Source organism: Chaetodon auriga, chromosome 3, assembly GCF_051107435.1.
Source record: "Chaetodon auriga isolate fChaAug3 chromosome 3, fChaAug3.hap1, whole genome shotgun sequence".
Classification (NCBI taxonomy): domain Eukaryota; kingdom Metazoa; phylum Chordata; class Actinopteri; order Chaetodontiformes; family Chaetodontidae; genus Chaetodon; species Chaetodon auriga.
The window spans coordinates 22,678,661-22,822,839 of NC_135076.1; the positions used below are offsets into that span (position 1 = coordinate 22,678,661).

The window sequence follows — 144,179 nt, forward strand, 5'->3', positions numbered from 1 at the left end:
ATATAGATAATTTTACATTTACATTTAGAGCCACATTTAAATATAGACAGATTTATTTGTATCTTTTAATTGCAGATTTCTTATTTGTTTAAAGGGACAAGACAAGAAAAATATTTTATGAATTAAAAAAATGGAAACACAAATTCATGTCACCCTTTAAATGATGAGGACAGCCTATTCCATTTAATGCCAACTTTGTGAAATCTTTTGGAAATGTTTGATATGTTTAGTTTATACTGTTTTTATTCTTGTTTATTTGATCTTATTCAATACATGTGATTGTCTTTATTTCCCTGTGCTCATGTCCTTAAAGCACTTTGTGTCATTGTTAAGAATAGTGCTACATTTTGATTTCTAGTTCAATGGTTGTGATCAATTTATGATTAACATCAAAACAAGAATCTAGTGGGGTAAAGCCGCATCAGGGCATGGCTGTGCATTCACTGCTAACTCACTTCTAAACTTTGGCCCTGCAGTTTAAGGCATAGGCCAGTGGAATAGATTAAAAGGTGTGAAGAAGAGGACATTTGAGGTGTTCCCTTTGTAGATCACAGGCTGGATTTGGCTTTTCTCTCTAATTAATTTGGAGGAGGTGATAAGGAGAGGCAAGAAATCAATATGGGCCTAAGCAACAGAGAAAAATGAAATGGGATTCATGAGACAGAACCTGCAATCCGTTCCCACGGCTTGATTAATAACCATTTCCTTGAAATAAGACGAGTTAGAGCCACTTTTGCTTCATTCATTTATTCACAGATTGGAAAAAACGACCCTAAAATAACACTTTTTTTATGGTTTGGTCCCTCAAGGCTCAATAGATTTGGATCAACAAGAGCGAAGTTGTTAAGAAAGCCTTTTTTTTTTTCTTTGAGAGATTAAGCAGTTTACTAACAAGCAAGGAATACAGAAATACTTCTACTTTCAAAGAGATAAATCTCACAAAATCTCATCGGTTACAGCATCCTAGCATGACTCTTAAAAGTGGATTCCATAAAGTACAAAATCTCTGGTCATAACAATGATTTGACTTCTGCCTGAAAGAAATGAGCATCAACTATGATCATTTTGTACCATAAGTCTGAGAAAACATGAAGATTTGTACTAAAATGTTAACTCTCATGCAGACCTACACACAGCTATGCATCAATGCATTTGACAGGCTACTGGTTAGTATACAAACACACAGTGTCCTCTGTAATGCAGTACCTGTCTAAACCTAGTAAAGGACACTGATTTAGTCTAGCTCCTGTGACATTGTGCTTGTATACACAGCAAAGTTTAATCTTTGTACAGATGTACGGATTCAATCCTGCAGTTGCTGTACTGTCATCATCTCATACCGACTCAGCTCCAAGACATTTTAGCTTGTGATTTTGTAGGTAAATGCAGCGGTCTTCCCCTTCCTCCAGACCTGTCAGAATAGAAAAATTACTATAATCAGGGATGCATCAGTTCCATCATAACTGAGAGGAGGATTTTATTTCCTTTCTGCTGATTAGTGCTGTTGTAAAAAGAACGTCATTTGATTGCACAAAATTGTGCTGGAGCACATTGTGTTTATTCACGGTGACATAGCGGTTCAGTGTGCGTGCGTGTGTGTGTGTGTGTGTGTGTGTGTGTGTGTGTGTGAGGGGACTACGTGAAAGAGACAGCAAATAAATTACTACTCTCTCTACTCCTTATTTGAGTTCACCTCCTTTCATCTCAGTCATTGCTCTCCTAATGAGGAAGGCAGCTATTGCCTCAGAGTCCACTTAGCCACAAAAGGAGACTCCTGTCACGCAGCAGAGAAAGATCTAATCTGGGCAGGCTGGAAAGGAGCATCATCATCACACCCAAACAAAGAGAGAATGATAATGTTTTTTTCCCCCCATTTTCTTTTCAGTCTGTTCAATCTACTGCATGCTTAACAGCCTCAAAGAATGAGGAAAGGGAGACCGGATGAAAGGCGGGAATCCTTCTGTTGCCGTGATTAATATTCAACACCCTCTTCTGCAGTGGCTCCCCTCACTGCACGTGGGAGAGACGGAAAGCCCAACGAGTCCCTCTGAGAATAAGATTTTATGAGCGAAACTGGGTTACAATCAACCTGCTGCGACTGCTCAGGATGTAAAAGCTGAGACGTGAACAAAAATGGATTTCCAACATAATTCTGGCCATTACTTACATTCTTCGCCCACAGGACATAATTTGCTGATGTGGTTTCACTTGAATGGCAGTACGGGTTTGTTTTAATTGCACAGAGGAAGCAAAATAAAAGAAGAAAAATAAAGTGTTCCTAACTACAAGTAACATCTTTGTTCGGTCTGGTTTTATAAGCTGGCAGGAAGTGAAATCCTCGGCCCCCGGGGGAGGCATCTACTGCACTGTCAACTTTCTCAGCCGAAGAAGAGGAAGAGGACGGGAAAACAAGAATGTCAGATGCGGACAAATAAAGCCTGTTCTGTGAGCCCCGTGCACAAGAAAGCATGCCTTTCTTATAAATTCAATAAACACCAAACATCCGCGAGGGCAGCCATCTTGTCTAATAGCTTTAATGTAACTGCCCACCTCTTAGCTGTGAGACCGAGTTTGTTCTCCCTGTTAGGAAAGAGGTCAGTGATGCCCGGAGTACTGAGAGTCATAGCTTACGGAGCTGTAAATTACCATCATATCTGTGACTGACAGAGTCATCATACCAGAGTGCTACGGGCCGTCTGGTTTGCTCATTCTGCCTGTCAGCGCCGAACCCGTCCTCTTCAAATATGTCACACTGTCGGTTTTCATTGTCATCGAAGCAGTGCAGACACACAAAAATATATTACAACTCGTTAAAAATAAAAAAAATAAGAAATAAACAACACAGTCGTCACATAGCTGAGAAGCATTTTCAGTCAAAAGCAACAAACATCGTGACCAGTGAGACGCTCACATGTGGACAATCAGAGGACATCTTCCCTTTCAAAAGAACACCTTAAGGAAGAACTTTTCTGGCCCTTGTTAACTTTGTTATCCATGTCCTTTGGTTCCCAACCTGTTTGGCTTGTGGCCCCTTAAAATCAAGCAAATTGTGACCCCGAATTACTTGATGGCTTCTTCCCATGATCGGAGAAACAATTCACCAATGAGAGCTTTGTAGGAGGGACTAAGAATGGGGACGTCACATTTCTACCAAACCGCAGACTAAAGGGAATAAAGCTTTTTGGTTAGGTTTAGGAAAAGATAGCTGACTTAAGGTTTCACAGGGCACATGAGCACCAGCCTCCTGGGTGAAGTGACCCTCCACTCCACCCTGACCTCCCCCCCTGCCCCGGGTGGGGCAGTTCCTATTAGTGTCTAATATTGCCGTGCATGGGTTTACATTGTAGCCAGTTTTAAGCCTGGTGCCTCTCAAACAGACAGTACAGGTTACCTTGTGCATCTGAATGAGATGGTGTGCTATATGCGTGAAAATAGGCAACTGAAAAGGAGATTCTGTACTCATAGAAAATTATATATGTGGGACAGACTTCTTCGATACGGTCTGCTTAGGACTAAATAAACCAAATTTTGTGTAAAAGAAATATGCTTTTTTTTTTTAGCCTACTTTAATTGTCGACCTTCTCCTGGGACGCTCACAGGTTGGGAACCATGAATCCAAACTGTGAATAACCAAAGTATTCTTCATATAGCTTTGATAGATCAATTGTGGTGTTTCTCTTTACTCCTGAATAGTGATAAAACTACTTATTTTCCACTAAAGCATGACCGTGGGTGTAGCAGGGTAACTGTTGCTTCCAGATCTGTAGCTTTCTTCTTGTCTAATAGCACCTGGTTTCACAGTGGATCAATGAGTACGGAGGCCATACCGGCCCACAGCTTCACTTATTCATACCGGAGAGCAGAGACAGCAGTGACAGCAGTTCAGATGGAAATAGACACACAGAAATAAATAATGAGGAAACAGTTCTCACTAAAACCACATGATTTTTGATATGTTAGCTGCTATAATTTTGATTTCTATCTTTCTCCATCAATGAGTAAAATTGCAACACTGAACGGCTTTGTATTGATAACAGGCATGACGAGAGACTAGCTGCATCTTCTAGTGAATCAACTGTATCTAAGACGGGAAAAAATGTTTAATTATGGATTCATATAAAGCATATTTTTCACTTTGTGTTTATGGGTCTCCGGCACACCATTCGAGCTGCACACAGAGAGACATTTAAACAGAGGCAGGACGAATCAGACAGAAAAAAAAGAGAGTGTCAGCAGGAGTGAGGTTGACGAGGAGGACGACTGGAGCCCTGCTACACTGGGCTGTGGTCTGGAGAAGCGTGTGTGGCTGTCACCGTCACACACTCAGTGGCCGTGTCCTTGGTCCTGCGAAGGCCCATGTACAGCCTCTCATCCAGGTTAGCAGTCAGTTTGTCCGTGAGCTCTGCTGTGATGGTCTGCGGGCCGTAGCCTGAGGAGTCGGGCAGCTGAGGGGGCGAGCGCTCGTCCAGGGGCTCGGGAGGGAGTCCACATTGTTTGCTGTCCTCCTGAGGGTCATGGTGCTCAGTCAACCCTCCATCTTTCTCTGAGACGGATGGACGAAGAGGTGGGGCAGAAGAAGAGGTGTGGTCCTCAGTGTCTCTGACAGTGACACCCTGCTCCCTGTCCTTGCTCCTGCTCTCAGTAGTCGTAGGCTCTACCTTTGGAGTGTCAGGAGTGCCGCCGGTCCCGTCGCTGGTCTCCTCATCAGGAGCACTGACGATGCGGGGGAGCGTGCTGTGGTAACTCGTGTCCAGTGGGTAGTTCACACTGTCACCCCTCCGTAGAGGCGTCCGCTGTCTGTCAAAAGAGGACTGGAAGTGTCTGACACCAGGGTCGCTCCACTGCTTGTGGCGCTGCCACTGCTTGCGGAGGTGAATTCGGGACCGATGCTTCCTTAACGGCGACTCCTGCAGGTCAAACTGAGGGTCGTGGCGGAGAAACTCATGAAAGAGGGCGTCCGTCTTCTCATCTATGCTGTAGTCTCGCCGGTGCAGTGCCGGCAGTTGAGGTGACGGCTGTGCAGCCTCTCGAGGTGTGAGCATCTGACCATACGGGAACCAGCTCAGTGAACCAGTACCTGTTTCTATGGAAACTCCTCCGCTGGCACCCAACAACAACTCCTCCTCCGGCTCCTCCTCAAAGAGATGAGACTCAAAGCTCTCCCCGATGGTGCCAGATCGTCCTGCGTTGGTGAAGTGGTGCCTTTTCTCGTGGGCCGTTCTGTCCTTTGGGCTGCTGCTGATGCTCCCAAACAGTCGCAGGTCTTCTGGACCACGACATGGAGCCTCTATGGACGCATAGCCGCTGTCCATCTGCAGCAATTTACGAGTCCCTGTTTCTCCGTCGCTGGCACCTCGCTCTGATTCTGTGCTTTCCTGTTTCCTCTTTCTTCCCTCCTTCAGCCTCTCATCCATATACATCATTATGTCCTTGTCATCATCTCCGCCCTCTGCCTCATCCCCTAAATCCTGCGACGGGTAGCTGGGCAGCCCTCCTCTTTCTGTTTCTGTGCGTCCGCCCAGCGAACACACACTGTCAGCATCACTGCAGACGGAGTTCCTGTCATTGTTGCTGCTCTGGTCAGAGGCCGCGTACTGTTCCAGTGTCGCACGAAGGGTCCAGATGTCTTTGTAAAGGGACTGGGGGTCCTGGGGATCTAGGGGCTCCAATGGGTCTGCACCCTCCCTTCTTGCCAGGGACAGTGCTTCATCCTGGGGATCAGGGGATAGGCCAATCACCCCTGGTCCTCCACGGCTGCAGCTGGGCTCCACCATCACCTCTACCTCTACCCTGTAATGTGCACACAGGTGTGGAGAGATGAGATAAAATGAAAGAAGTAAGGAGTGAAGGAAGGGGAGAAACAAACAAAGAGGCAAAACAAAAGTTAGTGTCAGAGCAGTTACTTAAACAACACATTCGTCTGAGAAATGGCTGTGTTCACAGGGCACAGAATGATTTTCATGACTTGCAATGGCTGCTGTTGCATGTCCTAAAACTAAACTTAGCTGCATACTGATGCCATGAGCGCTTGAAAAACTCCCTGGAAATCCCCTGCTTTCATCTTGGGACAGCAGATTTAAAGAATCCATACTGTATGAAACATAACTTATCAGAAGCAATAAACTGGAAAGGAGCACGGGATCATCAAGTTTCTGAACTCACGGCAGCTTCCAGGAAATTCCTTTTATTTTCAACAACAAACATCTGAAAACATACACAGGAAATACTGTTTAATCTAATATTCAGTGAAGGAAAAATAAATGGTTATATAAGGAAATACTTTGGGAGATTTTGTTGCATAACACTGGGCAAAATCTGCATTGCTATAATTGTGATCTTAAAATAACAAAATTGAAGTGACCCATTTGTGGACATCATGACATTATTAGACAATGTCAGCGATGGAATGGATTCCTAAGTCAGATATAAACCCTGTGTCCCGATTCTCCACGCCATCCTTTAACAAAAAAAAAAAAAAAAAAAAGCACTCTGGTAATCCCCTGCATCTGGCTTCAAATCATGAAATTGGTTTTCAAAGAACTCTTGTTTACAGGGATCTCATCACATACAAATCGGGCTGTGGTTAAACAGCATTTACAATTACACAGCATGGTGTGTTTTAATCTAATTAAATGTCCGAGCAAAACATTTAGTCTAAAAAAAGACACCAGGACAGTTTTCAAAGACTTACAGTTCAATGTTATTGACACTGACATTCTCATTGTGGTTATCTTGCATCCTTGCTCATCTGACATGTCAAGAACAATCACTCTGAGTTCTTTTGCAATGGCGCACAATTTAGAAATCACATGTTGAGGCAAAGTGGTGAAGAATTGGGACTTAGAGCCGTATCCTACTGTATATCGTTACCATATGCTCTCTCACTACAGTAAAGAAATGAGTGCAAGGCAGCAAAGCAGTGAACAGGATGAATGGCAAGGGAATTAAAGATACCTGCCGAGGGAGGGGGGTGGTGTGGAGGGAGGTGAGAGGAGGCGTGTAGTGGGCTGGCTGGGACGGTAGGTGACGTCCTGGGTGCGGGCAATGTACTGGATGAGGTCTATGTGGTGCGCGTCATTGTCATCCTGGTCCATGCTCTCGCTGGCGGCTCGCTGGCGCTGGAACTGTCTCCTCTTTGGCGAGCCTGGGTGACACCAAACATGGCGAAAGAGCAGTGAGTTGTACGAGTTGTGTGACAGCGGACAGGAGCGAAGTGACACGTAGCTCAGGAGAAAGCTTCCATCAACTGTTGAGGGGATTTTGTGCTCTTTTCCCGGTCCCTCGGTGTGATAGAAGGCCTGAGCCCGGGAAGCGCAGGGAGTGTATATATGAAGGGGATCGGCAGGGAGGATTTACTCAGAGGCTCAAATTGACTTGGAACGACCAAATTTTACGTCACTGGGCCATCTGTCGTGTGCGTGTGTGTCTGTGTGTATATCCGATTCTTAGCAGGCAAAAGGCGTCTCACAGTTGGTTGCTGGAGCCCCCTGCTTCACCGTTGTCTGTTTACCACGAGAGAATGTTGCCAAAAATGCTTAACACACAAACAAACAGAGAAAATATACCTAAGATAGAAACTGCAAACAGCATACAGATCTGACTTTTACAAAGGCCCATAAAGAAGTGTTGCACTTCCCTGCTGCATTGGCACAGATTGTTTCTAAAAATAATATCAGAGAAACATACTTTACACCATCAAGGATCCATTACCTCTGGTGTCCAGACTCGAGGCTCTCTGGCTGCTGTCCAGCTTCCATTTCTTGATCTTGAAGTAAGGACTGGCCCCCTCTAGACTAGCGTGGCGCCGCAGTTTAGTGAAGAAATGCAGCACGGGCCCCTGGCTTCCTGCGCCACCGCCAGTGGCAGGGGCACCGCTCCCCACCGCGGCCCCCTCTCCGACGCTGACACTGCTGCCTCTGCCGCGGGGCCCCGCTGCCATCATCACGAGCTGAGCAGAGAGACAAACGTGGTCAGAAAGGAAATCTGCCAAGACTAGCGGTGGGTGTGTAATCCCTTCTGACAGTGATGTTCCACACAGGCTTCCTTGTTTACCCATCAACCATCACTCTTGTTGGTCCTGCCTCAGGCTCCGTGACCCTCTATAGTCCACATGGATGACTCACTGGTTGACTGGCTGGTTGAACAGAGGGTTGGAGTACTGAGAGACTATCTTAACAAATTCATCACTCTACAAATAATTAACTTCCGTAACTTGAGCACTTACAGCTAATTTGTATGCACACACAGGACTGGAGAGGTATTTGCACTTTACCCTGTTATTTTTTTTTTTTTTGATGTGTAGGACTTTTGTTTGATTTAACTTTATCTTTTTGGGAAGCACTTTGAAACCTTGTTAAGAAAAGTTCTATATATGCAAAGTTTATTCTAATCATTATCGGCATCACTGTTATTATTACACGGTAGCTGGAGGTAACTTACAGAGGTTGGCTCTTTGGAGCTGAGAGCAATCGTGTTCTCACTGAAGCTGGTGTCCACCACAGAGTTGAGAGCGTCTCCAGGGAGGGCACAGCTGGGATTGACACTCAGGCTGGTCAGCGCTGTTTGTGGTAGGGGGCACAACATCGGCTGAAGAGGGGCGCACAAAAAATGCTATCAGCTGTCGAATGTGCATGTTTTCTGCTGATAGATACAGTGTGACCGTAGTCACCTATTGGCAGCTACAGTAAGTAATGCAGCTCCTCTTTAAAAGCTAGTTTTCATGTTTAGGTAACATCTATGAATAATAATCAAGTTCAGATTCCTTTTCCAGCTGTCAGAGCAGCGGCAGTGACTGAACGGCCTCGCCGAAATGGGAAATCAATGTGCACAGCCTGTTGAAATGAGCGAGCGGAGAAACCCCTGATTCCTGTGTTTGGGTACATTAGCTTGATACATTTCTCTGCCCTGACCCAAGTGATTGATGTTCTAATTGGCTCCGGTCAAGACTAATGATGCATCAGGAGTAGCAGCAGGTTAAAGGCTGTCACCTGGAAGATGGAAAGCGCTGACTTGGCGGCAGGGTGTGTTGTCATGGTGATGCTGTTCTCAGCCGAGTCGCACTCGTGGATGGTGACTATCTTCAGGGCCGGGGGAGGGATGTGGAGGTGCGTGAGCCGGGCGTTCTTCAGGTGGTGAAAGTCGCCCTCGGTCAGAGTGTACCTGGGGTGAACGACGCAGCGTCACACGCAAAGCCAGAAAATAAGATGAGACATAAGCTGCTTGGTAAGTCATACATCATGACGCTTGCACAAGAGACAAGGAGCCGAGGGAAATATCCGACTTCAAACCCATCAGAGCTACTCTGCATTCTGCATTTAGCCCCACGGAATAATTCCTTTTGAAGAATTTGCATATCAGGCTCGGGGCTTTAAGAGAAAAGTAGGGCAGGGGAATAATGAGAAAGGGTGAGAGCTCTTTGTGTCCACAGCATACATAATGCATTCAGAATTAATTCTTAACCCTAAACTAACAGTGACATCGACACAGTGAAATATGCACATCCTTTGATCTTGGAAAGCAGAAAAGCTGGGAGTTAGTGGACATCATTGCAAGTTGAACACTGAATAAAAAGCACAGAGATTAGCAAATGTGGCCTTTTGTGTGTGTGTTGGCTGCCTGACCTGCGGCCCTTCTCCTGGGCCTTCTTGCCGTGGTCGAACAGTGCAGCCTCATTGAAAGAGACACGGCGGCCTGTGGTGCCTGTGGACAGGAAGCGCTCCGTTTCTTGGTCGTGAGAGCTGGCCATTGACAGGCACTCTGACTCATCCACCCTGATGGTGATTTCTACCAGAGATAGAAGAAGGCAGAGAGAGCGGAGGTAGATAGACGTACTGTGGTGACTGTGTTTAGTGCCAGTTAGCAGACGTTAGCGAGCTAACATGCAAATCTAGGATGGTGAACATGGTCAACATCATACCTGCTGAACATCAGCATGTTAGCATTGTCACTGTCAGTGTGCTATGTTAGCATGCTGATGTTAGCATTTAGCTCAAAGCACCACTGTGCCTAAGTACAGCCCCACAGAGCTGCTAGCATGGCTGTAAACATTATGTTCATGTAAGTGAAGGGGTCATGGTTCAGTCATCTCCTGTGTTAACTGTCAACTGTGTAGTAAAGGCATAAAATACCCCAAAAATCAATTTTGAAAAGCGTCTCTGAAATCAACCCATGGCTGCTGTAACTGAAGTGTAGCATCTGATACGGACACCTTTGAGGAGGATGAGTGTGGTAATACGGCAAACTGCTGACTGAAAAACTACACAAAAAGCCTTACAGCAGCAGTTTGGTGCCAAACTGATGCTTCCTTTTAATAAATCATTTTCATTGGAGAGCGAGCGAATCCACTGGTCCCAAAATGTCAAAATGCGTTCCAGGAATGGCACAGTCATTTAAACTAATTGGGTCGAGATCACAATATTTTAATGGAAAAGACATTACACGTTTGTGCTGACGTGATGAAATATCTCTGCCTCCATCAATCCAGGCCCTCCATTTCCCAGCCTGTCTCCATTACTCCTCCCTCTCTTACTTAGCTGCCTCTTTATACCCCTCCCTCCCAACTTTTCTTCCTCTTTGGCCATATTTCTCTTACCATGGGTGGGCTGAGACTCCTCAATGTAGGTGGTGTTGGTTTTCTCGGGGTCATCGCTGGCCCTGGGGCACACAGAAACATTCAGATCAATGCTGTGACATGGTTACCCCTGAGGTCTGTCTTTCATCCGTCGAAACCTACTGATGTGAGCAGAGAACAAGGCGTTATGATCAGCCTTGTTCCTGTTTGACCTTTTCGTTCAGCATGAGTTGAACTACACATGCACAGTTTAAAAATCCAGCTATAAGACAACTATGAGGAGACCATAGGACTGACTGTTCACTATGCTGTTTACTAAATGGCTGCCTGCCTGTATAATCAATGCAGGCCTAAATCATTGCCAGTAACTTGATAACCTTCAGGGCCAGGGGACCTCTTGAACTGATAAAGCATGGTGCTTTATTGGATTGTACTTTTCCACTCATCTTTGAGGGCACAGAAAAAAATACACAATAAAGGTCATACTCGTTATGCTTTTTGTATATTTTGTCTTTAAACTTTCCCGTTTCAACATCTTTAGCTGAAGCCGATTGCAGAGACAGGAAACTGAAAGCTATTCCCAGTTATTTCTCTCTCATCTCATCTCTGTGCAGAGCTATGAGTTGCATGCCTGCTTGTGTGTGTGTGTGTGTGTGTGTGTGTGTGTGTGTGTGTGTGTGTGTGTGTGTGTGTGTGAGTGAAGTGACTTGAGGGATTTCTCCGTCCACCCAGATCTGTGCTTCTTCTTGTCTTTCATTTCCTCTGTGGCTCCCGCTTCCCCATCCTATGTGAGTGTATGCGTGTATTTGTGTGTGTGTGTGTGTGCGTGTGTGTATTCTCGGTGTGCACACGGAGCTGGGTTGAGACGCGAGATTAATCACAGCCGATGGCTGCTATGAAATCTCATTACACTCATCATTTGTACCAGTCTGCCCGATTCGCCTCTGCTCTCCCCCGGCAAGCCTCTCCTTTTCACGGCTCAGCCTCTGTGCTCTCTGTTTATCTGCATCTAGCTGGTGCGCTCTCATATATTCAAGTGTACTTGATGATGCGTGCTGCTGTAGAGAGGGACAAAGCATCTGGAGAGGAGGCATGTTCCTGCTGAATAAATGCAAATGAATCAAGTCTGATAATGGAATCATACTCACTGGCTGGAGCAAACTGGATGCAGTTAGCTTCATTTGCAACTGCACTGAGCTTTATTTGTTATGTAAGTACACACATTCAACATAAGTACCCGCCAGTCTCTAAACAGCATTTGCACGTGAGCTCGGGAAGAGTAGTCTCCATCTGTCAACAAACTGTGTGTGCTCGTGTGCACATGTGCTTTCATGCAGCACAATAAAAGCAGCACCTGGATGTGCAGTTTAATCTGCCTCTGTGAAGCAAGGCCGCCAGTGTCTGTTGAACCTGCGTAGGAGTGGTGTTGATATAAGTTTGAGGAAATTTTCAAGGAGGCAAAGTTTTCGTGTGACAGTGCTGGACCGCTTCATGGCTGTTTTGAGGGATTAAATCACAGGGACACCATCCCTGTTATTTGACGTAATAAGTTGTAATGAAAAACAACACAACAGCGGCACCTTCTGAGCCCTCAACACCACCATAGAGTTGACTCCTCCTCGGCACTGCGTCAACAGAAAGTGAACATTATAAAGTTACCTTTTATTACAGTGCTCTCGTTATTAAATTCCACAGCTGCTGCTTTCAGGTGATAACCGCTGCTGCCTGTCTGGAGTTTGAGCTTATACTCGTCATATGGAGTCTCATGAAAGTGCTGAAAATGCTAATGCAGAGTTTCTGCGTCGTACCTGGCACAGAATTTCCCTCCTCGACGGCAGGCGATGAGGAAGACGGAGATGAAGATCAGCGTTCCTACCAGTAAGATGGAGAGGATCACCAGGAGGAGCACATAGCCATCTTGCTGCTCCTTGGCCTCGAATGGGATCTCCTGAAATAGATAGATAGATAGATAGATAGATAGATAGATAGATAGATAGATAGATAGATAGATAGATAGATAGATAGATAGGCAGGCAATCGTACTTCAATACCAGTCAGATCTATGAGTGGGCAGTGAGGGTAAGTAAAGCAGATATAACGGGCAGAGGTAGGTGTCTTCCTGTGCTGAATTTGGATGTTAAGTGTGCTACTTTAAAAGGGAAAGAACAAGTAAAGCAAAAAGCTTCCCACATAAACATGGACGTACTGAAACTATTCGCTGATCTGAGCTGAGGGATACGGGTAGAAACGTGTCTACTCTGCACTCCGAGTCAAACTTTTCTTTTGGACAAGCCTCAGATTTGTCTTAAAATAGGGCCGATGCATTTCAGTTCAGGTCCAGAAGTCACGTTTCTGTAATAAGAGACAGAGACGTACTGAAATGCTGTCTGACACATCAGCTGCAGCCCAGATTTGACTTCCTTACTGTGCAGCTGTCTTACCTTCCCTGTAACACCAAGCAGCTTACACGATTGATTTATCCCCACTGGCTGGTTGGCCTAAATAAAGTGAATCTATAAATGCAACAGTACAATTAATCAATAAATGCCAGGGCTATTAACCTGTCTGCAGTGTACCTTAGCTATGGGAAAGCTCTCACAGGCAGGCCTGCAGCTGAGATAATGAACCACACGAGGAGCCTCGGTACAGACCCCACAGTGCCTCAAATCCTTTAGACAAGTTTGTTTAGTAAGGATAAACACTTTTCACCAAAGGGGGACAAGACATCTTGAAATCTCTCCCTCTTCATTGATTCGGTGAACTTGATTTAATCCATCATATAAGCTTGCACAAAAAGCAGACGGAAAGTTATAAGTGACAATAAAGCTGCTGTCTGTCTGTCTGTCTGTCTGTCTGTCTGTCTGTCGCTGCACATGAGAAAATTATTGTTGATATCACTCTGTATGTTGCATTGTGCATTAATCTCTACATTTTCATCACTTTGAATCCACAATTATTCCTTTAAACAAATAGCAGTTCGGTGTTGGCAGCTAGCTGTTAGCTGGGGATCCCATTCTACTGTGGAAAACCAAACTTGATTTATCAGGAAATGGATGAAAAAAGGAATAAAATGGTCTTATCACTTCAGAGAGCACCAAAGAAAAAAAAACTTGAATAATTGAATTCTCTGCTGCCATCTCAGAAATGATTTTTAATCACATTTACCAGGATTCATGTTTTCATTTACAAATTTATTTTTCTTGATCCCACTTAGATTACTTTATTATTAATCGCCCGATTTCTAGATTTATTTCAGATTTTTCTTAGTGTTTTTTTCCATCTCAACATGAGTAGGTTTTTGCTTATTTGTGTCGTTTAATAGCAAAAATGTGTTTCCCCAGCACGTTCCTTCATGCCCATGTAGGCTACTGACAGGGACTGATATGATTCAAATAAAATGATGGATGGCAACATGAGTGGGCGAGCAGAGAACAACAGCAGGCCTTGTTTTACAGAACAAATGATGATCTTCTAGGTGGCGTGTTAAGCTGAACTCTACCCTGGGGGAAGCAGAACGGACAGCAAGTGTTAATGAGCGCTACGCTCTGACGTCACATTGTAATTTCCCTGCGAGGGGAAATTAAAGCTGAGATTAGATCAGAGATTTAATTATTTCAGGTCCAGGTCAGGATGTTCTCTATTAGCCAGTCAATCGGCCAGAAGAGAATATGAAGGAAAGTATGGTTCTGGTGGAAGCACACGTGCGCATACACACACACACACACACACACACACACACACACACACACACACACACACACACACACAGGAAGTTTGAGAATAAGCCAGTGGCGAAAGACAGACTTACTGTGGAGTTTTCTGGTAGGATGTTCCAGACGGTAGACTCATTGCTCATGGTCCAGGCCAACTAGAGAGTCCCCCTGAGACACAACACATGAACACACATGGATACACACACACACACACACACACACACACACACACACACACACAGGAAATGACTGTTACTGGAGCTGTTCATCAAAATGCAAAGTCAAAGGTACATTTTAAATGAGTTACTTCATCCATACTTGTTGTGCAAACATAAAAGAAAACTTCCCTGAACTACAATAAAGACTGTCCTGTTTTTCATTACTGATGTCTGACAGCAGCAAATAAACATGTACTTCGCACAATATAATGTGATGGAAGATGCTCATTGTAGCAGAAAGATCTTGTTGCATCTCAAACGGCCTTAAATGACTGCGAGACTAAGCAGAAACCAGTGTGTGTGTGTGTGTGTGTGTGTGTGTCTGTGTGCGTGTGCGGGCGCGCGCGCGCGGCGTGTGCTTGTACGCATGCGTCCAATCCTACAGAAGATGCAAATGCTAGCATCTCGGCCGTAAAAATCATCACCCATAATTCCATATCAGCCTGAAGACTCTCGATCTACCTCCCACACACACACACACACACACACACACACACACACACACACACACACACACACACAGAAGAAGCACCAGCTCTTACTAAGCACTGGCTCCAGCAGCTGAGTTCCACTACCGCCGCTGCTATGCGTTTGCTCTTACAGATCATAGCCATTAATACTGCTCCTGCTGCACCAAACGCCCACGCACACGCACGCACGCTCTCTCCCTGGATAGATCTACTCACCCAGCAGGGTAGAAGCAACATACCAGCAGCACTCAGCAGTTCGCTGCTCGCCTGCCAGTCACTGCAGCACTCAACTTCAGCACCACAACCTGTATGCTACTGCTGAGCTCTGAGCTGCCAGCCTGTCTAACTCCCTGCATCTACCGTCCAGGCATGAAAACTGTTACGGGAAACACACTTCAGGCTGTGACCAGAATGCTTTCCTTTTTTGCAGTACTGTACCACATCCTGCTTTCTGCCAGCCTAGTGTCTTACCCTGATGGAGGGCAGTGCGCAGCAGCGAGCTCTTGGATGTGTGTGTGCGCGGCGTGTGTGTGTGTCAGGCTGTGGCTCAGGAGTCTCCTCCTCAGCTCCCTTGCTGCATCCTCAGCCACCTCAGCCCGAGCAGCGGTGTTCCCCCCTCAGGGTTGGCCCACTGGCCTCGGAGCAACAGGGCGGCAGTGCTGCATGGCTGACAACAAACGCACAGCAGAAGGACTGGTTAATTATTCAGCTGCTGTGGAGAAGTTTTCGATGATAGAAGCGTTCAACAAATGCACCGATTCATTTTTTTTAAAAGTGTATTTCTGAACTGTTTTTGCACACCAAACACCAGAACGTGATCTTGGAGGAATTCTTGCAACATTAATAAACACCTCATCCGATTCATTAAATGCAATAATACAGTTTTCAGGAGAAACAACCATGTTTATAAAGTCACCTATAAAAATCCATTTAGCCTGCTACTTTATGGAGAATTGCTCACTTCTGTGGTGTTGCAAACCCTGAAAATTTCTCTATTTGCAGGCTGTCTGAGTGGATGGTGATATGGGTGTCCTGGGGATTGCATATCCCGTCATGCTTAACAAAATTTCGGTCTATACCAGCTGCATTACTGGTGTCGTTTTAGCCTGGAGGAGTCTTATATTTCGGCCCATAATTACCACATTACCTGCCCAGAATAAAACAACTGCAATGGTTACTTCTAGTAACCTGTTTAAAATGAGAAACAGCTGCACCAAAGAAAGCATCCCGTTTGTTATTGCTCGGTACTGCAAAATTATTTCCCCGGATCAAAATAATGAGCTTCGATCGTCTCTGGCTCCGGCAGCTGTTTCCCTCGCGGAGCTGCTAAAATCTTTTGCAAGACAGCAAAATCGCATCGCATTACGTGATGAAATGCAGACGGTAGTTAAGTTTAAAAATGGACGAAAACCAGCCACGCTCCGACGTTAATAAATATGCCATCTTGCTATTTCACAGGCGCCTATGATTTCCATCAGCCCGGCGGAGAAGGTAGCTCACGATTTCAATTGGCTGCGCAAGCGGACGAGCGGGCATGCAGCGAGGGTAACACTCACCTACTCAACTGGCCTGGTCCATGCAGGGGTGGAGGGGCACGTTCGGCACCGCGAAACTCTTCCGTGAGCACTTTAATGTGGATTTTAAAGCTAAAAGTATTTATGAATGAAACCCCACTGTTTAAGACACGCCCACCACCCTGTGAGAGGCGCACCACGTGACGCAAGGAGTGAGGTAAAGGCAGTGATTGAAGGCGTTCTCAAAATTAGCCTCAGTCAGACACACAGCCAGAGAGTCTCAATGGATGTCAAATAGAAGACTTCCCTCTTCTCACACGTGTTTGCCACTGTGAGGCGTCCTCTCTTTGCTCTTTACTTATTTTACATTAGTTATATGCAGGTGTGTGGAAATGGTGAAGCAGTGCAGGCTCGGAAGTCTGTTAGCATGTCTGTCTGTGCGGGGTCTTTAACGCCATACAGGTGGTACACACAGAGTAAGATCAACAAACACTTGGTCCCAGATCAGCCCACTGAGTCTCCATCTGTTGTAGCCTATGACACGTGATTTTGGCGCCATCTAATGGTGGTGTATGCTCAGTAGCATCGTTCACAAAAAGGGTAAATGAGGCGTGAATAAACGTTTTTGTCGTATGGTATACTTTTGCATAAATGTTCCATATACGTATTCCTATGTAAACCCTGTATGAACAAAACCGAAAGGCATTTCCGTCTCAGTTGCTCAAACAGACACCGTCTACCCGTGTGTGAAGCTTTGTTTCTATGACCAAAAGGTTATAATACTTGTGTTTCAAACCACATGATATATGGCCGCCTAAACTCACAATTTACCCACAATAATCAACCTCAATCATACCAGTCCATGTACTAGCCGCGCGGCTCTTTTTTGAAAAGACTACAGTACCCTGCATCCTTTGCACCGCCGTAAAGCCTTGTGGGTAGGTTACCAACGTCCTTGTCCTACCAAGCGCACACCGACTGCCTTCACGCAAGGGCTTGAGGATCTCTGTCATTCACTTGTACTTGAATTAAACCAGATTTTCAGACATGATGGCAGCCAGATTTCTTCGCCGTGCTCTCCCTGTGCTGAGGCAAGCTCGCTCCTACGCCGATGCCGCCGCCTCCGGCCCGCAGATGTCCTTCACTTTCGCCTCCCCGACACAGGTAGCTAGCTAACGTTAACGTTATTGGCGAGGCTTTTCGGGCCCAGCTAGCTGTACGGCTAACTTAGTTTCATGTCGAAATGCACCGTCACAGTGTGCATAAACGCCTGTCTCTGGGGTTATTTAGCAGTTCTGTGCTGATACATGTGTTTGCTAACATTGCTTCACGTAGTTTTGTAACGTATGCAAGTCAGAAACAGCGGTTGAGCTTGTACCGTCAGTAAAGTGTTTAGCTTAGCTTGTTAACCTAGCTGTCATTCACTGTCTTTGAGCAGCGGTGTGGCAAAGTGTAACGTTACTTTACGCAGCGGTACCACTCAAGCAGTGCTATTTTCTAGTTCAGTGACCTAAAAGTTTTAATGACATGTTGCCAAATGTATGTTGTTAGCATAAGGTTAGCATCATGTAGCTCAGCAGGTGTGATGAACGCAGAGCTCGCTAACCTTGAGGGTCGTGTCAGTGGTTACATTTCGTCCTATAAACGTGTTTTAATAAATTCAGTCCTCTGTTTCACACAGTGGTGCATGTGTAACTTGCACTGCTGTAGAACTGATGTATTTGATGCACTGAAATATAGTAACAACACAAACATATGCATCTGATTCTGATTCTGATTCTGATCATGTAGCATAAAAAGTAAACTCAACGGCGACAGACGATATTATATAGAAATGGTGCATCTCCATTTGTCTTCAGTCACCGTTGCAGAGAAGTACGTTAGTCAGTGAATGCATCTCCATCCTCTGTCTCCTCTCTCCAGGTGTTTTTCAAGGAGGCCAGTGTGAAACAGGTCGATGTGCCCACGCTTACTGGTGCGTTCGGTATCCTTCCTGCCCACGTACCCACCCTGCAGGTGCTCAGGCCCGGTGTTGTCACAGTCTTCAGTGATGATGGCTCCTCTGTTAAATACTTTGGTAAGATTTTGCTTCACAAAAGCAGATGTGAATGACCTTGGGCCTCAAAGTCATTTTCCTGCTGTTCAAAAACATGATGAATTCGTGAGTGTATGTATTGATTCCACCAAACAGTGGCATCTCTGTTTTGGCAAAGAAAATAGCCAAAAATGCTTTGTTACACGTTATTAAACAGTAAACTAAAATAATCAGATCACCATCTATTGTAAGGTGTTCAAATATTGATATGTGCTCTGATTGTTAAAGATATTAGTGGTGTCTTTGAAGCCTAGAGAAGCTGGTGTACATCTTATGCAACAGTTTTCTCCCCAAGATTGTGGCTGTCAACGTGAATCCCATGCCCAGGTGTCATGCTGCAGCTGTTCATATGAATGAAAGAAACCCTCCGTGTGGAAATTCACTGTGAAACAGAAGCAAGCCTGAGAGTGAAGCAGCAGAATGTCCTGGAAATATAATCCACTGGCTGTAAAACACACTGATCATGGCTGAATGTTGGCATGTGTAGTTACTGTGTGTGTTTGTGTTTGTGCGCGCAGTGAGCAGTGGGTCAATAACAGTCAACGCTGATTCTTCAGTGCAACTGTTGGCTGAGGAGGCTGTTCCGTTGGACCAGCTGGACGTTGCTGTGAGTATAAATGTCAACCTCCCTTCACTCACATACATACTGGAGCGGCATCTGCACTAATGCTGGGCATTACGGCCATAAATACTGCAAGAATCTGTCAGTCAGAATCTGTCACAATCTTTCTTCCTAATGGTGTAGTGTAATATGAAAAACCACAAACTGTGTTTTTTTTAATGACTATTGTAATGATAATTATCTAACATTATGTGGAAATGCTTAGTTTTTCTATCAAATAGCATCATATTTTCTTGGGACGACCTCCCGAACCACATTCATTATGCTCTTTGCATTGTTTAAGCATGAGACGGAATAGCTTGGGTTATTCCGAGCAGGTGACTATAATTACATGCTGCACCATTAACAAAACGATCTCAATGAAAAAGCACCAGTCGCTGGTGTGTGGTTCAGTTTGAAATCAATACAGAAAAGAAGGCGAGGAAAAAAAAATATGAACAATGGCAAAATTAATGCAACTCAATAAGAATTAACACCTTCTTGACACAGTGTCAACATGCACTGTTTGACCAAAGTGGTGTTTAATGTAGGTTTAATTGATTGGATTTTATCATAATTGCTTTCAACAACCCTACTTTTGCTGACACACCAATATACATATCGATCTCCTTATTATAATCTGTGCAATGAGTTACGATGATCTAATAGTACATATTTTAACGAGGTACCTATCAATGCGAGGGATCCATATTTGTGGCATTTAATGAGCCCTTTGAACTTGAGGACGCAGATTCAGAACATCACAACACAAACAGGTCTTGTGTTAGTTTTTTATCAAGAAGTTTTATGAACTGTGTGTTCACTCTGCAAGTAACATTATCAGTGTGTGTTCAAAAGAATGTTATTTTAAAGCTTTTTTTGGGAAACCCAGTTGGATGCTTTATTTCCTTTGGTCCATTCCAGTAGCTCTGAACTTTGATTTCACTGTGGAAGTGGGCAAGCAAAAAATGAATTTCTCCTTTGATGTTGAGCGTGTGTCATGTTTACACCTGCGGGGTTCGTTGTCAATCTCTTCAAAATGTTACTCAGTCTATTCCCTTCGTGAAGTACGATTCTGTCAAACTGTGCAGAGAGGGGAAGTTTGGAAACATCAGCTCTGAATGGCCCTCGTTCTCTCACACTGACACATATGGTCACATTGTTGCATGTTTTTTGTTGTTTCTGCAGTGAGACCTCCACTTTGCCACAAAGCAGAAAGAAAGATAATATTCATGTTCCTAATTGTTGCGCCCTTGTTTCTTGTTTTGCCGTCAGTTACGGTCAGAGCCGAGGGCGAGGCCGAGCCAGACCAGAGAGCGTTTGGCTAAAACAGATCAGTGATGCTGTTTGGCCCTTATCGTGCTCCGAGAAGTTTGCTGGAAGTGATGTAATGTAGCGGTGCATTTTATGGGAAGTGGACACTGCATCAGGCTCCATTTCAGAAAATTTCCTTTTAAATGCTGCAGTGCTTGTCAGCGACCAGTCATATTGTAACTTAAGAGGTAATTTGGCATTTAGCTTTCGTGAAGACTCAACTCCTGACATGTGCTCCTGGTGATCTTCAGCACTGCTGTGGAAGAAGGAAATAACAGGAGTTCTGGGGGGGTTCTGCGTGGATCACTGAAATAAAATAAGATAAACTGTGGGAAGTCTTGTAAAATGTGACTCCTTTAACTGCTTGTTTGGGTCCAAATGCTCTTTAATATTGTATTTGTGACCGCAGTCATCCCTGGGGAAACTGCTCAGTGTTGACAAATTATGTCTTCATAATGTCAGTCTAGTGTGAGTTAGTCAATCCTTTATGGATCTTTTTATATTTTAATGAGATTTGTGTGATGGGAGTCCATATCCGGGTTGTTGAATCGTGCATAATGACTGATCTTTGACAGCAGAGACTATTCTTTGAACCCATGCTAGACCCCCCCCCCTCTCATTTTGATCCTCAGTGCTGATGAACACCTTCCAGCTGATGATTATCCATCGGATCAGTGTTGCAGTTGGACTTGAACGTTGAGTCTTTGTTTAAATGTCAGTCTTGTTAATGCTAGGCTGCGTTATTACGCGCTCGCCGCGGAGGTGTCTGTCTTTGACCTTGGGCAGTGCCAGTGTCACTGTCAAGTTGACTTCATAGCAGTAAATGAGTTATTTTTTTCCTCATTGTCCTCCACTCTGCAGTGAAAATGCACATGGGCCCACGCTGTTAATAAGGAGGGAAAGGTCAGTCACTGTTGAGTTATAGCAGATGTGTCAAATCCCTACTGGGAGACCTTTAACTTCCAGCTATGTTTGGCATTTCTCGTGTCTAATCACTACTGTGACAAATGGAGCTTTCAGAGCAAAGAGGCAGTGGGGATTTTCTCATCACGTCTTACTCCCCACTTTTGACTCGCTGCTCCGTCTTGCTATTCAGACATCTACATCACAGTGAGCCTCAAATGGTTTTTAGGATGAGTAAAGCTTTGCAGGGTCTCTTCTTCCTGTGATTTTTCTGAACAACAGGCTAATCAGCTTGACAAAGCGTGTTTTTGTAAGACTGGTAACAGATGACGAGGGTGCGTTTGATGTTGCATCAAAACAAAATCTGAATTGTGGGTTTTATCATTTGCTTTCCTGTTCTGGTCTCTCATTGTGACATGCTCCATTTTCCCGTCTGTTTCTAGGCTGCCAAGGCCAACCTGGAGAAGGCCCAGTCTGAATTGGCCGGTGCATCTGACGAGGCGGCGAGGGCAGCGGTTCAGATCAGCATAGAGGCCAACGAGGCCATCGTCAAGGCTCTGGAGTAGACCTGTGGTACGAGATCAGCCTCTGCACCGTGATCTGATTACTAGAGAGACGGCCTGCCATTAGTTTAATCCAACAGGACAACGACGCAGATCTATTTAGCCGTTAATACAATTGAAAATGAAAATATTGACATTAGAGAGCACTTTCATTGTGTTTTGAATTGTGTTCTCAAACTGAGACTTTTTTTCCTCCCTCTAGGTAATCTTTTCTGTGTCTTTGATGGAATTCAATGGTCCATCTGTCTTTCCAGCTCAGTCACGTCAGTGTCCAGAAGATTCCATTCTTGCTTTGTACAGTGGATAAAATTCAAAATAAATTTATTTGGAATTACCCGGTGGTGGAGTTTGTGGCATTTTCTTTAAATCCGGCCCTCTCCTGCTACTTAACGCTGATTATATGCGGTATTTTCAACTGAGTGTAATTGAGTCCCAGCAGATTTGTATAATTCAGCTACTGTAAACAAAGCAGACCTGTGCACCGCTGTGCCAGTGTGTTTGCTATGCAGTTAGTGTTTCTGCCACTTGGTGGCAGCAGATACCAGCTTGACTTTGCACCACAGCATTTGATTTGATTAGTTTTTTTTTTAATTCTACTTCTTGTCAAACCGCAGTTTCAGGGAAGGAACAGTCATTGCATCTGTCATATAACCACTGCTGGATGTGATATTTCCTTAAAAGACGGATTCTCTCTGAATTATATTGCTGTGTATCAGCTCCTGTATCTGGTGAAAGCTGAGTCACTCTTACTGTGGCAGGCCCACTTGCGGGTTGGAGTAATTTGGAACCCTCGGTCACTGCTTCCTTGATTTAAATGTGTTGGCGGGGCTTGTTTGTTATGAGTGATGACCTCAGGCTTCTGTGACAAAGCCAGGAAAAGTCCTTCACTGCCCATCCTGTGGAAAACTGGTCCTTTCTCTTGTTTCATAACCACAGGTTTCAGCTCAGACTCACTCCAGGAGGCGCTGACCTCATTCACGTGCAGACTTGAGGCTTTCAGAGCTGAAAACCACAACTGGTTTATTCTGAATGTCAAAACGCTTGAGGGCCTTTAACAAGTGTAAGTACACTGGAAGTACGAGTGTTTACACAGAAATGCTCTCATAGCTGCTCATGTCTGTGGTGATACTGCTGCTTGTATGTTTTTAAAGCAGTGTCATCTTCACAAATAAAACAGGAAGAGTGTGTACACAGAGACAAATAACACCATGTTTTATAACTGTCAAATGTGTTGAAATATCTTTTCCACTGATTAAGCACATGCTGTGTGCTTGCAGACTGTGACTCAGGTCCGTATCCATTAAGAAAAAAAAAAAAGTTCTCAACACCTCTCACACATCCTGCTCTCTGTTCTCCTTTCCAATCTTCTGCCTCTGTCATCAAAACCTTCTCTTCCCAGCTGCACACACACACACACACTCTCATAAACAATACACACTCATACTGCACTCATCCGTCAGCCTCGGGGCCTGCGAGTGACACCTCAGTCAGACGAGATGAAACGGTCGCGTCGAAAACCACCACTTCTTTAATCTAGATTTATGATACGGGATGTTGAAACTAAGATCTATTCCCCTTTTTGTTCCTGCTCTGTGTTTTTAATGCCACTCTCGTCGAAAACCAAAGTACAGAATGACCGTGTGCTTTCCACGTGCTCCCTCTGTTCTTCATGTGCAGTCATGTAACTACAGGTGCAGGGCGTCCAACTTTACTGGAAAGGAAGATGTTGTCTTTTACGTCCAGGTTTACTTTTTGTTGCACTTAAGGTGGTGCATTTTTAGAGACAAGAGTTAAAATCACTGATTCATCTCTTCAGTGATTTGCATTGTCCACTGTCGAGCTGCCACAGCCTAACGAAGTGTCTCATAAACGAACCGTCTGACCTGAGAGCTGTATGATGATATAGAAGCAGTGAAGTGCTGTACATTGATAAAGGACAATGAGAATCCAGTGAGAGCTCTTACTGAAGAGGCACTCGTCGGTGTTTCCGGGCTGATGAGGCATGTGATAATAAGTCACTGTCTATCTCCCATGGATGGCCATGTACTGTAATTAAAAGATTGCACCGTCTGCACCCTGGAGAGAATAACATGATGCATGCCACGGCTGTCCATGATGTCATCTCTGAGTGGTACTCTAACACAGCGCAGCTCCCAGCTCTGTGAGAGCTCACGGGGCTGTATTTACTGAGTCGACCATAACAGGAATAAAGGAGACCAGCCTGAGTGAATCATCATATTTAGCTTGTTCTAAAATGATAGCCGAGCGGCGCGTTCTTCTGTGAGATTTCAGCTTTAAAAGAGGCCCACGCCCGTGAATGTCTTCGACGTCGACAGCAGCAAACAATAAAAAGCTAGCTCAAAAATGTAGCGATGAAGGGTGCTATGATGCTCGGTTTACTGAATATTCAAGAACGAGAGACTGGAGATGTTACGTTGCAGTAAAGTCTCATAAGTTTTGTTTCACTAAACTCAAACATTTCAAGCATCAGCGATTGAACTTTTGGAATGAATGATTTTGATCCTGGCTAAAACCTGGTCCTAAATAGCTAGCTGTTTGCAACGACAGCGGCTAGTTGATTATTTCATGTTCGCTACTAAATTGAATGCTATTTTCGATTGAAATGTCCATCCATAGGCTCACCTGTGGACACTGAATGTGGCTTTGACTTCATTGAGACCTGTTCATGTGAGCTTTTGCATCCAAATGACACGTATTGGTAAAGTATATACGTGTCAGTCGCCACCCGCCACAATATGTCATGGCAGGTGTTTTACTCAGGACCCAAGGAAGCTTGGTGTCAAGTGTGAAGTCAAATGGGCACATTTTGAACAGTCAGTGCGCTGGACAACATGTATATGGGATAAAAAGATGGATTGATAAAGAAAATGGTGGCTCCAAAGAGCTCCATAACAAAAATAAGCCAAAACTAAGAAAAGGTTAAGTCATGGAAATAGATTTGAGCTTGCCCCTTCATAAAGTTCGGCTTGTGCCCAGGCTTCTGTCGCTGAATGGTAAGAGCTCATAGTCAAGTTGTGGGCAATAAAATGAATCATAAAGCCAATGGAAAGAATTGAGGCACAAGATTTTCTTTATGTACTGGCAGAGGCCTCAACATGACACACACTAGTTGTGAGACAGCATGATATTTTCCTCTGCGCTGCATGAACGCGCTGCCTTCAGAACGTCTTCATACAGGCTTAGTCACCGGCTGTATGGATCGAGATATGGAGTCACTTTAACCTTATGAGGTTTGAAACGCAGACAAGAGTCTCTTAGTGGATACTCAAACCAAAATCCTCTTCATCTCTTTTATATCAGCGCTCTTATTAGCCTCGTGAAATCATGGGACACACTTCACATTCACCCCAATTGACGTTTCGCTCGTCATGTCAATGATAATTCATGAAGCTGACAGCACCGGGAGCCCTGTTAATTTATCAGGCACGATTATGAAAAAATAAAACGGCGTAATAGGTGAATAATGAGGCAGTTATGCATTAAACGGGGGAGTGACAGATGACACATTGTGAAAGAGTAATCTGATTTTTAAACAGGTGCTGTCACTCTGCAATAAAAAAAAACTCCATCCACATACCTTTGATTTAAAGATATGAGATCACACATCAGATTACTCATTTACTGGAAGCAATGCCATTTTTTGATTCGATAAATTAGCAGGAGAAACAAAGAGCTCTTTCACTGTTTGTCCTGTTTGATCTGTTTTTTTTTTTTTCTTGTCTGTGTTGTACAGACACCTGCCTTGTCTTTTCATGTTCAATGATGTTTTAATTGCAATTTTTGATCATCTGCAGTGTAAATATTTTTCCCGTTGCAGGTGGGAGGCTACAGCATATTGAGAGTGCCTGATGTGTAAAGGCAAATTAGAGACCTGAGAGGGACCTGAGAGAGAACTGAGCGGAAATTAAAGGTCCGGAAAATTTAAACGCTGAGAGCAATGAGTCAGCTATGGCTGGGGATGGCAATTTTCCACACACCAAAGTGCGCCAAAATTACACATATCATCCAGCGTGCATAATCATCTGCCTTGGAACTTTAATATACTGTGGATGTCATAAATGCATTTTGCGGCTGCTTTCGTGTGTGTGAAAACTACATTTCCACCTGCGAGTTATGGTCAAGCACGGCTAAGTGTGCATCAAGGGGGCGAATTGAAGCTCTGCAGCAGTAAAAGAGAAAGAGAGGCATCCAGAGAGCGGAGCTGATTGAAGTGCTGACCTTTTGGTGGGACTGTGTAAAGAGGGGGCCTGCAGACTCTCAGTCAGCTGTCAGATACTGCATCCAGCCTGGTAGTAGGAGTTGGGCCCTGACACCAGCCTCCCACCACTCTGCCCTGTTTGTGTCATCCATCCCTCCATTCTTACAGCCTTCCATTCCACACAAACACCCACCCACCCGCCAAACACACACACACACACACACACACACACACGCACACACACACAACCAGGCCCCGCCGCAAACACTCACCCAGACGCAAACATCCACACAAACACAAACATATTTCAGCTTGTGCCAGCTAGGTAACATTTCTACAAATAGCAGTGTGGGCATTTGGGAGAAAATCGCAAAGCCGCAAACACAGCCTGCTGTCGGGGTGAGATAATCAGCTTTGTGGTAACAGCAAATGGCCCCTGAGTGGCAAGGCAGGTAATCATTGCACAGAGTGTTTTTGTGAGAGAGGGGGAGAGTGCCTTTCCATCCTCCTATGTGTGTCTATGCATATTCACACTGAAATGAGAACCCAATTCGAAGACATGCAGGTATAAAAAGTACCATTATACTCACCTGTAAGCTTAATTACCATGTATATACATATGGATGATGTGGTTGCTGCGTATATCCCACCTACACAGGCTCTACACCAAAATAACAATACAAAAGAAGCTCAAAATAAATGTACGTTTATGCAGCCATGAAGCATGAAGCTGTCCTTGTTTGCAACATACCGTCTTGAGAACCCTGGCCATACCAGCACAACACTGAAGAAACACAAAAAGGTCTCTGTAATGTTCAAAGCTGCTCTTCCACTTCCTAGATTTACATAAGCAGCGAGAAAATAAAAAAAAAAGCTGCAGATTTGCTTAAATCATGCTTGGAGTTATTCCATATCCCTGGCCTGTTTCCAGTTTTGCAGTGCTTTGATGATCTTCACTCAATTACACATTACCAAAGAAAAACATCCACTCTTCCTTTTTGTTGCAAATTCAAGGCTCTAATTAGCAAATGTGAGTGGTTTCATGCACATTTTACAACAATATGCATAAATGAAAACTAAAGGAACCAATAGCTGTCAACAAAAGCCAAAGCAAGCAGAATTAAATCTTCCCTTGAAGAAAATTTTGAACAAAGGAAACGAGTGAAGGTTGTGCATCTGTGTGTGAGAGAATATAAGGATTATGAAGGCTGAATGTGTAGACATCCATCTACAATATCCATCTCTCCCTGGAGCTGCAGACAATGGGAGTTCTGTCTTTTTTGTATTCCAACTACAGGTGTCACATGCTAAAGAGTTCAAAGGACTCCATCAGCAGGGTGGGACCAAACCTGCACATACAGTTCAACTTGAGTAGGCGTGTATGCTTGAGTGAGAGTGCAAGCAACCTAGAGACAAACATGGTGCACATGGAAAGAGGAGATTTGTCATGGTATAAGGTAAGACCAGGTCAAGCTGTTCATGGAAGTGTGATGAGAGCAGCTTGGCCTTTCATGCCCTTGTTGACAGTATGCGCTGATCTATGTTTAGTCATGAGGCCAATGAGGAGGTTCACTTAAGTCATGGCTTTACATTTCTAAAGAGTTCCTCAGCAGGAGGTCTCTCGATAATTACCAACAAAACAGAAAATAGCACAGGATGCTGGGGTGCATGCTTTAAATGTGTTAAATCAGCGATTTCCTACCAGGGGTCCTTGGGATTCTTGTACCTCTGCAGTTGCTTGGGGTTGGAAATACAAATTACAGCTATATCTGAACACAACTTTTAGGAATGCATGGAAGCTAGTCAGCAAGCAAACTGAGAAGATGAAATAGTTTACTTGAAGTGACTGGTAATTAAAATAGACAAAAGTAATGGATAAACAATCAAAATGGTTAACTTAAGGTAGTAGATAAACCATTAAAACAGTTGACTATATTTGGTAAACGGTTGAAAAAGTTAGCTTAAAGTGTTGGATAGACTGTTTGAATAGTCGGGTTAAAGTAATGGAGAAATAGCAAAATAACAGAGAAATGGTTGAAATAGATAAAGGTTATGGATGAAGAGTTAAAATATTACCTTAAAGTAAGAGATTCATCATTAAAATAGCTAGCTTAAAGTAACAGACACACAGTTAAAATAGTTAGGTTAGAGTAATAGATAGCATTACATAGTTAAAATAATTAGCTTAAAGTAGCCTAATGGTTAAATGGATGAAGAATAGAGCTAAAAGTGATGGATAGACAGGTGAAATAATTAGCTTAAAGTAATGGAGAAATAAAAAAATGTAGAAATGGTTGAAATAGCTTAAAGTTATGGATTAAGAGTTAAAATAGTTAGCTTAAAGTAAGAGATATGCCGTTAAAATAGTTAACTTAGTAGTGAATAAATGTTTGAAATCGTTAGCTCAAAGTAGGCTAATGGATAAATGGTTGAAAAAGTTAGCTGAAAGTAACAAACAGTTGAAATAATTAGCTTAAAGTAATGACGGAACGGGAAAATAAGTGTTGAAATAGCTAAAAGTTATGGATGAGCAGTTAAAATAATTAAAGTAGCGAATAAATGGTTAAAATAATAAGCTTGAAGTAAACTAATGGGCACATAGTTGAAATGGTTAGCTATAAAGTGATGGATTGACAGTTGAAATAATCAGTTTAAAGTAAATTAAAATAAATTGTAAAATAGCTTAAGTAAAATGCTGGGAAACACTGCTGTTCATGATCTGGCAACCTAATCATCACACAGTGATTGATCACCATGGCAGACAGGTGGCACAGTGCACCACCTGTGTAACAGTTCATGTTAGACTCATGATACACCCCATAGTCCCTGCAGGGGGGCCACCTCAGCTGACAGCTGGGAACTAAAGCTAACAGTAGCACCAGCTGAACGCCGCTAATCTTGGTAAAGACACTTGACTCTGTCCAAACAAGGGGCCTCACTCTGATCCCTCTGTGCCGATGACGTCTGATTGCTCCACTGTTCTTTTACGGGGTTACTCATTCCTCAACTGATCGCAATTTTCCTATCCTAGAGATCGCGCACTCTTTCCTCTCTCCTCCTGTGTTCAGATCACTCAGCCCCATGTGATCTGTCCATCAGACCCAGGGTGTGTTTTTCTGTCTCCTGAGACTCTTTAACACACATTTTCCTGTAGACCGCCTTTAGCTGGGCTAAGCTGCTCTACCCACTGTTTCCAAAACAGCTCCTGGATATGTCTGGGCACGTGAGGACACATTCACACATAAGAGCACATGAACACACACACTCATCATGAAAGTGCAGTCAGTTATTTGTTGCTCTTTAATTGCACGGTTTGCACAGGTGAGGGCCTTGTTACGTGTGTGTGCACATGCTCAACCACAACATGCCAAAAGAGGAATTGAGATAAAGAGTAAATAACGCCAGAGGAGCACCTCTGGGTTGCCTTTCCTTCCTCTTGAGCTGTGTTGAAACATTCGTGTCATCGTATCTGTACTGCCACCTGTGCTGTTTTGAAACTTTCCAACTGACACAGAAATTTTTGAAATCCCAGTCATGATGTCGCATTTCCTGAAAGCAGATGTACTAAGAAGCTAATTGCATCCAGTGTTAGGCCACATTAGCAAAAGGTCAATGGCTTCATTCATATACAGTCATGACACTGTCTGATGGTAAGTTGTGGCATTATGCAAAGAAGGTTGGTCTGTTGAGTCATAAAGCAATAAGATGGCACATTATAAGCACAGCTAAATACATACAGTATATCATAACTCATGTAATGAGACAGCACTCATTTACATATAGTATGAAAAACAACTTCCTCAGAAATGCAGCAGACAGCAAACAAACAAGTCCATCTTTGTCAAATTATAGATGACCAAATTCTGTGCTTTCTTTTCATGCTTTACATTCACTGTCACTCAAAAGAGCGAGTTTGGGAAGCAAAACACACCACTGAAAACATGTTGTCATGTCATGCTGTATTCTGTCTCATAAATATTAATATTTGTCTCAAACAGGACACTTTGGAAGAGAAACAACAAGAAACTGAAACACAGAAATCAAAGTACATGTGACACACTTTGCAATGACAAGTGTAAATGTGCTTCCCTTTAACCTTCACCAGTCTTGCTAATCCCTGTGTGCTGGGTGACGATCACTTCTCTCCCCAGAGTGACTGTCAACTCACTGTGGCTTCATAGTCACAAGCCTCCTCTCTGAGGCACTATAGGAAAATATGCCAACAAGCTAGTTTCCACCCAGGACACCTAAAGCAGGCAGAAATAACTCCCTTAACACGCACGAACCGGCTCTGACAGACAGGGCCTGGATTCCAGGGCTGAGGCCTCATGTTGGTGGCCCTCAACAGCACCCATGGGTGGGGTAGAGCCCAACAAAAGACCTTATAATAGTCAGCGACTGATGGTAGAGTACAAACAATAAGCCTGCATGGCTCCTGTTAAGGAAATGAATGAATAGTATGATAATGATCCAAACTTATTTAATCACATAAAAGCACTATAGTTTCCTTTTCAACAGGATGTGGCAAATGTCATTTTTCACACGATATACAAGGCAGATAATATGTTGCATAATGCTACTAACTTTACTATCAAAAGAGGAAGTGCCCATGTAGATTCTCCTGCATTCTGCTCCACCCCCTCTCCAGTGTCTGCCCCCTTGATCCCTCCAGCTCTTTCACTTTGGATTTTTCCATCTCACAACATCTGGGACAGCACAGCCTTGACAGTGACAGCAAATGTCCACAATAGAGCATTCAGGGGGTCATTTACTGTGCTCTCCAGAAGACCAAAACTCAACTTTACCCTATTTCACCAACTGGTGTCATCCTTTTGACTGCTGTGTTGTAACATGCAGTCGGTGTAGCAAACAGCTCTTACTGCATGAGCGTGTGTTTCGCAGAGTTCAGCCCGGGTCAGACATCCTCTGAATGCAGTGACTGATTCCACACATGGAGGTTTGGGAGGTGGGGTTGTTCCATGACTCCAAATAGAAAGCCAACGTACTTTTTGAACAGGCCTGAAAAGGTCAGATAGATGGATTCCGGTACAGAAGCACCTCCTCATACAGTAACTATTTATGGTCGTAATGTTTAATTAGCATGTAGCCTTCAAAGATTCCGCAAATACTCAAAAAAGTAACACTTGTCTGACCAAATGTGCCATTGAATATACGGGAAGATCATTATACATTTTGGGAAATATGCTTATTAGCTTATTAAGATCGCTAACACTTGAAGGTTTGTACATTAGATATGTAGCTAGAGCGAGTAGCCAGTTAGCTTATCTTAGCACAAATACTGGTCATGGGGGAAACAGCTAGCCTGTCCAAAGGTAACAAAATGTGACGCATAAACAGTTGAATCTTCACACACTGACGTCACACTGATGACAAAACGTCATTGCAAGAAATAGTTGAGCACATAAACCATTACGTTACTAAATGTAAGTAACTGAGCAAATTTATGCAGAATTATCATAAAAAAATACACATTTTACTGCAACCCAATGCCCAGTAATTTGAGTAACAAGCCTGATTAAATAGATGCAATTCAGTATGTTGATGTAACACTACATGACCAACCATCAGTTAATCAGTATCCTGTCTGCTAACAATCCAGGGGTCAAGAATCAAACTGATTGTCGCTGACATCACAATGAACATTAGCAATGAAAGTGTCAGGGAGCGGGAGGGAACACTAAATGTGTTTGTGTTGTCAGTGGCAGGGTGAAACTTTGAGATGTGAATGATCTTAGTCGTTATCTCAACAAAGATCATAAAGATCTATTTCAAAGTGCCATGACGATACTGATTACCTTTATCATATCTGGACTGAGACTAAATTTATAATAGTATTTCCTCCTTTGACAGCACACTGAGCACCTTAAGAGGAGATATCTTAGAATACTGTAAGTGACCTATGATGCATGATAGGTGTTTCCCATCCTGACAAATCAGGGATTGAATTATAACCTGATCTGCTGGTGGCATTGCTTCACAAAATATTAAATTTTTTGACACATGTACCATTGAATATCTGCCTCCACTGCTGTTTGTAGTCTCAAATTACCCTTTAAACTGCTGCTTAGCTTGGGACATCACAGCCAGCCCACCAAGAAACGTGTCTGATTATATAAAATTTTCATCCACATTCTTGCTTTTGTGCGACAAACACTGGCGAATGCTCGATAAACACATTCTTAACAAGCAGTCAACACCAGACACGTCAGCTGGTACAGTATAAATAGGCACAACTGACTAATTAACCGTGAACTCATAGCTGGCTGACCGGCTGTATCAAGTAACATCAAACAGAAAGAATAGACATGACTAAACATAGACAAGGCAAAGGCTGCTAGAGCAAACGAGGTGAGGTTAGTTATTATATGGTTTAGAGCCGACTTCAGCACTTCCACATGTTGAGGTGAAGCAAGCATGATGTGAGAGACAGGACTGGGAGAACGAATACCTGCAGTCAGTTGAATACTAGCTGACGAGTTCTGTCTGTTGTCGTGATTATTTTGGTTCTGAACAGCTATTTTTAAGTGCCTCTGGTTCCTGACATGCCATAGTGTCGGACAGCCAATATGGCAGGAAATGTGAATAAAGCAAATAAAGGAGTGACGACGATTTACTGTCGTTTTGTTCAAGTAATCCTCCTTTGACGCACTGTTGCTTTTAGCGATATTAATGTGATTGTGTGAGTAAGCCTTAAATTTTCTATTTATCTTATTACACTGTTACGTAGTTATTATGTATAGTTAAATAAACAACTACTAGGGTGCAAGATTAAGAGTCTACAGCCAAGCTAGCGACTCTATGAGGCGAAGCACAGTAGTGCTTTGAGCTAAATGCTAACACCAGCAGGCTAACATGCTCTTATCCACAACTGATGATTAGCAGGTATAATATTTACCATGTTCACCTTCTTAATTTAGCATGCTATTATTTGCAAAATACAGCTGAGGCTGATGGGAGTGTCATTAGTTTTGCAGGTATTTGGTCATAATCAATAATATTGGACAAATTAAAAATTTGACTTGACACTGGTGCTGGTAAAAATGTAATTTCCCCTCCACTCAATAATGTATTTTTCCTTTTGTTCCTTCAGTTGAACACTAAAAACTGACCTTTCAGTCAAGTAGGAGGCCTCTTGCGTCCAACAGTTGAACTTTGAAATGAATTTAAATGAGGGTGAAAATGTAATAAATGTGATTTTAAGGATTTACAAGATATCTGAACTTCTGTTTCTAGAAAAACCACATCAGACACAAATTATTATTCAAAGTAGAGTGTTTTATATACATCTTAAAACATGTCTGGAGGGGATCTTTACGGGATCAACAAAGTCATTTCAATTCATCGTGAGGGAGACGTTACTGACCCTACATCTCTGTGCCAAATTTCATGGCAATCTGTTTAGTATTTGCCTAGAAATTTCACTCAAAACCACAAATGTGGGCCTCATGGTGGCGCTAGAGGAAGAATCAGGAGATCACTAAAGTCATTAGGGTTTGTTTTCTGGGGAACCTCAACAAAACCTCCACCTCTAATATTATATCTTGTTTATTTAAGTAAAGCAAAGCATAAAAACAGCATGTTGTGGTTTTACAGGGGTTTGAAATAGTTCAGGGAATAAGTGAAAACACTGACTTGCTGGTGATGCAGGAGAATTTATCCTCTGTGGACCATGAGTGTCGGTCCAAAATGTCATGGTAATTGATTGAGATGATGTAGTCTGAGCCGGAGTAGTGGGCCAACTGACCAACACTAGATTTAAGAACAACATGTTTGTATCACGTTGGCATTTGGAATGAATGATTATAAACGATTATGAATCTGCACTTCAAATTTGCCTTCAAGAAGAGGAAAACACAAAAACACTAGTATCAGAAGTCAAACTGCTAAAAGTCTTTTTTTTATAATGCTGAAAAATTGATTACATTATTGATTGAAACTCTCAACACCCATTGGTTGGGACAGTTTTTGGGAAATCATTTCCTGGTATATATATATATATTATATTTTATTTTCTAAAAACAGCTTTTGAGTCCTGTTTGAGAGCAATGGGGCACCTGTGGTGTGGGCGGTGGAGCTGTCACAGCAGAGCAAACGCTGCCTTGCTTGTGGACAGGGTCGGATTGAAGCCTGGCCTTTGATCATTAGTTATATAGATACAGAGGGTTAGTGCAGCGCAGCCTTCCCTGTGTGACTCACTTTTGCTTCACGGTATTCCGCCCATGCACAGTAAATATTTAACTACATGTAATTGGTGGCATTCTGTTGTCAGTATCCAAATGCACCTCTTTGCTGAAATGACAGTGGCATTTCAATGCTTGAATTTTTTACAAGTGCCGGGAAAGTGGCGTGCCGGGGAAGGCCGCATTCATTTGCATGTTATTGTTATCATTTTTCAGAAGAAACCCTGAATGGAGGTTTCCCTGATGAACGATTACGGAGCATATTTTTAATTTCAGGCCTGCTAGAGAGCAATCAGCCGAAAGTACAATGAACTCTCTTTTATGGAATTACTGCTGTTATCAAGAAGCATAAACAGTGATGGCAAAGAGGAAGAAAAAGGGAGGAGGGGGGTGGCAAAGCCTGGAAAGTCAAATGAGGAGGGGGTGGAAAAAAGAGAGCAAAGGGGGAGAGAGGAGAAGAGAGGGACGGGGGAGAAAGAGTGAGATAACAAGAGAGGGAAGGGGGCGGCAGAGCTACAGGGAGACGGGAATGGATGACGTCGTCAGTGGGGACGGAGGGCTATTTTAAGAACGTGATAGGGAGAAGGCCGCTGCGCACTCCTATGGGCTGACGTCACAGATGAGATCAACTCTCTGTGCAACCTGCCAGCCCGATCATGTGATCTGTAATGACCTTCCCTATCTGTGATTAGATTACTGCATGTAAACTGCAGAGCAAAGGCCTGCAGGGGGGGAGCAGATACAGCACTGCAAAGAAAACAACAGGAGAAAGTAAAAGATAGCAATAAGAGAAAGAGAAAGAATGATCAAGAGAGAGTTTCTTTCGCTTGGGACAAGAAGTGGGGGGTGAAAGCAGATGGAGAGAGATGGAAAAAAAAACTAATTAAGCAAGAGTGTGAGTGCAAAGACCAAGGGTGGAGAACAGAAAGACAAGAGGAGTGATATAAAACAGAGGAGCACCAGCCAAGATTGAATTAGCCTGCAGCTTCGGCCACCCCTAAGCCTAGGATGGAGGAGGATTAGTGGGCAGGGATTCTGGAGTGTGTGTGGGTGTGTGTAGAAGTATTCAACCGTGTGGGAGGAGAGCAGGGCGATTGGCAAATTCTGAACTTGCTTGCACCAACAAAGGAAATGCCTGCATCTGGTATTCATCACTGTGTACTGTACACACACGCATGCACACACTCACGCACGCACGTACACGCACACACACTCGCTGCTATTATCTCCTATCTGTTTTCTCTGTGTGAAAGTGCTAGGAGTGCGGGTGCACATCATAACATGTTGCTCTTAAACTGATTTGGTGTCCCCTCTACAAACACTGACCTCAAAGAGCAAAATTTTTACAACTGATACTGCACAGTGAATGGGCCGAGCCATTGCAAAACTCATATCTTTGTTTTACCAGAAGTAATACGCAAGAAGTCCATTCTGCATTGCCAAAACCACCTACCCAGCCACCCACACTTCCTGCCCTGAGTCTCTCTCTCCTCCACTCTCTCTCTCACTCCTATTTTCTCCAGTCTCTCTCTCTCTCTCTCGTTCTGCTCTGTTCTATTTTATACACTCTACGCTGACACCTAACCTTTGTCGGACCACCAGTCCCTCTGGCGCTGCGCCGTGGGCTGTCAAACAGACAAATAAACAAACAGATAGAGCTAACACCCTCCCAGCTTGGCCGAGTTTCACAGCTATAAAGGTTCTTATCGTGCCCGGCTTGTGTCCTGTGGGTGGATTTCATTAGCTTATTTAGCACATTCAGCCCAGTTCCAGGCTGAGTCCTATATTGTGGGCCTTTTAGTGTGAGCAGACCAGCTCTGTAAAAGGCAGCAATTATCAGGTCCACTTTGTGGGGGTGTCGAATTTACACCATTTGGATTAGGCTGTGCAGTAAGTGGTTGACAGGCCCGGATCTGGGGTATGGGAGTACAGTGCAACACCGCTAGCGTCGTATGAGCAGTGTCACGACACAAGAGAGACTGTGAATAAGACAAATGGTTGGCCACACATGGACAGAATATGGAACGCAGTGTGAAGTATCCTGTTACAAACGTGATAGGCTAAGCCATAACGGTACATCGTATTCTCACAGGATCCATGTGGAGGCTCGAAACACAGTGCTGTGCTGATTCACATTGCTCTGCTACTACAAGGCAGTGGTTGTAATTATACATCTTGTACTGAGGAACTGTTTGACATTTTGGAGAATACACTTATTTGCTTTGCTGGCAATGCAAAGAGTTCGCTGAGGACATCTCTGTGCCCTAAATATGAAGCTGCAGCCAGGGGACTTTTAGCTTAGCTTAGCATACAGACAGGGTGAAACTGCTGGCCTGGCTCTCTCCAAAATATCCAAAATATGCCTACAAGCACCTCTATAGCTCAATACTTAACAGTCAATGACAGATCACTGCACCCAGCCAAGAAATAGTCTGCCCCATAACGCCCTGTAAAACCACAACTGTTTTGTTTTTGTATTTTTATTTAAACACACAAGATATAATATTGGCAGCTTGTTAAACCTCTTAAATGAAAAGGTGAGCTCTTTAGTCAGATAGCAGCGACGCTACAGTAATAAGACAGACCAGTACATAATGAAGTAACTGTCTGTAACAGGTGGTTAAGTCGCTGACCAACATGCTACCAGTATCAAAGCATCCACATGCCAAGATATGTGAATGGGTCTCTGATTACACACTTCGTACACACAGTGTGTCTCATCCGCTTGATGTGCTGTACTTTTATGTGTTGACTAAGGATGGAGTGACTAACATGTTCTAAATGTTACATAGAAAGTAAACACAAGCCAGACATGAAGTTACGCCTAACTGTGCGCACGCGCGCGCACACACACACAGTCAGCCATACCATGAACGTCCCTTCTGTAGAGAATGAAGCCTGATTGTGAAACGCTTGGTCTGCATCCAGCGTGCGCCTTTCAATCTACAGAGGCTGCTGCGTTTAGTCATCGCTCATTCCGCAACTGGGAAACATAAACTTTACAGTACTATGTTCCCCAAGCTGATGTTGTGATTCATTCATCACTCATTAACCACTACATACGGAATCTGAAGCATCAGCTTCTCAGAAAGTTTCAATCCAAACTTTTCAGGACAAAAGTCAGGGGGATGTCGTGACTCGCCGTCCAGGAATCGGGGGTCTGGTTGTAATGTCCGTGGCTCGGATGTTCAGAAGTTACTGTAAGCTGTGACTGTGACTAAATCATAGTCTGGGGTGACACTTTCTTTTCTTGTCCCCTGCCGTTGCACGTTTTGCACATTTTCTCTCTCTTTCTCTCTCAGCCGGGGCTCTGACACCCTCTCTGGCACGTTGTCTCCCTTTAGTGTGCAAAGCCGCAGAGCTCGAGATGTGTCATCAATCATCTGCGCTGTGAGCCGGGAGGGCAAGCGAGCAGCACTTCAAACAGGGCTCCTTCCGCAGGTGTGGGATCAGAGGCCTCGTCCACACTGAGACCCTTCCCACTCCCACTCAAATCCTCACCCCTCCTCACACTGGGTCTTGGGTCCTTTTGAACTCCATCCCAAATATTTAACACAGGTCCCTGTCCACATTTGCCACAACTGTGACCAGATTTCTTCAAGCAATGAAGGCTGAAAAATGCTTATTTGTGAGTGAAATTTCTATATTTTCTCAGCACAAAACAGCCTTTTAGAGACACACCAGATTCAAGGTTTCTAACTTGTATTTGTGCTTGAATCTATCTTATCTTCTCTGCATTTCTCACGACTCACACATCCACCGACTTCCACATGGGCAGACCTTGTCTGTGACTTCACGCCTTCACACGTTTGCATGAATACATTAAATCCATTGCAGTAACTGACGCAAAGCTGTGCGGAATCCTATATGCGTCAGCACGTGTTTGCTCTTTGCTCACGTGTCGGCACGTCTAACATCATACCTGTGCTGCGTAGCGTAGGAGCTCCTGTGTCATTCAGACCGAAGCAACAGTCCGTGTCTCCGCCCTGTGCGCTGATTGACAAAGCCTCTGTGATGAAAAGTGGCATTATGAAACAAAACTGTCATTTGGAAAACTGGCATTGTGAAATGAGAGCACACGTTGGAAAAAGGATATTTTGAAATACAAATGACTGGAATCAGTCTCGTTTACCGGTCTGCCTTTACAGACCCAATGGCTGAACATCCACATAATTCAGAAACTTTATCCACTTACAGTAACAAGCACTTAGGCTGTAGTCAATACCATCTCAAAGATAGCAGCTGAATCAAATTAGGGACACATAAAGATCCGGGCCAGTCCAGGGACCAGGTCAGTCCAAATCAATACCAACACGCCAAGACGAATGGGCATTACATCTGTGGATACATGCGTCATTTCTTTGAGGTTATATCAGAATTTCCACGGGACAGAAACTGCTCCAACACACACCAACCCAGCGAGCAGCACTTGATTCCCAAGAGGTTCTGTGAGAATTATTTATTTATTTATTTATTTTTGTGGGAACACGTTTTTCTAATGTAAAACCAAAATTATTGTTGTGTTATCAGAATGTTCTGGGAACGTTAATTGAATGTTCCAGGAAGGTTTCTTGAATGTTTCTCCCTGAACGTTCCCTAGATGTCAAAAAGGCTGGACTTTCTGATAGAAAACTAACATTATTGTACTGTTCCCTGAACGTTCCGGGAATGTCACTGGATATTTTTTTTTTATTATTATTTTTTAGCTGGGAAACAACCATAACATATAGAAGCTTATTTTCTATAAAATCATACGTAAAATAAGTGGCATTGACGGTTAAATAACCTCAGTGGTTTCAGCTAACAGGATAGACATGCGTTTCCCAGCATGAAACGATGACTTATCTTTCATCAGACAGGTGGTACATTGACACACTTCTCCCGTGCACGAGTGCTTGAGTAAAGCCGTCCAATTAATACGAAGCCACCCTCGCACCTGTCAGAATGAGAGACACTCCTTGTATGATCAGTTTTACAAGAATTAATTCACATTGTTTGTATCAGCATGCAAGGTATGCAGGCATCTTTATGTGTCAGCTTCCTGTGGTAGCGTTGTGAATGCCGCGTGGTGTTGGCTGGCGAGGTGTGTCTGTCCCACTCACAGCCACTCAGGGTGAATCAGGAGGAAATGGTGGCAGGAGAACAACAGCAGCAGGCCTAGTTCGTCGGGCATGGTTCATTTTTCTCCCGAGGCAGAGGGCGGCCCATTTGTGACTTTGATGGATAGGAATGCTGCTCACCCACACACACACACACGCCCACACATGTCCCACACACTCAGTCTCTCACACAACAACTTGTGCGTTATTGCCTGCACACGGACACACATACACAACCTCATAGACACACACAATCACACGCAGGCTGCTCTGTCCCACCAGATCTGATATCCGATGTGAAATGTTTACGACCTGCCCACACGGCCTTCCTCCCTTGTCAATAAACTCTTCCCAGAAGTATGTGTGATGCATTATCAAGTAGTTGCGTATGGGGGTTGCTCTTGCATCCTCCATCACAGGCTTACCCATGTGCATCCTACTGCACCATGCAGCACACAGTGAAAAACACGGAGCTTTTAGGCTGCATGATGATGAATCTGCGCATTAACGCAACTCTCTGACTTAACCACGTTGTGATTTGTCACGTTAGCGCAGATAGAATGAGGGGACACACTGTACTGGCTGCTGTGGATTAAAACAAATGACATACTGAAAGGAGGTCTGTAGCCAAAACACCTACAAAAAAAAAAGAAAAAAAAGAAAAAGAAAAAGAAAAGATAGATAATGTCAAGATCAGTGTTGTGTGTAGTGAGATCCTGTCAGAAAATCAGTTTATCTGCTCAACTTCAAGGTCTAACTGGGGCAAATAAGGTCAGACTGTTCTGCATGACCTGAGCTGTGTTGACAGCCAGACCTGCTGACGAGAACAGCCAAGCCCTCTCACGGCTGAAAGGAGAACTTGACTCTCAAGCGGCCCGGAGTGACAAACATCCACTCTGCGCTAAAATCTCGTAATGTAATGTGCTCCTGCCAGCGTGACGAGCGTCAAAACAAGCCGCGGAGGGAGCTAATTCAAAAGCGCAGCGTTTGACTCGAACAAAGGGTTGTGTTTCCAGGAGAGGAGGGAGTTTAACCAACTCCTTTCACTTTGTTCCACTGAGTCAGCATCTCCCAGAGAGAAAGACAGAGATTGGAGACAGATAAAGAAGGAGCTGTTGGGGCTGGGCGAAGACAGGCACCTTTGTCTGCTTGTGGAGTCTCTGGGAGATGTTTCCTTTGAACACAATCTGCTTTCTCTATCTCTCTCTCTCACACACACACATGATGATGATTCGGTTCTCAGACAGTGTGATAATATGCTGGTGGGGCACAGCGTCCCCTGCACAGTGGGGAGGCGTGTGTCTCTGTAATCAGACAGACAGTCTGTGCAGGTCCTGAGGCTGGCAGGAAGGACTGTTCTTGGCTGGAGCGTGTTTTTTTTTTTTTTTGACACATTGCACAACATCTCTCCTGGCCTTGAGGTGAACCTTATTGTGATGATTATCACATATCTGAGTGACAAGGACACAGTCACTGCCCAGGCATATTACAATAGCCTGCTTTAACCTACATCATATCTACCATCAGTGGTGGAAAGCGTATTTACTCAAATACTGTACTTAAGTACAAATTCAAGGTACTTGTACTCAGGCAGATCCATTTTTTTTTACTACTTTATACTTCTACTTGCTTTCAGGTGGAAATGAAAAATGTGCACTTTTAGCACACTACATCTATTTAACTACTTCTTAGGATTAAAATGTCACAATATGATAAACGTATTCGATGCATTTACACACATTAAAGTATGTGAATGTATATTAAGGGGATATAATTACCTCACTTAGACCAACTTCATCATCAATCAGTCACTGCCTACATGTATCAATAATAATAAAAAAATAACAATACACCTAATAATAGAGCAGTATGAACAGGGCTGTTCTCCATTAGGAGTTCTTTTACTTGATTAATAATAATAATAATAATAATTTGTACAAACTTGTGAACGCATACTTAATGAAGTTCATTATATTGTGGTGTCTCTGCTGTATGGATTCTAAATAATAATGTGGTTAAGACAAAGACGAGCAGGGACAGCAGGTCAAAGAAAATGTGAGTTGCAGGACTCGCTTTGTTTGCAAAAATAACAGTGATTTTTACTGTTTTGGACAAGTGGTCATACAATTCCCCAGCAACGCAGGTCGCAGAGGTGTATCTGCTCTGCCGGTAAACTTTGTTTATTGGTGTACGTGCCCTCGTATCCAGGGAACCTGTTTACCTGCGCTGTTGCTCAGTGACATTTTTCTCTATGTCGTCAAAGACTGGCAACACCCCTGAAATCGCCAAAGCATTTATTTCATTAACTTTTTGTTAAGGTGGTAGCCCGGATACCGGCAGATACTTCTTTCTATTTAGGCACACAGCGCCATTCAAAGCCCGTTCTGCTGTCCACGGAGCCTCGGCATTGTCACGGTCGGATATCTTTATCTGCGGCGGCTTTGCGCAGGCACATTCTTTCCCACAGACGGGAACACGGCGGACATAGAGGCGGCTACGGCGACGCAAGGCCACCTTAAATCACATGCTGACATAACAAGAAGTCTACTCTCCACCCATATCCGAGAAGAGTCTGTTAAGAGGTGTCTCACCTTCCCAACTACGTTCGTATTACCAAGAGAGACGCCGGTGTGGTAACAGCACGCGGAGGCATCGTAGGACATAACTGCGGCTCCTTATTGGTCAGGAGCGTCTTGGTCTGGTGCGTAACGTCGCGCGCTGGACACGCACGGGCCAGTCAGAGAATTTACCGAGAAAAACCTTGTGGATATTCAAAGTCTGTGGATCTACCTACGAGTTTGTGCTCCTTCAATCACTGCCCGGGTGTATTTTACATGCCAAAGCTGGGGGAACAGACAGGAACACATCTGACTTCAGCGCGAAGCTTCACAGTTTTCGCCACAATAATTGGTAAGTACACTTAAGTCCAAGTTTGGGCTCCTTTTTGGCTGCGCTGCTGACCCTTTAAACAAGTTCAACATGCTGTGCTGGTGGGTAGGGAATCGATTGGAGACAAGCAATCAATCACGGATCGATAAAAGCATGTTGTGTCGTGATTGGATGAGCCACCGTCCATGTGAATTCTCTGAGACATGATTAACTTAATAAGGCCAGTATCGACGACGGGAGAATGCCACTGTTACTGTAAATTATAATTAGCAGCTGACAGTAAGTCGTTGCTGATATTGTCTGTTTAGAGGCACAGTAACAACCTTATTTAATGACCCTGTACGAGTGACAACCATGATAAGAGTATAATAAGCACATTTACTACTTATCTTAAAGGAAAACCAAGTGAATTCGTGTATTTTCCAGGCAAACGATGGCTGTAAAGTCCGAACTGAATGATCTACCATTGTTAGACGCAAGTAAACTGAATCACCAGTAAGTTTTGATTGTGACAGTTTCCGTTTCTGACCACTGGGTGGCGACCGAGTATCTTCTTTTTTTTTTACTGCCCCTGCTTGTGTTGGATGAATCTGTGGAGGGGAAGTCGCTGTGAGAAGATGCCTGCATTTATTTTTTATTTTTTTTTAATCCCAATCTGTCCCTCTTTTCTCTGGGTAGATTTGTGGGTGAGCTTTCTCATCTGACCAGACATTTGTTGGCCCCATCAGGCTGGAAAACATGAACTTGTGCAGCACCTCTCCTGCATGCAGGAACAGCTCGAGCCGTATTTCACATGTGTCATTTGCTTTTACACATCTGTTACTGGCATGTTCGTTGCGAGTTCACCTGCATCCTTCTTCCTGAAGAGAACACCCCATCCAGTGTGTGATTTGCATACTATTCGCGATCCCTTTAATGGTTTCTGCATGCTGCTGAGGTCAGGGGAAAGAGGATGGCGTCAGCACTATTAATGTCATTACAGCCCATCTGATAACTTAGATTTACCAGTGTAGAGTGTAACCACTGGTCTTTAAGCTGCTATATATTGAAATATAACATATATTATTAAATAAGTCTTTAAAATAGCTTCATCCACATTAGTGCTGTTGATTACTGGACTACTGATCTGAACACTTAATGCTTGCAGCCAGTTACATAAAAGCCAAACAGTCATTAATCATGATGATTCCTTTGAATCTGATCTAGACGTGGCCTGCATGTCGTCTATGATGCTCCTGCGTGTATCTTTGGACACTCGTGGACATGTTTTTGCAGTTGCGAACGTGCTGTTCAATTGATGAACGCTATTTTGAGCCTGTTGCACGTTTCCCACTCAGGAGGACCCTTCACCCACACAGCATATTTTACAGATATGTGACCCGGCGCTGACTAGAAGAGTCTCTTTGTGTGAGGAGACGCCAACCTTCGCTCACCTTTCCTATAATGAAATAAAAAGGCTTGCTGCGCAGTTTGTTCGTAAAAATAATTAATAGTCATAAATATTTAACTGAGCTCCCCTCAAACCTTCCGGTGACCTCTAAAGGACCGCGGACCACGGTTTAAGAACCGTGGCTGTAGTCTATTGTGGTATGGGCACATATTTTGTTCTATACTGTAATTTATTATGAATGGCCTAAACTCGCCTGCCCTCCACGTGGGTGTGGATCTCTTTCTGCTATTGGCTGAGATCGGCAGCGTCCTGAAGGAGCTCTCCTGTGATTGGCCGGACCGCCTCGGGTCTGTGGGCGTATTTTATCGATGGTGGAAGTGGGATACTCTGTGACACTGTTCATTGTCGATATTTCATTGGAGCTGCCGTGGGTATGAGTGCGCAGCGGAGAGCCTCTCACTACTAGCCGTGTGAGGCTCTGCAGCTTACGGACCGTGTGTTTTCTCAGCCAAAGCTTGCAGAAGCTTACAAAACACCGAGAGGAATTTATATTCTTTTTTTTATTAGAACTCCCAGTTTTTGTTTTAAGGGCAGCCGTCTGCGTAAATGAGCGTCCATGGCATTTTTTGCTGACACGCTTGCGTTCCTGCCTGGTATTTGTCCATCTATGTAGCATTTAGGAAGACTTTTGTTTGCACATTGGAAAGGGCAACAAAGAAAACGATCAAAGAGACAAGCGAGCCTTATGTAGTTGACTTTGCAGAGGGAATATTCTCATGCTACCGAGCGGAGAGGAGACGGACTGGGCTTTATTCTGACTCTCGGAGAGCGAGAGAAAGGAGGCACCGAGAGCTAGCGAGAGAAAGAGAGAAAGCTCTCTGAATGCTGCCTTTGATTTGCAAGCAGAACACGGGACGGTAGCCGAAGCGACGGATCCGCCTCACCATCCTCCTCACCCCCGGCTCTGCTCGTCTTGTCTCCCCCTTCTCTGACTACAGGTTATCGGATGGACCAGCATCCCAGCGCCCGGAGCTGCACCAGTCGCGGGGCTTCGTCCTGCGAGGCCGTCCCGACTGAACCCTCCATGAATCTGCACATCCACTCCACCACCGGCACACGCTTCGAGCTCTCCCTGCCCCTGGAGGAGACCGTGGAGGGACTGAAGAGGAGGCTGTCGCAAAAACTCAAAGTACCAAAAGAGAGACTCGCTCTGCTGCACAAAGAAACGTGAGTAAACCTGATTTAACGTGATCGAAATGTGTTTGACAGTGACTATTATCAGCTTTTGTCTACGGAAAAGTAACAACATCCATTTCGGCTTTTGTCCTGCCTGTATCTGTGCTACACACTGACATCGTGAGCAGTAATGTCTTGGCTACTCCGCACTTTAAAAACGCGAACAAACCGAGTTTATGTGCGCTCACCCCCCGGGTCTGCAGTGATATGTTTTAATCTATACTTTGGATTTATGCGTGGCTGAGCTCGCAGCAGCTTCAGAGACAACCTTGGCTGCTCTGGGCATCAATACATTCAAGGAAACTACTGACCATCAGGACGCACGGTATTGGAATTACGCATAGGGGACGCGCCGGTCACTGGAACAGTATTGACGGGGCCATCTGCAGGCTTGCATTGATTCATTCCTCCTTCATTATAAATACCGAAGCCTGACTGAATTACTAATGCTGTGGCAATCAAACATGTTAAACATTGATGAGTAAAGTCATGCGGACTTGGTAGCCTGTAATTTATTTACTCTGCTGCTGCTGCTCTGCATGCATATATATTGTAAATCTCTATACAGACATGTTGCTGTTTAATGGAAGGTGGATATATCCTGTAGTTGGATGAGGCTGTAGGTGTGATTTCCTGTAGTTATAGAGTAATAGCTAGCGTGCAAGCAGAGTGACTCCTAAACGGTTTCAGTGGGTTTCTGGGTGTGTGGTATCGGCTGGCCGCTCTCTGGAGCGCCCAGAAAATACTGCTGTAATAGCACATTAGGGCAGCACTGAATGGGTGAGGGAATAGTTAAAACCTTTATTATTTAAAAGCAACCGCAGCCTACAGTATTAGGCGGTTCCCCAATGAATCAGACCCAGGTTCAATGAGCTAACAATAGTGCAGGTGGTGTTATGCAAAACTGAGAAGGGAGGCTTTAGTACATGCAAACAGTCAGCATTGTTTTTCAGCCCCCCATCCCCTCCCAGCCATTGTAATCACCCAATAAATCACATCATCCTTTAAAACCTGAAACCCCCTTTTTAATCCCCTCCTGCTCCTCAAAGTGTAGACCTACAGCAAGTCGGTGCTGAGGGCCTTTGTTCAGCTGCACGGGGTGAGATTTGGGTCATGCCTGTACAGCAGGCTGTCCTCAACATCCTTCAGTGAACTGAAAGAGGCAGAGAGTCAGACACTTGGATGTGAGGGTTTTAGTGCATCGTGACTTGCAAGAAAAGACAATTCCCTCATTGTGGAACAGACGCTCCGGCTCTGCACCAAAACATTAAGTAGTAAAGTCCTGGGAATGCGTTACACATCACATGGTTCAACTTTGCTCAGACGGTTGCTGTAATTTCCTACAATGCTCTGTCAATAATAGATACTGTTTATCTTCTCTTGTAACTGCTGTGCTTTTGAATCCAGCTCGGAGTTTCTGCTCCTCATCTGAACAACTCAAAATGGCAAAAGAAAATACTTACCTCCACTTAGGCAAGTGGCAGTGGTGCCAGATATCCACTGCGAGCAGTTGTCAAGCTCCACTATACTCGAAATTGAAATATGACAGCCAAATCAATACTTCTCTTTCATGGAGCTTTTCACCCACGGCTCTTTTCCAAACTAGTTTTGAAGTCTGTCTGCCCCCCCCTGGCTGAAGGGTGTTTGTGTGTCTGAAGAGAGAAGATATTGTCAGCACAGTCTAATTATCTTGCTCTCTCTAACCCTGCAGGCGACTAAGTTCAGGCAAACTCCAGGATCTAGGCATCTCTGATGGGAGCAAGTTAACACTTGTACCAACAGTCGAAGCAGGATTAATGGTAAGACTCACCTGGCTGTAATTTTTGTTTAGTATGGAGTGCAAGTATAAATAACAAATACTGTATATTAGCATTTCTAATCAATATTTTGCATGCTCATTACTTTCCATACTTGATGTCTGCTCTTTTTAGTCATTTTGAACCGTTTTTTAATGTCTGTTTATCTTTCTGCGCAGTCTCAAGCATCAAGACCAGAACAGTCAGTAATGCAAGCCTTGGAGAGTTTAACAGAAACTCAGGTAAGAGACCACTTCTCTGTGCTAAGGCCGCAATAATACGCATGTATCAAACTTACTATCCTATCATGGTTGCAGTCTAAACTGAACACTGGGCCTTTGGTGTGTGTGTGTGTGTGTGTGTGTGTGGAGATGTTGGGTGCTGTAGCTTTGGTTAAGCACACAGCAATACCCAGATATGACAGATACAGAGAGAAAGAGATGAGAAGAGATGAGCAGACTGCACAAGCACAAGCCTCTTTGCTTGTCTAATCTCAGCCTCTTAAACAAGCCAAGCCAAGCTAGACATCCACTGTGAGCTGTTAGGATATAATAAGCAGCAACACCCTCCTGTATCCTAGTAACATCTGTGATAGTGTGTGTGTGCGTGTGTGTGTGCACATCACTGCAGGAAGCCTGGGCGAACACTACACAAGAAAGACTTATTTGTGTACTGCTGAGAGGGCCAGCACTTTACACTCAATTCTACCTTCTGTTTATACCTTTATCTGTAATCTCTCTCCACTCCTTCTGTATTTCACGCTCTAACACACATTCACACGCACACACACACACACACACGCTCAGACAAGTTTCCAGGAAGTGTGCCGTGGCCGCATGGAGGCCGAGTGCAGTCTCACTCGCTCATAAATAGAGTGCTGGATCATCAGATGGCGGCCTTCTCACCCAGTATTAGCATAGGGTTCCTGGAAGCCTAGCATGCACGCACAGCCGGAGTGGGGCCTACACCCTGCACATACAGTGAAACAGCTCCGTAGGCCTGCAGACATACAGTATGCATTTGAGTCATTGTGGTGTGACTCACCAAAATGATCAATAGTGAGAGTAAAGCGAAAAAGGCAAAGAGTTCTCCGCGCTGGCCACAGAGAAGGCGCGAGCGAGAAGAGAGGCGATAAGGCTGAATGCACAAAGACAACAGTGTGACGTATGAAACACTCTGCAGCTGACTGTCTGACTCAGATCAACTTCCTTTTGTAGCGTTGGGCAACACTGAGATGTACGTAAGTGCATCAGTGATGTGCTGCTGACTGATGTCAAAACAGTACAAGATGGTGAAACTGGACGCTGATGTAAGGAGTTAAGTGTGTCAGTCATGCGTCCTGATGAATTTGTCCGCGGAACGATGCAGTGCCGTTAGTCACATTTGCTATCAGAGGATGTGAGCTGTTCGGAGATAGCTGAGTGCGGTTCGGTGTGGCTTCATTCCCTGCTGATAATTTTGTGGTGGAAATCCTGGCCTCGTTGTGTGTGTGAACTCAGCATGCATCTCGTAGCACTGACAGCAGATGACTGAATGTGTGTAGGTGTGTGTAAGTGAACGTGCGCGTGTCTGTTACTGGATGTGTGTCTATGTCAGAGTGGTAGTGGGCTGGAAGCGAGCCTTGCCCATCATGTGGTACGCCTTTGCTGGGCAGCCATGAGTGACTGTCATTTTCACCAGAGGCAGATGATAATTCGACCGCCGAGCCAGAAGAGCAGATTTCTCACTCTCCTCTTCCTGTGTCCCTATTACTCTTACGTTCAGTCTGAGTCAGATGGTGGCGTTTTCTCAAGAACTGCTTGCAGCACGTTACTGTTGCATTCGTGTTGGTTGCAACAGAATTGTAATCCTGCGGTGGGGTTAGAAGGAATAAAGGCCGCAGTGTGAGCGACATTAGGGTAAAAGGTTAAAAAAAAAAGGCATAAAGCTGCTTTAGTGTGTTTTTATCCAGAGAAATTGATTCCTCTTTATAATTCATGAAGCGGAATGGAATGATATAGATTACAGAGAGATTAAGGATCTGAGTAAGATTAGAAAATAGGAACACAAAAGCTTTCCCTCATTTCCTCTCTCCCCTCTAACTCTGGGGCTATCAAAAATCAATCAATGCACTTAGCTCTTAAAAGTGTTTGACATGATAACTGATATGCCCATACACCCAAAAATAGCCTCGGGGAGGTTTGGGGTGGATGTTAGTCGTGGAAGCCGTAGAAGAGGTTGGTATGAACCCCTGGACCTCTTGTAACCCGTCTCCCCCCCCCGCCGGCGGGATGTCTCATATCCAGATTGCTGTTCTGTTTCTAGGAAGTGTGTGTATTCGTGGAAGGCAGGACTGAGCGGATCACCTTATGTCTTCTCCTTTATCAGGATTCTGGGGGAGTTCACAGCTAGCAGCTAGCTGGCCAACCAACCAAGCAGAACATGACAGCTCACAGGGCTGTTTCAGACTTTTGTGAAGCAAGTTAGATAGAAAATGTTTTATGGAAATGGAGCCCCTGCAATTATCGAAATGGGTTTTCTTTTTCCTTCGCTCCATCTCCCCCTTTTCCTCCTTCTCCCTCTCGTGTTTCTGCTTAACAGCTCTCCCAGGGCCCTATAATTTAAATGTGCTGTGGTTTGCAAGTCCAGCTAGCTGCCTCACTTTGACCGTGATGGCTGGCTTCTTTAGCAAGGACAATCCTGGCTGCCTTAATTCCTCCTCTGGCATCTCACTAGACTTTTTGCATGACATCTAAGCTGTATTAAGCCACTGCCTCCTGACAGCCCATCAAAATACAGTTGCCTGCGCTACTCTTCTCATTCTATCTGCTAAATAGAGGTTGTGTGTACAGCTTACATATGCAGTCATGCACGGGCACACACACACACACATTTATATATATATGTACACACACCAGAATTGAAAGGACATATTTAAGAGGATTTCAGAGAATGAGAAAATGTCTGATCCCAGTGGCAAAATGAACGTATACCTACAAGACGGAGGGAAATGAAAGCGATATTCGCTGTTTCTGGGCGTATGAAAGCAGTGACAACAGCTCTCCGTCTATTGATCTTGGTATTTGACAAAAAGAGAGGGATTGTATGTCCCTCTCAGCACATGGGGACTATTTGCTCATTGATGCACATTGATGTTAGAATAAAAGCCAACTAGGCAGGCAGGCATCACCCTTACCATCCCCCTATTGCCCTTCCCCCATGCAGCCACCTCTTTGTTCCTGTCTTAAAGCATGAGCACCAAACCTGCCCAGCTGACAGACCCTCAAACACACAACAATGATTGAGGGTCACTCTTTAAGTTTGGTTCTCCCCCATGACCCCCTTTCATCCTCCGTACATCCATAGGCATTAGCTATATCCAATAGAGTGCAGCTACAGTGGTACATACTGGTTTCAAAATCAATGCCCGGCCCAGCTGGAGCGAGGCTCAGCAGGCTGCAGATTGACAAATTTTGCCTTGAACACTAACACAGATTGCTTTGGGAGGAGGCTGTGTGTTGCCATTCCATATGTCCCCACGGAGTACACTGTTACGTATCTGCTCTACTTTTCTTGCTCCCGCCGACAAGCACCTCCTGTCCTCACCCACCCCCACCTCCTCCTCCTCTTCCTCTAGGAACGATATGGCACAGTTTTGTCATTGTGTCTATAAGCGGACAGATGCAGACTAGGAGGATCTAGCAATCTGTGGGGAGTCACCTCTGGGTCACCCTCACCTCATTTCCTCCGCTCTGCCTCCCTGCTGTGGGGGGGGGGCACAATGGGCCAGACAGGTGGAGGAGAATAGAAAGGGAGAGCTTTGCACAAGTCATTCTGTTACATGTCAAGTTTATGTGTGTGTGTGTGTGTGTGTGTGTGTGTGTGCGCAAGTCCTGTAGGTTTGAGGTGATCACATGGGGGCTCGGATAACTAAAGGGAGGGTTGAAACAAATGAAGGACATCAAAGCAAAAGATGACAGATGGCATTTGGCTTTGGAAGTGGTGGAAAATGGTGTGTGCATATGGACAGTCAACTGTATACGTACATGACTGAGTGTAAAACAGCTCAATGCAGATGGTCAATATGTTTCTTTTTCCAGTCCTGCACCTTGTAGACCGCCTTATCTTGATGCTAGTTAATCAGCAGGATTGACACTACTGGAAATCATTGGGGAGTAATTGTATTGAGGATTTGGGAGTGCAAGGAATTGAAAAATGAGTCAGTTTGTTGGTCAATATGAGAAGATCCTCCCCTTTTTATAGCATGCAGCTCCTTCTGTCCTTCCCACTGCTGCTGAAACGAAGGCTTTTTCTTCTTTTTTGTGGCTTATTGCCTTTATTGGACAGTGACAGCTGAAGAGAGACAGTAAAGAGGGGAGAGAGAGAGAGAGAGAGTGTATGACATGCAGCAAAGGGCCCGGGCTGGAGCTGAACCCGGGCTGCTGCGGGAAGGACTCAGCGTTGACACATGGTGCACATGCTCCACCAGGTCGCCCGAAATGAAGGCTTTTATATGCATGCAGGATAAGAGAGGGAGTCTTTGCTCTTTAGAATGGTAATTTGCTTTTTTGTTACCTAAATGAAAGCTAGCGAAATTAATTTGTTGCTGGATGTGTAAATCAAATTGTGTATGGAATAAAAGACAATGCTGATCTAAAGGCCTATTCAGTCCCCGCTCATGGAAATCCTGGCCCTGAAAATTGCATTAATAAGCTGATCACGCAGTATTTTTGCACCTGTGTAATCCCCTTTGTGGTGCTTAAAGGCACAGCGGGAGGGGGGTGCTGGGATGGGTGGAGGGAATCAAGGTGTGTGAGATGGATCTTGCAGTGGATTTCATTGTCCTATTGTCTATATGCATCTGCTTGCATGTGTGTGTGTGTGTGTGTGTGTGTGTGTGTGCATGTGCCAGCATCCATTTTTAATGTTTATGTCTTTTGTGTGTTCCCTCATTCAGCAGTCAGGGGAGTCTTATTTCTCCATGTTTGAGTCGTGACCATCATTGTTTGCCCTTCCCTGGTGACACTGAGCTTTTGTGATTCAAGTAGCAGACATCGTGACTAGTGGGGCTACTGTGTGGGAGGATGGAGGCCAGGAATGTCATGTCTGCTCGCCACCACAGAGTCTAATGAAGTCAATTAGGCATATGCTACTGGTGAAACAGGGAGGCAGGGGTCAAAAGATCCAGGCCCAGTCATACAATAACATGAATGAAGAAAAGGGAAGTTTTCTGAAGAAGGACAGCTTTCTTTGCACATTTGTGGAAGCCTTTTTTTTTTTACTGCCACCCTGCTTGCCATCTTTACTCCTTCATGTCTGCCTCTCCATTTGCCTGTACCCACTTACTTTGACTTTAACAGATGAGCTTCTTATTTCCTGTCATCTTTTGTTGGTGATGAAGATGCCACTTACACAAGTATCCACAGATTTGTCTCACCGGCTGCAGAAACCGCTCATCGTCAAGCGACGCTCCTCTCCGCCACCAAACTGTATTAATCAGCAGGTATAAAAAGCATTCAGTGGAGCGAGAGCAGCGTGAGCAACAGTTGGAGCTAACGCACGAGGCCTCTGTGTGCGTGTGAATCGGCTCAGAGTAGCTGACCAGTTGCTGGCAGAGTTGGAGTGCGAGGAGTGGCTTTAGCTGGAACCCGATCATCCTGAACTTTGCCATTCTGATCTCTCTTTTCACTCAGCCGATCAAATTCAGTGATGGCCAGCTGGTCCTCTCTCGCTCCTTCAGCCCCCTCCGTTTCTTATCAGGCAGCATTACAGACACCTATCTTTCTAATGGGGCCTTTGAAGAGCCCCCCCCCCCCCGGCTGCTTTTAGGATTTGGAGCATGATGCAAATCATTGATTTTTTTTTTCCCCTTCCCTCTTTTAAGAGCCCGCTATTGCATCTTTAGCCGAAGTGTGTGTGCACAGAGGCTATCAATCGCGTCCTGGTGTGATCAGAACATCGAGGTCGATAGGCGGGTTAATGAGCAGATTTTTGAACCGTGCCTCTCACCTAGCGGTTCGACAGGTGAGCCGCTGCCTTGGAACCAGAATGGCTGGAGACGGCTTCCTCCTCTCAAGGCTTCCCTCTCTCCACCCTCCTGCCCCGCCCTCCAATCCTCTATCCTCTTTTCTCTGGCACAAAGCTGCTCAGTTGTTCATGAATGTCAGCTCAGTGCTGCCAGCGCTCTCTATCTTTCCCTCCCTCTCCCTCAGTCTCTCAGCCTCGCTCTTCCTCCCTCACTCCTTATCTCCCTCCCTTAGTTCGCTTAGTGTGCAAAGGAAGAACGACTGCAAATGAGTTCCTTGAACCACAGGGACCCCAATAAATAAAACTGTCAGCCTGAGATGTCGAAAGAAAAAAAAAGAGGGAAGGAGCCAGAGGCACACTCTCACTGAATATTTCATCACCCACCACCACCACCACTCTGACACCCTACCCCCATCGCCCGCATCCCCCATCCCCCCTCACCATCCTTGCTCCCTCTCTCTCATGCCACCCCCCCTTTTTTCCTCCATCTCCTCTCCACCCCTCCTCCCCTTGCTGCCCCTTATCATATTCTCCCCCATCACTGCATAGCAACCAAAGCCTGCTAAACAAAATACCACCTTCTGGACCCCGACAACTAAAACAAAATGGTTGATGGTGCCTGCTCTGGGGTCAGTTGTTAAAGAGGAGCGGCGCTGGCATATTAAGCGGAACAGCTCTTTATCAACACCTGTATGCCACTGAATAGACTCTGTCATTGCCTGTGCAGTTTCTGTTGAGTATAATCACATGTGTGTGTTGTTTTCAGCCAACACACACCTTGTTCCTTCAGGCATGAGCTCCTCTTCTCTTTGCATACCACTGCTGCCGCATCAGAAAGAGAACAATGACTGGCTGGTTTCCTCTCTGTCTGCCTCTAACACGACAAAAGTGGGGCCCTCCACTCCCCTCGCCTTGCGTCTCTCATAACAAACCGCTACAGACCAGCCGTAAGAAGGCTCGCCCCTCTCGCAGGCTAATTTGAAGCCTGCCATGTGGTGTTGGGAGCTCAGTAGGAGTGCATGAATTTCATCTTGGTGGTTTTGAATAATCCACACTAGTCATTATAGGGTAATCAAGCCTCCTCTCTGTTTCTCCTGCTGTCACTCACTTTCTGCTTTCTTCTGTCACTTTCTCTCACATGTGCGGGTTAAAGCAAAGGTCTTGTTCAGACCTGACATTAAATGACGTCTTGGAAATGGATATGAACAGAGCTGGGACTGCTCTCAAACTACTGCAGTGTGAACACAATTGTGACCATATTTAGATTCTAATAGGTTGATTTGCCTCCTCCAAACAACTGTGACAAGGTGTAGAAGTACAGAATGGCCACCACTGTCCTCCCCTCTCGCTGTGTGACTGGGCACAAACGCACAATTTTTCTGTCCGGCCGCAGTTTCGCCACAGATATAATTAAATGTGAGCAGGGAAGTGAAATCCGATCAGTGGAGACAGATTCTGATGCCAGGTGTGAACTGTAACCTGTCTCAGCTGGATGTTGACACAGTCTGGTTGTATGTGGATCCAGGATCGGAGGCCTGAACTGTACCATAGACAAACAGATACTCTCTCAGGGGTGTTTTCCCCATCTTCCTCCCTCCCTTTAACTAAACACTGGCTTTATGGTCTCCCTCAGGGCCTCTGACTTTGTATGCATGTCTGTTGTGTGTGTGTGTGTGTTGTGGGTTGGCAAACTGCCGACTCATTTTCTTGACAGCTGTCAGTCATGACAGCCCCCCTCTTTTGTCTTTTCCCCCCACCCACTTTTGGGACTCTGCCTCCCCTTGAGGTCTCAAACAGACACACTCACACACATCTCGATTATCAGGTGACCTTTTGTACACAGAGTTTCCTACAGCCCTCTCAGGTAGCGCCCTGCCCTGCCCTGTTCTCCTCCTCACTTCACACCCCACCCTGCTGAGTATATTGTCTTAGCACAACGGGGTAATCATGGTGGGTGTGGACTTGAATATCAACAAGCATTAGTGGCTGAGTTTACACTCAGAAAAGGTTGAGTTTCTGTTTACCCTGCAGCATCCTGTATGCTGATTTGCGCCGCTTTAGCTGATTATTTACATGTGAAAATGCAGCCATCGGATCATCCCAGCCCCCTCGTCTTTTCACCTGCCTCTCCCCTCCCTCCATCCTCCTTTCCACACCATGTCAATACCAATGTGCAAAAGGTCACCCTGGCAACAGAGAGGCAGCGGTCGATATAGAAATAAATAAGCAGAAGAAAAGAGAGAGAAGTGATGGAGGGCAGAGTCTGGTGATTCACAGGGTTAACTACAGGCCAGCATCTCACAAGCACACTCCAAAGGCTGCGGGGTCTGGGGGGAGCGAGGTCTCTGCTCTCTTTTGCTGTCTTTGTATGTATGTCTCTATTACTTGTCTTCTCTGCTTTGTCATTATTCTTTCAGTCCATGTCCCGTCCTCTTTGTGCTCTCTCCTCCCCTCGTGTAGCTTTTCGGTGCTGCGCCTCTCTTCCTGTTCCCCCTCTCTGGGGACTGAAAGCACACAGGCTGTAGGGGTTGTTGAAACCTTTTTGGACAGAGGCTTCACTTTGTATTTGCCAGCGCTGCTTGTTGCTGTTTGCTTCTATTCGGGGAGAACCTGAGATGTCATTACTGCTGAGTCCTCAAACCCAAAGAAGCTTTCTGACCCCCGAATGACTCTCACTAGGAAATGCACACACGCACCTACACACTTGCACAGACTTCTGCAGTGAGTGGCAATGCACAGCAACGGAGCCGCAGGCATGCAGGAAAGGGACAAGAGAACTTTTGTTGTTTGGTGTGAATCCTCCAGCCAAGTCGTGACAACCCCGCTATCCAGTGTGTATTTGTGTGTGTCCATCCGGGCCACGGGTGGGTCAGTGGAGGCCTCCACACTTGGCTCCTGTTAGCTGTTGCCAGAGCTCCAAAAATGGGCAGCCCTTCCAGATCCGCCGCGGACAATCGGCCATTCTGTGTTTGAGAGGCAGGCGGGGAGTATTTCCTGGACGTGGGACTGATTTTTCAGGCCCTGGGCCAGACAGAAGGGTGGCCTCTGTCTCTGAGCTGAATGACACTGCTGACTAAGAAGGGACTGAGGGGCAGTGGGAGGCGAGCGAGAGTGGGCTCTATTTGTGTGTGCTCTCCAATAGGTCTCCTCATCCACCACTCCCCGGCAGATGTAAATGGGCCAGTGTTACAGAATAGCGATTGATTGCGTGATGGGTTAATGTGGTGTGCCTGTGTGTCTATGAGGGGAGAGCTCAAAGCACTGTTGTGTGCGTTCTAACTGCCATCCGTGGTGCAGACTGTTCACTTACGAAGGAGGAAGTCAATATGCATGTAGGAGTTTTCCTCTTTGTGAAACACTTTCAGTACATAATCTTGATGCAGAAGTTTGCAAATATAACTGCACCAATAAACCGTGTGTATATTGCTCGTTTTGTTAGATTTGGCATCGCTGTGTGACGTTTCTTTGTACAAGTGTGTAAATTTAATGACTCGAACTGTGTTTTTTCTGCCTGCAGGTCAGTGACTTCCTGTCCGGCCGCTCCCCTCTTACTCTTGCACTGCGTGTCGGTGATCACATGATGTTCGTCCAGCTCCAGCTGGCGGCGCAGCAGTCCGGCGGTCCCCAGCTCCAGCACAGACACCTCATCACCCGGGGCAATGCAGAGACTGCGATGGGACAGCCCACGGGGCAGCCCCGCGTTCCCCACCCTCACCCGCACTCCCACCACCACCCGCATCATCCACACAGTCACCCCACCTCCCACCTGTCCCAGCCTCACCTGGTCCCTTCCTCCCCCTCCTCCCCGGGCTCCCCTTCCTTCCCCCTGTCCTCCACGCACCACCAGCCGCTCCCTCCCATGTATCACCAGTCGCCCTCCTCCGCTCACTGTAGCCCCCCTACTCCTCCCCCTCCGCCCCACTCCCCCCGCCCGACCCACGTCCCTGGAAGTCTTTTCCGCTCTCCAGCCCATCACCATCACCACCATCACCACTACCACCAGCCTTCCTCAGGCCAACCCAGCCACGACATCGGCCAGGCCAGCCCTGTAGCCCCGGTCCTCTGCCCTGAGGTAAGCCTCAAACATTTGCTAGCAGTCCATTTGTTTATGCTTTTGCACCACTGTTTTAGCTTTGTCATCAGCCTTAGACAAGCATGCATCTAAAATATTATCTCTTGATAATGTTGCAGCTATGAGTAACGTGTTAGATGGTGGTAAAATAGTTCACATAACTGATGTCACCAAAGGCACTTGGCCTTCTCATGAATGAACAATGGCAGGGATGGGTTATGACCGCTTGACCCGAGTGCATTGCACAACTAAATCAACCTCAATTAAATTGATTAGATTAGTGGGATATCCCAGCAGCATGAGGGCGAACCCGTGGTTTACTCAGGTCTGGAGAAGGTTTCCATGTGATGTGTGCATGCTTCCAAACCACAGTGCACTTAGTCATCTCTGGAGTGCAGCCTGCTTCCCAACACATACAAACAGGCCAACACACACACACACACATAAAGGAGGACAGGCACAGCATCCATATGACCTCATCCTGCCCACTGAGGCTTATGGGGAAAAGGGGGGAAGATAAAGAGCTTGAGAGGAAAAGATTCAAAGAGTGGCAGATTTAATGAATCAGAGGTGGTTTTTCATGTGAAGACTGATCATTAACCTCAGCGTCGTCAGCCATTTATCGTCAACCTTTACAACCATTTATTTAACTTCGGATAACTCTAAAAACAGCTGCACACACATGCACAAGCACGCTTGCTTGCCTCCACCAACCAAATTTGCTGTTTATACTTTCCCTACCTCCCTGAGCTCCAGCCTATGGAAAGTGAATAAGAACCAGATGTCAGCGGACTATGTGGGAGAGATGGTTCACAACAAGAAAAACAGAGAGACGGGCCAGTTTAGTGCGGGGAAAGCGGAAATGGCTATTCCTCATCAGGCTTTCCATAGCCTAACACACATACACAGACTTGCACGCAAACACGGAGACCTTTGCCTGGGTTTCGATTTCACTTTCAGATGTCAGATGAGTGATCCAAGTTAAGGTGAATGTGGAGAATCAAGATACCCTGGCTGTTTTGGGGCTATAGTATGGCAGAAAAAATAGGTATCCTGCTGTCTTATAACCATCAACCTTTACTGCATAGGTTACTTACATAGTGCAAATAGTATTTACAACACCCTGAAGTAAAGGTCACATACAGACCTCAGGACAGAACTTACATTATATACCGTATATATAAGGGATAAAGGTCAGAACATGACTTCAACATTTCACAGCTCACAAGTTATGCATGAATGTCATGTGATTTGTGTATGTTAACGGGATGTGAACTTGGAATTTTTCCTCTTACAGATTGTGTACAGATGTGTTCTTTTTGCACTGTTTTACCATATGCCGAAGCTTCAATTCATGCTATATACTGTTTTCCCCTCCAGGCTAACTGCAGCACCAACAGCCCCACAAGTGGCACCAGTCCCTCAACACGCTCCCGTAAACCTGGCGCCATCATTGAGAGCTTTGTCAACCACGCTCCCGGAGTCTTCTCAGGGACCTTTTCAGGTGAGAGGACACTGAGCTGCCATTAAGGTTTATTGCTGCTCTAAGCAATGCCCGTGCACACAGTGAGATCCAGCTGAAAGCCTCTTTTATGAGAACTTGCATGCTTCACAAAAAATACCCAGATAATTAAACACAGGTTTCTCTGTCTGGTCTCGGGGTCTGTTGCGAGCATGTGTGTGTAGGAATGGCCTTACATGCTTTCGCTCTTCTGCTGTTTGATGAAAACTCAATAGACGACTTTTTCTTGCTCCCTCTCAGGCACTTTGCACCCTAACTGCCAGGACAGCAACGGGCGTCCCAGACGAGATATTGGTACCATCCTGCAGATCCTCAACGACCTCCTGAGCGCCACACGCCACTACCAGGGCATGCCCCCCTCCCTCACCCAGCTCCGCTACCAGACCCAGTGTGGTTCACCCTCCTCCCCGTCCCCCTCGCCGCCTCCTTCGCCCCCAGTTGCTGGCATGACGGGTCTTTCTGCCAAAGCTACCTCTGTGCCCGCCAGCAGCCCTAGCAGCCCTCCGCCGACTCTTCACCCGCTGGTGCAGTGCCAGAGCCAGATCCGCATGTGCAAACCCCCTGGTGAGTGACTCTACACCGCACTCCCTCTGCTCATGCAAGCATGCCATGAACACAAACAGAAAGACTCACACACATACACACCCACTCACACACACACACACACATTAAGTCATTGTGCATCCCTTGAAGCAGATGTTCTGGGAGTTGCCACAGCTTTGGAGGAGTGTGCCTGTGTGTTTGTGTGTTTTCATGAGTGTGTGTGCGTGAAATGACTGCAGTCTAGAACCTGTCATCTGGCTCCTCCACTCTTACATTTAAACCAAGTGAAAAATTCATCGTCATCTTTGTCTTTTCTGTGTTTATTCTCACGGCGCATCAGGGCTGGCGATCAGTTCTGTTGGGACGGTTTTGCATCGTTGTCTTGTTCAAGCACATATTTTCATCTTTAAAATCAAGAACAGAAAAGTCAGATTACAGAACAAAAACAGTTGTGCATGTGTCTCTCCTGGGTTTTGAGGCAGAGGAGAAGAGGAAGAGATGGGAGGAGGAGGAGGAGGAGGGGGGGGGGGGGTCTCCTTAGTAATGCAACACAAGCTTTTCCAGACCTGTTCAGTCAGGCTTCACTTGTCAGGCAGCAGAGTTGGCTTTGTTTTTGTGCGGCAAGGAGATAGGTTTACCCCTTGAAGCTTGGGCTGGGCTATGTTTAGATTAGATTAGGCTTTGGGTGGTTTAACCTCCCTCTTAAAGAGGAGCTGCAGCTGGGGCATGTATGGACTGGGGCCGGACAAACCACGACATACCCATGCCCAAGGGCTGGGCCAGGGCAGGTGCTGGAGTTCAGATGATACCGTTGAGGGACTGGGGTTGAGTGTTTTGAAACCTCCTCTCCGTGCAGAGACACAGGATGTTGAGTGTCAGACAGATGTCCAGAACAGATAACATTCAGTCAATGTTGTAAGGTTAGACTGGCTGTGCTGAGAGAAACAGCATTGTCCTCTGCTGCCTCCTTATCTCCCGTGGAGGAAATCGAGCCAGTCTTTGGTGAGCTGCTGGTAAATTTTGTTGAATAGTCTGGTAGGAAGGGTCCTGGAGCACAGTGATTAATGTTTAATGTTTTCTTTTGTTTGAGAAAGCAAGAGCATACATTTGTATTGTCGCACTCTGGCTTTGCCCCCTGTTTCGTGACCTTCTGTTGCGAGCTGAATGGCGAGTTTCAGTTGTAGCAACTGAACACAGATTGACTGGGAATGTCCAGTATTTCTTTGCGTCACCCTGGGCGCCCTTACAAGTGTTCACTGAACAGTTGGAATAACACTGGCTTATTTTCCTAACTCAGGGAAGACCTTTCCTTCACTGCCCCCACCTACATGTCCCCCCCCCCCCCCCGCCCCCTCCTCTCCCACTATTGTCATCTCTTTTCGTCTGCACTCAGCAGCCCACGCCGCTGTTTCCCCCATTTGCTGTCCAGAAGCAGCCCCGTCTGTAAAATCCATCTCTCCGTCTTCCTCCCTCTCTTTCCATGTCTGTGTTGTGCATCAATACATTGTCTGTGTTCATTTGGCCTTTAAATAGATAGATTTATTCCGAAAAGCAGCTCTGAAAAGAATTTGCTTTGTGAAGTAGAGAGCCGTGAGAGGAGGACGCGGAAGAGGGGGGTTGTTAAAACCACAACACTAAGCCTCCATTCATCATATGGGTGTTTATATCCTGTCCGTCAGTCTACCAACTGCCCACTGATTAACCAAAGGCAAAGTAAAAACAAAGAGAATGGATGAAAGAGTCGCCTGTCTTGTGTCCTTTTCCGACTTTTCCGACTTCCTGCTCACAATCGGCACTTCCAGAAAGCGGCGTTAATGTGTAACCCGTCCTGACCAAGCACAGTTCGCCTGGCCGAGACAACAAATGTGCTGGTGTGTTTGCGCAGACAGAGGCTGCGTGCCTGCTTGTATCCCGTTCCACATGGTGTCCTAAGGAAGCCGATGACTAAGCGCTCTCAGGCAGTCTTATCAGTCGACACCTGATGGAAGACTTACTGGACTTAACACCGCGGCTTAACGCTGCTTCACAGAAACCTGCCTTCATTCAGCTACAGGAATAACCCGCACTTCCCATCTGCCAGAATGTGTGTGTGCAGTCGCACTCTGGGTTGAAACAGCCTCTTGAAAATGTCACATAGCTTGGCTGTCTCCGGAGAGCCTTTACCCTTTCCACTGCAAGTTCATGTGCGAGAGTGAGAAGACAAGCGTAAATAAAAAGCCCGAGCATGCACACATGCGTGCACACACTCGACCACAAATGCCTGGTTAAAGACTTGGGCGACTAGCTTGGTTTCAAGGCTTTGCAGCGTAGTATTGCTGAGTGTGGGGATTTGTCAGCCCAGGACTTGTGTTTGAATTGAACAGGAGGGCTTTGGGATGGCCTGGCAGGCTGATTGTTAGCTAAATTCCTTTACTGAGTAGGGTGGACCTCCCCGGCACCCCCCTCCAGCCCTTCGGCCCCCTGACTGGCCGAAGCTATTGTGCGGGGGCCAGGGACAGGGGCTGCATACAGGGCACCAGGCTGAGCCATTGTGGGGCAGAGGAGGGGAGGGCTGTGGGATTATAGGCCTGCCTTTTAGTCCCACTCTTACTGCAGCTGCCTTAGTTCAACACAGACCCACAGAGAGGGGCAAAGCAGGGGCAAAGTTAGCTCTGAAAGCTTCTCCAGCACCCCCTTCCTCCCTTGTGTGCCTTCCGCATCCCTTCACCCCCTCCCGTCCCCTTTCGATTTGTCAGGTCATGTTAGCTTCGTGCTGGCTGGGACTGGGCAAGCCAAAGGAGGGAGGGAGGGAGGGAGGGAGGGAGGGAGGGAGGGAGGGCGCCAGAGAGGGACACACAGAACGATCCTTCGCCCATAGCCTCATTGAGTCCCGTATTTAAGCCCTGACATGCTCGTCCGAGGCACCTCACATTATCCACGGTCAGGCTTTGCTCCTCTGTCGTCACACACGGGGGTTTGGTGCGACGCACGTGTACCGGCAGCTCAACGAACGCCACGCAGCACGGCACAGAGCTATCTAGCAAAGCCAGCCAAGCACATCAGGTGCCCTTTCATTGTCGACAAGGAGAGCGAGAGGGAGAGAGAGAATGCAAATGAAGTCTAAAAGTCATTGAAGAGCTTGTGTCCCTGCAGGGCTGTCAATGCCCTTTCACTGGCTGTCAAAATGCTCATTTTAGCTCTAATTTGATTGGCTGCTTCAGTGCGTGATTGATTAGTTGGACTCGTTTTCTGGCGTTGAACGTGACAGTGCTTTTTTTCGTGTAGGTCAGGTTTCCCAGATTTATGGCTGACGCATGCCTCGTCATGGAGCTGTTTACCTGTTGACATCAAGCCACTGGTCCTGAATGCTTGACTTTTATGGGACATGCTTCATGTTCGGTGGTAAATTGGTAATATTTCCTAATATTTTGGGGAAATTTTGAACCTGTAATACCAATGAAAACCTAATATTTCGATGAATTTTGCCCATATTATTAACCCACAGACTGAAAAGGAGTCGCACTAGAGGAAACCCAGGCTGACTTTGCTGCAATGTGATTTTCTTTCCTCTTCCTCCTCTCTTTCTCGCTGTCCACCCCTCCCTCTTTCCCCTGGTTCCCTGGATGCTGAGCAAACACAATGTTCTCTCTGCAAGATCACAAGACTTATCAAGGCAAACAAACAAACAACAGCACTAAGACAACTGCAAATGAAGGCCAATCTTTATACAATCAATAAAAGGAGAAGCTCCTTTAATCTCCCCGTGCGTCCTGCATGCTGCAGCCCTCCTCCCTTTCTCTCCACCTCCATCCTCTGCCTCTCCTCCTCCACCCACCCACTCCTCCCACCCTCCCGTGTGCTCCCTATCTCAGTCCTTGCTGTGTTGCTGGGCTGGGCTCAAAGGCAAGGAAAACTGACTGACGCATCGATTATTCATAGATCACCCCTTCTTTCTCTCTCCCTCTGTCTGTTTTGCTCCGGCTTTCTCTGCAGTGCTCGGTGTATTTACAGGGCCGGTGTCAAAGTCTTCAGAGGGGAGAGTTTGGGGATGGAAAAATGTGCTGCTCGGGATTGAGTTTTGGTGTGATTGACAGGCGGGGAAGTGGTAAAAAGAGAGAGGAGGAAAAGGAGACTGGCGTTAACTTCCTCTCTGTGCCCTTGACCCGTCTTCTCTTTGATAACTTCCACTGCACGTTTCTAAGAAAAGATCTCGTGTCGCCTCATCTGTCTTTTCTGTGTCACACGGGGCTGTGTATGAACATGGGTTCTCTCTCTCTCTCATTCATTCCCTGTGTCTCTTACCCACCCCTCTCTGGGTCCTCCAAGGTTATTGTGCTCACGTCAAACCCTCGTCTCTGCATCCAGGCTCCGGGCCAGCCCAAGTGTATCTGTGTGTGTGTGTGTGTGTGTGTGTGTGTGTGTGTGTGTGTGTGTATAGTCTGTCCTTCTTAGCCAGCCCTAATAATAGCCCTACTGTCATAAACATAGTCTGGAGATCCTTGTGGCCAGCTGTGTCCGGCCCAGCCGCCCAGGGCTCCGGTAGTGACGCTGGTGAATGGCCACACACACATACATACACACACACACACACTGTTTGGTGTAACTCCAAGCACATTCTCAGAGCTCTTGCCAGGCCAAAGGCCAAGACCTACAGCACCAGCAAACTGCCCTTTAAACTGTGTCTGTTTCTTCTTATATATTACTGAGCCTCCTTAGTAAATGTGCGTCTTTGAAAGGAGGATCATTATTGAGTGGTCTGCTATTGGTGAAACGAAGAAGGAATTTCAACTGAGACACTGGGAAATTGTACCAGACAAACAACAGATTTTGTAAGTAGGCATGTGTTGGCTTCGTGCCGTTTCATTGTGTACAGCCATATTTCGACACAGCCGAGGGGCGGTTTCGCTGTTGGCTTGTAAGAGCAGGGGAATAAGGAGAAGAGGGAGGACCAGAGGGGGAACAAAGCCTTGCGGCAGCGTATATGAATGTCACATGGAGCTGAGGCAGCGGAACAATGGCTCTAATGTAGGAGAACCCCCCTTTGGTATACCCCCTGTTCTCTCGAGATGACACGCTGCCCTCACGCCGAGCACACACAGCATCTGGATGCACGCTCACACGTTTGTATCAGGACAGAACGTATTGGCAGGAAGTGGAAAAACCCCAGTGTGTGTAACGTGAAGAAGTACTCCTTTCTGTTAACTTGCTGCCACTATTCGCATCCTCTCTGCTCCCAAAAAGCGGCATCAAGGCTGCTCTTGACGGCAGTTTAGTTCTTTAGTATGCACTGCCAGACTGTGGTGAATATTTATAGCTGGAAAAAAGGCTCTGCACTGCTCGATCCGATAAGCAAATGAGGGAAAGAGGTAAATTAAGCCCACACAGAGTCCGGAATTCATTCCGATGGGGGGGAAGAGCAGAGAGGGCACAATCGATTCGGAAAACTGCCACCTACGGCTGATCCTTCACCCTCCACCCTCTTCCTCCGTCCTTTTTTTCTCCCCCTCGCCCCTGGGGGAGGAATTCCTTAACCCGCACTGCCACCCCCCTTCTCCTCTCCTCTCGCCTCCTGCTTCCCCTTCTTCACACTGCCCCACCTAGCTGTCTCTGGGGAGACGCGGGGCAAGAGCTGGAGGAGGGAGCAGTGGCGGGGAGGGGGTTCCTGTGTGTGTGAGGGGTGAAAGGGGTGGAAGCAGTCGGGGGAGTGAGAGAGAAGGGGGGGGGGGGGGGCAGGGGAGGTGGTTGGGTCAATGAGCTGAGAGTGGGAAGCTACAGCCATAATAAAGAAAAAAAAATAGCAGAAAAAAACCCAATCTCTTCCCTGTCTCTCTCTCCGCTTACAATTTCCATTCGCTTGCATTTTCTATTGAAAGCCAATAGCGTTGTCCTGGGCCCGAGATGGATGGCTGCACTAGAGCTAAGGTTTAATCAATAGGTCTTTTTAATTTGCCATCGATCCACGTTAAAAGCTACTGCGGCTGTTGCTGCTGTGGCTGTGTGTGTGTGCGTGCGTGCACCCTCCACTGTGTGCGGCTGTGTGTTTGCGCGCACGAGTCCGTGCATTGTGTGCGAATACATGACGTACTCGAGTGCGGACTCGAGTGTCTCCGTGTTTGTGTGTGTGTGTGTGTGTGTGTGTGTGTGTGTGTGTGTGTGTGTTCTGGTGTGCAGCACAGGCAGAGATGGCCGCTGTGCTTCAGTTTATTGACATTCTAGCCCATTATTTAATTATTTAATTCCCAGACAGATACTAATGGAGCTGGCTAATAGATTGCGGTTGCTTTCCTTTCCTTCCAAGCCCCCGAATATACGCATAAATTGAATTAGGCTGTACTCGGCCACTGTAGGAGAGCATTCACAGTGCAATGCAAGGCCTCTCCCTCGAGACTGTATTCTCCTATAGGCACATCAACAGCTAGAAATGCACTTAGGAGCACATCTAGTCACTGAGGCATGTCATCTGCAGTTACGTGTGCAGATATCACGGGCAGCTATCAGAGTGTGTCCTCTCCGGCTTGTGTCTGAATGTTGTTGGCCTTGCTTTTGGTTCTCAAGGAGATTCAGGTCTAAGAAGGTCTCCCCACACGGTGATAAGGGGATGAAATGGCACTGAGGGGGCTAATGATGCTCAGTGGGGGAGGTTAAGCTGCAAATTCCACATTGTGCACATGGTGTGTGTGTGTGTGTTTGTGTGTGTGCCAGAGCCAGTGGAATGATCCTAACGTGCCCTAGCATTATCATCAACCCTGTGCTGCTTTATCAGCTGCCTGCTAAACATACACACACCAAAGCACACAGACGTGTATCGACATCCTTCTCAGTGCGAGCTTATTTTGTAGCTCGTGTTAATTCTGCTCAGTCTAAATCAAGCAGTCAACGTACAAAGAGGAGCACCTCGCTGACCGTCTCTCTTTTCCTTCGTCCAGGTGATCGCATTCGTCAGACCGAGAACCGTGCAACCCGCTGCAAGGTGGAACGCCTGCAGCTGCTGATGCAGCAGAAGCGCCTGCGCAGGAAGGCCAGACGGGACCAGCGCGCCCCCTATCAGTGGCTGCCCAACCGGAAGGCCGGACGCAGCAACAGCAACAGCAGCATGTCCAGCGAGGGCTCCCTGGACCTGGACTTTGACGATTCAGTGTGGAAGCCCGACGTCAAGGCCGACTTGAAGTCCGAGTTCGTCATGGCCTGAACCGTCTGAACCCACATGCCGGGGGATAGATTCAAAGATGTGCAAAGCATTGCTTGGGATTTACTTAGAGGTGTATTTTGAGGGAGTGGCTTGGCAGGAGGTGACACAGAACTGCGCAAAGGTGTCTTGTGCAAAGAGGTGACTGGCGCCTGTCACGTGGAAAAAAAACAAGGCTCCCTGCAGACTTTAATCCCATTCTGTCATTCACAGATGACCTTGTGAAAAACAGCAACAATAGCAACAGAACTTTCTTTTGATGCTTGGATGTGGACAGGCAAGAACCGGACTTGGCAAGTGTAAAAGACTTTTTACGGCGTGATGACAGAGGCCGTACCTGAACGTGAGCATAGCAGAATTCAGTGGGTGGTGGTGGTGGTGGTGTTTTCAGATTTTGTTTTCTAAGATTTGTTTTTTAAAGCGCACTCTGGACAGCAATGAAGAGATCCACACTGGACTTACAACAGGACAGGAGCACCAGAGGCCTCAGTGTTTCCTAATCACAAGAATGGCAGAACTGCCGAACTGTGGATTATTCCAACGGGCATTCTTATCGATCTCAAAACTCACCAACCAGAGTCTAGTTTTTACCTGTTACGGGGTGGTTAAACTTTTTTTTTTTTTTCTTGCCATTTTGAAACATATTATTATATTTTGTAAACAAAAAAATATGTAGCATTGTTCACAAAGCATTCAGGTTTTCATATAACAGTTCAAAGTAGTTGTTGATTTGCACATTTTCTTGATTTATAACAGCTGGTCAAAGTGTGCAAGAAGGAGGAGGTGGGGCCTGAAATAGAATAAAAAAATGAATATGGAAGTATTGATATCAACCTCAGTGACATAAGGTATCGATAGGAATGATTAATGAATAAACAAAATGAATTAATATTAACAGAAAGTGCTTTAGAGGATTTTAAAATCTTTAAAATGTATATGGAAAAGAAAATCTATTTTTTATTTCTCTTCCTATCTGCTGTTTTCAAAAAACAGCAGCCCTCTGTGGCTTCAGTCAAGTCGTTGACTACGAACAAATACGTACATCCGTTCAATCATTCATTAGCTCATTCATGAATTATAGTCCAGCCACAACAAATGATCCGGAAAGATGAACTTCATCCAGCCCACCTTCACGTCTCAGACCTGAATGGACTTGTTGAGGGTTTGTATTAGTTTGTGTACATAAATGTGACAATTGGCAAAGGTTCATGAGGGTGTGTGTATGTCTGACTTTAGTGTAAATTGATTTAGGATATCCCACGTTTTTGTCAGAGTTGTCTTCTCCCAGATAACCCCTTAGTTTCTCAAAATCCTGGAGATCAGCTGCAGTGAATGCATGGGTCACTACTTTATATCACGACAGGATAAAACGTCAAATTCTAAGTTGGTTCCCGGCTCTAGGCCCATTTGACGTGTACCTTTACCACAAGTCCTCATAGTAATGGCTCTATTTTTTTATTGGCAAAGAGGGAGAAGAAGTGGGATCTGTATCCAGCATCATTATCTAGTGCCTCCACCAGTGCATCCATTGACATATCAGGTTAGGCCTTTCACAGTTCCGCTGCTACACATGGGGACTTCAGATGAAAAAAAGAAAAAAAAACAAAAAACAAAGGCGAGAGGGGAAAAAGTGACTTTTCTTTGCATGCAGAAGTGTGAATTACACTGATCTTTTTTCTATTGATGGAAGAAAAAAAAAAGAAACTGGTGCTGTGGGAATGAAGGTCAACAACATGCATGAATTTGTGAAGAAAATAAACAATGCTGCTTTCGTTGGTTAGGTTTTTGTAATTTTTACTTTTCAATGTTAGAACAACGGTGTCCTGCTAAAGTATTCACGACGCAAAACCAAAACAGATGAAGTTAAGTGTGGACTCGCGTCTTGCTCAGCACTGAACATTCCTGTTGTGTGACAATGAAGACGATGAGCAAAGAGCTACTGACTCTCTCTCTCTCTCTACTCCCCCGAATGCTGGTTTCACCCCCCATGACTCTCAAGGACCCAGACAGCCTAACGAACTGTTTAGCCACCTCCCCTCCTCCCGGCCCGAACGCCAACCGAGGCTCGCGTGGACGCACTCTCGCAGGGAACCAACAGACCAGCGGATTTATAGAACTGTCCGTCAAAAACTGACTCGAGAGAAGCACCTGGTCTGTCTCTTTATCTGTCTGTCTGTCTGATCGATCGACCACCCTACCACAATTGCACTCCCAGAGATTGCAGTGAGAGATTACCTTTTTGGTGAACCTCATCTTTTTTTTAAGTGGCCTTACCTTTCACTAAAAAAATGAGACACTTGGGGACAATGGGGGCGGGAATGTTTTATTCCTTTTTTGTTTTTTTTTTCTGGTTTTGAAACTTTCTGTGTGCATCGTTGTCGGACTTGTTGTCATCAAGGCGCCATTTTTGTCACTGAGGACACTGGGCATCTGTCGTTTAGTGCTTTTAGCTGGTGGAGTCTCTATTATGTCAAGGCTTCTGTGCCTTAAAAATGTTGCCCTTGCTGTGTCAGTGTCAGATTTAAGCTTGTTTCCATTGGTTGATAACACAGGACTGTAGTATCCGCTGCCACGAGAGTCGTAGATTTTAGGGGTAAAGCGTGTTTGAGTGAATCGGATACTATTCAGAAGTTGGTGTTGTTCCTCAAATACTAATCTTTGTCCCTTTTCTTCATTGTGTTGCCATGCTTGTTGGTCTCTGTTGTCCCAACCTCACATCCCTCTTAGCTCAGTCCTCCCACCAACAAGCTGCAAAAAGCTACAAATCTGTGTAACTTATGTTAACTGAGGAAGTTTACACCACAGTACTTAGATGGCAAGAAACAGCCCTGATTCAGAATAAGAAAGGTCCTCTGAGGACTCCAGACTACATGCACTTCCTGTTTCCTGGGATACAACATTATTAAAGGACAATTTATCCCCGGCCCCTCCCAAATTTTATTTAATTTCTTTTTTTTGTATATGTATGAACTATACTCTGTGTGTGCCTCACTTCTGTGTGAAACTCAAAAAGATGAAACAAAACAAAAAAGATGACAAAAGCATTACAGAGAGGATAAAAAACAGTATGTTGGTGGAATTCTGATCACGTCATTTAAGTTGCCTGTTCTTTCTTGTAGCCAACTATTGAAAATAACAGGATTCAAGAATACAATTTACAATGTTCTAGCTCTAGACCGGTGTAGCACATGTGTGACTGTATTAATTTATGAAACCAAAATGGTAACTGTGAATTATGTATTTCTTTGTGCATTTTTTTTTTAAAAGCGGGGGAGAAGGTTGTCGGGACACGGCAGCAGCTGATGCTCGTGTCCGAAAAAAGCGTTTTGTTTTTGGTGGAACATAATGGAAGCAAAAACACGTTTCCGGAAAAAGAAAAAAAATGAAAAAAACGAGAAAAAAAATGAGAAAAAAAAGAAAAAATATATGAATATATTTTTTTTTCTTAAGCAATACATTTCAGTGTGACTTGTGATAGAACATTTTCTTTTTTTAGGTAATAAATAAATAAAAAACAAAATGAGTACGTCAGGTTGTCTCCGCGAGTATTCATTACGAACACATTCAATAGCATTGAGTGAAAGCTGCTGTTCTAACATTTCATGTGAGAATCTATTTCACAAGGTCACATGATATGAAAAGCTAGAGGAGCTTTGCATTGATCAAATATTTCCTTACACAATATCAAAAGCTAATGTAATTGATGATTGGACTGAACCATCTCGGCTGGCAAAGGGGTGGACTAGGCCTGTAAGTGGATTACTATGGGCCTACTGTATAGAGGGGGCCCAGGTGGTCTTAGGGTTTTTAACAGTTTTTTGTTGGGAACTCAACGAGCTCAGTCAAAAATGGGTGATCTGATGCAGACTTTTTGCTCCTAATGCTACTTAAATGTTGAATCAAGTTGACTATTTTCATCAAAATTTCCTTCATTTTTCCCCACATGAGACATCTGCAGAGAATACTGATGTTCAGCTTCAGTTTCAACCAGCAACAGCAGTTTAGACTTTTGGTTAACCTGCAAAATGTTACAGAAAAGACCCAAGGGTTTGTGTGTGTGTGTGTGTGTGGGTGGGTGGGTAGAAGGAGGTTGAAAGGGGAGGGGAGGTGTTTCAGTGAGAGAGCCAACAGAAATGTTCTCCACATCTGTGAGCGCAGCCCGGCTCGAGATGAGACAGAATGTGGAAGTGGAGCGACAGATTGGAGAAGGAGAAGGAGCCTTGCCTCATGTGAAGCCCGCTTCCTGACACATGTTCTCGCAGCAAAAGGTGTTTTGAAGCAGCACTTGTAGCGCCCCGCTTTTGTATCCAGCGAGGCTGAGAACAGAGCTCGACTTGGAGCATCAAGAAATAGCTGAAAGAGGATTGAACATGAAAGGGCGAACCTACTGTATGTCAAAGCATGGCTCAGGCGGGGCGCCAATAACACGGCGTACACACTGAGAGAGGCTGCAGCGTAGCATGATGACAGACTGCCGCTCCCGCGCTGCATAGACTGTGCCGACAGACTGACATCTCTTAATAAGATCTGGCACATTCACCTCAGACACGTTTTGTTTGCTTTGTTGGGAAAAGATTTGTTCTTAAGGAAGCTGCAACTAAAGAAACTTTAATGAGACGCCTTGAAAGACTTTCACCTCTCAAGACAAATTTTTATTTATATATCGCAAAATCACAAATCTCAATTTTCAGGGCTTTACAATGTGTACAGCCTCTGTCTTTAAAACCCTGTTAAAACCCCTTTTAACAGGGAAATAAATGGAAGAAACCTCATGAAGACCAGAGCAGCAAAGTCACAGATTACAGCGGTCAGTGATCACTGGGATCCCTGGGATCTGAGCCAGACAACCTCCTCTCCACATTGGAAACCTGGAGGAGAAGCAGCAACATGAAGATCGTAGGTATGGTTTTATGTAAGAAAAATACAAATTTATTGTAAAACCTAAGTCAAGAGTATGGATCCAGGAGGATGCTGAGCTGCCCTGGATAATCTGAGACTTAACACAAAAATTGCTGCTGATTCCACACCAAGAAGCCATGTGTTCATGCCAGACAGGCCAGATGCCTCCTCTTGTTTACACCTCATCCTGATAATGGCCAAGGACTCCAAATATGTCCCCCAGCCTTTTCTCATGGCTGGCCTCCCTGGTAATGATTCTGGTAATGAAAGCCTCCTACACAGTGTCCTTCCACGCATCAGCAAACGCTCCGTCCGTGGCCTGTGGTGCACGCAGGGGCAGCAAAGTTTGATAAGGGAAGCCTGATGAAAGGGGGGAATATCGATGAGAGCTCGTTCATTGATCAGCCGGTGGTCATGCATTTCCCTGAAACCACAGGGAGAGATAGAAGAGAGGGCTAAATATGGAGCAAAGTAAGCTATTTTATCAGCATGCATCCCACTAAGATAAACCCAAACTCTCTCAGGTTAATTCAACATCTGTCACTTTGTTATTCGGCTCCTGATAGCAGTCAACGCCTTTATTTTTAACTCTGAAAGCATATCTGCAGTGGAATCTCAGCACAGATATGGACTGAAATGGGAACACAGATTGGGATTTATGTAGAAAAAACTTTTTATTATACAAACAGAACCACTATTTCTGACTTCTCATAGAATTTTCTGACAAAAAGGAAACGACAGAATATGAAAAGGCTCATCCTTTAAGCGTGGTTGTGATTTTCTTTTTGCTTGATGTATGAAATCTGAAAACCGAAAGCAAAAAATGGCCAAAAATAAAGGAGAAAAAAACATTATAAATCCTGTTTGATGAGCTGGGCTCTCCTCCAGGTGTCAGTTATGTGAGACTAAACAAAAGAAACCACAAGTGAGAATGCTGACACATATTTACAGCGAACACTGCAGGTGTACCCAACAGACTCCTCTTCTGCTGATTGTGATTCTCTGCTTTTTGACTGTTTACTGCTTTACTGGATGTAACATGAGCAAGAGGTGCAGCGGCGCACTGCTAAATTCTCAAAGCTTCCAGTCATACTGCAACTATCGGGAGCCTCTTCTGAGAAGTCACTGCATATTTCTGACTGCATCTGTCTGTCAGCCTCCACACGAATCTGCTGCTTTCTGCAAGCTTGCTGTCTGTGGATGTAACTGTCTTTAGAGAAGAAACAGAGAGAGTGTGAGAGAGACAGAGGCAGACAGACAGAGGAGAGAGAGGCTCAGCTGCCACCACAAACTGAAACCCTGTGGCTCTGGGATCGAGAGGAGTTCCGCAGAGTTGGGGTTTCACACGTTGTTGTGTGATCTAAGATAAGACACACTCAGCTGTATCCTCCCTTCACTTGAAAACACACACATACATACAGGCACACAAGAGCATAACGGAAAATATTCCAGGATGTCACGCTGCACGAAAGCGAGCATCGTACACGCTCTCTGTAATAATGAAAGTTCATTGCATGTGTGCGGATCTGCCTTTGTATGAGCTGCATGTGTTGTGTGCATGAACTCGCATACGTTGGCTCAAAACCACTGAGTGATAATCGAGGTATTTTTTTTGAGAGACGTAGAAAAATGGAAGGATGTTTTTACAGTAAAAATGTGTTTTCCCCACACGTCTGAAAATCACAGTCCCACCACAGATTACCTTTAAAGAGAAACCCTCTGTTTCATGTCAGTGTACCATTTGCTAATTTAGTGAAACGCCTGAAGATTTTAAAGAAATGGTTTGACATTTTGTGAAATGCTGTCGTTCGCTTTCGTGCTTGCATGTTGTTGCCCGCACACAGTTCAATTTAGCACAAAGACTGGAAAAAGCTCGCCTGATTCTGTCCAAAAGTGACAAAATATGTCTCCTTTTAGCTCTAAATTTCACCAGTGAACACGTTATATTGCACTTATTTTATCTGTACAACAAACAAGCATCAAAGCTAAGCAGGCTAGCTTCTGTCACTTGTCTAATCTAATCCTCTGCAAGAGACCAAGCATGCATATTTCTCAAAATATGAGACTGTTCCTTTAAGAAATGTCTTTTAATTATGTTTCTTTGCCATACAATAAGTGTAACACAGATTTGACCTGAACAAAAGGATTTCAAGGCTAAAAACATGCATCCATTCGGTCTTCGGTGTACATTAAGTACATGCTTTTATCATTTTACATAAGGACAACAAACAACCTCTTTGCTCTAATGAAAGCCCCATCTGCACAAGAGTAATGAAGCAGACACACTGAAGATGCATTTTCTTCAGATCAGGGCATAAACACGAGAGCTCGGCCTCACAGCCTCCTCCTCTGTAAGACCCAGGGCTGTTCGCATGGTCAGCAGGGACCTTGTTGTCTTTTGTCTATTTTTGTTTGTTCCCTGCACAGTTGAAAGAGAAGAATGGCTTTCTGTTTGAAACATTACCTGATGGATATTTATGCAGCTGCGAGGCTGTGAAGAGAAGCTTTGATATCTTTTTCAGGCTCCCCACACACACAAACATACACACAATTCCTCTGTGAAACCCTCATTTGGCCACTGCAGGACCGAGCGAGCGCACACATGCACGCATTGCACTCGAAGGTGTTCAGCTGTCTATCCCCATCAGTGTGGAGCCGACCTCGGTGTTTGACCCCGTGACCCGGGGGGAAATGGCACAGAGGTCACGGTTAAAATAAACCCTGGAAACTGGGTAAACAGGATGTGTACACCCACCCAGACATATGGCACTCACTGATCAAACACCAATGAGCCGGGAGAGAAAGGAGTGGAAATCATCTCTGCGGAGTCTACGAGCGATCGGGACTTGTTCAAACCTCCTGTACTGTAATATAAATGGATCAAGCTGCTTAGCAACAGAACCGGCTTCCCGGAGCTCAGAGAGCGTTCTCTCATCGAATGTACAGTAATTTATTTTAAGACAAACACTTCTGAGTGTGAACTGTAAATGTCAAGGCACTGCATACAGTTAGTGGAGTTCCTTGTCACCAATCACACGATGTGCTGATAAAGAAATGGTTCAAAATAATCCGTCACTTACCAGGCGTGTTCTGTGACTTGCATTGCTGCCTCTGTTCATGTTCGGACGACTAGTATGTCTGCATATTTCTAATAATAAAAAAAAGCTTACACACTGGAAATCTTGCACTCGCATGGCCAAATGAGTGCCAGTCTTGATATTTTTGGTTTCAGTCCTGGAAGCTGGCAGATGTAAGTATGTTACCATTCAACGCAATAAGGTCGGCTTGATAATCAGACTGAGCTGCCACGTTGGTTCACTTCATTCATGCATCCAGACACTGTGTTTACGTTTGCTGATTTCTTGTATATTCTTGGCATTTCTGGGTACTTTGTTTAGTTTTGCGCTAAACAGTCAGAAGCGCTTGACGTATCCTCGCGAGGACGTCGTCATAAGTTGATGTGAAGACATGTGGCAGGTTGCTTTTTGTGTTTGAAACAGAAAAGTATTTCGATACTGCTGGGGAGCTCTCAAACTTTCTGCCATCCACACGTAGTCCTCTGCACTGTGAGTTGCTGTTGCTCACAGATTTAGCACTCAGGAGGTTTCTGGCAACTGTCATATGTCAAATGTTCTTTTTGTTGGTGTCCTCCACCTCTCTCGCTCTCTCTCGCTCTCTCTCGCTCTCTCTCGCTCTCTCTCTCTTTTCTCTGAGAAGAAGATCAGGTACCCTTCAGCAGTTGCTCCAGTGACCTTTAACAGCTGTGGGGGTGAAATTGGCTGAGTTTCCTCCACCTCATCCCAGTTCTCTCACTCTGTCTTTATCTCTCGTGTGTGAATGCAATGTCCTGAATCACAGAGCTGCCACATCGCAAATTTGCAATCTTTGCAAGTTGGCACCAGCTGTGTTTTTCAGCCTTGGAGCTTTGAATGTAAGTTGCCTGATAGACACTTAAGCAGCGCAGCCGTCAGGCAATGGCACGTCTTTTTCTGTTAATCTTGCCTTCCTGCCTCTGTAGCAACATGACACACAGCATATCTCAGCATAAAAGAGCCCTGACAATACAATCATTAACCTTGTCCAATATATAATTACACAGTACAGCCTGATATGGCAGCTAACAGCAACCCCGGGCTGTTAATCCTGAACTGGCGTGGACAGTCCAATGTGAACAAAGTGCAAACCTGGTCTCAAATATAACATGGAACAGTTTAGGGTCTCTAGAGGCTTGCGTACAGTAGATACTCAGGCTTGATGCCTAATTAGGCCTGCGTCTGAGTTAATTGTGAGAGGTGTAGTGTTGCTGCTCCGTGCTGACCATGCTTCCTGTACAAACGATGTGATTTCTCGTGCTAAGCACTCAATGAAAAGGGCAGGCCAGCGGTTTGGATGCCCTCCAACAGGTATTCAGCCAGAGCAGGCCCAGCGTGGCGTGAGGGCGGGAGGGAGGGAGGCAGGGGTGAGATGAAAGAATGAGTGCAAGGCAGATAAATGCACATTTTTGCATCTTTCTCCCCGCCACGCCTGCTAACCTCCCCGATCCCTCCCGCTCCACTTACTCAGCTCCCCTTCCATCCATCCACCCTTGGCCCCCCATAAGTGAATGTGGCGCTGTGAGTTATGGAATGGCTTTACAGTGTGCTGAAACAGCTGAGGTCATGGATACAGACAGAGTGCACGCAGACTCGTGCGCTGAATGTAAATGAGTTGGCCTCTCTGCAGCCGGGAGCTGAGCCGAGCCCTGCGTGATCCGGTCTGCTCCTCCCTCCGAGACTCCAGGCGGGGCAGGGATCCTGCTAATCAGCTCAAAGCATGCGGGACAGTAGTCAGCGCTAAGAAAGACAGAGATTCTTTTGAGGGAGCCGAGGCCCCAGCTCCTCTTAAACACAAAAACAGGAGCTCTTTATGACAGCTGGCTCTCTCTCGCTTGTCAGTCTTAAGGCTCTCTCAGTCTCTCCCCCTCTTTCTCGTTGCCTTGCAGAGCATATAGCGAGGAAACACCGGTTGTATGCGTGGGTTTAACATAGTTTCCACTGAGAAAAGGTGAATTTCAAACCTCTGAAAAGGAGAGACAAACTCAACTGCAAGAGGGACAGAAAAAAAAGGCGAGAGGAGGAGGAGGGGGAGGAGGAGGAGGAGGATGGCTCTGATAATGGCTGTTTGTTGAACTTGTTAGCAACAGAGAAATAGCTTGCTCTCATGCTGTGTAGTGCGGTGTGTAAAAGCCCCAGCATAATCAACATTAAGATCAAATAACAGACTCCAACCTAACCTAACCTGCTTTATGCTTCATCCTTTGTTCCACAGTCCCTTGAAATCCCATGTCAAGTAGCATCCACATTTACATTCCATTTAACCGTTAAGTGGAGATAATTGTGCGCAAATGGGTGAAGTTTCGAATGCCTGATAAGGAGCATGGCACAGGGCTGTGTGTGTGTGCATGTGTGTGTGTGTGTGTGTGTGTGTGTGTGTGTGCGCGCAGGGGCTTGTGCATGCACATGTGCACTGACTGTGTGTGTGGATGTCGTTAATGGTGTTTATTTGACTTTGGGGGAAGCCCTGTGCCCATTGTTCATAAAACCCCATATATGGTAATGTAAACACAGCGCTTCGTAACTCCTCTGGAGCGTGCACACAAAAATGAATGAACACAGGAAGACCCACTCCGGCAGGAAGTGGCAGCTGCTGCCATGGTAACAAACTGAAACCCGAAGCAGCGAGGGAGAGAGACTCGCCTTTCTCACTGTCTTGACGTCATTTCTAGTACACTACGGCTAAAAGGCAGCAGCTGCAGAGCACACGCAGAGCAAACAAAGATACAGGGAACTTTCGAATGCTTACAGAAAAATGATGAGAGACCCGGTAAGTATTTTGCTAGTGTCGGCCTTTCAAGAGAATCACTGCTCTGGAAAATCCCCATATGCTCACCACTATGGAGGAGAATGGTTTAAAAGCGGCACTGACAACATTATCAGTAATAATAGCATATTATCAAAAGTGTGACAGATGAATATGCAAATGTTTTCTGTGTTAATGCCAAATTAGCAATATGGTAGCAACACATTTTGAACCCGAGCAGTATCGCTTTTACAGCTTGGCGGCGTGTGAAACGAGCGCAGTTTTATTGTCAACACAACCCCTGGTTTAGTAAATCTGGGCTTCTCAGTTTTGTCTGAGAACGCAAACCAGTCTGATGCCAACAGGACTTTAGCGAAACGGTAGAGGGAATGTGGGAGCGATCAGATAATTTTGTGAAATTATGGCGCGTGGCTTCAGAGGACGAAATACAACGGAACAAAGCAATTATCACCACCAGCTGGAAGGGTGTTGAAGATGGTGCAAATTGGGAAATGGAGGAGGACTGCGAGCCTGCAAAAAAAAAAAAAAAAGAAAGAAAGAAATGCCAGAAGCACGCATGTCATGCTGTCAAATTTTTAGGTCATGGCTCAAATAGAGTATGTCATAGCCCATGATGCCTTCAGGGCTGAATCAGTTAACTCATTCCTTTAAGTGTCTCCACAGCAAAGCTTTATAGCAGAACTACCTATAAAATAGCTTTTCGTCCTTTTAATAAATATGCTTTGCTTCTATTAGTCACCCCGCTGACCCATTTTGCCAGTGGTGCGAGAAATATAAAACATCAAATACAAAACAGGAACATTTTAAGCCAACAAAGATGGCGTCCCGTTATCCGGGCAGGTGATTTGTTGTCAAAGAGAGAAGTGTCCTGGGCCAAGAAAACGACTCCCTCATGGCCCCGGCTCGTCTTTCCCTCGCCATTCTCCCCCTCGCCGCCTAATTAAAAACTGTGCGTCCATACAGATTTATCCAGCTCCGTCTCGACAACAGCCCCTCACTCATTAGCCGCAGCCTTATCCTTTGTAATTAGCTGTTGCTTCTTAATGCTGCTGCTGTATACTAGAATTGAGGTTTAAAGAAAGGGGGTCAGATTTCGTTCGGCCCTCAAGGCTAAATCCATAGACAACAAACCTCTTTCAAAAGGGGGTAGGGGAGGGAATACAAGTGTGCGTCTGTGTGTTGATGTGGGGGGGCTTATAATGAATAAGGCACGTGCAAGAGGATAGGGGGCTTAAGAGGAGGTGTGTATGCATGCAGATAGGGGAGGTGTCGGGGTAAAGCCTCAGCCCGGCGCCACCCACACTGAGCCTGTGTGGCGTGCGTGACGGGAGGCTCGGCTTCAGCTGCGAACATGTACACACACACACACACACACACACACACACACACACACCTATGAGGACAAACATCAGATTTTTTTTTTTGCTCTCCACCTTCTCGCCCCGCTCTGAGAGGCGAGGGACAGGTGCTGGTGCCTCATGGGTTTTAAGCTCCTCAGAAATGGTATTCCATTATAGCCCAGTGTCTGCGCAGACACACATACACACACACACACACACACACACACACACACAATGATGGGAACTCAGGGTTGTTATTCCATGTCTGTCAGCGGTTATGATTTATGATGGTAAATCTCTCAGAAGAGCCATACGTTGAAACATCTGTGTCCGAGGCAGTGAGCAGGATTCTGGGGTGTCAGCAGTTGCGTTGCCAAATCGAGGTTTGGCTGGAACCGTTTGACTCCGTCTGTTTGGTCACTACTGTTCAAGTTTGGAACATTCTTGTTGTATATGTACATTTGGATATATTATGTATAAATGTGAGGGTCAGCAAAACAAATACAAGCCAGGATGCAGCTATCAAAGAGATTTTCAGTGTTGTTTCTGGGAATTTTGGAGATTTTAGCAACCTTTAAAGTTCCTGTTTTAACAATTACATGCAAATTACATGTATTTTCTGGCTCAGTCTGGCTCTGACGGACGTTGCTTAAGTCCAGTATCTTCACATGTGACTGTTTGTAGGCTGAACATGTTAAATAAAAGTGAAAGGAAAGGATTTATCTCTAGAGTTAAACTGCTGGCAGTGTGCTTTACTGTTAGAAACGTCATTAGGAACACAGTGTGAGGAGATAAAAACTATACCTGAGCAGCAAAGTAAGTAAATATAACAAGAAAAAACATAAAATATTCCTCGACGAGTGGAGTTTAGACACATTTCCGGTAAGGTTTTAGAAGCCTGCTAAACAGCTAAATACAACAAATTCAATAACAAGTTGATGTTGTCGATATTCAGTGGTCTAATTCAGTGTATCAGCAACCATATCTCCCACAAAATATGATTATGAACGGCTCATTTCCTTCCAAAATATGTTTCGGGGGAAATGTAATTGCTGTCTAGATTACATTCAATGGCAATGCTTTTTCCCATCCAGGAAATAATGACTTATGTCTGATGCTGAGATCGGTGAGGACGGTCGGGCAGATAAATTCTTTTCTTTTCAAAAAAGAAAATTGAATGTTTATAAAAATGACAGTCATTACTCTTTTTCAGTGTTTAGCAAATATTAACATTATTTCTTAACCTTAAAGCAACAGCATGGGGTCACAAAGCCGAGTCTCTTCCGTTTGAAAACCCCCCGCTTTGTAATCAGTAAAGTACACAGTGGCTTTTTCACTATTTAATCTTGATCATGATCTTTTCCTAACCTTAACCAAGAGCTTTGACGTACCTAACAACATTAATCATGCTTTAGTTGAGAAAAACACATGATCTTCAATGCACTGCCAGTGAACAGTGTGTTGATTTATAAGAATCAAAATTTCCTTGTAATGTTGATTGAAATAGACGCGTTATGTCCTTTGTTTTAGTTGTACATTAAGTCATTTCTGGAGACTTTGCTTGTCAGGACTCTTTTCATTTCTAACATTAACGATGTCCTGTATGTGTCACGTCGGCCGGTAACAAAGGAGCCGTGAGTGACACATCACCAGCCCTCCGGTAGATACCACTGAGTGTGATCCAATTGTCCATGGTGGGATCAGTGGATCATCCGGGACCCTCCTGCTATGCTGCCCTCCCTCCTGCCTCCCCCAAACAGTGTTGGGCCTCTGCTACAATGGGAGGGGGATGATCAATAGGGATTTTATGTGTTTGATTGTTTGTGTGTGTGTGTGTGTGTGTGTGTGTGTGTCTGCGGTGTCTGTATCCCAGTCTATGTGTGTGTGTGCATGTTTTTCCATCTGTGTGTGTGTTTAAGTGCTGTGAGGAGGGGCTGGAGGGGGTCTTTTAGTTCAGTGCTATGGTTGTGACTGATAGGGTGGCGGGCCCCAGCGTGTGGGGGCCCAGGGGACGGGCTCTGTATTGGCGGACTCTGTGGAGAGGCTTTCTGTTCTCCCATCGATCCCAACATGTCAATTAGACAGATTCAAATAAATGTGCCCTCAGCCACAGCAGGCCGGCCGAATGCAGAGCCTCCCGTGTAAGCGACACCCACACATCAGCCCCCGTGTCACCGGAGCCGAGGTGATACCAAAGGGCCTTCTGGGTTAGAATTGACCGAGAGCTTTTCCGCTGCACAGATTGTTTTTCACTTTGACCCTTGTGCTCGTGAGCAGTCAGACAATGCGTGCGACGCCGCAGACGTCATGTAGGTGAATTACCTTTTATGGCCCTGAATTTCCTTTTGGTTTCTCTGAAAAGCCACTGCCATTTACAAAAATGAAAGCAGGGGAGCAGAGGGCCCCAAGCTTTTTTTGTGTGTTTTTTGTTTTGACAAAAAAAAATGATGATTTTCTGAATAACAGAGTGAAACTTTGGTTGTTTTGGGCTGCTGAAAACAACTTCAGGAAAAGTACGCAGAGGTGTTTCTGCTGAAAGAGGGGTTATTTTAACAGTTATATGTGTAAAGGAGACATTATTGCAAAGGAGAAACGACTTCTATTAGAACAGTTTCATGCTCAATTAGTTGAACACAATCATGTAAAAGAATTCACATTGATTCCTTTAGAGTGCTAATAATGGGAATATAATTATAAAGCAAAACATATTGCACACAGACTCATGCATTGCACTGTTTACATTACAACTAATAATTCGTCATTTTGGGAATTACATTTATTTGCTTTTTGGTGGACGGTTAGATGAGAAGCTTGAAACCACCCTCATGTCTGTACTTAGTCTTTGTCTGTGCTTAGCTTAGCTTAGCTTAGCACAAAGACTGGAGTCAGGGGTAAAACAGCTACCGCGGCTCAGTCTGAAGGTAACAAAATCCATTTATCAGCACCTTTAAAGCTCACTAATTAACACCTTTTATCTCGCTGGTTCAATCCATACAAAAACCGAAAGTGTAAATAAGACAATTTGGTGCTTTACGGGGGGTTATGGACGTGACACTTCTGTGGCTATGAACAGAAACTACCTGGAGTCAGCCAAGAAGGCAAGAGATAGCCAAGAAATTGTTAGATAAACCTACAAAAAACCTTTTTGCACAAATGAAACAATATAACGTGTCAATTAATGATCTGTAGAGTTGCTCGTAGGCACAGTTTGCTTGCTAGTTAAATCCACCTCTGAACAGACGCACGGACGCACACAGACACAGATAGACATCTGAAGAGCCCATATGAGACTATAAAACAGACTGTGTCCAAACAAGCCCACCATTATAGAGACAGATTGGGGGTGAAGCCTCTTGAAGATAATGACAGGGAGAAGAGAGTGACCCCCTGACTGGAGGTGATAAACCGATACTACCTCCGTCTCTGCCCCTCACTCCATCACCCCTCCTGCTCCACATTCACTCCTCTCCATCACCCCTCCAAACCCAACTCTTCACGCCTCCTTCCTCTGAGCAGACACCCCTGTGAGAGGGCGCCCCACCCTCCTCCCGCCCCCTCCTCTCCACCCTCTGTACTGATCAGTAGGATTTACTGTGCACTCGTCCACAGTTCTCAGCCGGTCACACACGCCCTCTGGGTCGATCCAGGTCGAATTCAATTTGTAAGATATTATGTATTGATCCCTGTGCTGCCCCCCCACCCCACCTCTGTGCAGCCCTGGCAGGCGCTCATTGACCCACATGCACGATTTCTTGGATCATCATCGTCATCACAGAAGTGTGGCAGTCTGAGCCAGTATTAGGGTCGGTGGCCTTAGGCCTTCAGTGGCGACCCTGCGTTACATCTGCTGCCCAAAATCTTCTACACAACATCTAATACTGTAAAGCTGGAGTGAGCGTCTGATGAAGGTGCTGCTCGGGTTGAAGAAATGCAAACCAAAATCTGTTGTGACAGATTTGTCAATGCTCAAGAGGCCTCTTTTATGAACATTTGTCAGCGTGAAATGTGTGTTTGAATTAGTCCAGTTTTCTTGGCCTTTGGTAAAAATATATTTTGAGAAATGACAGATGGATTTTGCCTCTGTTCCGCCTATTTATATAACTCCTCTTTCCATATTTTTATGAAGAATTGATAACCAGACCCCCCAGTGCTTCCACTAACCATCACACACTGCCATTCAGCTTCGCCAACAGCCTCTAAATCTCTCAGATCAATAGTTGTTCCCCAGTCTCTCCATCAAACCCACAAGTAAATAATTCAAATGAGATAGTTAAGCCCCTTGGAATATAAATTGTAAATTGCGGGGGGGAAAAAAAATCCTTATTGTGATTTGGACATGCGATTTACGGGCATAACATTCACTGTGGTGAACTGAGGGGGGACAGGAAGGGGCCGTCTATAAATTTGCAGGTTAAATCAATGACCGCTTTGACTGGATAAATTGAGATCTGAAAAGCTTTTACGACTTTCCTATTACATTAACATCAAATATTCAGAAGGCTCCAGATCACTTTCCCATTAGGCAGACTGTGGTATTACACTGTTGTCAAAACAAAACGCCAACCACACGCTCAACCCGGTGCCGAAACATAAGTGCGTCAGCACAGACCCAGATTCCACCCAACATATTTCAGTGCACCGCAAATGACTGACACATAAACAGATGAGCGCAGGTCCTGCATGGTTGACACAGATAAGAGAAATAAGGTCACATGCTAACAGGGGAGAAAGCGCTACGCCAAGGTGAGCAATGGCTATGACATTTCACAAACTAGGCTAATTCCCCAGAAAATTTAGAAAGGGCACGTTGCACATTATTGCATCACGATGGTGATCATGTTCAAGGCACATCAGAGTCGCTCTTTTTTCCACCCCGCAGCTCTTATTTTCTCTGTGCACGGTTATGTTGCTTGTCAAGGAGACATAAGCCTTAACAACAAGCATGTAGATAAATTACCACGCTTCATGCTGCGCGTTCTAAAACAAAGCTCGGAAAGTGGATATCCGCAGAAGTTACTGAATGGAACAAAGCAAAAAAAGTCTTTAAAGAACAAATGTGATTTCTATTCTAATCTCTGTCAGACACTTCACAAATCCATTGTCTCAAACTGAGGACATGAGGGACTCTCTGCATGCACATGTGCACTTAAGTGGGTAGCAAGGCGTCCACGCATGTCTGTGTGTATGAGGGAGACAGAGACAGGAGATAGCCCCAAGAGTCCCTGCGGGGCGAGCGTAGGACGGCACTGCGGAGTTTCCTCGTCAGCATGTGGGATTCCCTCTGTTTACCCCTCCACTTCCTGTCCCAGCAAGGAAGCATGAAACGCTCTCTGACTCCCCTGGCAGGAAACACGAGCCTGCTCTGCTTTGTGACTCACATCACGACCTTCAGCCAAACCCTCGTCACATGACGGTTTTAGAAGTGCCCAGGGGAAAATTTAAATGCTCTAAGAATACAAATGTGCATGCTGACAGTGAATTTGTGTGTCTCTTTCATTGACAGTGTGTCTTTTGCCAAGGCCCTTTAACAATAACACGTTACTCTGGGGTAAATTTAGCCACTGCAAAAATATCACTAATGCTATCCTCACATAGCCGCAGGAAATGAGGGTAAACACAACCCTGCAGGGGCTGAAGGTAGTAAGAGTTTCCACTTAGTTTGCCTACATTACTTGGCTGTATCAGATTTGGTTTTTACCGTCTCCTTGGAACTTTGATGGCAGTTTACTTAATGATTGAGACGTCTAGTACTGCATAATATGTGCTGTTTTCTGTTTTCTGTATCTCCCTGTGTGATTATGGGAGACAGCTGCATGTCTGTGATGCTGCAACAGAACAGAATTAAAAAACTCATTCAAGCTGTGAGCATATCGACGAGTGACAATATAACAATTAAAATTCATCAGTGTCCTATCAGCAACTCAGTAGGACATAATTAGTACACTCACAACACATTATACTGTAAGTCAAAAGAAGTGTTAAGATTAAGAAGTTAAAGTACCACTACCTGCATTCAGAATTTTTCAAGAAAACGTGCTGAATTATCAGAAGTAAAATACTCATATTGCAGCAGAACGACTCCTATCTGTGTTATATTATGTTATTATTGTTAGTGTTGATTCATCTATGAAGGATTTTATCTTGAAGCAGGTCAAAGGAAAGCTAATTTGCACTACTTTATACATATCTACATATCACATACATATAAAACCTCGATCTTCAAAGTATCTAGTAACTACAGCTGTAAAATAAAAGCAGTGGAATTAAAAGTACAACATTTACCTCTGAAATGTAGCAGAGTAGAGGTATAAAGTGGCATATACCTTAAGTACAAGTACCTCAAATTTGTTCTTAAGTACAGTACCTGAGCAAATGCATTTAGTTACTTTTCACCTCTGTCTGGAGGAACAAAATTCACTTACTAGCAATCCTGGTGGATTTTGTTTCTTTTGGACAGAGTCAAACTGGCTGTTTCCTCCTGTTTCCTGTTGTCTTGTGCTAAGCTAAGCTAACCAGCAGCTGGATATAGCATCATATTTATCATATAGAGAGTGTGGTATCAATCTCTTCATCTAACTCTTAGCAAGAAGGCAAGCACATTTCCAAAAATGTGGAATTATTGCTTCAATCTTGCCCACAGTTGTAGTAGATACAATGGCAGGGTGACGCTCAGATTCTTACCTGATTGCATAATGTTGTCACCTTTATTTATCTAAGGTTTACTTTATGAACTCTGCTTGCCTTCAGCTGGAGCTCGTCCAGCACCTAACAGCTGCCAAGCTTCCAGCAGCCCCACCTACTTCAGCATAGTGTAACATGTGGAGGAGCAGCCAGTTGCACGCCTGAAAAACTCTCTAGATCCAAAAATGCCTGCAGTGATAGAAGCAAAAAGACACTGGGTGAAAAACTTAAGTTGGAATGAATCAGCTATCAGGTTTGGATGCAGTCCAAATATCGTCCACTATTACACATCCATGTGTTAGACCCAGAAGGTTTGTCTGGTCAAAAATGAAGAAAAATGTGTTTAAAGAACAGTAAATGAGCGAATTTAAAATTAATCTTCTATTAGCTAGAAAAACATTTCCACAAGCAATTTGAATTTCAGAAAATTGTGAAGAAAGTTCACTAAAACGATAACACATTGAGCCACGGCACTGACTTCCTTATAAAGGTTACCGCTACAGGCAACTCAGACATATGCAGCTCTTTTAGGACATAATCAAAAACGTAGTCTGTGTCCAATATCAGCATATGTAGATTGTTAAGCCTCTGGCAAGCATTAAAACATAATTTAATACTAATTTCTTGTTATTCATTTGAAAAAAATATTATTACTCCTCAGGAGTGGTAATTTGTTAGACTTCTTGTAATATTACTTTTCCATAATGTCCCAGATGAAGGCAATTTAGTGCTCATTTAGCCTTCATTAAAAACTGGGATAATTCAGTGGCCTCTCTGCTGCCTGATCAGCACTGCAAAAATGGCAGCGATGATCTTCATCATGTAAGCTGATTAAACCAACGTAATGACAATAGGCCGACTCCGAGGTAGCCAGCTTGGTGCAAAACAGCTTCTCAATTGTTTAACTTCCTTTTGATAATTAGAGGGCGTAATTAAAAAATGAATCACTCATCATCAATATCTGAATAGTAATTGTTGACAATAGAGATTGTTGTAATAAAAATAAGCAACATGACTGATGTAGCACCTTTAGTTACACCTTTACACTAATAACACTAAGCGCATTCAGCATGCTAACGTGCTAACAGTGACTGTGCTAACATGCTGATGCTAAGCAGGTATTTTGTTTACAATGTTTATCATTGTAGCATGTTAGCATGCTGACATTTGCTAATTAGCAGTAAAGATAACGTGCAGCTCAGGCTGATGGGAATGTCATTAGATTTGCAGGGTATGTAGCCATAAACCAAAGCAGATAATATGTTTAATGGACGATGATGCGAAATGAAAGATGAGGTTGATCAAATGAGAACGACTCATCCTGAAGGGAACATGAATATCTGTACGAACTTTGATTTCACCTGTCTCATGCTTGTTGAGACATTTCACTCAAAGACAAACATCTACCTCATGGTGGTACGTGAAGAATTTGACCGTCCGGTGGGACTAAAGGAAGAAGTCCATTGATCATCCCAGTCAGAGGGATTCAGTGTCTGAGAATATCTGACCTGAATGTTGTGGCTATCCGTGTAATACTTACTAAAATGTTCCAGTCTGGATCAAATTTCTGAAGCCGCGCGTCCAGCATGGCAAAAAAGCAAGAGTTTGGAAACCTCTGTGTTGTCTTTTAATCGGAGGAATCATCTCTATTTTGGGAAATGGCTAAACCATCACATTTATTCCCATTTTCTCTTTATTCTGCTTTTCTTCTTTCCATCAAAAACAACTCAGCCAAACCCTTGAACTATGTCACAGTGTATAAGCACTGACTGAGTGATGACTGGCTGTTTTTCTTTCTGAGTTGTCTGTCTTGGAAGTGTTCTTCCTTCCTTCCTCCCCTCCAGATTTCAGCCGTGTCTGAGTTTGGTGTCATGGGCCAACAGTCAGAGACGGGGCCGGCGGTGAGCCTGGACTACATCAAACACACACCAGACGCTGCAGCCGGAAGACAGGCAGGAACCGTGAAGCTCTGCTCGGCTCTGTCGCTGTCTATCATCAAAAAACTGACCTAGAACGAGCAGTGCTGCGTTAGATGGGGGTGTCAGGCAGGTGGGTGTAAGCCAACATTCAGCCTGCTTTTTGTCAGCGTGTTCTCCTGTTCAGCCTTGTCTGAACTTTTCTGTACAGGCGGAGCGAAAATGAGAATATCAGAGTTGATGTCAAGAGGCAACTGTATCCTCATTCATCTGCAGTCCTTTCTCTTGGTGCGGGGCAATTAGAAAATACAGCGCATGGTGATTTTTCAGAGGGAAAAGGTTATTTTCAGAGGATGAAGATAGACTTTCCACTTGACCTGTGTATAATCAAAGAGCATAACAATGAAACCAGGTTCTCTCTGTGGTTTCCCCCTGCAGCTTTTTGACATTTAGCAGAGCTGTCTTCTGACTTAATGACTTGTGAATGAAGAAAGAGAAGAGGTAACGTGTGTGACTGTTGTTGCGTTCGCCTAATCCATGCAGCTATCACTCACTCCGTTGCTGATTTCTATGTTTGGAACTGACACAGTTAAAGGGTTTTGTGCCAAATCAAAGCTATTTTTAATGTCAATGTGAGAGAAGGCTTATCTTTCCGATATTGATTGATGAATTGGAAACTGAAGTCAAACTAAAGTCCTAACATGTCAGACCTGAACGAGACCAGACAGGACTTAAACCAAACCAAGCTAAAGTAAGCCGATGCATGGCCAGAGGAAACTAGCCCAGACTGGCCCGGCCGTCTGATGTCCGTCAGTCTGCGCGGATCGTCTCAGCCAGTCTGGAAGTATTGATCTCTCTGATTGATCTAAGGCTCTGTCCATCTGCCTGATCCAGACCTTAATGCCACAGAGTACACAGGACGAAGAGGTGGGGAGGGTGGAAAAGGATAGCAAAGTGAAGATAAACAGATAAGGAGATAGGATGGTACATCGAGAACTGTAGGCGGAGTAGGAAGGGATCGAGAGTCTCGCCAGTCTAGTCTGGACAGCTGGTGTTGATAACTAATCTGCCATTGCTGGCGCTTTTTGTAAAACATGAAACCCGGCAACCTGATAGCATGAATTAATAAATGAACAATTTCTTCTACAACGGGGCCCCCTGCTCCATAGGGGTTTCTTTACACAGACACAATAGACGCTTAGAGGGGCCCACAGGGGTGTTCATTCCCTCAAGTACTAACTACACAAACCGCTGCATGACTGAGAACCACTTGATCAAATAATGACACCAAGAGCTGATATCCTCGCTCATGTAGCCGTCAGAGTAATATGCAGTGTGGGATCTGTGAATAGCATTTGGGAGGGAACCGACTGCCGCTTCTCTGTTTCTTTTTTCAGTTATTTAGAGCAGGCCTAATAAGCAGTGTGGGTGGTGAATGAGGAACCATTAGCTCAATAGCTGAATGAAGTGACGCTCAGCCTCTTCTTGCTTCTTTGCTTTTCACCCTCGGCAATGGGAACACCTGCACCGAGACACAGGCGAGATGGGAGGGGTGGAGGGGGCAAAGGAAAAAGAGTGCCAGGGTTAAGAGGTGGAGAGTGAGGTGAAAGGTAAGGTTGGAGGAGCAGAAAATAAGAAAGATGCTTATTGCTTTCTTGGCAAGAGTCAGGTGAGAAGATCAATATCACTCTCATGTTTGTCCCTTAAAGATAAGACTACAGTCAGCAGCTGGTTATCTTCGCTTATCTTAGCATAAAGGCTGGAAACGTGGGAAAACGCAGCTTGCCTGACTCAGACCAAAAGCAGCAAAATCAGACTACCAGCACCTCCACAGATCACTAATTAACACATTATATGTATATGTACATAATCAGTTCAAAAGCCTTGAGTGTAAACATGACAATATGTGGTTTTATTCATGTTACGTGCTGCTCGATTTATTCCTGCGTCTGCACTAAATCCAGTGAAATTGCAACCTGACATTTTTCCACTTCAAAATTTCCTTGCAGAAATTACATACTTAAGATATAATGTTATAATCAATTAGTTTAGAGGTGCTGGTCATCACATTTTGAGTCAGGCTTGCTATTTCAGACAGACAGCAAAGCAAAATTTGGCCATCTGCCATTTGTGCATATGCAACCACTGGACCATGGTGTTCATTCTCTCCGGCTAGCTAGCTCTAAGATAAGGAAACCACATGATTTGCTCACATTTTTTGCTCAAGTTGAAACATGCGAAAGCATCTTTGTGTCAATTTACGCCACCCTGGTCACCTAATTGTGTCTTTCCATGGATTTTGTGTGCCACCTTTTAAATTAAACAGCTGTAGTGGAGCTTTTTTATTTACCGTTAGACAGACCTAAGATAGCTGTTCTCCCATGTTTCCTGTGTTTATGCTAAGCTAAGCTAACCATTGGCTGGCCAGTTATCTAAGAGGTTAATTTAAGTGCTATCGTCTCATTTATCTCTCTGCAGGAAAGCAAATAAGCGCATTTTCCGAAATGTCAAACTATTCCTTTAAATGCACATCACTTCCTGGAAAGAACACTCATCCTGATGTGTGTTTTGCAATTGACAGGTGCAATTGATGAAACTGACGACGAAAGGTGAAAAGAATGAGACCAAGGCATTGTGGGTGCTGAGTGAGCCTGTCAGAGGGCTGATGTATGGCAGGGCAGATGCAGCGAGGAGAGCTGGGGGGTGGGGGCGGTTGTGGGCTTGGCTGAGGTAAGCTGGCAGGCGGGGCACAAAGGAGAGGAGAGAGAACAGAGAGAGAAGAGGAGCAGGCATGCAAGCTATGTGATGATTATCAGGAAACACAGGGGCCGTCTGTTCTCCACCCAGCCCAGGCTGGGAGGCGCAGGGCTGGTCCCCGAGCAGGTGTGCAGGGCGGGGAAACACAGGAAAAGAGGGAGGAGGGGTAGAGAGACAGCCAGGGAAATGGAAACTCCAGCAGTAGCGAGAAGGCGAAGAAAAGACAAATTGGAGAGAGACAAGAGGTGAGTATTGATAAGAAAGACTGAAAGACAGACATGAGGTCTTGATGACATCGTGGCCGCGAGCGATCCTACGAGAGATGAGAACGGAGGTCAGAGCAGGTGGAGGAGAATGGCACGCATACTTGCTGGAAGCCATCCTGGTCATTAGCGTGTCTCGCTTGGCTCAATAAAGAGCTCAGACACTGGAAGACCGTACGCCTTCCAGCATTCGTCTGCATGGTTAGATGTCGATACAGAAACAGCAGTGTATCAGAGGAATCAGAGGGATCAATGGAGAGGAAAGGTGAGTGTAACTGGATCACTGTGACCCTCAGCTGACCCTTCATCACCAGGACACACACACTATGTCACCTGTCCCCCAGACACACACTTCCCTCTGGCCCTCTCTGTGTCCTTTACAAATACACATGCACACACACAGTTGACCTCTAACCCCATCGGTTTAATGTCATTTCAGCTCAACACTTATTACTTTCTTTCATATTTTCTTCTTTCTGCTCGGGCGTGCACAGCTAAAGTGAGAAATATACGCCCTTATGCTCAAATTCAAAATTTCAAGGGTAGTCAGTGGAAGTTGGTGTTTTAGATCAGCTTCTGAGCAGAACTGTACATTTTGTGGTATTAATGGAGGCTGTTTCACTTTTGTGCCACCCCACTTATACTTCTTCAATTACAGCTATGAATGAAAAGGTACACATCTGCTCTCATGAAGGCCAAAAATGCACCTGTGACAGCGCATCTCTGCCCTTAAGTTATGCTAAAAATATGCCTATCTTGTACTCTCTCTGAGTGAGCTCAGAAAGGGCAAATAACTGGCTTGTGACTCCACAGCGCAACATAATTAAGCGCAGATAAATCAGCAGAGACCCGCGTAGGCCCTTCCTGCACACATATATATACGCATACACACAGCCGCTGTTGCCTTGTCAGCTGCTGCTGCTTCTGGTAAAGGGCGCAGACTGTGGGAGTGCAGGGACATTTCTCGCGAAGGGAAGTGGTGGGTTTTTGTGGTCTCGTTTTAGCCCTGCGTGTTGAGAAATGGCCGAACGCTGCTTTCATTTCGAGCCGAGAGGCGAGCAATTACACTCTGCGTGTCACGTGACCGAGATGCATGGCTTTTTATTGCACCGCCGAGGCCCTCCAAGGCTGATATGCCAAGAATGAAAAATAAAGAGTCGGCCCCTCCCCCTCACCCCCTCCACCCATCTGACCCTCCCTGTACACACACTCAAATAAACAGACACACACACATGCACACAGTTGGTATCTTGCCCTCTGAATGGCTTCCAGCTCTATACGTGCATGCAGCTCATCTTTGCATTTATCAGTCTCACAGTATAATGAATACCTCGCGCTGGAATGAATGGATTCGCCAATAACGCTCCAAATGTTCTTGGGCTAACATGGCCTGAGCCCGTAATGCTCTTATTGTTCTCTGTTGTATTTGTTCCATTGAAATAAAGATCAATATCCAGAGACAATGGATGACCAGCAGAATCAGATGAAAACAACAAACACTCATTTAATTGGTGGAGAGTTGTCATTAATCTACACAAGTGTGTGTGCTTCTTCTGCATGTGTGTGTGTGTGCGCCTCCCATTGTCTGTGCGCCCTCTTACTTTTTTTTTTTTTTTCAAAGTGCTTTTTTCTTCCCTTCCCAACGACAGGCAGCGCATCTTTTTCTGGTCAAGGAGGACGTTGATGAATTGCTGCGAGGCAAGCCGGAGAGGCGCAATTAAGATTCCATCAGGATAAAGGTAAAGGTAAATTATTTACATTAACAAGAAGGCTCAGCTCACCCAAACATTCCTCCGCAAATGGAGAAAAAAAAAAAAGAAAAAAAAAAAAGTGCCAACCTCTGGAAGCTGGAGGAGCCGGCTTCAGTAAATTGTTTGTGCTTTTAATTAACGAGCCAGGCAAATGTTTGTGTATGTATGTGTGTGATTACATGTGTGTGTATATGTGTGATTGTGTGTTAGGGGTGTTAGGGTGGGGCAAACGTACTGAGGGGAGGTAAAGAGGACTGATGTGGTGGATGGTAGGAGGAAGGGCCTGGCTCATTAAAATGGTCAGTGAGGCACAGAGTGCAGATAAGGTGTTTCCTGTTTTGATGCAGAATCAATGAAATGATGATTAATAAAAAAAAAAAAGCGTGTTAGCTTTGAAAAGTATACTTCACTCATCTCTCTTTTCTCTGACGGTTCTCTCATGAAGAAGTGCTTCTTTTGTAAGCCGCTGTCATATGATTGGTTGAAAATATTCTAATGTTCTGCTTTTCTGTCTGCAATTATTTAATAATATGATATTTTAGCAGAATCTCCTTAATTGTGCAGCACTGACACCCATTATGTATAATTATTCAGAGAAATGTCATCACATACATTCAGAACGTCCTCACCAGAAAACCAGTCGTATAGGTCTGTCTGTGCAAGCAGGTTATTACGATCCGTATTTCTGTTTATTGTTCAGCCACGATCTCTAGTGGCCGTTTTAATTTTGATGGGTGCAAAGGAGGAAGTCAGGTGACGTAGTCTGAAACAAGCACAGGACTTTCACGGCAGAGATCGCTGTTTCTGTAAGTCAGCGCTGACTTTTGTAACTTTCATAACGTACTTAAGCTACGTAAAGTACGTAACTGTGACGCTTTAAGCAACGATCTTTTCCTAAAGGTAACCAAGCAGTTTGGTGTCTAAATCTACTGCAAACATGTCGTTTTGGCAGTTGTAAGCGATCGAACTATTCCGTCATTCAGGTATGAGGATGTGTTTCAGATTGATTTATCTGTTTTTACATTTCTTGGTGACTAGTGGCAACAGAAACAGGCTCTGAACTGAATCGTCTGACTGACGATTGAGTTAATGACAACATTTTTAACAAACAGGTGTAGGTCACATAGACATCTAGCAGCATCTAGGTCGTTACGGAGCAATTATCATTCATTTGAAATCATGTTTGTGGCCACCTGATGAACCGAAATTCAATATTCACTGTTTTAGCTCATTTTTGGCCTCCACCACCTCCTGAGGAAAATATCTGGCTGTTTAGGTGCCCAATATTCAACTAAGTTCACCAGCTAGTCGCTAACATTGACTTTCTGTTGTTCGGTGCTGGGCAGGTAGTGTGCAGTTGGCTTTTAGAGCTTTTTACAAACAAAATTGTTACTGATGAGGTCCGTGAAACCAAAACAACAAGCCCAAAGTCTATGAAGGGAGCTGCAGAGTCGAGTGATGATTCCGTGTGGGTTCTACGAGCGACCTCTTTCACAAACAAGTTGTCATGTAATCCATTGTTAATATAAAAATATTGGTCATAGCCGCTTGAAGTTCATTTACTGGCTGCGAGTCATTGAGAATGTTATTAAGGAAAAAGTTATTGTTAGTGTTCCAACTTATGCAGTCACAAAAATAATAAAACTGTCCACACTTCGGAGAGACGGGGACACAAGAGAGAAACTAATATGGAAGGAATCAGAAACATAAACACGTCGATGTGAAGAAAGAGTCACAGTGGAAAACGATCTGAATATGAAACATTGATTTTGGACTCCGTTTTTTGACAGTTTTCCAAAACAAACTTTTGCCCCATGTGACATGAGATAACATTTCTAAATTGACAACCAGCGTTACAATTAGGTTTGTTTGGAACGTATACATGCAAACATTTATGTGCCTGCTCATATTTCTAGTGCTGCTCTGTCTCCTTTTGTTTGCATTAGTGAACTCTTGAGTGTATTTTGGCAGCACGCAGACTCCAGCTCCTCTTTTTTTTATAGCTTACAACAAGGGATCCGGGCAAAGGGGCGAACCGCACATCGAGAAATTCAGTTTGATAGCATGTCACAGCTCAATCAACCCAGGAAATATGTACGGTCACTCTCCCCCTCCCTGTTTGCTTAATGTTGTGGAACAAGCAAATTGAATGTTTGTCCAAGCTGCAGCAATTACTTGCTAATGAGTAATAACCTGCATGTATCTGACATTTCACAAAAACCAGAGGAGGCAGCGTTAGAGCAAAGAAAAATGAATACAAATGTGTGTAGGAGAGCTTTGTTTTTTCTTTGTTTCTACTCAATTAATCATCTCATGACCCCTCGGGTTTATCCAGTGATCCCCTAGTGTGGGAACCACTGGATCAAACTACCTAACTGTGTTTAAAACCGCCATACTATATAATAAAATAGTCCCAACTTGATCAGATACCACATTAAATTGCTGCTTGCATTGCTAATATTAGGCTAATAATGTCATATATAATAAAATTACACTCACAGGGCCATTTTTATAATACTATATTATACCTATGCAGGATTTTGAACAAAGAACTTGAGATGGAGTATTTTCACATTGTAGTATTAGTACTTCAACTGAAGTAGAGGATATAAGTACAGCACTGCTGCATCCTGCTACACCCCGTAACAGGATGCCACATTATAGACATTACAGAAGCAGAGTAGAGCTTCTATAATGTCTTTTAGACGTAAACTGACCTTATTTGGAGTTTGCACCCTCTTTTACTTCATCGCTGGTGCTGGATTTGCTGTCAGAATGATGCTGAATGCCACATGACGCCTCACAGGCAGAGATGCCCTTGGCTTGATGGGATCAATCAGACAACATGCCTCAGAGTTTAAGTCCTGCGTACGTGTGTGTGTGTGTGTGTGTGTGTGTGTGCGCGCGCGCTTGTGTATGCACTTACACATTGCCTGTAAGTGTATGTTTGCATATTTGCACAGCTGTGTGTGTCTGTACCCACCAATGCATGTGTGTGCCCACGCACGCTCAACATGAAAGTTTAAATGTGTGTGTGTGTGAAAGAGAGGGAGCCTGTGCTTGTGTGTGAGTGGGTGAGAGAACGAGAGAGAGAGAGAGAGAGAGAGAGAGAGAGAGAGAGAGAGATGTGTGTGGGTGGGATCCGTTTTGACAAAGTTCCCCATTTTTCAGAAATAATCACTTGTTCCCGTTACAGAGACAGAGTCGTGTGACTCCAGGGCTGCTGAGGAGGCAAAGCCAGAAAAAAACTCTCTGGTTCTCTCTCTCTCTCTTCTTCTGTCTCCCTCCCTCTCTCGCTCCTGGTGCATTCGACCCTTGTCCTTGCGACTGCTAACGAGGGGGTGTGGTTGTCACTGGAGGCGTTGGGGCTAAATTACCATATTAATTAGCTCATCTTTTGACCGACAAACACAGAACTGAAATGTCACCACACTCACATTGGCCATAGGAAACACAATTAGTGGAAGTCATTATTGTTTTAGCAATGCCCTGTGTTTTCTCACTCCATTTCCTGCGTCCTCCATTCCTCCCACTCCTTATCTCCTTCCCCTACTGTCTCAGTCTTTGTTGCTTGGCCCTTACAAGCTTTGTTTCTTGTTTGCATTGCAAAGCTCAAATGAGAGTCATGTGAGATGGGGTTAGTCATATACTAGAAGAGTTCATGTCGTGAACCTGCTGCTCGGGCCAGCACGTTGAGCTGAAGTAGTAGCCTTCACTCACAAGACTCAGGAGCAGCAGTGAGGTTTCACTTCCCCATACTAATGATGTCCCACTGAGCAAAACTGCAGTGATTTCTATTTTGACAGTCGTGGTGTGCTGCCGGTGAACCAGGCAGTGTGTTTTTATCTCATGACCCCTCCCTGAACATTTCTCCCTGCATCAGCCTGCTACATAATCCACACACAGTGCGCTGCATTTCCTACCTAAAGCACTGATTACACTTTTTTTATACTGTTATCATTGCATCTCTATAGTTTCAAAGGAAACAAGATGCTCATGATGTACTTATTTCTAGCAGTGATTTTTTTAATTGAGAGCAAATATTATTTTTTAAAAAAAAGGCATATCAGTGACAGCAGCTTGTGACCCTGAAAATAAAAAGAGATCATCTGAGCTCAGAAAAACATGTTTTTTTTGTCACAAACGCACAGCAGTGTTTAATGAAATGAAACTGTTTCAGTGCCTTTTTTGACAGTATTTTGTCACGTGCATGCTTTATTATAATGGTCTTACCTATATGCTGGACAAAGAGACGTTATGCATCGACTGTGAGAGTCAACACACCTTAATTATGATTGAGTTTCACTAACTATTCATTAACCCGTTACTAGCTTTGTGTGTTTAAGTCCCTCCTGGTAACTACCAGCTAGTGATTCACTAATTTGGCTTGCACCATTAAACTGGTTACAGAAGTGAACAGTGAGTTTGAACCAGTTTTCATTATGTAACACTGGAACAAAGGCGCTGTCAAAGTTGATTTCTTTAAATGTATAAAGAACAAACAGCAGAAAGAGAGATGTGATGTTGTCTGAATGCCACAGAGACAGAAGAGCTTGTGTGAGATACTGCCATGTGTATGCCATATGTATATTTCTTTTGATCCCAAACTCCACAGTATACTGCAGCACACCCCCTCACAACACCATTCCTCTTTTGAATCACTATCCTTGCCTTTGTGTATTCCTGGAGCAGGCATGTGATGAATAAGTTAAAGCAGAGGCGACTGTAAGGCTCAGATATCCTCCTGTGCAGATCTGACCCTGGACCACTACCTTTGTGTTCTTTTATGCTCTCTTTGAATGCTCTCATCATTTTGACATCAATGATGCTGTCCAGATTTCAGTCTCTTCACGTGGAGGCAACCTTGGAGCTTCTTATGTATGCCTGCAGGTCAGAGTACGCGTGTGTGTGTTTGTGCATGCATTTGTATGGTGTGCCAACACCCCTTTGATCTTCGTGTAGGAGTGGGAGATCACGTGATTGACCGTGAGCGCTGCAGTTGATGCTGGACAGGAAATACTTTGTCTCCTGTTCTGTCCCAATCTGCCAGACTTCTGTCTCATTAAGCTAATGAATGAGTGGAACAATTCACACACAAAAGTTGGTTCGAAAATGGGGACGGTGGATGTCACTATACTTTGAAGCATTAATTATTTTTTCTGCCTTTGCAAGACTATTTCGGCCTAATTCTCTGTTGTCCTGTCCCGTACTGTCTTGGCCATCTAACAGCGTAATCTCCCACTTCAGAGAGCTGACTGATGTAAACTCTGATGGATGTGGACAACAGGCAGTCACAGACAACAGACACAGGAATAATTTTACCATTCAAATTCATTTTCTCTTATAATATAACTTTGGCTGGATCAGATCTGTTATTTTAGTAAAAGCAGAAATACCACAGTGTAAAAATACCGTCCAACAAGTCCCGAATTTAAAATGTTACTTACGTAAAACTACACAAGTATTAGCATCAAAATGTACTTAAAATACCAAAAGTAAACTACTAATCATGCAGAAGGACACATTTCAGAATTATGTGTATTAATTATGTGTATTATTGAATTATAAGTTGTGATGCATTACGTGTAAGCATCACTTTAATGTTACAGCTTGTAAAAGTGGAACTGATTTCCATTACTTTATATACTGATGGGTAGTTTACAGCAATCTATACAAACATGTCGTAATGTATTATTTGATTGCATTTTGTATAGAATCTACAAAGTATAGTAAAAGTATAAAGGAGCATAAAATGGAAACACGTAAAGAAAACCAAGTAAAGCACAGCACTCGATGTAAATGTACTTAGTTACGTTCCATCACAGGTACTATTAAGTACACCTTTAATAAACCTGAATGATCCTTTAACCTGACTTTCTTTGTGTGGAAGTGTGTGTTTATATGCGTGTGTATTAGGTTTAAAATCCCTGTCAAGGCTTTTCAGCTCCTGTGACATGATCCAGAGGAGCTGCAGATGCTACGCCTCATTGATGAAATTATTGGGTACCAATACTGGCATGTTTTATTCATCATCATAAGTGATCCTATGTATGCAGTCATGTATAATGTGATGTGTTTGTCTGCATATGTGTGCTCTCCTGGGGGCCTTCCCTTGAGCCCACCAGGGTAAGAAGTGGGTCAATCCCACTGCGCCAAGCGGTGAGAGTCAAGCAGTGACGGGTCTATGAGAAGCAGAGAGATGGAGGAGGCGCAAAGGCCTGTGTGAATCAGAGGCAGCATCGCATGTAGCAGTCAAAGCTAGAAACATACAGCGTGTGCGCAGTACATACGCCGCATGGTGCCTACGTGGGTGGAGCGAGCAGAGAGCTAATCAGATGTGTTATTTGTATGGGGTGAAAGCGAGGCTGCACACTGAATATGTGAGAAATCCGCCTTTGACCTTGAATCTCACTTTCATGCTGCTGCACTTGACGACTTCTCACATGTGGTCTGATTTAGATGCATTTTGAAGGACGAGTCAAGGGGGCTGAGGGAGAACGAACCCTTGAGAAGACACAGCGACGCATCAAACAGAAATATTACATGATGCCACATAACGTGATTGTGCAGCTGCTTTGCCAGTTCGTACTGAATCTATTAAGATTTTTGAATACCACTAAATCAAATGAAGATATTGCAGAATACAATAAAAAGTGTCTGACTGTTTTTTAAGAGTTTCACATACTGTAAATACAACAAATCTAACACTACGGTGCTGTTAAGTTCTGAGTTATGGTTCTCACTTTGATATTGTTTGCACAGTGGGGGTTTTCCTCTTCTCTTCTTTTCTTTCCTCTCCATCCCTAATAGAAGATGCTGTTAGAAGTCGCTCTCCCATGGGAAGAATGCGACTGATCCCACATTGTTCATTGTTGTTTGTCTCTCCTTGAACAGAAAGGCAGAAAAAAAAAGAAACTTGGAATTACAAAGATCACATTTTCATCCTCTTTGATCCGATGTGTTAAGAGAGGGTGGTGAGTGAGTTGGTGTGTGCGTGTGTGTGTGTGGCGGGGGTGACAATGTTTGCATGAGTGTGTCATGACAAAGAGTGCAAAGAGTGTGTGTGTGTGTGTGTGTGTGGGGGGGGGGGGGGGGGGGGGGTATGTGAGAGAATGGGACAGTGAAAGCGAGAACTGTACGGAGGAGGGGGGATACAGTGATGAGAAAGTGTCCTTGAGGGTTTGAGATGCATAAAGGGAGGAGATGCTCCATGCAGGGAGAGTGGGCTGTTTATTTACTGCAAATAAGCTGTCTCCCTTCAGGGCTTTCCAGGGGAGCTTGTCCCCATCACTACCTCAGCGCCTGCACCTGCCCTCCAGCTATACCCCCCAGTTAAGCTCCACCCAGTCAGGAGAGACAGCAGAGGGAGAAACAGAAGAGAGAAAGAGAGAGCTTCTCCTCCTTTAGCCCTTAGCGTGTTCTCGCCTTCCCCCGTCTGGAGCTGAAAATGGGGTAAACCATGCAGCGCCTCTGCCTCGGCAGCAACGAAAACAAGAAGACTCCTAATGCCAAAGAAGTGCTTATTAAATCCCAGACAGCCTTGCAATTGCGCTGTGCAGCCAGTCAAAATAAGAAATTGTTTGTTGTTGGTTTATTCAGCCTCCCTCCCTCTTATTCCACATGCTTTCTTAACCTCCTCCGAATCAGCCCGGACTTTCTGTTTTCTCTGTTTCATTCTCCCCCCCTCCCCTCTTCATCTCTCTGTTTGTGAGAAATGATGTGTGGCTGAGGCAAAAACATGGGACATGACAGCCAAGCAGCAAAAACATGCAGATGTGACAGTATGAGAGGGCCACTGGAGGGCAGAGAGAAGGAGGGAGTATTAGGGAGAGAAAATGACAGGCACAAACAGAAAATCTGATAGAACTGAGACGAGACATTGTGAAAAAAAAAGAAAAGATATATATATATATATTGTGCAGGAGGGAAAGAGCGAGAGCCTGAGGGATGAAATATTTGAAATAGTGAAGGAGATTGTTAGTGTGGAGAGAGAGAGAGGGTTGGGGTACGCTGTGAACAGCAGATTGTGGGGGCGCATGTTGTCGAGGTGGCCCAGGTCCCTGGTGCCCTCCTGTTTCATGGCTCTCACAGCCTGTCAGTGAAAACAGCCCAGCCATGTAGACAGCTGTGCTCAGGAGGCTGCGGGGGCGAGAGGAGATGAGAGAGGAGAGAGGAGAGGACCTTTGTTTTCCATTTTGCTCCTCATCTCCATCAATGTCCTCATTTTTCTCCAGGCTCGCTGTGTATTCATTCCTCCCAAATTTCTGGGCTCTGCCATGTTTGTTCTATTCATCTGCAAAAGTACCACAAAAGAAACAAAAGCCTTGGTTAGCATTCAGCACCCTTGACAATATTTACATGTCTGTTTGTTTAGCGTGTGTTTGTTTTCGCCATTGTCAGTCAAGTCAAAGCATGCAGTCTGACATGTCCCCTTTCTTTATCTGTGCCCCATATTAACCCACTCCCTTCAGGCTACAGTGCATTTTAGAGAAATGGATGCATGTGTGTGTGTGTGTGTGTGTGTGTGTGTGTGTGTGTGTGTGAATGTATGTGTGCGCGCGCCTGTGTGTGCTGGCATATTAGAGGGAAGAAATACGCAACGGAAGCGTTACATTAAGCAATAGCTGTCCAGCGCTGCCACGCTGCCATTTCCACTCTCTTGAAATCAATCACAGGTTTGTATGAGTGATTTTTATTGGACCTAAAAAGTCCTAGCCACAGGCTAATGGGATAGATTCATCTCTCCTCCCACAAACAATACATCGCCCAATGTGGAGACTTAAAAGAATATGACAGCCTGTCATCCAGAGCGTCTCTATGCGTTAGTCCCTTTTTGTGTTCACGTCCTCTACATCAGAGGAATCACACAGATCAATGCCCTCCCCTCTTTCCTTTGAAGGGACAAGTGCTGTCCCTGAGGTGGCCCCCCCTCCATACCGACCCTCTACAAGGCCTCCGCTTACCTCGCTCCACCTCTTGCCCAGCTCCCCCAGCCCTTCCTGCCTTCACGGCCTTGTTTATGAGCCTCTCCCCTGGAAGGACAGGTTAATAGAGGACCTGGCCGAGCTCAGGCCCGCCTGGTTCCCATTCGCTCCCTAATAAGACATTTCATCTCCTGTCTTACTGCCTGCTTGCCAGCGGCAAAAGCTCTCCCCAAAAGCACAGAGTACCAGTGTGTGTGTGTGTGTGTGCGCGCGCACCCTCTGGTTATGGTGGCCTTAAGGTGCAAAACACAACCATATTTCCCATGTCGAATATACAAAGCTGAAGAAAAAAAACACATTTTAAAAAATACATAGATATTACAGACCCCGTGTTCTGTAAAATTGATCATATTTAAGTTGTGTATGATCAATAGTGTCACACTTTTTGCTGCAATCAAGGTGCATTATTTGTTTTTTTCTGCCAGTAGATACAAACGGCCGGCATGACCTTGTTTCCCTCCCCAGTGCATCCCGACTCAAGACTCAACAGTCTCTCAGCAGTGGAACGTGAGGAAGTTGAGAAGCTCATCATGGCAGTATAAAGCCTTCAGATTCTCTATGATAAAATGCAAGTTTGTCAGTTTGCAAACACAACATTCAAAGCTGGCCCCTCTTTGCCGGCCCAACGGATGCATTCTTACGTTCCGGCACCTGGTAACTATGTGATTATAGAGTCCTGCCATCACACCCTGTGCAACGCTTTTGGCTGGGGGCTGCACACACAAGGCTGACACGCACACACGTCCACAAAGGCAAAATGAGTAAACACATGCAGAGGGCAGGGTCTCTGCAGATACAGACACCACCACACACCTCTAATAATAAGCAATGATAGTTTTTTTTTTTCCATTAAAATCCTGCTCATTCTGCCTTTAAACAAGCCACCAGTGCTGACACAGAAAAACAATGTAAGGACACACATCGCTTGTGAAAATACTATGTCGTGCGGCAGGATACTGGTGTCAGAAGTCAATAACTGCCGTATCAGAGCTTAGTATGTAAATTAGCAGCTCTACGCTAATCATGCCCACAAGCCTGTGAGAGACAGGAGGAAACCTGGAACAAGGCTGTTTTTTTATGTTCAGTACCATCAAATTAAAGTTTCTTGTGTTGCACATTGAGTCTGCACATTGAAGCTACGGTACGATAACGGTTCGGGAAAGCAAATGAAATTATTCATCTAACACACTTTGTGAAGGTTGGGGGAAATCATGACTATTAAAAGGCGAACATTAATTTCGGGATGCAAACTCCAGTCTCGCACTCGCTACACACCCATCCACCACCTCAACCTTCACAGTCTTACCTCTTCACCTCACTGCATATACGGCATGCTACTGAATGTTGGCATAGCACGTAAATCGTAGAGTGTGAAATGATCACATCCAAAATGGATGTGATCCCAAAAGGATACTGGGCTGATTGCTCGAGCCACCTGCTCTGGTTATCATGAACATCCATTCAGAATTAAGAGTGAGAAAGATAGTTTTGTTTGTGTGTGTGTGTGTGTTTAATATTCATGTGTTTTGTGACATGTTGTTTTACTTTCTTTTGTGTTTGTGTGTTTTGCACCTCCGGGCCACCGTACTACTGTCCACAATTAAAGACAGAGGAACAAAACCAATGAAAGTAGCTCCCAGCACGCAAGGTTACCCTGTAAATCACCTCCCAAGGACACAATAACAACCTCCTGAAACCACTGAAAAACAAGGACTGTGATCTTTTTACTGGGGGACGAATGAAAGACAGGAACTGGAGGAATGGAGGACCAGGCCTGGTCCGTAATGCCTGGGCTTTAGGTCGTTTAAATCAACTTGACTAGCCGAGCTCTTAAAGCAAGCCAACTCCCTCGTGTTCAGAGGGAGCCCAGGGAGACTTGGTGTCCGGTAAACAATGTCCGCCTCGCCTTCTGGAACCCTGGGAGGGAGAGGAAACGGCATGTCCTTGGGGCCTCAACTTTGACCCCCCTCCCTTGATGAAATATGGGCCCTGCCCTGTGGTGTAGACTTGTTTGAACTCGAGTCTCTAATGGGCAAGGGTGTGTGTACATTTTTCATCTTGCCTTTGTGTTTGTGCCCTGTTTTATCGGGGAGTTATGGAAGACTGTTATGTGATTGCAAATAACTGAAAAATAATGAGTCGCTGGTTTACTGAGGAGCGTGTTTGGAAAGAAAGACATTTTGATTTTGGTTCTGCACCATTTGAAATAATAGCCTAAGCATGGTGTAGGCTACAAATTCATCCTGTGAATGAGAATAAATTGCTAACTTCCTACTTTATTGATTTTGGAACCAAAGAAATCGAAGTGTATCTCAGAGAACTCATGTTACGTTTCTTGCTCTTTGTTGTGTTAATTATGAATCCATGCAATTATGAGTCTAGTGGAAGAGTATTACGCTTTTATTATTTGTCATTCTTTCTATGAAATCTTTCCAGCCCTTCCCAAATCTTCCCTTTGTGTTTTTGCAGAACTGTGATTGAGTGAGCCGAGGGTGAGAGGAGTTACAAGAAGTGTTGATACAGGCCAAGCTGATGCTTTGATGAATGTGCAAGGATATGACCTATGTGTAATACCAGTTGCTCTGTTCATTCATATTCGATATGGTGCTTGGCACATGATCCATCAGCAAAGCACAATGACCTTTACCATAGTGATGAGCAGCTTCTCACTCTGTGTTTCAGATAAGGGAGGATTTATGCCCTCTGAAACAGCTGTATATGGAGTTGATCTGTGACATTTGGTGAGGATTTAAGGGTTATTTTGCCCCACAAAAGTCAGGCGTAGGAGTCGGTCCTTATTTCACCGCATTTCATCTGTTTCTTGCGAGTACTTTCCCTGAGGTGCTGTAAAATAGGTCGCCCCTTTGTGCCAAAAGCATGACAAAGCAGAAGATAAATACATGAAGGGTTTATGTGGTTTTAACTTTGAGGGTTAATAAGCTGATTCTTAAACGTTCCCTCATCTAAAAGGAAAAGCTAATACCCACCTGGTGTTTCAAAATGACTTCATGTCGTAGCACATTTGCTGTTGCCTCAGTGACGGATAACAAGTCAAAATTGGCATTGATATTCACTAATAAATATCAGATACACATGAACAAACAAGCAGGATTTGAAATTTTCCACTTCCCTTCAAGTCCTCCCGCTGTGGCTGTTAGTTGAGGTAATTAAGAGTCATCTGTGTTTCCATGGTACATCTGAAATACAAGCCGTCTTTGTGCAAATTGATCTGTAGGATGTCCCTCACACTGCGCCTGGTGTTCCCCTAATTGACAATGCATGCATTTCCCTTTCTGTTCTTTTACATTTCCAATGATGGATGAAAAAGGAGGCAGCCTTTTGCAGATGCAAAAAGCACCTTCAGACCGTGGATGGCAGCCACAAGTGTCGTAACCTAGCAACCAGGGAGTCGCTGTGTGTGTGCGTGTGTGTTTGTGTGTGTGAGAGAGAGGAGAGGGGCTTCCTCTTGAAAAAAAAAAACCCTCTCACACTCATTCTAGTTTATTCATGCCTTTGTTTGACCAGCTATTTTAGGACCTTTGAGTATTCCTCTCTCACCCAAGGACACACTTATTTTTAGCGTCATCTCTTGCTTTTCTTTCTTTCTGCTTCATGGCGAACGCTGCTTAACCCTTTTCTATTTCTGCTGCGATGCCTGCATCTGTTCCACAGAACCACATGGGAGGATGGATTTGTGGGGAAAAGGGGAAAGGGAGGACCATGGTGGTGTGTGTGTGTGTGTGTGTGTGTGTGTGTGTGTGTGTGTGTGAGAGAGAGAGAGAGAGGGCTTAGGAAGAGGGAGGAGAGACGGGAGGAAGGAGGATGAGGGAGGAGAAAAGACAGAGGGAGTGTTTTCCATCTGCTTTTTGGCTCAATGTATTCTTTTTGTTTGAGGCCATCATACTGGGCAACATGTTTGTTTTTGAATATGGTTCTTTCACCATCTGGACGATTACCTCTTACAGAACATTGCCTTTGTGCTTGTTTACACTACATTTGTGCTCGCTGTGTGCACACACTTGCGTTAGACTCAGTCCTCTGTTGTTCTTGACAACGCTGCAGAAACACAGACTGGTCTTGTGAGTCAATTTGTAATAATGTTATCTTTCAGTTTTCCAGAAGCTAAGAAAAGCACCGGAGACGTGTCAACCAATCTCACGAAAAGACCAAAATCAACAAAGCACTAGCCTGTCTCTCAGTACTTCATACTTTCCAGCTTGCGCTTGTCTGTGGCAATCACTCCCAAGTCCATTTGTTCCCACCTCAGACAAAAGGGCTTGCAGTCCTATAACATTCACAATAGGTTGTTTGCAGTCATGTGATGCCGATGATGTCTTCAATTCAGATGGAGGGCAGGAAGTGAAAACCACAATGGGCGAGATGGAGGAAAGTTTTTAGTGTGCTAGAGGAGCGATTTTTCAACTGGACTGAAAGATGTGCCTGCTATTGAGGCAGTAGATATAACCAACTACCTGATCATTCAGACATCATTCTTCACTAGAAACCAAATGAAAGCATAATATGGAGGCATGCAACGTTTTTGTTAGCGGTTGAGTCCATGACCTTTGTACTAAGGTGGTCTGGGATGACTGTCGTTTGGTTTTTGCAAGGATGCGTAGCTTTTATTGTCCTGTGGATTAACCGCAACAAACGTTCTGCGCTGCAGTGCTAAATGTTCCCGTTGTCAATCTATCAATCTATCACCATAGATTTAAAGCAGAAGCTAATTCTACCATTATACAACTGGATAATAGCATTCAGTCGATTTCTTACATTTTTCACCCTTATGAACAACAACTTTTGGTACTCGATAAAAGTTCCTTGTGGCTTCTCAGTTTGATCGATTTGAGCAAATGATGCAAAACATAGTTCCTATGCAGAAAGTCACTTCCTGTCCTCCATCTGCAGTTCGCACTACAACAAAAGAGAGATGTAACGTTATATGCAAACAAGCTATGGACACATTTTCAAAAAACATCAACATTGATGGAGCGAAACCAGCGAAGTCGCCTGTTTTCATTCCACGTGTTCTTGACTAAAGCTGGTCCCTACATTACCCACAATGCAGAGATGTTTAGGTGGAACATTCGGGTGTGTTATGCTAGTAGCAGCTATTGTAGCATCTTGCTGCTAGCCTCAAGCAGAAAAAAGTTTACATTTCAGACTTAGTCTTCAGATCCAACCGATGCTGACTCAAGAGACATCACTTACTGGAATTTATCAGGTTTTACGAAGCTCTTACTGCAAAAGGCCTGTTTTCACATATGCAGCAGTACTCTCCAAGACCTGTAAATAGACCAAAATGCGTAAAAGTGGTCCACTTCCCCTTTAGAAACAGGCCATAAATATATACTTCATCATTTACTAAAACTGCTGGGCACTGTGGTTTGCAGCAAAGGTTAGTGAAACAGGAGTAAATAGTGTATTTGTTAGGGATTATTTTAAGCAGCAGATTTGGTATGCTAACAATTATTTAAGGCACCAGGACTGTGTATGTGGGATCGACTCAGACTAAACTACAGCGTCCATGTTCATGGTAATGAAGAACATGTTGCTCAGTTGAACAGTGTTGCTCATTGATGTGTTTGTTATATGTTTTTAGAGAACGATGGAAGTCTGAGGCACAGAGAAATAAGGTGTATCAGACTTGTATACACAGGTAATACTCGTTTGCAGAATCAGTTATTATTGGTTTAATCTTTTCATGGAATTTGTCATCAATAAGAAATCACCATCCTTTAAGCTTGACATTTTTAATTTGTCTAAATTCAACAGTTGTCTAAATCCTGTGACAATCATGTCATGCACAAAACACAACACAACATTAAAACCGAAACTGGAGATACAAGATTTTCATACAAGGTTTCTCATGCGACACTGCTGACATATCTGCTTGTGTTTGAATTATTAATTTTCAACTGTGTGTTCAACTGTGTGCTGTCCCTCTCTCTGTTGTGTACAAAGCGTCAGCATATACATGGATGATCCTTCAGCATGAATGTGAATTGATGTCTTCTCTTAATCACCCTCCTCTTCGTCTCATTCTCTCTGCGCCTGAATTTGCATAGTCAAAGCTGCGATCATTTACATGATGGCATAGGTACAATTCATTTCAGTCTGAAGTCGCTCCCTCCCCCTGCATGAAGCACTGCAGCGCCCGTCTGTGCGTCTGTGGGGAACGATAGGGAAAAAATAAATGAGGAAATCATATATGGGTGTTCAGTAGCTCTCTAGTGGCAATGTGATTTTACTGTCATTGGCTGGAGAAAGGTCAAAGCAAAGGCGCATTGAAATGGGGGAATAAATAGGCAAGCATACTGCAGTGCATAGGGAGAGTCGGCCTGCCAATGAAGTCCCAATCTATTCCCCTCACGCTCCCTGTTCACTCCCATTACAGACCTCATCAGCATCAAATCCCCACTAGCAGCAGCAGCACGCCCTCCCCCACATACAGTATGCTGCCTCTTTCTCACGCACACACAAACACAGGCGCACGTCATTTGCAGGCCTTGCGAAAAAGCAGGCAATTTGTTTAAATCTTCTGGGCAATCTTCTGCATTTTTGTGTGCATCTCTACTACTGTCACAAACTCAAACCTACAAATAACAGCAGCCATTCAGGCTGTCAGCTCGGTTTTCATGGTGGTCATTATCTACAAGCTCTAACCAACAATCTGAACTGACAAAAAGCCTTCATTCCCAAAACTACCTACTTTTTAACTTGACGTAAACCTTTATTACATAGATTTGTAGCATACATCATTGTAAGCAGTGAACTGATGTAATTTAAAGTATACCTGCTTAAAAAAAGGATATTTAACCACTTCATCACTGCCCTCTCTGCCTGCTCCCCTGTCCTCTCTACCTCCTCCCTCCCTCTCTCCCCACCTCCCAGTCCCGCCGTCCAAGGCAGTGGACCGATACCTTTGCTACATCCAGACAGACACACCACCACCACCACCTCCGCCTCGCAGTCCCACACCCCTCTCTGTCCACCTCAGCTCAGTTCAGCTCAGCTAACATGACAGGCCGGGCAGATGATGATAAATGCAGAGGAGGAAAAGCAATTACTGGATCAGTTAGGTGTAGTAGGGAGCGCTCAGGGCACTCATTACCAACAGACTGTAGAATTTGGGATGTGCACACACACGCAGTGCGCGTACACACACCCCCACACACACATACATCTGGATTAGATGCATCTACAACAACCGTTGCTCTCACAGTAATATTGGACAAAGTTAAGGTCCTTTCAGACACAGTTTGTTGCTCGACCTCGCCTAACCTTTGGGCTCTATGCAGCCAAAAGGCCCTTCAAACAGAAATGCACTCAAATGATGGATATGCTGAACCTGAAGACATATTTAGGTGTTTGGGTAGGTCACAGAGCAAAGTAGTTTTCAAATGTTCTAGCAGGACTACGTCATTTTGTTGTTTATCCTATAGGCCACACGTATTGCCTGCATAAAAGCTACCTGTTAAAACACGCATGATATGCCTGCTTGACTCTAAACATGTTTTCGAGATAGGGCTCTCTTCCAGAGGTCTTGATACAAGCGTAAACTTGTGTTGTACTATTCTGAGAATTCAGACACACATTATTAGCTTTACCTCCATTTTGCCTTCCCTGCCTGGCTGGCTGCCTCACTTCTATTGGCCACATGGGTATCCATCTCAACAGGCATCGCCCAAAGTTCAACTGTGTGCTGTGCATGCACTTTACTCGAGTCGTGGTGCGGCCCAAGCCATTGAGAATAATGGGTTTCAGAGCTCAGTGGTAGTGTTTGTGTCTGGAAGGGTCTTTATTTTTTCTTATTTTGCTTTGTGCATCCATCCATCCAAGCAGAGTGAACCAATGAATCTATCATTATCCATTTAATGCTACACCATAACATGCAGAGCATGCAATAATAATAACAAAAATGAGATCAAAAGTGGCAAGCAGATGACAAGAACAGTGTCACAGATACGCAACACATAGGTTAATATCAGCGCGGCGGTAATGTGGCATGCATTTGTTGATGTGAGCTATGCAGTTGTGTGACGTGCCATCTGCACACCTGTCAAAGCCGAGGAGGCCACATATATAGAATATAAGCCAAGGAGGATAAGGCAGCCTTGGTATGATTGACAGTAGCACTGAGGTTGTCATAGGGACAGCTGCAGTCCTCGCTGTCCCCTGAGGAGGATGTAGAAACACTAATGATAAGGGAGTGACACATACGCACAGAGAGGGAAAGAGAGAGATTGAGGAAAAAGGAAGGGATGATTTGTATTTACCCTGCACACACACACACACACACACACACACACACACACACACATACACACACACACATGCACTCACAAACTCTTTCTTGCAGGCTAAAACAGAGGCAGTTGCCCAGGCTGTGCGTCTATGTGAGTGGTGGGCGGTGAGATCGCAGGTCAGGCCCACGCAGTCCCCATTCAGCCGTACAGTGTGCAGCATACACTGGCTACACAGGGGCCAGAATGGCAGACGGAACAAAGAGGAGATGCATGCACGCTGAAAAAAAAAAAAAAAGCAAAAAAAAAACAGAAACAGAAACAGGCACACATATTTACACACACACAAGTTTCCTCCCCTTGCCAAAAATCCACCCCGGTGCTTGCTTTGCCTTTGCATTGCTGCCCCCTTTCAGTGAAAGACATGATGATTATTGCTTCATCAAAAACCTGTTCAGAGTGTCTACATATTTCTTGTTAAAAGCAAGAAACACACACAACGCGGGCAACGAATTTAATCGAAAAGGTTTGACTTCACCCTGCAATACTTTCAAAAGCTTTACTGGATAAGTGGTTTTTAAAGACGTGTTCTTTTTTATGCCATGAAAAAACTTTCATTTTCCTCCGACAGACTGTCCAGCCACAGTTACATAAGAGTCCATGGGTCTTAATTGTGGGTTTGCTTTACCACTACACACGGTAAACATGTGATTACAAAAACAGCTTGATTCTGTTGGACATCTAATCACTGGTTGCATTGCGGTTCACCCTGATATCACTTTCCTTAACCTTAACTGTCAGAGGAGGTGTGTGTTTGACTTTGATAATGGGTATGTTTGGTTATTTGGCTCGCAGGGGCATTCTGTCACATGTCTGACCACATTTGGACTGGACAGGATGTTCTAAACAAGTTCATGCTTGAGCGCCGCTGGGAGAGGATGATGTAGTGGCACTGTAGGTGGCGGAGATACACAAAGTCTCAAAGTGTGTTTGCGTGCATTTATTTATGTGTGTGTGTGTGCGTGCGTGTGTGTGCGTCAGCGCCAGAGTGAATGTTTGTGTATATGGGCGAGTGGGGGTGGCAGGGCTATAATCTGCTCCAAACTGCTTGCGGGCAGAGGCGAGGTGGGCGAGACAGTGATACAGAAAGAGAGCAAGGGATGGAGAGAGCGAGGGGAGGGGGGGGAGGGGGGGGATGAGGACAAGTAAGGAAGAAATGAGTTGGCAAGAGAGAAGAAATACAGACAGAAAGGAAAAACAAGGAGAGAGGGAGGGAGAAGTAGAGGTGAGTTGAGAGCAGAGAGGATTCGTGCGGCTTACGAATGCTCTACAGCTACTGTACCCACTGTCCTCTCTCCTCTCCCACCCATTGTCATCCCGGGCTCCGTGGGCGCCGGCAAGGTAGCTAATTCCTCTGACATTTACGCTGCTTTTTCAGCCCTTCAGTGACGCAAGCCTGGACGCAGCCTCTGTCAGCACCCACAATGGCCTCAGGTGGACGAGAGATGGTGGATGGTGCAGACGATGGAATACTCAACCCTAACTGGGGCCTAGCCAATGAGGAGGCCCTTAGAAACACTCTCAGAGCCAAGGTCCTGCATATTGTGTTATATTATACAGTATGTCTTGAATAAAATAGGATTAGTGTGGGTGGAAGAATAAGAGAAGAAAACACTGCGGAGGAAAAGAGTGAAAGAAGCTGAAGGAGACGAAGAGGAGAGGGAAGGGAAAAAAAGTGGGAAATTGATAATGCAAGGAATTTATAAATTTTTTATTCTGCCATGCCAGTGTATGCACTTGGGTTTTAAAGTATGGATTTCATGAATTTATTTAACAATACCAACTAATACTTGTAAAAAGACTACATTTTGGCTTGTTGAGCATCCTACCTGACATGCATGTTATTACCTGGGGGGGCATGTAACATCCTTCATTGTACAAAAAAGGGAAAATTTAACCACCCAAAAAATGCCTTTCATCAATGTGAATCCAAGCTCACGCGTTGCTGTGTTTAACTGCACTCAGTCGGGAGGCGGCAGCATTCACTGTATTAAAATTTATCACAGTAATGTGGGTGGATATTGTCTAATATATCCAAAAACACGATGTCTCTATTAAAATGAATAAATATTAATATGAATATTTCAAAGATATGTTAAAAAAAACATCATCATATTTACGCTAACATGGTTAATCACTGCTGGCAGATGAGAGTAGTCTGTAAATGTGAAGTGAAGTTACTCAATGTTAAAGTAGTGGTCACTTTCTGTCTGACCCTAAATCATCAAACTCACTGATTCCTGTCATTATGATCTGAAGAAATGCATCATTTGATAGAAATGTGACATATGTGATACTGTAAAAGTGGAACTTCGGACAGCGAAATGTCGTAAGAAGCTAGCAAGAGATCAGCAGGATGGCGGCTCACCATCTGTGGGCAGATCATTTGGTTGTTAGCGGCCGCTGATCGGTCCATTGTTGGCATGCAACAGGAGACATTTGATGGAGTTTTATGAAAACTAAACATATTCACAGAGCAGAGGCTTCAGGCTTTTACTTTAAGTTTTTTTCAAAGCAAAGTTTTTTGTTGGAGAAGCTGATACAGTAACAGCACCGATCAGAAAAGACATATAGCCTTCTGTTAAAACTGAACGAGGCTAAATTTCACAAGTTTTGGAGGTTACAACCTTAATGGCATATGATCTTCTGGATAGATTTCTTGGCAAAAGCACTAAATTGGAGCAATCCATACACTACAGTCTTATATAATATGTGTGTTTACTAGTGAAGTAGAGGTCTCTTGCCTACTTCCACCTATAACGTCTATGTGGAGCACTTCACTACAGGCCATGCCTACATACTCTTGACTATTATGATTAGATTCTTGTCTGGATAATTTTGACAGACTTGCATTACAGCTCTCACTGCTCTGCCCATCACTATATGTGCGTTTTCATCCCTACTGCAAATATTTAGATTGCAGCGTTGTTGCATTATTATTACTTCATACCTGAGTGTTTTTAGACACAGACTGCAGGGTAGAAACTGCAGGTTTGAAGTGTCAGCACACAAACAGTGTCATCATCTGTCTACCTCTCAAATATGGGTGGAACTGAATGTCAGGTATACGTTTTAACTGTCTAACTGGTTGTTTGTGCACTCTCACAGTCGTTTAACATGCAGGGTCCTGTCTTTTTATAGGATGGCCTGGGGGCTCATACTGTTCGCTCTTTCAGCAATATCTCATCTTCACCCCCATTTGCTTTCTTCTCTCTCTGCTCTTGTCTGAGATTCTCCATCCCTCCTTGTACTCTACAGGACGCACTGATAATTGAATATAATTGGCAGGACATAAAGTCTGAGGGAACAAAGTAGCACACACACCCACAGACATATCCATTACTACTTTACATAACTGTCTAACATATGCTTTTATCCAGACAAAGTGGAATGCACAATCAGGGGCAAAGTGACTCCAGACTTAACGCCAGTCTAACGATGAATCGGCCCAGAGAAACATCTTGAGCCTTTTTTTTTTGTTGACAATGGACAGGAGGCATCCTTCTTTCACAGCAGACACTCTTGTCATTCCTGAATTGCCTTTGCAAATGAGTGCAAAGAGAATGCAAATATCTCTTTGTGGGTTTTAACGCTCCAAGCTTAAACATGCAAATGATAGATAGAATCCATTCTCTAGCTTTGTTGACTCTTCCACTCACTGTCTGTACACTGACTCCTCCTCCCTCTGTTTTGAAATGCCTCCAATGCCCAGCATCAGTGCTGCATTGTTTGTCTTAGATTGCATGCTGGTCCCTCCATCTTCTGTTGATCCTTGTCTCTCTCTGGTCATTCTGAACAGACTTGAACTTCAAAACCAGGCAGATTTGCTGTACTGTTTGCTGTCCTGCTCACTGATCACTCTGAATGTAAACCTCTTTTGCTTTTACTCTCTCTCGTGTCATGAAAGGCGTGGGTTCAAATGCAGGTCGCTGCTGGAATGGAAAAGATGTGGTGGGATGTTATCTTGGGTGGGATGACAGAAGTGGCACCGACCACTGGAAGACGACATGGTGAGATGAGGAGTTTAAGATTGATTTGACCACCCCTTAGTCATCATGAAAACCTGAGAACCTGCAACAAACCATTGATCCATCAAAACCATATGAAATCATTCAAGCACTAATAACTGTTGTTTTATATTCATATCATATCACCCCCTCCACCCCCACCGCCTTATACATACTGTACAAACACATACTGTACACATACACACTCACACGTACACTGGATACAGACATGGCCTCAGCATCAAAGAAGTGAAGATTGAAGACAAAGTCATTATGATTGAGCTACAATCTGTGACCCCCCTCCTCGCAGCCTCCAGTGCTCACCCGGACAGATCTAAATGATATTGACAGTTGAATAAATTTTCTGCATGAAATCATGTCAGCTCGAGCATGCCGCCCTCCCCTCCACCCCCCGTCTCCATGGCCCACTGAAGTGCTAAATAATTACATTAGTTTCCAGAGGCTAATTTGACTGAGAGCAATAATTCTGGTCCCAGACCACCGTAGCTGTTTTCATATATTTAATATCGATATTGGTAAATGAAAATGAACCATAGGTTAGAAGCACTATATGCAGTTGTGTATGTTGTGGGGTGATAATCAAAACGTTGGACTGTGGTGTAGCTATGGGTGCTGTCTGTCATCAGCAGAAATTAAGGTAATTATCTTGGTATCTTGCTATTTCACTGTAAGAACTGTCATGGCAACCATATTGATGAATAACAAGCAAACCCTGAAAAACACCTCCAGTGTGGCATGGGCCTGTTCATGCAAGAATTAATGCAATGCAAGAATTGGACAATAAAGCCAAGGATTCAATTAATGATAACAATAAACGGAATTTGTACAGGACATTTCAGACAAGAATTGCAGCTCAAAATGCTTTACAACCAAGAAATCACATGCATCAAGCGCGTCACATAAAAAAGATGTAGAATGAGCATAAAACAGGGATAGAAAATTAATGCAATTCAAGATGGCAAATATAACCCACTTGATAATAATAAGGATGAAAATAGAAGCATCTAAGGTCTCTAAATGCTCTTATTCCTTTAACACAATGGCAGTCAGTGATTTGAGACTTAACAGACGAGCACTCAAAAGTATTTCACCTTGTGTGCACGCTCATAACAAGCATAACAGAGTCTCCCAAATTCCCAGTGGACACAGATTCACCATTGGTCTTAATTCGCCGAAATAAGCCTCTATGACATAAATAGCTATCATTATATAAAACACACCAGTGTTTTTTCTAAAGAGGATCAATAACACGAGATATGAATATGCTGATATATTCCACTGAATGGGTAGTAAGTTAAAAAAGAGGAAATCACATGCATCAAGTGATTTGCATAGAAAAGACATAGACTGAACATAAAATAAGATGGAGACTAAAACCCACTAGAGAATAATAGTAAAAATAAGGTAGAATAAGGATGAAAATAAAGACAGTGCATAACATAAATAGACTTTAAAAGACTTTCCTCGGGGCAAATGTGCTTATGAAAACACTTGTGCTTTGACATACATATACACATAGGAAATGCAGTTCAAAATCCTAGTTCCCGTGGCGCAAATACATAGGAAATTCTATGAATACATGTCAAAAAAAGCCTGAATGAATACTTAGTACAATAAGGAAATCCAAATAGTAATTCATTTAATTTAATCAGAGGTAAAGTAACGGTGATATAATGTTTTTATCTGACTGTAACAGACTTCTAATAGATTCATTCATTGTCATCTGTCTGCAGAACAATATGACTTATGAGACTTAAACAGCTTTTATGTGTCTCTAATGACATATTTAGAGTCTTTAATTGTCATTGTTTACTCCCTAAGACCTGCTACCCATACATTTAGAATAATAATGTAATTTACAACTTTGTCAGATCTTTTATGTGTGTTTAATGACACTGCAATTACAGAAATAACACAGTATTAACATGCTTTGACCTTTACATGTTTGCAGTACAATGAGATTGTTGGGCTGCAGTTTCCTGAGATGGGTTTATGGGTTTCAGTGGAAGACACGCTGCTGTCTGTGATGTTATGTAAGTGTATTGGGTCTGACTGGTCTTTCCACTGCTGGAGTTTCTGCCCCCTGGTATTTGGAACAGCGAACGTCTGACTCCTATGACTACAAGGCTGCATTCTCTTTATTGAGTGTGTGTGTGTGTGTGTGTGTGGGAGAGAGAGAGAGAGAGAGAATACATGGACAAGTATCACATTGACAGGACATAACTCTGTTTACACAATCATATTTTGGAGACTCGCCTTCCTTGTGGGGACAAAACACAAGTCCCCATAACGTAAATCATTACATTTTAGTGTGCAGACTTGAGTTAAGGTTAGGTTTAGGTTAAGATTAGGGTAAGGGTTAGGGTCTGGCAAGTAGTGGTTATGGTTATGGTTAGGGTAAGTCTCCAAGAAATGACTGTAAGTCAATGCAATGTTCCCAAATGTGATGGAAACATGACTGTGTGTGTGTGTGTATGAGTGTGTGTGGAGGGGGGTTGATCTAACTGCATAATAAAGAGCAGTTACATCATCTGAGAAAAAGACAGAATTTTCCCTTTGCCTACAGCCTTTCAGAAAAAACAAGGCACAATTGGACTATTTTTACTGTGTGTCAGCTTTCATGTCGGACTCGACGTGTTTGACATTAAAAGAGTGGTCGCAGTGTGTCTTCGCTGTTCGGCCATTGTCACATAAATTTTACTGGTACATTGTCATATCTTCTGGGAAGAGTTGTGTTGTGTGAAACAGGAAGTACAAGGATTGGAGAACAGACAAAGGTCGTTGGCTGCAGGGTTAAGGCAACACGAGTTAAGTAGCCTTAAAGCTTCCTCTCACTGAAAAGCTCTTTAATCCTGATGAGGACAAACAACTCCTTGACACACACACACACACACACACACACACACACACACACACACACACACAAAGAGAGAGTTTGCTGATGAGAGAGCCATGGGTCACCCTGAAGGATAAATGCTGATAATGATAAAAACAGTCCTTCCTCACCACAACTCTAGATAAACACAAACTCAGACACATGTGCATAAACAAAGCCTTCATCTGCACAGCACATACACTCTGGCTGTATTTTTAGGAACCAAAATCATGTTCTGAGAGTCAAATCTGTTTCCCAGTGCGAAACTTAGGCACACATGTTCACTTCCCCTCGCCGCTCATCATCATTCCATCTCGCCGTCATTACCCCTGACCCCGACGCTCAAAGTGGTTTTACCCAAATTTCTCTGCCTCGCTCGTCTCATCTCCGCTCCCTTGGCAGCTGTGTCAACACCCACAGGCCTCCAGTCTTAAACAAACCATCCACACAGCCATTGTACACCATGCCACTCCCCAGCAGGAAGGCTGCACTGACAACTCTATAAATGCTGGCAGTCAGTCCCTGAACAACATTGATTTTGTTCCAATCAATCCAGAGAGATTGCGACGCATGGTAAATGACACACCCTGTGTGCCATAGCATACATTTCAGCATTAATTGTTGCTGGGCAGATTCGGCCGGCCAAATGGTGGATTGGTCCCGTGAGTGTTACGACAGCGGGAAACATCAGCGTGGTGTCTGTTCGCTGGATCGCCGTGGAAGGCCCAGCTGTCACCCATATCTCAACTCAGAGTGGACAAACTTGATCCCCATCCAACGAAAATGGCCTTCACCAATATTCAAAACACTCCACTCAGCAGTAATTCAGTACGAAACACTTAGTCGGACTTAATTTATGTGATAATAGCGAGCAGCACGACAGATTTAAATCTCATTTTCTTTCAGTTTAGTTTAAAGAAATAGTTTTGTACAATACTCTCTTGCTGAGGATTAGATGAGAAGATTGATCTCACTCTTATATTTGTCCAGCTACAAAGCCACAACATACATAAGTATGCCAGCTAGCTCATCAAGTTTAGCATAACAATTGAGAACAGGGGCCAACAGCTAGCCTGTCTGTGTTCAAAGTTAACAAAATCCTCCTACCAGCACCTCTAAAGCTTACTGATTAGCATATCATGTTTGCTAAATTCATACAAAAACCAGTGTAAAAAAGAAATGCACTGTGCTAGAGGTGCTGGTGGGTGGATTTTGTTTGCTTTAGACAAAGCCAGGCTAGCTGTTTCCAGTCTTTGTGCAATGCTAAGCTAACCGTCTCCTGCCTGTAGCTTCATATCTAACCGACAGACAAGTGGCATTGGTCTTCTCATCTAACTTTCTGCAAGAAAGCTAATAAGCATGTCTCCCAAAATGTCAAACTATTCCTTTAATCGTCCTTTTGGTCCTTTTTTCAGGAAGCACCATTTCCTCCTCCACCTATGAGCTTTTGATTGCTAACATAAATTGATATTGCAGGCTCTTGACGGAGGAGCCTATGTACGGTCAAGGAACTGCTGTGGATGTTATTCTAGCTGTCAGGCTTTGTTTACCTTTCATTTGAACATTTTCCTGTCTCTCATTCCTAAGTTTTGTATGTTTTCTCTTCACCCCGCCTGTTGTTTTGTGTCATAACAAAGTGAGTTATATTCCCTCCTCCAATAGCTTTCTCATCCCGTCTCCTTATGGTTGATTTTGCTGTTTATGTTTCCACGCCATCATCCGTCTCCCGTCGGACGGAGCAGAGACGGGACCAGGCCGGCTATTCTCCTCTGTGTGATGTGGGTTTGGGTGTGTGCGAGTGGTTTGGGTGTAGGGCATGTCTCAGAAAGTATGTCAGGAGAGGTGTGAGCTTGCTGTGTGACGTCAGGGACATATCTGTGCTGATGCATATCTGCCAGTTTGCGTCTTATACAAGCTGCATTTTATTGGCCTTCATCTTTATGGACAGATTGTAAGAGAGAGGTGGGGGGAGTCCGGTGCTGACAGCCAACCTGCTGCCTCCTGACTGTCGAAAAATACTAATGAACCAGTGAGCAGGACCGCTGCCAACACTCTCTTTCTCTCTGTGTCAGTCCATGTCTGATAGCTGGGAAGGACTTCCAGAGTTTTATGAGTTTTGCTGCCGGACCTGCCGCAGGCTTGGCTTAAGGCCCTGACGGGGATCAGAGTGGCATAGCAGCACTCACACTGGGGCACACACACACACACACACACGAGTGGACACACACACATACACACAGTAGAGTAAATGTGCCGGGCAACAAATGTGACTCATGTGTAGCCTCCGTTCGCCCTCGTCCTCCTGGGATAACGTGGGACTTCTCAGTGATTGAGGTGGCGACGTGTAGTGCCATTGGCTATACAGGAGGCTGCTGGACACCGCTTCCAACTTTCACACAAACACACACACATAAGCACATTTCGACCGAGTACAGACAACTTGCAGACAACCTGAACAGCCTTGGGCCAGCAGACGGGGGATTATGCCACACATGAGCAGCTGCCTGGTGAGGCAAAGGGCGCTGGGAGCAGATGTGACGTACTGTTGAGAATCCAGTACGTAATCACTAACGACAGAGGAGCCGGTCAGGGATAATAAAGATAAACATTTGCTCTTCAGGTTATTTCCTGAGCCTTGTGCTAAATTTGGACCTGGTGACAGCCAAGTGGCGTCTCACCCAACCTGTGGCTCAGGGCCATTTCCTATTGGCTGTGACCTTTTCCCTGCTCTTCCTCTCTCCCTCTAACAGATATGATCTTCTACAGTACACAGACTTTATGCCGACACTTACAGAGACGCGGCAAAAGACAGAGAGAACAAGACTTTATTAATCACAGACCAATGAGTGCACATGAATGAACAAATAGTCTAAAATAGATCAAGAGTGAAAACAGCAACGGAAAGGAGGGAGAGAGCAGACCTGAACAATGCTCTTTTGAGGTGACGGTTGTGTTGTAAAAGCAGCAGAGCAGAAAGAGAAGAGAGGTACTGTCCCTGTTTGTAAAGAGTACTCACTGCCCTTTGTGTTTGGTTTAGAAGAGGAGGAGTAACTGCTGACCACATCAACCACAGGCCTTTAACTCACGGCGCAAGCACTTTCTGCATGACCTTCACATTAGAGTGGCTTTAAACTGATGTCTAGAGTTCTGGGGAGAGAAAAAAGGAAAAAAGAAAAAGGTGGACTAGATTTGTAGCTTTTGGAGTACAAAAGCCTGACGGTGGGGCAGTACCTTATTAAAGTACAATTCAGCTTGTTGTTGTTTTCCTACCCCTTCTATTTGTTCTTACTCAAGGACAGTTATGTACCTGAAGTGACCAAACACATACCTTTAAGCAATGGTAGGGAATGTTGACAAAAATGGCTACCATTTCTTTTGTGTATTACCCACTTTCTCTCCAAATTTGGGTGATAGCAGAAACATACCAACCACAAAGTACTGCAACAAGGACGTGATCCTGCACTGGCTTCCCTCCCGCTGACACTGCCTATGGGGTCAAGCACTGCGGCCACTGCCTTAAAGCGATTCAACATTTTATTGACTTTCATTGTCAAGAACAGTACAGTAAATACAGACGAAACTGGAGCCAGAGGCCGGTTAGCTTAGCTTAGCATAGAAACTGGGAATGAGGAAACAGCTAGCCTTGGGGTTATGTGTTAGCGTATTTCGTGGACAATGATAGGCAGCTAGCCGAGGCTCCAGGAAGTTACTGCTCCAAGCCAAGAGCAGATCATAAAATGAGTTTTCTACAAACAAACAAGATACTATGTGCTAAATACTTTGCTTTCAAGATACTTGTAGGTATTTTTGTTAGATTGGAACAGAGCCAGGCTAGCTGTTCTTAAGTTTACAGTCTTTATACTATGCTAAGCTAAGCTAACTGGCTCCTGGTGGTACCTTATTCACTACAGACAGTGTGAGTGTAATCTAAATGTGTTTCCCTGGATGTTCTTTTTCCGAGGTGTTCAACTTAGTAACTGTACCGTCAGTTCAGGATGAATCAGTAAAAGTTTGTACCCATAACATGAAAAGTCATTCTGTACCTGTTGTACCAGATCTAGCATGGTGGAGAACTGTAAGTACAGAGTGGGCAGCTTGTACTTTTTTCTCTCCAAGACTTTTTCTTCTGTTCTTTCTCTGCTGCTCCCACTGTCTGATTTACTCCAGATCTCTGTCTTCTGCTCTCTGCTTTACCTTATTTGTTTTGTGCTCCTCTCCCTGCTCCTATTTTAATGACGAATGTGTAAAAAGGATGCTTCTCTCTGCCTCTTATTTTGAGATTGTGCATGTTAAATCATTGCTGATCCTCTGTCATCTATTCATCACCACAAACCGATATATTGTGACTGATTACAGAAACACAAAGTGCTTGTTATCATTCTAGCTGGTGGCTGATCGACCAAACCTGGACCAAAACAATTAACCAATGCTTTGAAATTCTAATGCTTTTAGATCACTCAACAGGACACATACGGGAGGTATTTGTTCCCTAAAAATAAATCTTAATGATCTCCATTGAGCAGATTGGTCATTACAGCAGTGATAAAAACAGTCCTATGATAAACAAAATGTAGAAAAAGCCATGATAAATCAGAATGCACTTGTACACATGAAATACATCCCACTGCCGGGTCTCTCCAGCACTGCAGCATGTCTTTCTATTGAGGTTTAACGTGGCTTTGACAGGGCTGCCTCCTCTCACCACTGACTGTGTGCATTTACTAAACACTGGCCTGGGACTGATTACCTTTCCTCCCTCCTCTCCGGCTGTCTCTGTATATGTCTGCTGATGTTGTTTAGAGCCGTACAGACCACTTCAAATTGTCCTCAGCGTGGAATGGAAACGCCGGCAGTCAGGGGGAGTGCTGGAGCGCATTCTTACATGTCACTTTTTAGCAAAACACACAAGCGGAGCTCTTATTCTCTGTCTCAGCATGGAGTTTGCAGTGTGGGCAGAGGGTGATGAATACAATGGAGAGAAAATAGAGGAGAGGAGAGAGGGGGAGTGGGGATGGAGGAGAGTGCGTGGGTGAGCAGATAGGACTGGAGATGAGGGGGAGGGGGGCAGGTTAAGTTGGTGCCTACACAGGGCTCTATCCCACAGGCTCTCTCCTGTCTCCCACGCCTGGCCCCTCTAACCTGGCCTAGCTTCTGTTTAATGTCTGGCTCTGTCACACCTCGGCCCACTCCCTGGAGATCTGCATGTCTGTGGAGTAAAGTACATTTCAAACTAGTGCTAGGAGAAAAACACACTAGAGGAGCCTTCACCGTGGATTTTTTGGGCCTTTCATCTCTCAAGCAGCTTCTGCGGTTCCATCTTTGGCTCGATTTTTCTTGTTGCTCTTAAGCTCTTTTCTGGTTTTACTTCGGTGTTTGGTAATATTATTTTGGCTCAGCTCATTTAAGCATCCGTGTACCTCTAGCATGTTCCATCACAGCGCTCGCAGATATTCACACAATTGTTTGTTTTAATTGATTTTAACTGATTTTAATTGATTGTTAAGTTACATTTACAACAGTGGAAAGGTTTGCCTTATTTCACTACTGAATGTGAGCCTATTCACTGTTGCAGGTTCCTGTGGTGTGTTATTGTTGAAAAGAGGAGATTATGAGCCTTTCTTCAACTTCCTCTTGGTTGTATTGACTTCCAACCAAGTATTTTCTCCTCAGAAGGTCAGAGGTCAGGTCAAATACAAAAGGGACGCAATCAATATATTTATTATTATCCTATTAATTCAGCCAGAAACATTTATGTCGACGAATTGGACATTTATGGAGCCTCTCTGTACTTCACACAGACATGGCAGTCATTTCACATGTTCCGTACATGCTTCAGTCATGCACGTACATATCCGCAGCCTCTCACTTTAGACCACATAAACATTTATTCAGTCTGCATACAACATAGCTGAGCTCTGTATCCCTCTGCTACACTGCTGCCTGCTGTTGGTGTTCATTAAAACTTGTGTATCTCAGACTCTGACAGGAGGGGGGATTGCGAAAATAGTGAAATAGTTGTGAAGTAGAAAATTGGGTTATAAAGTTACATGAGGCAGAAAAACAAGAAACAGGGAGCTCTGAGACAACCTGAGCAGCGTCGACGATTCCGCTGCGTTTACTCATCCCCACAAACAGTATGTAAACATTAGAAATACTAAAGGCTGGGGGTGATGGAGGCACGTTTACAAAAAGCGTCTGGTAATAATGGCTGCACTGCACACGTGCTTGATTATGACTGGATATTGGTAGCCAAACAGGTAATGAAAGAGCCAATGACTAGGAAGCATTAATAAATCAGCTGATGTCAGTCAGCTAGTAGAAACACGACTTTGCTTGGAACTGTTTGCCTAATCTATTAGCTTAAGCTAAGCATTTACATGTTTCTCCTAGTACCAAGTAACCCCTGTTGTTTGAGCTGTTTGATTAATGTTCAAATGGCTTATAGAAAGTATAAGTATAGCAAATACAGAAAACAGTAAATTTACACAGCGCAGTCACTTGATAGCGGTTTCTTTGTTGCTACACTAATCTCTCATCTTATTCTCTTCTGCTAGCCGCAACCTTGACGCTAGTAAGGTCATTGTGTAAAGGTGTTTGCATTGCACTTCCAATAATCAAAGTCTGCGCTGGTTCTAATATCTCATGTAAACACACTCCATGTCTCGTCCTGGAGCACTTCCTCTTGGCGGGCGCTTGCCAACGCAGGAGCCTGAACAGGATTTTCTGTCTGAATGGTGGCTTCCCTCCTCGCCGCTCATCGTTTGCTTGTGTTGGCCAGGAAACAGGTAATACTTTATCAACTGCTGGTCTACATAATCACTGAGATATTCAAATCCACATGAGGGCTGGATGAGCAGATTAATAGTATTGACAAATCCTAATTAGCGTCATGCTGAATCAAATGATTAATGTGAACAGTTGTTAAGGAGGCAGTGTGTGTCTAAATAGACCCAGAGGCTAGATAATACAGTAATAGCCTATGAGTCACACTAGCACTGTTTTAATGAGAGATAGACAGAAAAAGACTGAGAGAGCAAGAAAGAGGGGATGACAGAAAAATGGGAAAAGAAAGAAAACAGGGGGAAAGAGAGAAAGTGAGTGAAATGACAGAGATGTTTTGTATTGCTACTGTTGCCTGCCCGCCTGCCTTCCTGCCTGGCTCCCCCCAATGTTTTTACACCTCGAGTTTTAAGCAGCGATGGGATTAGTTTGTAGGATTGTTGGCTTGCATTGTGTGCTGAGAGGATAGGCAGTGAAATCCCTTTTTCAGCCACCACTACTTATCCTTGTCCCTGTGTTGTCTCTTTCAAACAGAAGCGCCTTGCTCTACATGCATGTAATCTAGGTGACAAGAAAGAATGAAAAGAGAATTGAATGTGTGTGAAAGGAGTGAAAATGGGATGGCTGACAGGGAGGAAAAATGCAGAGAGGTTAGAGGAGTAGAGTCGGGAGGAAAGAGGGTGGATGTGTGGCTTAAATGTGAGCTGACTTTGCGGGACCCAGGTAGCCCCCGTTTCTTCGGTGCGTTTAAAAGTGGGGTACAGGTCCATAACATGAGCACAGTGCACTTATGTCTGACATTGGCATGTGAATAATTCATCCTCAACTTCATGCCTGAATTATTGATGTAGTAAAGAATACAGAAACAGGCAGCAGAAAACAGTAGTCTGGAGGGAGGGAGGGAGGCATGATGCAAGATGGAGACAAGAATTGTGATTTCATCATTATTTACACTTTCGTTCCAAAACGGATTGTTCTCAGATCAATCAGATAAAAAATTATCACCGCCATTACGATGAAACTTAATATATATTTAATATATCTTGTTATTAGCTCATTCTAATTTAAAAACAATAAAGACTATAAAATCGTGTGGCTCACACTAGAGAAGCCTCTGAGAAAGCAGGATAATGTGATCGCCCTTGCACAGCAGGCACAAGCTGTTTTCCATACCGCTCACTGATAATATGGAGCTTTTATACTTGGGTATGAGGATATGTGAGGATTTTTGTTTATTTGTTTTAGTAGCCTAATGTGAAAGCTGCTATGTTCTTGCTAACTTCAATTGGGTGTCGGTGAAGTCCACCCATCTGTAAACTGTGGCCTTGGTTTCTGTCTCAAATCAAGTTTTATTGTTACACACACACACTCATACACAGCATAACGTATAGCGAAATTCCTCCCTGTGTAGTTCCAGAACAAGTGTAACAAGCAGGTAAATAAAAGAAAGATGAATCTAACAAGAAATATAAGAGAATCAAGCGATAGATAAAATAAAATAGAAATATATAAAATGAACAGTGGAATAATAAACAATGTAGTCAGTCATGATTTTCAATGTCGAGCATGTTTCAGAAAAATGAAAGACTGTCTTCTACAGCTATATTTTCTGTTGAGTCATTTCTTATTCCACAAGAAATGATTCTTTATATTTTCTTTATTTTTATACCGAAAAGTCTAAAGTCATTGCTTAATACTCTGGTATGTTGAATACTGGTGAATATAGCATGGTGGTGCCTTCATTTTGACGTTCATGGTCCCCAGATGATGAATCCCAATGATTCTGGTGATCACCTGACTCTTTCTTTAGTTTCATCATCCGGTTGAGGTTTGCAGCTCAGACTACATTGTTTTGAGGAGAGGATGGGTTCATTGATTCACTTCAGACATTCATGTTTTCCTCACGATGAACTATAGTAATGTTGGTAACCCCTTTACTTTTCATCTTGCGCCATCATCTACTCAAAATGTCTATTCTGACATTCCCATCAGACTTTACTCTGTATTTGGTGCTAATTAGCAAATGCTAACATGCAGCCATGCTAAACTAAACATAGCTAAACATTATAGCTACTAAACATCAAGCAGTTAGCATTGTCATTGCAGGCATGTTAGCATGCTGGCATTAGCATTCTTGCACAAAGCCCTAACCGCTAGCATGCTGTGGACTCTTGAGAAACACTTTCTTCTTGTGTTTAGATGTATCCCTGGAGCTTTAACACCACCACTGCAAATATATTTTTTCATATTTCTAAGCTCCTCCAATTGTGAATTGCATTGTGGGACAATCGTGTCCATCAATAGCACACTGAAAAATACATTTGATTTAGTATCTCTCCTTTGAGTGTACTTAATTGTGTCAATCTTCAAGCATAAACATGCCACATAATCAAAACCTGTTTAGAATTAGTATAGAACGAGAACACAAGACGGGAAAATGAAAAAATCTCCCTGCTAGCTGACGGTTAGCAAGTGGATTGATAAAAGTAAATGACTGGGATCCACTAAAATGCGGTCATTCTTGTTACAGACTGGAACAAAGAGACCTCCCCTTTCTGTCTCTCTGTCTTTTGTTAACTTTGTTATCCCCTTTCTGCAGCTCCCAGAATGATAGTCGTGTGTGCTTATGTACATATTTCTGTGGGTGTAGCTGTGTGTACGTGTGTGTATATGTGGCGGCTGTGCTGCCTGCTCAGGGAGGCACGGGGCCCAGACACTTGGAATCATTTAGTGAGAATTTCAAGTGTGGGAGGAGAGGAATGTGCGCCCAGATAAAAGAAAGAAAAGTGAAAGAAAAATATAGCAAAGCGAGGGGGTGGAGGGTGCGAGAGATAGACACAGATATAGACAGAGAGAGGCCAGGGAGGGAGAGTGTGGCAGGTGAGGAAGAGGTGGTGGGAAGACAGGGGGGATGTGCCACCTGAGAGAGAAACATTTGGAGTGGAGGAAGACGAGCTGAAGTCGAAGACGGGGGTGAGAGGGAGGGCACGGGGAGGGAAACAAAACGGAGAAGGGGAGGCAGCGAGCAGAAGACAGAGATCTGGAGCAAATGACAGACAGTGGGAGCAGCAGAGAAAGAATAGAAGAAAAAGGCTCGGGAAGAAAAGTACAAGCTGCCCACTCCTTACCTACTGTTCTCCATTAAGCTGATTTTTTCAAATGGCTCTTGCAGGTCTCGCTTAGGGGGAACATCTATTCCTATCACAATGCTGCCTACACACACCGCACAGTGACAGGCAGAGCGGGAGAGAGAGGGAAGAGGGGGGCCACAAGTATAAATGAACAATGATTTTTTGAAAAAAGAGGAGTGGAAATGGAAAGGAGGGGGGATGTCCGCGGCAGTATGTGTACCCGACGCTACAAGCCAGATGTACAACATGTTATATTTTTTTATTAGTTTTACAGAAGAAAATGGAGATGCTGGAAAGCTTGTTTTCACTCTGCAGTGCTCGTCTTCGGTGACTCAGTAGTGAAATAAAAAACAATTACCATAAATCCCCTTCTGGTTGCTATCTTCTCTCCGAATCAGCGGCTTTTTTATCCGGCGTGTTCCTTTTGAATATCTGTGTGTACAAGCTGTTGTAACCTCTTTTCTGTAGATCTGTCTTTATTTTTTCGCTGTTCACAAATATACCCTCCCACATTCCCTCCTCGTGCTTCCGGTCTCTCTTCCCTTCCCTGGTCTGTGCCAAAGCTAACAGCCTTGTGTGAGCATCCCTAACTGTTGTGTGTGTGTGTGAGAAAGAGAGAGAGTCTGTGTGTATCTGGAGGTGTGTGTTTGGGTGTGCACACATGTGTGTCTGCAGGACAGTCCGAGAATTCCCATGGAACACGAGTGACTTCCCAGCCTTTCCAAGGGAGCTTGGACTGCTTGTGACGGTCTGCAGACTGGATGCCAATATTTTGCTCTAAATCAACAACAGTTTAGCTAAAATTACAGAAACTCCAAGCCTCCAACTGAAACCAAATTCTGGAATCAGACTTGTTGATATTATTTATTTTACAAAGAGAAGAGAAGGAAGGATTTTCGCTTAAGCTCTGCCTTTGGTGCAGGTTGAAAAGGCAAGGGATTTGATGAAAAATGTCTATCCATGCAAATCTGCAATTGGCCCCCTGACCCAGCTGATGAGCTATGTCGTTTAAACGGAAGGAGTATACACTGAAAATAACAGCAAATCAGCAACCATTGTTCACTATTGACAAGCGCCAATCCCTTGCTAGCCCCCTGCCTGCAGGTCGAGATGATTGCCATCTAAAATCAATCCCATGGAGTAACGTGTGCATCTGCGCGGCCATTCCTCTATCTTCAAGGGAATAATATGCGCAGGCTACGAATTAAAAAATTTAATGACGAATCAGAGTTCTGTGGAAGTAGGTGAGGCACTATTGACCAGCCGGGGTCACAGAATGAGCTGGGCTGAGCTGACCTTCATGGCTCCTGGCAACAAGGCGGGCACATTCAATCTCACTTGACCCTCTCAGCTTTGACCTTTGACCCGTGGCAATGCTGCCCTTGTGTGAACTGCCACCTCCAGGGATCAATAGCTCTTGACCGTCGCCTCAGGCCTTCGGTCAGAGCGCTGAGGACGCTGGAGGGAATCACCGGATGGTGGAAGTGGGGTGCAGCTGACCTCGAAGGGCAGAGCCACTGACCGGTGATGATGCAGGCGATTTATACAGAAAATGGATCTGATGATGGGTAGAGGGACACTGGAACGTATACGGGTATGTAAATTTAAAATACATCAAAGCACAGTAATTTAATCCTTTTTAAGAAAAGAGATATCGTTGAAATTTAGGCTACAGACTTCAAAGCTCCCAACTAAAAACTTGAACTCAAGGAGAGAAATCTTTTCAAGCTCCCCCAATCTATTTATGTCATACATGGATACCTCTCTGCACACTTCAAACTAGGTTTCCACGTTTTGATCCTTAGTTATTGTGGTTTTGTTGTGTAGTTTAACAAGTCAGATCACTAATCCTCTTATGCTAGAATGGTGTAGCAGCGCGGCATCTGAAAGTTGAGCTGCCCTGCATTCTAATCAGCAAGGTAAAGTTCTTTGATCTCCAGTTGAAAAGCTTCCTCAGTTTCTACATTAGAGATGATACTGTGCATGGTTGTGGCTTTGTGGTCTAAAACCCCTCTAGCGTTTGCTTTGCTGTTGCTTCAGACTCTGATATTAGCCTACTTACAAAAACAGCCATTTCAATCCTTATTCCCATATGACAATTCCCGGCCTCATTTTAACGCTGAACCTCTGGATTTCAACACACATAGGATCACGCGGGCAAAACACACTAACAGATACATAGTGGGTCTCTGTGGGTGTCAAAAAGATAATGCTGAGGGTGTTATAACAGCAGTGACTCACAACACAACACAACACTGACTGTGTTCTAGTCCCCGAATACATTGTGTTCGTACAAGTGTGCTACTCCATGTGAAAAAAAAAAAAAAAAAGCAGATGAACTCATCAAATGTACTGCGGATGACGTACTGTTCCCTTAAAATGAGACAATTAATTTTGTCACAATCCGGTAAAAGTCAAACATGCATTTTTGTGGAAGTAGTAGCTGCTGTTCAGGAAGTTACATCAGCTCACTAATAACTTTATGGAAATGAAATACAGGTGATGTCAACAGAACTCAAAGAACCCACAGTTATCCTAAAAGCAGTGCAACCAGACTAAAAACAAGCACAGTTGTCTACATACAAAGAAATTCTGACTTCAGCAAAGCAGTTTTGTACTTTTTTTGTAACAGCTTTAAAATTCTGGAAATTCTAGTTTCAAGCATGAAGTTACTCATAACCAACCATAAACTCTCAGTAATAAGCTATATTGTATTAAGATAATTAAGGAAAAAGCTTGAAACAAGTGAAATGCTCTAACATAAAATCCCCCTGGTAAGATATTTCATCTTATTTGGCTTCCCTTTATGCTCATCAAGACATTAAAAAGGGTGAAATTTTCCTGAGCTTTTTCTAAAAAAAAAAAAAAACTGATGGAAATCATTTAAACACCGGTAGTTGTGCAAAGTAAATCTAACTTTAAAAACTTCATCAAACCCATGTCCCGCAGAGCCGCAGGCACTTCACTGCACCAGCTAACATTCATTGTGAGAGACAGGTGCTCCAGTCTGGCTCTAAGCTTATTCATCCCAGAATGTTCCTGGTACAAGAATATAACCCTCTGTGTGACTGCGCGTGTGTGTGTGTGTGTGGGAGTGTGTATTTGTGAGTGTTTGTGTAAGGGAGCGTGTGTGTCTGTTTGTTCTCTCATTTCCCATTTCTCATATCTCATGTCTGTGGTTTCGCAGACAGCAGGGCCCATCTCACGAGAGCTGAGGCATGACTCAGACCTACGCAGACTTGTGGCTGGCGGCTGTGACTCAGAAAGGAAGGGAAAGGGAGGAGGGAGGAGAGGGAAAGGGAAGGTAGTCAAGGCCGGGGAGGGGGAGGCGGGAGGTGCAGGGGGTAGAAAACAGAGAGAAGTGGAGGGTGTCATGGACGGGAAGTCGCTTCCCGACTCACCCGGGGTATCAGAGATGAGCAGCTGGTCACGAACACACGTGTGGCAGCGTCGGCCAACACACGCAGCGCGCGCACATGCACACACAGACGCTGATACACAAATGCAGACGCACAGGAGCAGCTGAAAATAGCAAAACAGAGGCCTTCCACAACATCTGCCAATTATCTGGCAGAAAGCAGGCCTGGGTCCAGGATCAGAGTAGTCCCAGCTGTGGGCCTGGACTGGAGGATGGCACTGATAGAAACAGAGAGTGAGAGGAGAGAGAGCTCGGTGAGAAAAATTGTCAATAACAGACAAAGGGTTTTACAACAAGCAAACTGGCTCCCACAGCGACAGGCACATAGATCAGTCTGTCATAAACACATAGATTTATTTTATCCATATGTGCCGCAGAGAAACAACCAGGGCCCAAGCCTTCCAACAGCATTGGCAGGAATCACAATATCCTTGACAGTCAGTCAGTTTGCCCACCTTCCCTCCGTCTCCATCCCTCTCACCCTCCCTTTGGTCTCCTCTGCGCTCAGAAAGAGAAAGACAAACTCATTTCCATACAAATGGAGTGAGAGCCTGCAGCCCAGGGACCCAGTGGAATTGCAAATATTTCATCTTTGCCTGGGAGCCTCGCGCTATTACTCCTTGGCCATTATCCCCTCTCTTTCATTCTGTCTTTTCTTTTACTTTCTTTCTCCTCTTTGCTCTCATACCTACTAACCTCTGCTATCCACCCATGCTTACGCTGACCCTCCGCGCCTCCATCTATCATTTGGTCTTCCAAATCACTCATCTAACAGAAAAACATCCTCCCACAATTTTTTTTACAGCTCTGCAGCCATTCGCCACTCCTTCTGTACCGTCAAAGATAACTTTACTACAAAGCTAGACTCAATTTGAGCTTCCCATCCAGCGTCTGCCTGGAATCTAGCAGCTTCTGAGCAACTTTTGGGTCCAATGCTGTCATGACTTCCAGTGCTCATCCAGAAAAGCAACTGCTGCCCTTCTGTTTCAACTTCTACTTCTGTCTTTCTTTTCCGGCAACATCCCTCCATCCTCGCCTCCTTCGTAGCATCTGCCCAGTGCCCACATTCTTGGGCACACATGGTGTCCGGCAGCTGCCAGGTCAGCATAGGTGCTGGAGCACAGATTGCCTGGCGCTGGCCTCCTATTCAGGCGAGCTGCCAGTTGTGGACGCAGAGACAGCAGGGAGGACGCTGCAGAGGGTCGAGGGTTTAACAGACTCTATGCAGCGCAGTGTGCTGGCTCCCTCCATCTGCAAGTAAGGAGAAGCATGTGGAGATGAATCGCCACGTATTAATCTATACATGGATGATAATTGCCAAATGAGTATCGGATTGCCGGATTGGAATCATTCAATTAACATTAAAATTTAAATTTGACATTTTAGCTACCGCGGAGATATTGATGGGGGCAGTGAACCTGCAATTCTCAAATGCATTTAGTATTCCTTTTCTATCGGAGCTTGCTAAATTTCCTTCCAGCTCACAAAATTTCTCCTCCCAGTATTTTCTGCTTGCTCTACATTTGATTCTCAAGAGGAAGACCCTGGCCAGGAGATAGGGAGTCCTTTACATGGCTGATTTTACTAGTATACAAAGACGAGCAGAGGGAGGACAGGCTAGGCCCCAGATGGACAGTGTGTAATGTTGTTAGCTATAGTTAGCCAATTTAGTCACACTGCCAGCAGCTCTCATTACATGATCTAATTCTCCCTCTCTATCTCTCCTCCCCTCCTATTTCTCCAGCATATACACACACACACACTCACACACACACACACACTCCCACACAAGCCAGAGAGGATGGAGGGAGTGCCAGGAGGTGAAAGACAGACAGACATGTGTGTGTGTGTGTGTGTGTGTGTGTGTGTGTGTGTGTGTGTGTGGATGCAGGCGGAGGTGGTGGAGCAGCACACAGCACCAGTATGTGTTCAGGAGGTTATGCAGGGCCTCCTCACTGAGGAACTTCTAGTTTTCCAACAAGAGAAAGGCATCAAAATTGAATGAAGATATTAATAATTCAGAGTCAGATTTCTCCCAAGAAAACAGGTTTTCTGAAACGATAAAGCAAAAATCAATGCTGCCTCTCCTCTCTCGCTGTCTCCTTTTCGCTCCCCATCTCTTCATGCATGCGTGGAGGAGAAAGGAAGAGGGGGTGGAGAGGATCAGCGTATGTGGCTGTATGCCTCTTTGTTTGCGCCCCATATGTGGGAGCTTCTGTTGGTGCGCTTCTGTCTGTGTTCTAGCGGGGTGGACATCAGCTTCGTGCCCGGCAGCCTGTGCTGTTACTCAGTGAATCCCCTGGAGGCAGGAGGAGCTGCTTCAGCCTCGCCACCTCCAGGCTGGGTCAGAGGAGAGGAGACACCACGCGGAGGGAGGTGCAAACCTCGGCGGGGCTTTCGGAAAGACGGCCACGCATGCACAAGCACGTGCACGCACGCACCCATGAGCACACACTTAAAAAAAAGAGAAGCCCTTGCTGTGAGACAAACAGGCTGCTCATGCTTTTGAACAGTGATGTGTTGGGTCAACCAGCATACAGCATGAGCCTAATTATCACCTCTCTGTGAAGCTGTCTGGAGAGGAGCAGGTACACACCCAGTGCATGCATGTGCGTGTGTGTTTGTGTCAGAATGTCAGACATACCACTGCGTCTCTGCTTGGTGTTGTCTCTTTTTATACGTCTCCAGAACAATAACTCTTCTTTCTGTGCTGCCTTTCCCACTTAACCCACAGAGACCCAAATGTAAAAATGATGCTAAAATCTGTCTCTCTCTCCGTCTTTGCTCAGCGGTCGCATGGACGACTTGTCAGATTTTTCTCCACAGTGATTTCAAGTTGGGGAGTTTGCAGCAAGACTGTGTGGGCAGGGTAGTTTACTAATGTTTTTAGAAACACTTGACTCGCAGGGTTAGTTTGTTGGGACATTTTTGGCTCTGGCACGTGATGAGGAGGAGGAAATGTAAACCAGAGACACAAATTGGAGGACGATGGTTTGTCAAACAGCTTCCTAAATAAAGATTCTGTCTTTTGAGAAATGCAGTGACTGGACACAACCATCAGGAGAATTTACTGCATTCATCCATTGTACTGGCCCTGCGATGAATCAGTACATTAGTAATGAAGATTATGATGATACATTTCTACTGAGAGTGTATCACAGAGGTGTTGATTCAGCTCCATTTAGTGGTTTTATCGAAACTACGGCGCCTGGCTCCCACCTGTAAGAAGAAGGGTCTCCATCAGGCTGTTAAACAAAAACAGAAGGTGTTTTAATGTGCAGAAATATTAAAAGATAAATAATATGAAAGCCCATACTCATCTTTGTCTCTTGTGCCTTCTAAATATTTACATTCATGTAACACTAATGCTCGGTAAAGTACCGCGATTTGAAGCTGATTGTGGACATTTTTTCATACATGTATTATATTTTTATCTAGTTTTTGATCCCTGAATCACCCCAATAGGATTTCAAGCCCCATTCATTTTCTATACAGACAATAGCCATGTTTCCATCAGTGTATGTTTATGCGAAATAATCGCATAAGAAAAGGTTGAAGCAGCAAAATTTGAAAAAACTTTTTCCACACTGTCTTGAGATGGTTTTTGCCTTTTTCAAGCAGAAGTTATTTCTGCTGTTTGCGTCATCCTGGATATTCCCATAATGCATGAAAACAGAAACAACCTGAAGACCTCGCTCCATTTTTCTCTTCGAAATGGCCCAAATGACTGTTTTGTCTTCTTCTTCTACTCTTCAGTTCACAGCCTCTACTTCTACTCTGCTTATTACAGCCATGTGTTCCATAGCCTATACTGCCAACTTGTGAGGAAACTATGCTTTGTGCAGCACGTTGCAGAGCTTATTTGCTCCAAACCAGTTGAAACAAGCCTAATTTCAGATTTTTTCCCTTCTTTGCCACATTTCAGAAGTTCACTTCAAATTCAGGAAACCATCGATGGAAACATAGCTAATCTGAGGTGACTCACAGTTTGAGCACTCGACATCTCAGACAGACATGAAACTCTCCTGGTTGAATCATCGGGACAGAAGAAGAACAACTGCATTAGAACATATCTGGATATTTGCTAAAGAGCTTGTGTGCAAGCTTGTGCCAATCGATGTTGAAGTTTACTGCGATGGCCAGCGTGCAGCTGCAATAAACATCCGCCGACGTGCTTCATTTGCAAAACGGAAGGAAACCAAAGAACACTGACAATGCAATCTGCCCTTTAAATCAATGTATTTTCATATTCTGGGTCAATTTAAAATGAATTTAACTATGGGCCTTTGTTTTGTTCACAAATTCGACGATGATGCATTTTAAATTTGCTCTGATTTGAGCCTCTGACAGGCTCCGTCCCCATAACAACAGCAGCAAGACTGCTGCGATGGCAAGCTAACTAAGATCTGATTCCTCAGAAACAGAGCTGAAATAATTAAAACTGATGGTCAAAACATAAACATACATATGTGATCATTACCCAGGAGAGTCTCTTGTTTCTATGTTAAGTAACATTGAGGATATCATTCAAAGAAACATTAGAAATGAGATTAGAGAATGGTGAGAAACACTCCAGCTTCACGACTCCGCTGTTCTTCAGATACAAGCGTTCCTTTAAATGAAGAGCAATGAAGAAGAAAGATGTTTGATCCCACAAACAGCTATGGTGACAGATGAAGGCTGCTTTTTTATTTATATGCCCAATATGGCAGAGAGTTTGGTGGAACACATCCTCCATGGGGAGATTAGAAGCAACACAGACTAACTTCCTGTGATTGTCGAGGACAAACGTAGAGGCCTTGTGTCTTTATGCGTGGGTGGCACATCTGGCACTGGAAGCTAATAATCTGTGTGTGTGTGTTTCTGCCTTTTTCTGTGTGCCCGTAGGGACGCATGTCTACTTCTGTGCATCTACGTGTGTGTATTTACACTGTATGTGTTTGTGTCTATGTATATTCATACTCTCTGATGTACGTGTGAATGTTCCTACGCATGCACAACCCCTGTGCATGCAACATGTGTGTACATTTGTTCAAAGTGTGTATTTGGCGTGTTGTGAGAGATGGAGGAGGTTCTGCTCCTCTGACACAGCCACTGTGTCATGCAGACATATCCAGAGTAGAAGAAATCATTACACTATGTTCTCCGTAATAAATTAGTGGGTTGAGGTAACCCAAGGCAAGGTAATACAAGGTTAATAATGCACTGTTATTCCCCACTGGCAGAAATAAACAATCTCCTCTGTTTATTTGCCTTCGCTACACTCCCACGAGAAGCTAGAAACAGCAGGACAGAGGCGTGGAAAGAGGGAAAGGGAGGAAAAAAAAGATAGCGGGATGAGAGTGAGAAAGATAGATGACAAATAGATGATGCTCCATTCCCACTCTTGACACCCACCTACCCCTCCTGCCGTGTCCTTCGTCTCGCTGCCGAGAAAAATTAAAACAGGTCGACCCACGTTTTTTTTTTTTTTTTGTTGTTGTTGTTTGTTTTTTTCCTCGTCCCTTTTTTCTTCCTCCACATCGGGCCATCGCTCTCTGTTTATCTGTCTTCCTTTCTCTCTCTCCCTCCCACTCTCATGGTCATTGCATGGGTCAGGACGGGAGTCACGACAGGCTCTGGGACGAACCCCCCACTATCTGTCATTCATCACATCCCACAAATGACAGCTGCCACTGCCCACTCACACTTTCACCTCTGCATTTCTCATGGAAGACAATGTGCTGCATGTAGCGGTGATACATCAGCGCGCCTGTTCGTTAAAGGCCATTTAAATAACTCTCTATATTAACCATTGTGTTGGTGCATAAATGCTATTTTACCCTAATAGAAGCCATGGCCAATTTGTCAGTGATACTACGCAGCTAATGATTCACTGTCAAGCCAGAATGTAAAATAAAATGCGTTTGAACTATTAGGTGTGAGGAGCTAATTAAGTGAAGCAAAATAGCTTAAATTAGAGTATGGCATATTTATGTTTACACTGATCATTTGTCTCATGTGTTTGTATTAAAGAGCTTGTAAGAGCAGGTGATTTTGTCGGTAAGTTGACCCTCCTTGGTAACCATTTAGAGCTGAGATATATATTGACTGCAAACACCTGCGCGTATGCTTTTGAGTGACTGTGAGACCCTCGCCATTATTCAACATACATTCCTTAATTAGCAGCATCGCTATTGTTAATTGCACCAACGGGAGGGCAGGAAGCATCTGCTGAGATTGCAGGTTTTCTATTGTGTGTTGTTGTGAGGAAGTACAGCACAGCGCTTTGTGACTTCAGTGAGAGCAGTGCGTGTCCTCATGATCACGCAGACACACAACAACAGAGCCGAGAGAAGAGACGGATAACAAACTTGTCATGTTTTATTGCAAGAGGTGGTGTTCCTCCTTCGTGACAGTTCTCCCGCGGTGACATTCAGGCCCCCACAGCCGTCATCCGATGATCTCATTGGTGACACAAACACACACACACACACACACACACATACACCCCCCACACACTCACCTGCCCAGTCATGACCTCAATGCTCTTCCTGAATAGACAGTTCTTAGAATCACGATTACCTTAAGCAGAAACCTGGTACGCATGGGGAGCCCACACATAAATGCAAACACACACGTGTCGACACACAACCGCACTGATGACTGCATATGCAACCCCTGTCACCTGCACTGTGAAATGGGACAGATAATGCAGGAGTAGGAGGTAGGGGCCAGAGATACAGAGCGATGTCAGCAGCAGTGCGAGAGTCAGATAGAAAGTGAAGTAGCTAAAAACAGAGCTCACATGCGAGGCAAGCCTGTCAGAAGAACTACTGAAACCCACCACAGGGACTTACTAACTAGGTCATCCAGGACCTTTGGGTGTCTGGGTGTTGCACTGCACTTTTCAAAGAGAGGCCAACTTCTCTCCATTAAGGTGGAATAGAAGAATGTGGGATCTATCATGTCCACCTTAATCTCCATCAGGGGAATGCTCATTATGCCCTATCTACCACCATGATCATTTTTTTAGCATTTCTATTTCCCTAGGTAAACACTTATTTTCACCTCAGGCCAGTCCTTTGTGCTGCGTGTGCATCACTAAAATGAGGTCGACGTATCCCTATTGATTCCTTTCAAAGGAGTACTTCCCTGTAAAATTCATTAGATCGCCTCAACCAAGGTGTGCTTCAGCTGGAGAAACCTGCATCAGTCAAAATGTATGTGAAGCAATCAATTACACAGTCAGAATACAGTACACAACAGATTTTACGTATTGTCAAAAATATGGCTGGCTGATAAACTACTTAGCATTATTTGTTTTTGTAGCATGACTTGCAAACATTTCCTTAAATCTCTTATTCAAGGAAAAAAAAAAAAAAAGGCCATGACCAACATCCCCTTTAGCATTGTTAAAATCCACAATACCTCCGTAAGACCTATAACATATCTGACTCATACTAAGACGAGAATACCTTAATCTTTGTATTGTAATATCACAAGCTTTTGCTAACCAGACTTTTAGGGGTTTTATTAATAAGAAAATTGATTTTATTCTCACAATTACTACTGACCAGGTAAACGTACTCTGGGAATCTTATCTGATGGAAATGATCTCTTATATCGGTGTTGTTCCTAAATACTAGTTATATGACTTTGTCTGCACTGACGACAAAATCTGAGGCACAGGAAATTTACAACCAAATGAATTGATTAGATAAAGACAAGAAAGAGAGTAGGTTTCATTTCAGTGGTTTTGAAAAATGTGTATCTTAGGTTTGCAGACGACTCACTTTTGCATACGCTAATCCATATCGTCCATATTTAACTGCACTATTTTTAGTGAAACCACATTTCTCCCTTTTGATTATTGTTTTTCCTCAAAGGAAAATCCAAGACAAGTGGCTTACAGAGCAGACATGTATGCTGTAGTAGAGAAAAAAAAATACTATTTTTGTTCTGGGTGGCTAAGTCTGGACCTTTTAGCACAATATGGTGAGAGGAATCAAAGCTCAAAGGTCCACTTACTAATGATTTGGAACTTTCAGCCACGTGTCGGCTGCTGGCTACAACATCGCTGTTATCGGTGTAGTTAATTGAACATGTCTGAGCATGTTTGTGCTTTCCTCTTGTACCTGTGAGAATGCAATCACCGCCACAGCTGGGGAGGAGAGCAAAGTGTGAGTGCGCGCAAACATGTGTGTGATCATATCAGTTATACTTCGCACATCTGCCGTGCCTTTGCTCATGGTTGTGTGACAGACAGAAGTGCTTAAAGTTCCTGCCTCAAAGACGCTATAATCAAACCAACACCCAAAGCCCACACAGAGCAGAGGGGCCAGCAGCCCACACTCTCACACTCACACACACATGATTCTCCTTCACTCAGAAATTCTTATAAGCACTCTTTCTCACTTGCTCATACAGGCACGCCTAAACTCTCGCATAGCTCTAAGCAGTTACCTGCAGCTTATAATTGTACTTCCTGTGTTCTTATTCCACAAAACTCCAGACACCCACAGCCTCTTTGCTGCCTACCTTGTTGATAATCCCTTTTTTCTCCTTTAAGACACCATGCAGCCGATTTTCCTATGACTATACTGTGAGTCAACTCATTACATCCCCCTTTGTCTTGGTTTTATTATCTCAGCACAGTGTGCCCAATCTGCAGCCTGTTTACATACACGCAGTGTATGGTCAGTTTCGTATGGGTGGTCAGGCAATGATGTGAGTGAGATCCAAGCATTTCTGTATGATTAGCACAGGATGACTCATTCACCACGGCTTCCCGTCATGCACACACACACACTCACTCACTCACACATAGGTGTGCAAGCACAGAGCACGCACATCATTAAAGACATAAAAGAAATATATGTATGTATTCACTCTACGCGCCCACGCAAATTTCAGCACTCATACAGTTCTTGCCAGATGTCAAATGCTTTTTGTGTATTTAATATGTGGGCTGTGGCTGTTGATGTTCTTATTCAATATGACTACACTTGGACTCTGCAGTTGACATTCAGTCCATTCAAAGGCTAGCACCGGGCGCCGAGGCTTCGTCACAAGAGTGTCTCCTTTCACAGAGCCTACTCGTATTTTACGGTTTTCTGTCATTCTGGGTGGTTCGGAGCCAGTACAGTAATTCCATATGTGTCAGCAAAGAAGGAATTCAGTGTGGGTGATTGTAAAACATAATTGCTTGAACATAAAACCTCAACTTTTCCTGAATGTGAATAGTGTGTTAGTGGACAATCCGAAACGTGACACGCCCCTCCCTTCGTGTCAATTAGACTTAGTTAGGATGGAGAGGCATCTGTTTTGATCATTTCGATCTTTGCGCAGGAGCCAAGCGATGGTGTGAGACACGCCCAGGCACTTCTTCTTTTCATGGAGGCACAAATGTAATACTTATTGATACGGAGGTCTTGGTGGAGATCAAGACAGCACTGATAACATACACATTGCATTATTAACAACAGGCCCGATTTCCCTGGAGAGGGAGAACATCTGTTTGCATTAACATGTATGATCCTGCACGTTTTCAACTGTTAATAACAGCATGTCTGCATTTGTAAACCTGTGTGGATTTGCGCTGTAAGGCCAGTGAGGGCCACTTAAGGTTTTCTGCCCTGTCGTGTGTGTTCGAGGCTTTCTCTGCCTCCAGTCCCCTGCACTTTGTCACTCACAGCTCCTCTGGTTACGACCTGGCCCCTCCTGGGGGCCTCTGGGGCCCGCTGGCTAAATTAGTTTCAGCGGCACCAGGAACCGGAGTTGCAGGCCTCTAACCTCTCTCTGGATTACAGAACTCTAACCCCTCTCTCTGTCAAGGCCTCCCAAGGCCTTTGAAGTTGCTCATGGCTTTTCCTTCCCCACGCCACCCGGCTCTGAATGAATGATCTACACCCACCTCTGCACTTCACAGACCCTCCCTCGCACTCTCACCCTCTTTTTCTACTATCTCACCACTCCTCCTCCTCCCTCTTTTCAGGGTGAAGCCCCCCTCGACTTCCTCCCACTCCTCTGTGGTCTATCCCTCCGTCTCTTACTTTGGTCCTCACCCCTCCTCTCTATGTCCCTGCACCCCTAAAGGCTGTCCTGTTGTCTCCTCCTCATGTCTCCATCTTTTTGTCCTCCTGTTCTTGTTCTCCTTCAGCATTTTCACATCCTCCTCTTTTCTCCTCAAAATCTGTTTCCTCTCCCACTCTTTTTCTCAACTTCTCACATCGTCCTGCGTTTCCTTCTTCTTCTCTTCTTCACCTAATTTTCTCTTCACCCGCTCTCCTGTTCCCTGTTCCATTTTCCTCCCCCTTCCTTCCTTTCTTCACCCCTCCCTTCCTCCTTTGGACTCTGTCCCCAGGGTTTTTTGCGTGCCTCACACATTCCTTTGCGCTGACTGACTGTGTTTACATTGACATCCTCTCTTCTGTGTGTGGACCACAGCACCGCAAACCCAACAGCAGAGAAGCACACACAGATGCACGAAAACCAAGTTCATCAACCATCTTCTTTCTCTCTGTCCAAAGAAAATAAATGAAAGCACGAGGAAATAACTAGAAATAAATAGAAAGTTTAGAAATAGAAAGAAATACATCACTATAACGATCACGCAACACAAATGTGCCATGGTGTATATCTTTACGTTCTAGGACCCCTTGACTTTTTCTCCACTAATTACACTTGCACATAGCGTGCACTTTAAAGGTGGACATTTGTCATCAACATGCTAGGGATGGCAGGAGAGTTGGAAGTTCAAATGGAACTCAAACACATTAGAGTACATTATGCCAGCAGAGGTTACGGAGTAAAGTCAAGAGCTGCCTAACTGTAATAGCGCCCTTAATCATATACCACCTGATCCTGAACAGTGAAAGCAGGGGAGGTGCAGCCCAGATTCATTGAAAAATAAATGCAGCCAAGTGGATCTTTTTATAGCTCTGGCAGCCAGAGGACAATATGTAGCCATGTGAGCTATGTTTATTTTATTAAACGGAGTAAGAGAGAGAACAAGGTAACGTGGGCGGGGGGTGGGGTAGAACCAGACAAAGGACAGCGACGGGGCTGGAGAGTGAGGGAGACGTTAAGAGGGAGAGGACGGGAGGGAGCATTAACAGTTGATCTATCATAAGGTCATCTTTTTCCGCCGCGTACACGTCACCTGTGCGTTGCTTACCAAAGGACAGTCAGCACATTCAAATGTCACAGTCGACAGCGTGTATTGTGCAATGCCATGCTCACACAACCACACACACACGCCTGTTTGTCGTGCAAAAGCAGAAGTGAAGAGTGATCGCATGTACCTTCCGAGCCCTACCCAGTCCGCTCCAGGTACCGCGTTGTGCAAGACGCTCCAACCCCGTCCTCCTCCTCAACATTACCCATCCATATTAGGATGTTATTTCTCCTCCGTGACACACTGTGCTGTGTGTGTGCCACTGTTTCCTGTCCTGTGCTATTCTTGTATTCACCTGTCAATCTGGCTTAATAAGTCCTATTATTTGCTGAAATAATGCTCTATTGTGGACAAGCCTTAGATATTCAATGGGATGACACACTAACACTTGGCTTTATCACTAATCTGCTATTGTTTTTAATGCTCATATAGCCAACATTCATGATTTAGCGTAGCTTGTCTAAACCCAGTGTTTATGGGTTAAACACAGGCGTGACCAATCCAGGGCTCCTCCTCAGTCTACCCTGTTTCATCTTGTATTGCTCCTTTCCTCACTGATTGATCCTGTGCTGTATCTGTGTGTGTGTGTGTGTGCTGACATGTCCATCCTGCCAGGCCACAGTTAATCGCCAGGCAGATTATATGGTGTTGAAAATGGATAAAAAACATTTGTGCAGTGAATCATTACAACTTTACCGGCACACACGCCTTCACTTCCAGTAAGGATCCATGGCAGCAAACCCGCCTCTTCCCCAAGCTTCCATGAAAGCCGACGCCGATGCCAATGGCTCTGGAACTGCCCAACAAGGAGTTAACACCTCAGATGGAGAGACATGGTGGAGGGGGGATTGGGAGGAGAAGGAAGAGGATAGTGTGAAGGAGAAAAGGAGTGGCTGGCGGCAGGCGCAAAGGTGGTGAGCTCAGGGCTGTGGAATCAGGAACTCTTTGCTCTTTACTCTGCTACGCCCCTGCACTACCGCCACCGCAACACCCACACCTCCACCCATGCTCTGCGACCTCTGCTCCGCTCTGGTCTAGCTGGAATGCTGACTTTCACCCGCACCCACCCCCCCTCTACATTTCTCACCCCTCCCTCTCGTCCAAAACAGGGAGAAATAAAGGGGAAGCAGCATCCCCTGTTACAAGCTGTGGCTTTGTGTGATCAGAAGTCTGCGTGTGAATGTGAATCACGCTTGTATTGAAAGTCACAGGGAAAAAAAAAAACTTCTAAATCAGAGAAATTTACCCTCTGTGATGTCTTGGTGTACTTGAGCAGGAGTGCCACTATCTGACTAAAAATATCTCTCTGAGCAGCAGAAGGAAAGTTTGATTCCACATGAGGCTCTATTAAAACCCACAGATTCAGTAGTGCAGACCTCAGGCTGATTCCAGTGAGGATCATTCCTGCCTCTAGAGTTGGAGTTTCTACTGATTGAGACCAGGAAAAATACTCACTCACAGTCCCAATTGAAGCTGATTCCAGTAAAGGCAATTTGTGTAAATTTGTGCCCAGGGAAAATGGCTTCAGAGTGGGCGTGCCTCAAATCGACAAGAGATGTTATAGCTCTTACATGAATACATAGTCGATTTGTTCTAATATTTCTGAGTCATACAGGAGGGATCCTCTATAGGGTTTGGAAAAGAATGATCCTTCATTCGTCTGCTGCTTTTAGCACCTCAACCCACAGTCCAAGTCCAGATAACTGTCCTTCCGAGTTCAGACTGTTCAGGCATGGCTGGCATGAAGTATTCATCAACATATTTGTCACTAGCTATCTTTGGTGGTAACGGACCATCAACGCTGTCTGTCTCCTGTTCCACGGTATGACTCACTGCGCCATGCTGTATGAAAAAAAGCCTTGTGTTTCTTGATAGCAGATCAATCCCATTAGGTTTTTTAAAGTGTTCGGTGCCAATGTTTCTGATAAAAATGAAGATAAAGATGTGTACCTGATGGGGTAGCTTATGAAACAAATAAACCTTTTCCTTTGAAATGAGTTCAAGGCTGTTTGCCGTAGCTAGGTCAACAGCAAGGAACGGATGGCGGTTTAGAGGGAGAAAGAAATAGGGCGGTAGTCGGCACATCTGTCATCCATTTGGGGTGGGAAAGGAAGGGATGGCTTTCTGCTTACCTGTGCACCGTCAGCCCAGGAGGGGCGGCGGGGACATTTGTCAAGGAGCCGGGGAGTAAATAGTGAGGAAACAAACCGCCATCTGTCTGGGCCCATTGATTTTCACATGAAAAGCAAATACATCCATTCTGTTTGCGCTGCCTCCCAGCCCTGTCTGCCTGTTGGGCGGGCGCTGAGTCGAAGTTTACCTTTCGACATCATGTTCCTTTGATAATCCTTATATATGACTGAACCTCTAGCCTGATGACTCCCTTTTGTGGGGTGCCACTGCATGAAAAGAGGAGCAAACATGAAGTGCTTCAGCCTCAGTGTGAGTCACGGTAGGATACATAAGAGTCGTAGCTGCCAGAACGGCGGCATGTTGGCGAAGTAAGCTGATAGCATGTCTGAAGAGAGCGTGTCTGCTCTTTATAACAATAATACAGATATGTAATGACGTGCGCACGGCCAAGCTGAATGCAGGGCAATGACAGTGAAGGTCAGTGATCCAGCCTCTCACATCCTGCGCTTTTGCAGCACCTTTGGAGATGCAGCATTTCTCCTCTGTCTCCTCCAGCCTACACCTCAAAGCAAAGTTGTCCATTCACATCTGCTGCATGTCACAAAGGTGTGTGTGGAGGTAGGCACGAGAAGAAAAGACAGAAAGAGCAAGATGCAGAGACTGATCCTGAGAAAGAGAGAAAGCTTTAATGTCTTGTGTCACCACCACCTGCCTCCTCTTATGAAATCTCTTCATGTTCCACCCACTGAGTTTCCAATCCTCCATTCTGCCCTTGAACAGACACTAATTCAACCACCGAATCTAATCCCTAATGTAAAGACCTGATGAATTCCTTTTCACTGCCACCATGTAAATGTTTATCATTAAATGGGGGGTATTCACAGAATTATCACTGAGGGGCGTAATGACTTTTTATGAGGTCTGACTAAGGTTTGTGGGTAGATAACCTAACAAAAAGCGCCTAGGTGCTCTCTCTGTGTATTATCCTCCCTATTTGGCTTTGATCGTTTTGGCATTTTGCTGCAGACACTTTAGATATACAGCTGATGCAACCAAAATGTCATCCCTCTTTTTGTACAACCGCTGGAGAGAGGGCCTTTTCATTTAGAGGGAGAATTTGAAACAGCTCTAACCTTTCATCAACAATGCTGCCACTTTACGCTGTGGAATTCCTAATTCAATGAGAGGCGTACCAAGGCACCTGCTTTCATCAGAGCTAAGGTCCTCTGAGAAAGTGTGCGGAAAGAGAGAAAAGGGATGGAGACAGGCATTAGCAACTTGTTGACAAGACTCCGGTGGCAAAAACAAAATGAAACAAGCACCTAAGGGCTGGTGATGTCATGTGGCGCAAACAGGTTTTACTGTTGGGACAATAACAAAACATATCTCACACACGCACACACACACACACGCTCACACACACTCACACAATATTCTATGTGTTAGTAATGGCAGTAATGAGACACTGACACATCATGTTACATCATTGAAGCATAAATTAAAATAATTTGCTAATCCTTTTTTTAATACAAACTCAATTAAAAACAGCACAAAGACAATATTATGTAATATATAGTTTTACCTTCATTGATTTTTATAAATATCTGCTTAATCTGAATCAGCACCATGTTTCAATCAAGTTTGAACAGGAGCAGCTAAAGACGGGAAAGATGTGGAAAGCTCCAAAAAGACCTGTTTGGAACATTATACAGGTAAACAGGCTCATTGTTAACAGGTGATGGGATCATGATTGTGTCTGAAAGGGGCGTCCTGGAAAGGCTCAGTTGTTCCCAAGCGAGGA

General features: G+C 44.6%; 3 protein-coding genes across 5 annotated transcripts; 2 read left to right on the plus strand and 1 right to left on the minus strand.

The window, feature by feature from the left end:
- Positions 1-731: 731 nt before the first annotated feature.
- Positions 732-16,663, minus strand: cbarpb (CACN subunit beta associated regulatory protein b). 3 transcript variants are annotated; one of them, XM_076726187.1, is made up of 11 exons: positions 16,528-16,663; positions 15,443-15,638; positions 14,379-14,451; positions 12,379-12,518; positions 10,592-10,653; positions 9,621-9,783; positions 8,988-9,159; positions 8,440-8,586; positions 7,711-7,948; positions 6,955-7,144; positions 732-5,790 (listed from the first exon to the last, which is right to left on the minus strand). In XM_076726187.1, the coding sequence occupies exons 3-11, from the start codon at positions 14,424-14,426 to the stop codon at positions 4,272-4,274; spliced, it is 2,679 nt and encodes an 892-aa protein (XP_076582302.1). In that variant the 5' UTR covers positions 14,427-14,451; positions 15,443-15,638; positions 16,528-16,663; the 3' UTR covers positions 732-4,271. The 3 variants fall into 3 exon arrangements, with proteins under 3 accessions (XP_076582302.1, XP_076582303.1, XP_076582304.1); XM_076726188.1 differs by lacking the exon at positions 15,443-15,638 and having other exon boundaries at positions 16,528-16,638; XM_076726189.1 differs by lacking the exons at positions 15,443-15,638; positions 16,528-16,663 and adding an exon at positions 15,188-15,303.
- A 752-nt stretch (positions 16,664-17,415) lies between these two features.
- Positions 17,416-22,295, plus strand: atp5f1d (ATP synthase F1 subunit delta). Its single transcript, XM_076727319.1, has 5 exons — positions 17,416-17,649; positions 18,409-18,562; positions 19,099-19,187; positions 21,842-21,971; positions 22,164-22,295. The coding sequence occupies exons 1-4, from the start codon at positions 17,533-17,535 to the stop codon at positions 21,962-21,964; spliced, it is 483 nt and encodes a 160-aa protein (XP_076583434.1). The 5' UTR covers positions 17,416-17,532; the 3' UTR covers positions 21,965-21,971; positions 22,164-22,295.
- A 19,814-nt stretch (positions 22,296-42,109) lies between these two features.
- midn (midnolin) lies at positions 42,110-67,685 on the plus strand. The gene is made up of 8 exons (XM_076726190.1): positions 42,110-42,390; positions 44,758-44,986; positions 46,707-46,794; positions 46,971-47,033; positions 56,315-56,869; positions 58,250-58,373; positions 58,632-58,955; positions 65,840-67,685. Exons 1-8 carry the CDS (start codon positions 42,315-42,317, stop codon positions 66,100-66,102), a joined length of 1,722 nt encoding a protein of 573 aa, XP_076582305.1. The 5' UTR covers positions 42,110-42,314; the 3' UTR covers positions 66,103-67,685.
- The last annotated feature ends 76,494 nt before the right edge of the window (positions 67,686-144,179 follow it).

Coding starts and splice junctions, on each gene's coding strand:
- cbarpb (XM_076726187.1), bottom strand. CDS start 14,426: ATGAGCAATGAGTCTACCGTCTGGAACATCCTACCAGAAAACTCCACA. Junction 9,784..10,591: donor GGAGTCTCAGCCCACCCATG/GTAAGAGAAATA, acceptor TATCTCTGGTAG/AAATCACCATCAGGGTGGAT. Junction 7,145..7,710: donor CTCGAGTCTGGACACCAGAG/GTAATGGATCCT, acceptor GGTGTCACCCAG/GCTCGCCAAAGAGGAGACAG.
- atp5f1d (XM_076727319.1), top strand. CDS start 17,533: ATGATGGCAGCCAGATTTCTTCGCCGTGCTCTCCCTGTGCTGAGGCAA. Junction 17,650..18,408: donor CTTTCGCCTCCCCGACACAG/GTAGCTAGCTAA, acceptor TCCTCTCTCCAG/GTGTTTTTCAAGGAGGCCAG. Junction 18,563..19,098: donor CTCCTCTGTTAAATACTTTG/GTAAGATTTTGC, acceptor TTGTGCGCGCAG/TGAGCAGTGGGTCAATAACA.
- midn (XM_076726190.1), top strand. CDS start 42,315: ATGCCAAAGCTGGGGGAACAGACAGGAACACATCTGACTTCAGCGCGA. Junction 44,987..46,706: donor GCTCTGCTGCACAAAGAAAC/GTGAGTAAACCT, acceptor CTAACCCTGCAG/GCGACTAAGTTCAGGCAAAC. Junction 56,870..58,249: donor CCCCGGTCCTCTGCCCTGAG/GTAAGCCTCAAA, acceptor TTTCCCCTCCAG/GCTAACTGCAGCACCAACAG.